A 144,179-nucleotide genomic window follows, 5' to 3' on the forward strand; every position below is an offset into this window, starting at 1 on the left:
ACGAGTTTGATCTGTGAGTCAGATCAAAATCTGACAAGTCTCCTTGGTTTTCTGCAGAACACTTGGTCCACAAAAATACACAGACATGTGAGAAGCCTCATAGATTAAAATCATTACATGTTCTATCTGTGAAAAACATGGATAGAACTTGTATGTGAAAATCTCACATTTGAATGAGCCTTTCATCTCCTCACTTATACATGCATGCTCCAGAATGCCATTCTTAATATAAAGGAGGAGAGTGGAAAAGAATAATTATAGGGGGGAATCAATGCTTTTTTTGCCAGATTGCTAGTGAAAAAAATCTTGGAAAAGTCACATTTTTTTGCTCAATGTGAGGTTGCTATCACAATTCATCCCCTCAGTGTGTAATGGGTGATAGCTCAGTCATCTAATTGGGTGCAGTGGTGTACTAAGTAGTTAGTGTGTTGATTGACAGCTCAGTCATCCAATATGAGACTGGGAGGTGCTGGGCTTCTGGAAGGTGTTCCCTGTTTCTAATTAATTCCTTTGCTACTTAGCTGAGCTCAGCCCAGATCTCTGCCAATCATAGTATTCACTCTGTGGTGTTTTTGCCTGGTATTCTGTGGTCTGTTCAATGATTTATTGCTGCCTAACTTTGGACCTAATTCTGACTATCCTCTTGCTCAACCCCATTTCTTTGATCCGCTTTTCTCCTGATATTCTGACTTCAGACCATGACCTGACTTTGCCTTTGTCTGTTCCCTTTTGCTGATGACATGCTCTCTTGGTACCTGACCCCAGAATGTTTGACTATTCTGCCTCACAGCCTGTTGACTTGTGTTTTCACTCTGTTTACGCCCCAGCTTGAACAAAGTGGGCAGACCTGGGGCAGGACAGTGCTTGGCATCCTCCTCAATTCATCACAAATCTCACTCCATAAAGCGGTGCACACCACTGGGCACCTTGCCACTCTTAATGAATCAGTAGCGTCCGCTCCAACACCCCTCCTCATCAAGATCACTGAGCAGAGGAGGACATGACTTTGGGAGGGGTAAACATTTAACTCCTGCGACTTTGTTTGTATAGCAGTGTAGATTTTAAGCAAGATTGATGTTTCTTTAAGATGAAGGAACGCAGTATGTCTGTGTCTGGTGTGTTAAGGCCCCGTCACACTAAGCGATGTTGCTAGCAATATCGCTGTAACGGCACTGGTTTTGTGACGCAGCAGCGATATTGCTAGCGATATTGCTATGTGTGTTACTTACCTCCGACCGGCTCCCCTGGGCCATTTCTCGTTGTCAGCTTCCTGCAGGGCTTCCTGTGGTGCCGACGAGCGACGCGTGGACGCGGGCGGGAGGACGTCAGGATCGCCGCGTCTGACAGGTAAGTAGCGACCCCTGCTATGTCGTTGGTGAGATCTGCCTGTGTGGCAGCTCACTAGCGACTGCTTAGCGATGCACCAGCGATCCATATCGTTGTCGTGATCGCTGGTGCATCGCTAAGTGTGACAGTACCTTTACTGTGAGGGGCTTATACAGCGGAGGTAGTTCTCTGTCTCTCCCTCTTTCTCACCAGGCAAACTTGAGGAAACATCATTGCCCTCCCACCCCTGTTATAATCACTGTCCTAAAACATTTTATTTAATTATTACTTGTATAATGATGAATGCTTTATTTGTTTAATTAGCCATTGTATATCTTGTACCAGGTTCAATTTTATCATGTCAATAAAGAGTTAACATTAGCATTAACTTCTAAGCCCAAGGGAAGGGCAATCCTTCCGCCATGGGTCCCTAGAGGTTTCCACCACAGTGTTTTTTTTCCTCTCCTGAGCGCTGTAGGATGACTCTTTGTGAGTCGGAGGTTTGCCAAGTTTAGTCCCCTTAGGCTATGTGCACACACTGCCGATTCACCTGCGGGTTTTTTCCCGCAGAACCGCAGGTAAAACCGCAGGTAAAGTGACCTGCGGTTTTGCTGCGGTTTGGCCTGCGGTTTTGCCCTGCGGTTTCACACCTCTACTATGTTAAAGGTGTGAAACTGCAGCAGAATCCGCAGAAACAATTGACATGCTGCGGAAAAAAACCCGCAGCTTTTCCGCAGGTAAAAAACCACAGCGTGAGCACTGCGGTTTTGAAAACCCATAGGCTAACATGGTAAAGTACAATGTCTGCGGAACTGCTGCAGTTCTGCAGGGCCAAAACCGCAGCAGAACCGCAGCAAAAACTGCAGCGTGTGCACATGGCCTTAATGCTTTTGCAGTGTGTTCTAATTAACTAAAGTGATTTATTAAAAAAATGGCTAAAAGTGTCATATGTGACTTGGAATTTATAACCCGTCACAGCTTTGCGGTTTAGGAGTCAGGTGGAAGTTGCGGACAAGTTAAGATGGACTCATTTTAACTAATAGAGGCTGTAAAACCTCATGGTGGTGAACAGGCTCGGCTTTGGTGGCCAGCCTCAATGACGTTGTAATGATAACGTCAATCTGGGGCGGGCACGTTGATTAAGCACAGGAGTGAGGATAATGGGGTCATTGGTGCCCTGAAAGTCTACTGGCTCTGCTTGAATGGCAAGCCAGTGTGTGCCGCCCCTTTATAGTTTTGCTGCATGTCAGACAGCTGGGGATGTCACAGTACTTGTGAATCCCAATGTATAAGCACTTCACCTGACTCCTAATGTGATTGTTTAATCCTGTGATTTAAATAAAGCTGTGGCCATTTTGACAACCAAAATAATGTTTTGTGTATTTATTCTAGTGCCTAGCTTTACTATAGTTGTGGTTGTTGTAAGGAGTGGGGGTCCGTCCAAGATCCAAAAGTCATGATTAATAACCCTCATAGAATATTTGATTGTTGGCTTGTCCTGCTGCAATCGGTGTGTTTGAATATAAGTCATTCAACAAGTTTGCTCACTTAAACAGATGCTCACTGAATTTGATGTGTGTGGGTTTGGGTTAAGACAGCCAAAGCTTGATGGCTGTCAGATTGACATCATGTGAGTTGTCTAGGAATTACACACTATGGTTACTGCCTAGTAACCTGGTGTCAACTTGTCATCTGCACAGTCTCTATGCGGAAGTGTAATTAGTCTTGTATGATGCAGGTAACATACCTCAAAGACAGAAATTCTGTTAGGCTGAGTGCAGACGTACTTTTTGGCCCTGCGGATTTTTCCGCGCAGAATGGAAGAAATCCGCAGGTCAAATGACCTGCATTTTTCCTGCGGATTTCTTCCATTTTTCATGCGGTTTTCATGCGGTTTTTGTGCGGTTTTCCATCGCGGTTTTCCCCCTGCGGATTTGGTGACAGAGGAGATGGAAAACCGCACAAAAGAAGTAACATGCTGCGGATTTTGTACCGCGGAAAAATCCGCAGCGTCTGCACAGCATTTTTTTTTTCATTGATTTTAAGGCTACTGTACATCACAATGCAGAAATGCAACGTTTCTGCGCGGTAAAATCCGCTGCGGATCCGCTGCAAATCTGCATCGTGTGCACACAGCCTTAATGAAACATATTTGACAGTTCAATGTTAGAGGCCTAACATGAAACATTAAGGTGGAGTACATCCATAATAAGCAAAGATGTTTTGTACAATTCTATTGTTTGTATGAAATTTAAATGGTCACTTTACTTTCAGAAAATTTGATCTCATTCAAAAGATAATGTGGTGCATAGACAATAAACAAATCAGCTTATCTAAAAATATCAGCGATGCCTCAGTACTCATTGTAATTGGTTCTGGGAGGTGCAACATGTACCAAAAATTACAAGAATCAAACATAATTTTCTCATAAGTAATAATGTAAAGAAATGTAATAAGTTACCAAACCAAAGACAATGAACATTTTTAAGGTAATATCTAAAAGATAGGATTGTATATCATTACTTGAGAAATAAACTTAAACATTTATAAGTGCTTAGAATAAATGCAATTTTAAACGTTACTTCACCTATACTAAGAAGAGTCCATGTCCTAACGGGATGTTGGGAGGAAAGTGGTGACAAGGGGCAGTTGCAAGGAGTGTTACTTCCCCTCCTATGGAACATCGAACACTTGCACTTCAGGTATTCTTTCTCTTTTCTGCCATTTTTCAATTTGCAACACATGTTCTGACACACTTTCTCACCGTCACTAAAAACTGAGGGCTGCTTCTGTTTCTTTTCATAATTCCTCAAAAGTATGAAATTGGTTATTCAATAAATTCATATTTCTGTTTATCAGAGGTTTGTCCAGATTGTACCTCTCTATAAGGGTTTGAACGTCTGCCCATTTGCAGACATTTCTTTTACTAAGGTGCTCCACTGCTCTTATCTCCTTCTCACCTGAAGGAATCTCTTCAGCAACCTCTTGTTGCTATTCCTTCTGTAGTTCTGGCAGATAATTAGTACTGAACTCTTCACAACGTTCCTCTACGAACTTCTCAACATCAGCAACATTGACTTCCATCAATGGATTGGCTAACAGATACAATGTCACATCTCTACCCTCTGTAACTGCAGGCTTATGGTTGTAGACAAGGAAAGGTGTCAGTTCACTAGGCGCGGTATCTTTAATTAGGCTGCAAGAGGAGACTTTGCATGGACCAGCCAGGGTAGCTTCATTGAACATATGAACATGAAAAGAATGTCCAACAAGAGGAGTTCTATGATAAAACTTCACATTAATTAGATGCAGTTAAAACTCCTAGAATAGATGTATAGAACCTAACTACACAAACATCTCAACATCAGCAACATCAACCTCCACACCAATGGATTGGACAAAAGACATAATATCCTGCACATCCATAACCTCTTTACATGCAGGCTTATGGTTGTAGACAAAGAAAGGTGTCAGCTCACCAGGCGCGTATCTGCAATTAGCTGCAGCAGGAGACTTTGTATAGACCAGCCAAGGTGGCCTCATTGATCATAGGTACGAGAAAAGAATGTCCAGAAAGAGGAGCTCTACAATAAAGCTTCACATTTATTAGATGGAGTTAAAACTACAAGGATAGATGAATAGAACCTAACTATGTAGGATTCGGCCAGCAGGAATGCTGGATGCAGTGACGGGATGCAGGCAGATCAAGGGTTAACAGGTTTATTTACAGGGGAATACTCCATGCAAGGAGGTGCAGGGTTGACCAGTGGATAAAACAGTGTAAGTGGCAAAGGATATGGTGAGGTGAAGAATAACATTTCAGATAAAGGCAGTTTGTTAGCACTTGTGTCAGGAAGTCCTTAAACTGCAGCTCCTGCTGCGAACTCAATAGCGCCGGCAACGGCTGGTGCGGTGTCCTTTCCAGGAAAACACTGTGGAACGATGGTCTGGCTTCTGGCGGCAGTGGTCGATCTCCAGTACCTTCCACTGCCCCTTGTCCATATACTGATGTGGCTAATAGAAGTACGGGCCACAGACCTGTACGAGCCCAACGTGGCTCCTTAACTGTCTTAACTGGTGTAGTCGGATAACAAGAGTCAGGACAACTATACTGTGTCCACGTGACGTCAGGGCGCAAGTGTCAGTTCTATATGAGGTCTCTTTTGGGCAGCGTGCGTGCGGTACTCACGGTCATGTAGTGTACGGCACCTGGTTCTCTCTGGCGGTCACTGGACAATACACCGCACGTCCCATTCTCCTGGGGGTTGCCGCTGTTGGCAGCGTGTGACGCTGAACTGCTTGGCGCTAATGCTCCCAACCGGATCACTCCACTCTGTGGCTGCTGCGACACCCGGCTCGGCTCCGCTCTGTGTGCATGGCTCTGCACACATCTTCTCTGCATGACTCTGCTCTGCATGGCTTTGCTCTGTATGGCTTTGCTCCACTCTCCACGGTTCTCTCTGCAAAACAATGTCCCGGACCTTTTGTTCAACTGCAGCACAGCCCATCGCAGCGCCAGTACTCTGTCTCAGGATGGGGAGCACTGCTCTACCCTGGTGCCAAACTCCCCTCCTGCACACGCTTTTTCCTTGTATCCCTCTGCTGCTGTGCACCCTTTCTTGGCTCTCCCTGCCCCATTCTGTCAGCAGGAAGCCCCGTCTGACTCATTCTTTCCTCCAGCATCAGGGGAAGGTCCGCCTCTCTAAGGCTTCCCCCGGAGACAGAGGATGCATCCCCTTCGGTTCCGGACCCAGTATGCAGGTACCGGCGGTCCGGTCTATCTCCTTACAACTACACTAACGCTTAAATATCAGCATCATCGACCTCTACACCAATAGATAGTTAAAAACTTGAATAAAACCCTCAACCTCTTCCCCTTCAGTTCTGCACCCAGCATGCGGGTACCCACGGTCCGGTCTATCTCCTTACATTCCTCCTCTTTTTTAGCTCACCATTCCACGGGCGAGGATTCGTCATACTCCATGATGCTCTTCTGGGGCCGACAGATGCCCACAATTTACACAACCACTCCTGCCTCTCTGGCTCCATCTTCTTCCAGTAAGGCTCATAAGGGTCACTCTGAACTTTGGGTGGAGTGGTAGGGAACGTGAGTTCATCCAGGTCCCCTAGAACAGCAATCTCCGAGACCTGTTCCTCGCCATCTTCGACAGCTGTGGTAAAGAAGTCTTCAGACACACTTTGCTTTGTGACCTTGGGTTGTACAACTGCATCCATCATTTTCTTCTTCTTTTTCTTATTCTTAGCTTTGCTGCCAGCAGACATTTGAGCAGACGGTTCGCCCTTTGGTTTATCATCAGTGAAAACCTTAGTGACTTCCTGCTTGGATTCCTCAGTTTGGGGACTTACTACTAGCAATTCTTCTCCATAGCTCCCCCACTCTTTGACAGGCGAATTCCCGTCAGAACTAGAATCAAATTAATTAACACCATGCAGGCCGGACCCTTTGTCATCCTCGCTGTGTTCTGTGAGCGTCAGTCCCCATTGCTTTTCAGCCTCACTTTCTGTCTCACACAGCTGCTTCATCTCTTCCATCCGATCAGGATCTTGTGAGCTGGCGGGCGGCAAACTTTCCACTTTAGAGAATGTAGCAAGTGGTTCTTCCTCCGCACCATCGGCAACCAGGGGAGCGCGTGTCACAGGATCACTTGGCACTTTCTCCCCTTCTTTGGGAACTTGTGGTAGGCAAGGTAGCAAAATACTTTGATGGTCTCCTTGGATGGACGTCCCTTCCTTCCCTTCGGGCTGAGGCTCACAGATGGAACCTTTGGATCCAAATTGGAGTTCCACCAGGCTCTCCTCCACGCACCCGACCAACGCAGACATCTCACTGTAGACAGTCGACCCCTTCTCCATCCCTTCTTGGCACCCAATGTTATGGCTCTGTCTGGCTCTGGGTGCGGCTCCTCTCTTCTCAAAGTACCATCTCTCCTCACCCGACTGTGCTCTGCTCTGCCCTAGCGCCAATCTCCCCTCCTGTGCACGCTTTTTCCTTTTATCCCTCTGCTGCTGCGTGCCCTTTCTTGGCTCTCCCTGCCCCCTCCTGTCAGCAGGAAGTCCCGTCTCACTCATCCTTCCCACCGGCAGAAGGGGAAGGTCCGCCTCTCTAAGGCTTCCCCCGGAGACAGAGGATGCAGCCCCTTCAGTTCCGGACCCAGCATGCAGGTACCCGCGATCTGGTCTACCTCCTTACAACTACACTAATGCTTCAATATCAGCATCATCGACCTCTACACCAATAGATGGTTAAAAGCTTGAATAAAACCCTCAAGCTCTGCGTAGTCTTGAGATTCACTGAGAAATTCATCAGCAGTCTTTTTATTAGCACTCACTGCCAGGACATGACTCACAATACTACTGATTCTCCTTTTAAAAAATTATCAAACTATCCGTGCCTGGCCTTAAAAACGTCAAAACTCTCACGACTCAATCCCAGTTTGTTTTTCCAAAGATTGTTATGCAACTCTTTCGCTTTATCACATATCATGGCTGCAGCTAACTGCTTTTCCTTTGCCCAAATTAACAGCTTTTCAACTTGAGTGTTTGAGAATGCTGCTTTATATCTGCTTTAAACACTTTCACAACTTCAGTCTTTTTATTACTTTTTGGTTTTAATGATGGCTGAGACCATTCTACTAGACCTAAAGTATTCCTTAGCAAGATCAGTTTTGTGTATACTGCGCACTAATTTGCCTATTCCTTTTTTATTGCTCAATGGTGGTGTGAAGCAATTTTCTTTTCTGTTTAGCAATATCATTGCTCATTTTCTTAACACCCATGATCAGCAAAAAAATGCAAAAATGCAGAAAATTACTATAAAAGCTAAAAAAACAAAGATGGAAAGCGCACATAGGGTGTATCATCTAGAAGAACCACAATAGCAAGCAAGCCCAATCAGTTAGACTCACCTGCTGAAGTTGTGTGAGTCACAACAAACTGGGAATCACTCATAAAAGTCCGGTCGTCGTTGGTAGCCCGCTGGTAGTGAATGAAACAAATCCAAAGTGGAAAAAAAGCCGGGCTGAATAAACCGCGCTGACCAGAAAAAAACGCACCTTCGGCAGTCCATATAATAAAAAACTTCTTTAATAAGCCTACGCGTTTCGTGGCAAAACCAGCCACTTCATCAGGGCATCAAGAACAATCACAAATTCAGGATATAAATACAATTACAAACTGTTTCAATACACCTTTCTTTGACATCATTTCCTGTGGAAACGCCCATATATAATATAAAACCATGTATATAAATAAAAAATGCTTAAAAATTGTGATTAAAATCCAATAACATTTCTATCAATATCATGGAAATATTATACACCAAAATAACAAAAAATATATTATAAAATAAAATGCAAAAAAATATAAACTCGAACGCACCACAACTCAAAAATGAAGTTCACGTGTCTTAGCCCACTAGATCACACCAAATCCACATACCCCCTCAGATCCTCATATATAATTAACAAATACCCCATTCCTTTTTTTTATTATTTCACCAGAATATATCTAAAAAAAGGTCACTAATTTCATTTAAACCCATTGGTTGGAGTGTATTTAATCTATATATCCAATAAGTTTCCTTTCTTTTTAAATTTTGTATTCTATTCAGGGTATGTTCGGATACATGATCTATGGGAAGCACCATCAGAGACACAGAACCCTGATGGAACACTGTGCAGTGACGGGACAAACCATGTTTCATATATCCCTTCCGAATGTTAAATCTATGGGAATTAATCCTCTTATGTAATGGTTGAGATGTCCTACCTACATATTGCTTCCCACATATGCATTGAATCAGATAGATGACAAAACTGGTCATACACGTCATCCTATATCTGATCCTAATTTCCCCACTGGGATAACTAAGGGAGTGAAATCTATCAGTAGAATCAATAACAGATCTACAACACAGACAGCCTTTCCTGTTACATTGAAAAGCGCCTTTTTTCTCATGTAGTATACTACTGTTTAGTGAAATATCCCTTGAGGAGATAACACTAGGGGCTAAAATATTCTTAATGGTGGGAGCCCTCCTAAAAATCAACCCCGGCTTCTGATCCACCACCTTATTCAGAACTGGATCATTTAAAACAATTTTCCAGTGCTTTTCCAATATGTTACGGATCTGAGAATTCTGCACAGAAAAAGTGGTTATAAAATTCCCATCATAATTATCCACACCTCTATCAGTCTTACGGGAATAAATTAAATCCTTTTGAGTCAAATTTTTTGTTGATTTATATGCTCTTTTTATCAGTCTAGAAGGATAATTTTATTCTTGAAATCTATTTAATAAAACTTTGCTCCCCTCGTCAAAGGTTATATCTGAGGAGCAATTTTTTCTAATCCTAGTATATTGATTGCGGGGAATATTTCTAAGCCAAGGCTTATAATGGCCGCTATTATAGTGAACATAGCCATTGGCATCAACCTTTTTAAAATAATTTCTGTTAAGAACCTTCCCAGAATTGTCTACATAAATAATGAGATCCAAGACAGCCATATGCAAATTTGTTTATGGCTGTCTTCGAGTCCTGGCATGTCCTCCGTGCTGATTATGGGGCAAAATTAGTGTTATATAAATGCTTTATTGATGACATTATTGTCATTTATAATAATGAAGGGAATAATGTCAATAAATTTCTAAATGGGGTGACTAATAATTGTTGGGGTATAAAATTGATTCCACTGGTTGATAAGCAGAGTGTTATTTTTTTGTATCTCATTATTTATGGGCGGCATGGTGGCTCAGTGGTTAGCGCTGCAGCCTTGCAGCGCTGAGGTCCTGGGTTCGAATCCCACCAAGGACAACATCTGCAAGGAGTTTGTATGTTCTCCCCGTGTTTGCGTGGGTTTCCTCCGGGTACTCCGGTTTCGAACCCACCAAGGATTCGAACCCACCAAGGACAACATCTGCAAGGAGTTTGTATGTTCTCCCCGTGTTTGCGTGGGTTTCCTCCGGGTACTCCGGTTTCCTCCCACATTCTAAAGACATACTGATAGGGAATTTAGATTGTGAGCCCCATCGGGGACAGTGATGATAATGTGTGCAAACTGTAAAGCGCTGCGGAATATGTTAGCGCTATATAAAAATAAAGATTATTATTATTTATGTAGACAATTCTGGGAAGGTTCTTACCATGTTATTGGATTTTAATCACAATTTTTAAGCATTTTTTATTTATATACATTATATGATATATGGGCATTTCCACAGGAAATGATGTCAAAGAAAGGTGTATTGAAACAGTTTGTGATTGTATTTATATCCTGAATTTGTGATGTTTTTTTATGCCCTGATGAAGTGGCTGGTTTTGCCACGAAACGCGTAGGCTTATTAAATACGTTTTTTATTATATGGACTGCCGAAGGTGTGTTTTTTTCTGGTCAGCACGGTTTATTCAGCCCGGCTTTTTTTCCACTTTGGATTTGTTTCATATAAAAGCTAAAGTAAGACTGCACTAACTCTGTAGAAAGCTCAGTGATTGGACTTCAGAGGACTGGGGTAAAGTTATTTTCGCTGAAGCCCCCTTCAGATTGTTTGGAACGATCGGTAGAATGATTATCCGGAGAAGTAATAGTGAGCACTAGAGTTGAGCGACTTTTGGTTTTTTAGGGTCGCGTTTTGTTTCGTGAAACCCGACTTTTCCAAAAGTCGGGTCGAGCAAGATCGTCCGATTATAAGGAAAAGTCGGGGTCGTCCCGAAACACGAAACCCAATGTAAGTCAATGGGGAATAAAAGTCGGCAGTGAGAGGAGGACAGGAAACACACCTACAGTGCCCATTTGAATGCCAAAAGCATCAATTCTTCTTTCTTAAGCTTGTCAACCTTAATTAACTTCATAATACAAGTTACGCACTGAAAAATGGGGGTTATTTGGCTAAAGTTGTGGGGGGGGAGGGCTGGCTGCAGGTTTTCATGTCCCCTGGGCGAAAGAGCGCCCCTTTAACACATACCACAACTCATCATGCTCCGATACGGCAGAGAAATAGCGGTATAGTACAATGAAAAATACCTCACTTTTTACATCTCATGACGAGGCCCATCTATTTCTCCATACAGAATCATTGGTCCCATATAATGTTTGAAACAGTATATGATGAGCTCCACATAATGCTACAGTATATGTTGGTCCCCATGGATGAAGCTCCACTGTCTTATGGGCCCAAATAATGCTCCAAACATAATGGGCCCCATTTCTAATGCTCTAGTGTATAATGGGCCCTGTAAATGCTGCTCCAGTGTCTGATGTCCACCTTTGGAATGTTCCAGTGTATGGTGGGCCCCATCTATCATTCTCCAGAGTATAGTGCTCCCCAAAAATTGCTGTCCCAACATTGAAAACAATCAAATAAGTCTCCTCGCTAGGGAATCCCTGTACTTGTCTGGACAGGTGCTGTAGCTTGCTTAACAGCTCGCCAGCCGTTCTCACGCCCAGTATGGATTACACGTGATTGCACAAAGGTTAGAAAGGGTACCGTATCCCTGGATAACATGTATGGATAGCGTACACATTCAAAATATAGGTCTATACAGCATGAGGCAGGCTCAGACGGTGTTAGGCCCAGTATGGATTGCACGTGATTGCACAAAGGTTAGAAAGGGTACCGTATCCCTGGATAACATGTATGGATAGCGTACACATTCAAAATATATGTCTATACAGCATGAGGCAGGCTCAGACGGTGTTAGGCCCAGTATGGATTGCACGTGATTGCACAAAGGTTAGAAAGGGTACCGTATCCCTGGATAACATGTATGGATAGCGTACACATTCAAAATATATGTCTATACAGCATGAGGCAGGCTCAGACGGTGTTAGGCCCAGTATGGATTGCACGTGATTGCACAAAGGTTAGAAAGGGTACCGTATCCCCGGATAACATGTATGGATAGCGTACACATTCAAAATATATGTCTCAGGAGGCAGGCTCAGACGGTGTTAGGCCCAGTATGGATTGCACGTGATTGCACAAAGGTTAGAAAGGGTACCGTATCCCTGGATAACATGTATGGATAGCGTACACATTCAAAATATATGTCTCAGGAGGCAGGCTCAGACGGTGTTAGGCCCAGTATGGAATGCACGTGATTGCACAAAGGTTAGAAAGGGTACCGTATCCCTGGATAACATGTATGGATAGCGTACACATTCAAAATATATGTCTATACAGCATGAGGCAGGCTCAGACGGTGTTAGGCCCAGTATGGATTGCACGTGATTGCACAAAGGTTAGAAAGGGGACCGTATCCCTGGATAACATGTATGGATAGCGTACACATTCAAAATATATGTCTATACAGCATGAGGCAGGCTCAGACGGTGTTAGGCCCAGTATGGATTGCACGTGATTGCACAAAGGTTAGAAAGGGTACCGTATCCCTGGATAACATGTATGGATAGCGTACACATTCAAAATATATGTCTATACAGCATGAGGCAGGCTCAGACGGTGTTAGGCCCAGTATGGATTGCACGTGATTGCACAAAGGTTAGAAAGGGTACCGTATCCCCGGATAACATGTATGGATAGCGTACACATTCAAAATATATGTCTCAGGAGGCAGGCTCAGACGGTGTTAGGCCCAGTATGGATTGCACGTGATTGCACAAAGGTTAGAAAGGATACCGTATCCCTGGATAACATGTATGGATAGCGTACACATTCAAAATATATGTCTCAGGAGGCAGGCTCAGACGGTGTTAGGCCCAGTATGGAATGCACGTGATTGCACAAAGGTTAGAAAGGGTACTGTATCCCTGGATAACATGTATGGATAGCGTACACATTCAAAATATATGTCTATACAGCATGAGGCAGGCTCAGACGGTGTTAGGCCCAGTATGGATTGCACGTGATTGCACAAAGGTTAGAAAGGGGACCATATCCCTGGATAACATGTATGGATAGCGTACACATTCAAAATATATGTCTATACAGCATGAGGCAGGCTCAGACGGTGTTAGGCCCAGTATGGATTGCACGTGATTGCACAAAGGTTAGAAAGGGTACCGTATCCCTGGATAACATGTATGGATAGCGTACACATTCAAAATATATGTCTATACAGCATGAGGCAGGCTCAGACGGTGTTAGGCCCAGTATGGATTGCACGTGATTGCACAAAGGTTAGAAAGGGTACCGTATCCCCGGATAACATGTATGGATAGCGTACACATTCAAAATATATGTCTCAGGAGGCAGGCTCAGACGGTGTTAGGCCCAGTATGGATTGCACGTGATTGCACAAAGGTTAGAAAGGGGACCGTATCCCTGGATAACATGTATGGATAGCGTACACATTCAAAATATATGTCTATACAGCATGAGGCAGCCTCAGACAGTGTTAGGCCCAGTATGGATTGCACGTGATTGCACAAAGGTTAGAAAGGGTACCGTATCCCTGGATAACATGTATGGATAGCGTACACATTCAAAATATATGTCTATACAGCAGGAGGCAGACTCAGACGGTGTCAGGCACAGTATGGATTTGACGGCCCAGATTACACAGCGGAGGAGCAGGGAGAGGTAAAGATTGCAAATGCTGGGGCCCTGCCCAAGCAAGGGGGGCCCACTCGTGGGCGTCGGTACTGGCACTGGGCCCCTCATAGTACAGCGGTGTGTCTGACGGCGGGTGTGCACCACCACCGTCAGAGACACTTGATTGCACTATGAGGGACCCTGTGCCAGTGCCCGCGCCCAAGAGTCGGCCTACCCACCTGTCCAGGGCAACGGCACTCGCACGGTGTCGTGCGGTAGGTGGTGACCCCGGCCATGGGGGGGGGGGGCAGCACAGTTAGGGAGTTTTAGAAAGTGGCATATGTTGATGTTGGACATTCAGCTGATGCAAAAGGCGAAATAGGTGAAGTACCAGGAAGAGGTGGACCAAAGCAAGCCATTTTTCTGTCACCCTATGTGTCATCAGGGGAAGGTGGGACAAAATCCTTGGAAACCCATGCGTGGTTCATTTTAATGAAGGTTAGATCATCCACATTTTGGGTTGACAGACGGGTCCTTTTTTCTGTCAGGATTGATCCAGCTGCACTGAAGACTCTTTCCGATAGCACACTTGCAGCTGGGCAAGCGAGCTCCTGTAAGGCATATTGGGCCAATTCAGGCCAGGTGTCCAGTTTAGCGGCCCAATAGTCAAAGGGGAATGACCTGTGTGGGAGAACATCGATATGGGAGGAAAAGTAGTTTGTAACCATAGTTGACAACTGCTGTCTCCTGTCACTTTCCATCGATGCAGTATTACCAGTTGTGTGAGCGGTATTTGAAAAATCAGTCCACAACATTGTCATGAAACCCCTGTCTCCAACGCCACTTCTGCTGTGTGCACCACGAACACCTCTGCCAAGCTGCCCCCGGCCCGTACGGCTCGTGTGAGAACCATCACCGCTGCTGTGTGCTGGGAATGCCTCAAGCAACCGATTTACCAGAGTTGCTTGTTTATTAGCCAATATTAGGTCAAGGTTCTCCTGTGGCATGATGTTTTGTAATTTGCCTTTATAGCGTGGATCCAGGATGCTGGCCAACCAGTAGTCATCATCGTTCATCATTTTGGCAATGCGGGGGTCCCTTTTTAGGATCCGCAAGGCATAATCTGACATGTGGGCCAATGTTCCCGGTGTCAATGATGCACTGCGAGTGCTGGGTGGAGGAGCACTTTCTGGCAAATCCACATCCCTCCAGTCACGCACAAACCCTGTACCAGACCTTGCCACGCCAACATTTTCACTTACCCCACGAGATGCATCCTCCTCCCCTAAGTAATCATCCCCATCATCCTCCTCCTCTTCTTCCTCCACCTCGTCCAGGAGAGGTCCCTGAGCAGACAATGGCTGAATGTCATCAAGGATTCCCTCCTCCTCTTCCTCCTCATCAACATTGGCTGCAGACGCCTGCTCCTTAAGGTGCGTCAAAGTTTGCATGAGCAGACGCATAAGTGGGATGCTCATGCTTAGGATGGCGTCGTCTGCGCTTACCAGCCGTGTGCATTCCTCAAAACACTGAAGGACTTTACAAAGGTCTTTCAGCTTCGACCACTGCACACCTGTCAACTCCATGTCTGCTCTCAAAGTGCCTGGCCGTGTATCCTCCCACAAATGCATTATGGCCTGCCTCTGCTCGCACAGCCGCTCCACCATGTGCAGGGTGGAGTTCCACCTTGTTGCAATGTCGATAATGAGGTGGTGGTTGGGAAGGTGGAGCAATTGCTGCAGCTTCTGCATACGAACGGAGTGTACAGACGACCGGTGGATGTGCGCGCACAGTCTTCGTACCTTCTGGAGCAGGGCTGTTAACTCCGGATAATTTTTGAGGAAGCACTGCACCACCAGGTTCAAGGTGTGAGCCAAGCAAGGTATGTGGCTGAGTTTTGAAAGGGCTATGGCTGCCACAAAATTACGGCCGTTATCACTAACTACCTTGCCTGCCTCAAGATGTACACTGCCCAGCCTTGACTCAGTTTGTCGCTGAAAGTACTCGGCCAGCACCTCGGCGGTGTGTCTGTCGCCCAAACACATCATCTGCAACACAGCCTGCTGACGCTTTCCACTAGCTGCTCGATAGGGGGACACATCGTGTGCAACAGTGGCAGCTGCAGATGGAGTGCTCGTACGACTGCGCTCTGTGGACGAGCTTTCGCTTCTGGAGGAGGAGGAGGAGGAGGAGGAGGGTCGAATGCCTACAGCCAACTGTTTCCTATACCGTGGGCTAGGCAGCACTGTCCCACCACCGCTGTCCCCTGTGGACCCTGCATCCACCACATTAACCCAGTGCGCAGTGATGGACACGTAACGGCCCTGGCCATGCCGACTGGACCATGCATCAGTTGTGAGGTGCACCTTTCCGCTCACTGACTGCTTGAGTGCATGGACAATGCGGTCTTTCACATGATGGTGGAGGGCTGGGATGGCTTTGCGAGAGAAGAAGTGGCGACTGGGTAGGTCATAGCGTGGTACTGCATAGGCCATGAGTTCGCGGAAAGCTGTGCTTTCCACCAACCGAAAGGGCATCATCTCAAACGAGATTAGTTTGGCAATGTGGGCGTTCAAACCCAGTGTACGCGGATGAGAGACTGAGTACTTTCTTGACCTACTCATAGTGTCTGGGAGGGTGAGCTGGACTTGAGAGCTGCATATGGTGGAAGTAGCGGTGGACAGGGCGGACTGAGAGAGGGTTGATGATGGTGATGGAGTTGGTGTTCTTTCTGATGGCCTAGAATCAGTCTTTCGTTGATATAACAGTGGGATTCCCTGACTGCTGTGGTCTTGCAACGACACCTCAACATTTGCTGCTGTGCTAACCGGTGGGCATACAGTGGGGGAAACAATGTAGCGTTGCTGACTACCTTCGTTGTGATCAGTTGCACATGTGGCACTTGAGGTTTGGTGTTGTGTCCATGCTTGCAAGTGCATGCTGGTTAAATGTCTAAGCATGCAACTGGTATTCAAATTTTTCAGATTTTTCCCTCGGCTAAAGGTCTTTGCGCACTTCTTACAGATAACCTTGGCCTGATCATGAGGATTTTGGTCAAAAAAGTGCCACACTGCACTCTTCCTACTTTGGCAGACATTTTGCGGCCTAGCACGCTGTGATCTTTTGACCCTCTGGACAAGCTGTCCAGCAACTCTTTTGATGTTTGGAACCTGTCTTTGGAGTGCTCCGGGCCTGCCAGATAACAGCTGTTGCGATGTCGATGTCTGCTGTGGATGCTTCTCATCTGAGCTATTGGAAGCAGCACCCTCTTCCCCCAATGGATGCCAATCTGGGTCAACAACTGGGTCATCCATCACCTCCTCTTCTATGTCATGTGCACCTTCCTCTGTGTCACCGTGTATGGTGGTATAGTGTGCGGGAAGGGGCACCTGAGTCTCATCAGGGTCAGAATCTGGCTCTGTACACTGCGAGGACAATGTAGTGCTCTGAGTGAATGTACCAGCAGAATCATCCATCAGCGGCTGTGCATCAGTGCACTCCATGTCAGATTCATCTTGGCCTGGGTAATTCACCATTTCACTTGATAATCCAGGCATGGTATGTGAAAACAGCTCCATGGAGTAATCAGTAGTATGGCCTGCGTCATCCTTCAATCTTGGTTGGGGTGAAGGACACAAGGAAAGGTGTGGTTCATGAACATGAGCCTCCAATGATGACTCAGTGCTTTTACTTTTTACAACTGAAGAAGAGGAGGCGATAGAGCTGGAGGCTGAGTCAGCAATGTAAGACAAAACTTTTTCCTGATGCTCTGGCTTTAAAAACGGTTTGCCAACTCCTAGAAAACTAAGCGTTCGAGGCCTTATGTAGCCAGACGATGATGCAGGGTCAGCACCTCCTGCATTCGGTCCTATTTTGCTCTTGCCACTACCATCAGATCCACCACCAACACCATCATTACCAGCTGCCAACCCCCGCCCAATTCCACGGCCTCTTCCACCAGCCTTCCTCATTTTTGGTAGAAATGTAGACAAAATCCAACAAACTATATAGTAATGTAAAACAAGGTACAAGGTGTCTATAGGACAGGGGAGATTTTGAATTTCTGCAGACACTTGTGGACACTGGACACTTTTGGATTGTGTGAGGCCCACTGATATCTGAGCGCTATGTGACAGGCTCGATGGCACAGCTGTGACAAAAGTGACTAGAGGATAAGGGAGATTTTGAATCTCTGCACACACTTTTGGACACTGGACACTTTTGGATTGTGTGAGGCCCACTGATATCTGAGCGCTATGTGACAGGCTCGATGGCACAGCTGTGACAAAAGTGACTAGAGGATAAGGGAGATTTTGAATCTCTGCACACACTTTTGGATACTGGACACTTTTGGATTGTGTGAGGCCCACTGATATCTGAGCGCTATGTGACAGGCTCGATGGCACAGCTGTGACAAAAGTGACTAGAGGATAAGGGAGATTTTGAATTTCTGCACACACTTGTGGACAGTGGACACTTTTGGATTGTGTGAGGCCCACTGATATCTGAGCGCTATGTGACAGGCTCGATGGCACAGCTGTGACAAAAGTGACTAGAGGATAAGGGAGATTTTGAATCTCTGCACACACTTTTGGACACTGGACACTTTTGGATTGTGTGAGGCCCACTGATATCTGAGCGCTATGTGACAGGCTCGATGGCACAGCTGTGACAAAAGTGACTAGAGGATAAGGGAGATTTTGAATCTCTGCACACACTTTTGGACACTGGACACTTTTGGATTGTGTGAGGCCCACTGATATCTGAGCGCTATGTGACAGGCTCGATGGCACAGCTGTGACAAAAGTGACTAGAGGATAAGGGAGATTTTGAATCTCTGCACACACTTTTGGACACTGGACACTTTTGGATTGTGTGAGGCCCACTGATATCTGAGCGCTATGTGACAGGCTCGATGGCACAGCTGTGACAAAAGTGACTAGAGGATAAGGGAGATTTTGAATCTCTGCACACACTTTTGGACACTGGACACTTTTGGATTGTGTGAGGCCCACTGATATCTGAGCGCTATGTGACAGGCTCGATGGCACAGCTGTGACAAAAGTGACTAGAGGATAAGGGAGATTTTGAATCTCTGCACACACTTTTGGACACTGGACACTTTTGGATTGTGTGAGGCCCAATGAATATCTGAGCGCTATGTGACAGGCTCGATTGCACAGCTGTGACAAAAGTGACTAGAGGATAAGGGAGATTTTGAATCTCTGCACACACTTTTGGACACTGGACACTTTTGGATTGTGTGAGGCCCACTGATATCTGAGCGCTATGTGACAGGCTCGATGGCACAGCTGTGACAAAAGTGACTAGAGGATAAGGGAGATTTTGAATCTCTGCACACACTTTTGGACACTGGACACTTTTGGATTGTGTGAGGCCCACTGATATCTGAGCGCTATGTGACAGGCTCGATGGCACAGCTGTGACAAAAGTGACTAGAGGATAAGGGAGATTTTGAATTTCTGCACACACTTGTGGACAGTGGACACTTTTGGATTGTGTGAGGCCCACTGATATCTGAGCGCTATGTGACAGGCTCGATGGCACAGCTGTGACAAAAGTGACTAGAGGATAAGGGAGATTTTGAATCTCTGCACACACTTTTGGACACTGGACACTTTTGGATTGTGTGAGGCCCAATGAATATCTGAGCGCTATGTGACAGGCTCGATTGCACAGCTGTGACAAAAGTGACTAGAGGATAAGGGAGATTTTGAATCTCTGCACACACTTTTGGACACTGGACACTTTTGGATTGTGTGAGGCCCACTGATATCTGAGCGCTATGTGACAGGCTCGATGGCACAGCTGTGACAAAAGTGACTAGAGGATAAGGGAGATTTTGAATCTCTGCACACACTTTTGGACACTGGACACTTTTGGATTGTGTGAGGCCCACTGATATCTGAGCGCTATGTGACAGGCTCGATGGCACAGCTGTGACAAAAGTGACTAGAGGATAAGGGAGATTTTGAATTTCTGCACACACTTGTGGACAGTGGACACTTTTGGATTGTGTGAGGCCCACTGATATCTGAGCGCTATGTGACAGGCTCGATGGCACAGCTGTGACAAAAGTGACTAGAGGATAAGGGAGATTTTGAATCTCTGCACACACTTTTGGACACTGGACACTTTTGGATTGTGTGAGGCCCACTGATATCTGAGTGCTATGTGACAGGCTCGATGGCACAGCTGTGACAAAAGTGACTAGAGGATAAGGGAGATTTTGAATCTCTGCACACACTTTTGGACACTGGACACTTTTGGATTGTGTGAGGCCCACTGATATCTGAGCGCTATGTGACAGGCTCGATGGCACAGCTGTGACAAAAGTGACTAGAGGATAAGGGAGATTTTGAATCTCTGCACACACTTTTGGACACTGGACACTTTTGGATTGTGTGAGGCCCACTGATATCTGAGCGCTATGTGACAGGCTCGATGGCACAGCTGTGACAAAAGTGACTAGAGGATAAGGGAGATTTTGAATTTCTGCACACACTTGTGGACAGTGGACACTTTTGGATTGTGTGAGGCCCACTGATATCTGAGCGCTATGTGACAGGCTCGATGGCACAGCTGTGACAAAAGTGACTAGAGGATAAGGGAGATTTTGAATCTCTGCACACACTTTTGGACACTGGACACTTTTGGATTGTGTGAGGCCCAATGAATATCTGAGCGCTATGTGACAGGCTCGATGGCACAGCTGTGACAAAAGTGACTAGAGGATAAGGGAGATTTTGAATCTCTGCACACACTTTTGGACACTGGACACTTTTGGATTGTGTGAGGCCCACTGATATCTGAGCGCTATGTGACAGGCTCGATGGCACAGCTGTGACAAAAGTGACTAGAGGATAAGGGAGATTTTGAATTTCTGCACACACTTGTGGACAGTGGACACTTTTGGATTGTGTGAGGCCCACTGATATCTGAGCGCTATGTGACAGGCTCGATGGCACAGCTGTGACAAAAGTGACTAGAGGATAAGGGAGATTTTGAATCTCTGCACACACTTTTGGACACTAGACACTTTTGGATTGTGTGAGGCCCACTGATATCTGAGCGCTATGTGACAGGCTCGATGGCACAGCTGTGACAAAAGTGACTAGAGGATAAGGGAGATTGGATTGCTTTTAAAAAAGCAGTTTGTGGAGCAGTGGGTAAACAGCAATGCAGGAATGTCAGGAAGCCTTAGAAGGCAGCCCAACAACCAACACCACTGATACACCACTATATAGCCTCCCCTTGCACTGCACACACAGTGACTGGTGTGTTGTGCAGGCCAAATTGCTAGCAGCAGAAGCAGTTTTTTTTTCTTCTCAGCAGGACAAAAAAAAAAATTGGGATTGCTTTTAAAAAAGCAGTTTGTGGAGCAGTGGGTAAACAGCAATGCAGGAATGTCAGGAAGCCTTAGAAGGCAGCCCAACAACCAACACCACTGATACACCACTATATAGCCTCCCCTTGCACTGCACACACAGTGACTGGTGTGTTGTGCAGGCCAAATCGCTAGCAGCAGAAGCAGTTTTTTTGTCGTCTTCCCTGCCTAACGCTCTCCCTACAGAATCAGCAGCAACCTCTCCCTATACTAAGATCGGCAGAAGTAAGATGGCGGTCGGCGTGCACGCCCTTTTATACCCCCTGTGACGCCCATCAAAGCAAGCCAATCACTTGCATGCCCTTCTGAAAGATGGTGGTGACCCGTGCCTATGTCATCACGTTGCCTACAGTGTCCGTGGATCCTGATTGGCTGAAAAAGAGCGCAAAACAAACTTTTGAAATGCGACTTTGGCGCGTAAGTCGCCGACCTCGTGGCCGACCTCATCCTAGGGTCGGGTTTCGTTTCATGAAACCCGACTTTGCCAAAAGTCGGCGACTTTTGAATTTTTTCGACCCGTTTCGCTCAACTCTAGTGAGCACTACTATAATGTCATGCCAATAATAAAACATCCTGAGACTATTCATGTATGGGGTTGCTTTTCATCAAAATTTTGCATAAAAGCACAGCTATGAATAAAGAATGATATCTTAGCATCCTCCAAGAGCAACTTCTTCCAAATTTCCAGGATCAGTTTGATTATAAAGAATGCTTTTACCAGCATGATGGAGCAACATGTCACAAGGAAAATGTGATAACAAAGTGGCTTGATGAACGAAAATTGAAATTTTCGGTTTAAGAACTAGAAAGTCCCCAGATTTCAGTTCCATTTAAAACCTGTTGTCAAAACTCAAGTGGGTGTACAAACACAAACACAATACTTGTGCTACAGTTGTGGCCAAAAGTATTGACACCCCTGCAATTTTGTCAGATAATACTCAGTTTCTTCCTGAAAATGATTGCAAACACAAATTCTTTGGTATTATTATCTTCATTTAATTTGTCTTAAACGAAAAAAACACAAAAGAGAATGAAGCAAAAAGCAAAACATTGAACATTTCACACAAAACTCCAAAAATGGGCCAGACAAAAGTATTGGCACCCTCAACCTAATACTTGGTTGCACAACCTTTAGCTAAAATAACTGCAACCAACCGCTTCCGGTAACCATCAATGAGTTTCTTACAATGCTCTGCTGGAATTATAGACCATTCTTCTTTGGCAAACTGCTCCAGGTCCCTGATATTTGAAGGGTGCCTTCTCCAAACTGCCATTTTTAGATCTCTCCACAGGTGTTCTATGGGATTCAGGTCTGGACTCATTGCTGGCCACCTTAGAAGTCTCCAGTGCTTTCTCTCAAACCATTTTCTAGTGCTTTTTGAAGTGTGCTTTGGGTCATTGTCCTGCTGGAAGACCCATGTCCTCTGAGGGAGACTCAGCTTTCTCACACTGGGCCCTACATTATGCTGCAAAATTTGTTGGTAGTCTTCAGACTTCATAATGCCATGCACACGGTTAAGCAGTCCAGTGCCAGAGGCAGCAAAGCAACTCCAAAACATCAGGGAACCTCCGCCATGTTTGACTGTAGGGACCGTGTTTTTTTTCTTTGAATGCCTCTTTTTTTCTGCTGTAAACTCTATGTTGATGCCTTTGCCCAAAAAGCTCTATTTTTGTCTCATCTGACCAGAGAACATTCTTCCAAAACGCTTTAGGCTTTTTCAGGTAAGTTTTGGCAAACTCCAGCCTGGCTTTTTTTGTCTCGGGGTAAGAAGTGGGGTCTTCCTGGGTCTCCAACCATACAGTCCCTTTTCATTCAGACGCCGACGGATAGTACGGGTTGACACTGTTGTACTCTCGGACTGCAGGGCAGCTTGAACTTGGTTGGATGTTAGTCGAGGTTCTTTATCCAACATCCGCACAATCTTGCGTTGAAATCTCTTGTCAATTTTTATTTTCCGTCCACATCTAGGGAGGTTAGCCACAATGCCATGGGCTTTAAACTTCTTGATGACACTGCGCACGGTAGACACAGGAACATTCAGGTCTTTGGAGTTGGACTTGTAGCCTTGAGATTGCTCATGCTTCCTCACAATTTGGTTTCTCAAGTCCTCAGACAGTTCTTTGGTCTTCTTTCTTTTCTCCATGCTCAATGTGGTACACTCAAGGACACAGGACAGAGGTTGAGTCAACTTTAATCCATGTCAACTGGCTGCAAGTGTGATTTAGTTATTGCCAACACCTGTTAGGTGCCACAGGTAAGTTACAGGTGCTGTTAATTACACAAATTAGAGAAGCATCACATGATTTTTTGAACAGTGCCAATACTTTTGTCCACCCTCTTTTTTATGTTTGGTGTGGAATTATATCCAATTTGGCTTTAGGACAATTCTTTTTGTATTTTTTTTATTTAAGACAAATTAAATGAAGATAATAATACCAAAGAATTTGTGTTTGCAATCATTTTCAGGAAGAAACTGACTATTTTCTGACAAAATTGCAGGGGTGTCAATACTTTTGGCCACAACTGTAGACTCCCAAGATTTTGAGTCTTTATATTAATTTGAAGTATTTGTCAATAAAAATTTAAAAACATGACTCTGAAATGCTTATAATCGTACTAAATGCTGATGAAATGCTTATACTGATCACAAAAAACAAAATTTGTGTCAGTCTGAAAGATTTAGCCCCCACTGTATGTTGTCTTATCTCTGAAAAAAATCTCACTAAAGTGCTGACCATTAAGTGTCTGCCCTTTGTGCAACTTGCTGTCCACTACCTGTTGTTAAGTATAATCCGTCACTAGCAACAGAGAAACTAAAATGGATTACAGAAAATAGGGTTCATCTTTGTTTCTCTGTTTCCTGTTTCTGTGCTTTCAGTTCTAACTAGGCAAACCCTCGGACAATGGTAGGGGCAATGCATGCTGTGAAGAAAGGGTATGGTAGATTCAACACCTATGATGTTGGCAGAACATTAATGAACAGAATCCACTAAGTAAAAAAGCAGATGGGACATCAATGAGCTTGAGATTCAGGACAGCTCCTGCACATAGCAGACTGGTATGTGAGCCAAAACAGCTTTTCATTTGTTGTGGGGATTGAGGCAGACAGGACCATGCATTTTCTAGTTTTGAGTGAAAAGACTGGCACGCTTCAATGTTTCATTACAATGGTGCTCAGAAACTAAAATTAATTTTATTCCTAAATCTTTATTTAATTGCATAATCTAATCTATTTTCTAATATACTTACAGGTAAAAAAAAATATTAGACTAAAGACCGTAGAAAACAAGGACCCCTAAAATGTAACTTTTAATTTCACAAAGCTATAATCATGTTCCAAATTGTAGACAAGTAAAAACAAATGTAAAAAGGGAATGGGTATTAATCAGGAAGAAAAGAAAAATGCAATATTATGTATCCTAGTAGACCATATACTGTAAGGTTACAATACTGAGTCCTGTCTGACAGTGGAGGATGGCACCTTTAGTTTCTATACAAAAAAATCAATCCTTAAAAGATACTTTATTGACCAATCATTAAAAAGTTTTCAAAACTTCAAAAAACAGGCAAACAAAAATAGGCTTATTGCTGATTTTCAAAATCCAGCCAAAAACACTAGAGAGTCGTTCCAATGTCAGGTAGAGGGTCACAAACCTATTTGTCCCTATAGGGCCCTATATCTCTCTCCTACCTGACAGCGGAGGTTGGCACCCTCTTGATACGCAAATGGCGCCCCCGCTCCTCGGCGGCTCTCCCTAATCACACTGTTGACTCCTATCTAAACAACATCAGCTTGGAGTACAACAGAGGCAATAAGCCTATTTTTGTTTGCCTGTTTTCTGAAGTTTTGAAAACTTTTTAATGATTGGTCAATAAAGTATCTTTTAAGGATTGAATTTTTTGTATATGAGCCGTTCAATAATTAATCCAGAATTATATTTATTAAGAATTTTTGTCACCTTTAGTTTCTAAGGTATGGCGCCCCCACTGGTCGACGGCTCTCCCTGATATCATGGGATATCAGGGAGAGCCGTCGACCAGTGGGGGCGCCATACCGTAGAAATTGCGGGTGCCCACCTCCACTGTCAGACAGGACTCAGTACAGTGACTTAATGGGGTCTACTAGGATACATAATATTGTATTTTTCTTTTCTTCCTCATTAATACCCATTCCCTTTTTACATTTGTTTTTACTTGTCTTCAATTTGGAACATGATTTTAGCTTTGTGAAATTGAAAGTTATATTTTAAGTGTCCTTGTTTTCTATGATCTTTTGTCTCTTATCTAGGACCCTCACCTAATTTTCACTGGTTTGCTCCAAAAAAAAAATATTACCCTGATTGCCAATGCACCAGGGCAATCCAGAAGATCCGGGCAAAGTGCCTGAGTTGGCGCATCTAATGTGATACACGAATTCTGGGGCAACTGCAGGCTGAAATTTTTAGGTTGAGTAGGGGCTTATGTACATGGACCTTCTCAGCCTGATAATATAAGCCCACAGATGTCTGCTTTACCTTGGCTGGATATCCAAAATAAGGGGGATCCCACGTCGTTTTTTTTAAAACTATTTCATAGGTTTAAAGAATTTTAAAAACATCCTTTATTGCCACATGAAAGGCACTAAAGGGTGCAACTTTATAATAGTTATTGGCAGGGGCAGATATTAATCTAAGCTCTCCCTCCTGTAGCAATTCTCTCTGTATGGCGGGTAATCCCCACGTTTATGGGCTGTGTAACAGCAACTAAACATGCGGGCTGGAGACTCGAGCATGGCACTTGAGCATTTGCAATACTTGAGAGAGTAACGAGCGTGCCCGAGCACCCTGATGCTCAATCGAGTAGTGGCGAGCACGAATCACTATAGATTATGGCATTAAATAGAGATTTAGGATTAAAATACATTTTAGTTTTAGGCCAACAGCTTAAATGAGCAATTTTATTTTTATTAACCAAGCACGTTAAACAATTTATAACCTCCAACCTATGTACTGCAATATAATCAGGTCAATTAAATTCCTCTTCATTTGGAAATAGTCCCTTGAATGTGAATTGTCAATTACTATAAATACCTGTTACTTTTGTAGAGCTAATTTATCTTGCAGGGCTGTCCAAAGATTGGCACCATTCTCATCAGCCCTTGTTCCCAATGTTGCTCAGAATCCATTTCCCTTACCTTATACATACACTAGGGGCAATTCCATAAAAAGACAATTCACCCATCAGTCTGATAATGGTAGTCATCCTCGGGAATATGGTGTATGTATTTGACACCATCCTACTTGCTCTCAATTTTTATTACAGCCTGAAGAAGAAATGCAGGAAGGAAGAACCTATGCAGGTCATGTCTTGATTATAACCTTCAGAATCTCTCCTCTTCAACAAATTAGCATAGTAGACACACCCGACCTTATAATGATCATCTCACTATAACTCAGAATCAGAAGAGGATTGGAACAATCATGTCATCCACTATGAAGACGCTGCTCATTGCCCTTTTGCTGCCTGGTATTGCACTCCTACACGCCTTCGATACCTGCTCCAGTGACAGTAAGTCGACAGGCTAATTTCTGACTTGCTTTACTGTGGTCGTATCTTATTGCAAACTATTGTTTCCAAATGTGAACATTTTCAGTAGTTCTGATCTATAGTATAAGGTAAGCTCTATGTGCAAATGACTCATAACACAAAGAATAACTTTTCGATGATTGACATTACATTTAATTTTTGGAGGGCAAAAATACAGGACTTTATGAATGGTGCAAAATAAAAAAAAAATAGGTGCAGTAGTAATACCACTGACTCAAATGTAAGAAATTGTAATAATGATATTCATTAATTATTGGAAATGTTAGTAGTAGTAATATTATGTCTACTGTACAAACATTTTCTTATTTGTTATAGTATTTTTATAGTAATGATATGAGAAATCACCATGCCAATGATTTTCTTTCAAACCGAGTTTACAAGGACGTAGATATATGAAGGGTGCAGAGGTCGACCAAAGACCCCCACATAAGTAGTAGCAGATGTTTTGGGGGGACAAGTAGCTCAGTATGAAAGACACATTTTATTTCTTTACACGTACAGTTAAAAAAATCATTGTTAGCTAATACATTTTTTATGGAAAATGTTCAGCATTGTTGAGATGGGAGCAAAAAAAAAGATAAACCCTCGTCCATTTGAGCAAATTTTCCCATTACGTTTTGATTCTCTCACTCTCACCAGGATTTTGTATTGAACACACAATCTGGACACAAATTATTAGCTCTCGTCACACAATGTTCTAGGTCAACACATAAATATCATCATCAGCAAATAATACTTTATGGTTACTATCATGTGATGAGTCATGTGATAAATGTCTTCATGCATATCATTATTAGATTTTATCACATAAGCGGAGTATGGATGTTTGTTTCATTAAGGAGATGTGTAGTTCAGGGGGAATAATGAGTCTCACTATTCATCTATCTTGTTTGGCGAGCTTGGATGTGCTGAGTATAGATAAATTTAGCTCTAAAACACCTCCAAAATCTGTTGGCCTAATGTAAGTTACTTTTCTTGTTGCATCCCCTGCTCCATACATGTGTGCTTGTAAGGGGATTAGTAGATATGCTTGCTATAATTCTGGTACTGCTACACAACTCCTTGTATTATCAATGTTTGCCTTGCTGGTACTGCTACACAGTTATGTGTATTATCATTTCTGCTAATTGTATTATGTATAATATGTTTTATACTGTTTTTGTATTCTGTTAAATGTGTAGTTAACATTGTTGGATAGGGTAAGTGCAGTGCACACATTAGCCACTAGATGGGGGGCATTTTAGTGCACGTAGTTCCTAGCTAGTGTGTAGCACAGTACAGGGTTAAATTTATATATACGGAGAAACACAGAGTGACTGAATCCAAAGTAAATTTTAGAAAAATATCAAACTTTATTATGACAATTGTATACAATAAATATTCATAGCAAAATTGCACATAAGCAAATGACACTAAGAGCCTGGAGGGAAAGCAAAGGGGGGATGACACATTACCTGCTGCACCAAAAAAAAAACTACACCGTACTCAATAGAGAGCCCAGATGAATTATAAGTATAACACTGCTGCCCATAATCAGTAAAATCATGACCATAATAGGTCTGAGAGGGCAGCAAACCCCCAGGGCAGACTCAATATAGGAGGAGGAGTAGCGGTAAAACGTTCCCATAGGAAGCAAAATCACGCCATAGTGGCAAAAAATAAAGCAGGGAAAAGCTTACCTAATGGTGCCCAGGTGCCCCAGAGAGTGGGAGAATCCCTGACGCGCGTTTCGCGCTACCAAGGAGCGCTTTCTCAAGGAGGGTTAATTTTGTAGTAAGGGCTGCTGCTTGGTAAGTCAGGGGATAGTTTCTAGAATAGTTCACAGGGCCAGAGGCGCCCAAAGGGTCCATATGGACAATAAGCCCAGGACTCGGCAGCAGTCTCACAACGTTGCAAGTGAGAAGCCTTGCCTTCCTTCTCACCAGCACAGCATAGCAACTGGCTAGTACAGAAAAATGTGACAACTTATTGCTTGGGCACAAACCTTCAAGATGGGGGTGAAACGGTCAGGGGAACCCACAGAAGCAGTAAGTACGGATGGAGAAGAAGCGGGGCCAGTACAGAGAGCAGTACAACAGATCAGGGCTCATGCTCAGTGGCTACTGACTCCGGTGACTAATGATCTTGTGTCTGGGGTGAAACAGACTGAGGGATGTTTGGCCATGGCAGAGCTGAATAGAGAGGAAACTGGGAAACCGTCAGGGACGGTATGACCCGGGCCCGTGCAGAGTACCCCTGGAAACAGTGCAGGGAAAGTGAAGGAACCTTGTTATGCGAAGCCTGTTGTAAATGCTACGAAGTCTTTGGAAAAGCTGTGTCATGAACCAAGTAAAGATGTCTTTGCTGAAGATTTGATGGACTGTGTCTCAGTTGATGTGAATTTTCCTGTAAACGGTCTCCCACTGTATAGAGAGGACTCTGAAGGAGCTGAATCCAGAGACACAGGTAAGCTGACTGCCTGCTACACCGGAGGCGGCGAATACCAAGAGTAGACTCACTGGACCGTGATATCGAAACTCCCCCGAGCGAGCGCACCAGGTTTGAACAACCCCTATACAGGGACCGTTAGGAAGCAAGCTCAGGGACCTCTAGTACCACGGATGCCAGGACCAGGGGTCGGCTCAGGGAAAAAGAACATAAAAAATGGAGATGATACTGGGCAGAAAGGAGCAGGACAGAACAGAGCAGGAAAGGGGCAAGAGAGGTACGGAGGCAGTAGGAACCAGATGAGAGGTTACAGGGCAGAGGGGAGCTAAGGTGGACACTGTAGCTGACTAAGGAGAGTGGAGGTGGAGATCGTAGCTGGATTGAGGAGAGCAGAGGAGAGATGAAAGGCAGGCACCAGGGGACATGGGGTGGGAGCGGACTCTGGAAGAGAAGGAGGGAGACAAGGGTTAGGATGCAGGCTGAGCAGGGCAAAGCAAGCGACAGCAAGACGGCCTAGATATGGCATATAGAACACGATAATCAGGCGCCTCCACTAAGGGAGGGTGGCCTGAAATACCTGGCACCTGTTCTCCATTGGACAGGCAGAATTGCCGTCTCAGGTCACTCAGGGGCATAAGAGTGGGGAGTGCACGTGTGGTCGAGCCCTAAGGCGCACGCGAACAGCAGGCGCGCATGGCCGGCGGCAGAGGGGAAGCACAAGCAGGAGATGGGGAAGGCTGAGGCAGCGTGGGAGTAGCGGCGCTGGTGGTGGTTGACCTGGACCCGGCGAGGGAGCGCGGAGAGGTAACACTGACGAGCATGATTTTTCTGTGAGGAGAGGCCAGGACACCACCGGTGTCCTCGGCTACGACTACTGTCCTGGACCTCCCTTACATGCTCAATGAAGGGGGGGTAAGATGCTGCCACATTCTCCAATGAGAACAGAGGATTGGATATGTTGAAATCCAATATACCCAATTCTTTTTTCCCTTAATATTATCTGGTAAGAAAGTGTCAAGAGTAGAGATGAGCATATTGCTTCTCGCAACTCCGGTACATGGTCATCTTACAAACTCCGATGAATTAAAGAAGCACTCCTATCAAAGTTTTTTATGCTCTTGATATATTGCAATAATCCTAGTATATAGCACTGTGTACTTAAAATTGCTCATTTTGCTCTTCTACCCACATAATTCTTCTCTTTTTCATTAGGTGTATGACTTCACATGATTAATAACAGATTAGCTGTATCACTCTAAACCCTATGTAGAAACAGGAAGTCTCTTCTCCCTGCACAAGTCATCATTAGAACTACAATTCCACTCATTGCAAATTTTTTGGCAAGGAGGAGATGTGGAGCAGCTGGGACAAAAGTTGAAGAGGGGGTAGAACTGGGCTTTCAGGGACTTTCCAGTGATGTGTAATTGTTCTAATGATGACTCATGCAGAGAAAAGAGGCTTCTTGTTACTACATAGAGTTTAGAATGATTTGGCTAGTCAATTTTTAATCACGTGATGTCATAGTCCTAATGGAAAAGAGAAGAATTAGCTGGGTAGAAAGGCAAAATGAGCAACTGTAAGTACACGGTGCTAAATAATATGATGGTATTGCGTCTTTAAACGCTGCCCCAGGAGACACAGAAGCTCAGGAGATTCGTATGGCTCCTGTCTATAATCAGAGAGCACTGATCTGAACCGTGGAAAGGAGTTGTGCGAAGCAATCTTCTCATCTGTAGTGAGGATCCACCACACATGAGACAATCAGCAGGTCCCGTCAAAACAATTCAGACAACTGTGGCCTTACTGAAAATCCATTCTTTGTACACCTGTTCAGAGCTCTCCCTCCTGAAGAATAACATTGTTATGATACTTAGGAAAATAAAATCAATTGGTTCAGAGGGTCACATTCTCATTGTATCCAACAAAAGATCATGCTAGGCGCTGCATTACAACCGGGGCGGAGACAACAAAATTGATTTTATTATGTGCTTTGATGCCCCTCTCCTCTATGTTCAGTATTTCATAATTATGATATTTAAGGGATGGCAGCCTTCAAGATGTCATACTCAATATTATTTACAATTTTGGAAAATGAGAAGATTAAATGATTAGAATAAACTTTGCTCATATGTTTTAAAAAGTATCCCAATTTGCAAGCTTTGAAAAGGCCACCATATTAGAGTTAAGAACATTTTTATTGATTAATCCCCTAATATATTCAGTTTTTAAACAAGCAGTGTAATAAATACTAGTAACTATATTGTAAAGATAGATTATGTCAACAATAGGAATTTAGAGTCTGCTGTCATACTGTCAGAGCTTTCATTGTCCAATATGTCTCAATAGTAAAACATTTTGGCTCATGTTTTAACAAAGCTATAAGTGGGAAGATGAAAGGATTAAATGAGATATTAATGGATAGATTCATCCTTACATAGTGAGCTGACAGGTAAAAGAAGGATTATACAGTACTACCTAGATTCCTAGAAAGAGTCAGTGGATATTAACTATTAATTCATATTTTTTTCCATACTTATATTATCTATACAGTAGGAAAGCAGGAGGTAAGGTCCTGCTTTCCTAATATAGATAGATAGATAGATAGATAGATAGACATAGATGTGTCGGTAATGTAAGCTGCACCAGTAAAACTAGGTTACTGATAGTACTTAATGTGACTGCATTGGGTCCAGGTTTTAGGAGTAGCCAAAAAGAGCTTGGCTGGAAAATGTTGATCCTCTGATCTGAGTTTACAGGCCTATTAAAAGGAGCTCGGTTAGTTCAGCAGTGTGTGGAGTGTGTTGCTGATTAGTTTGCTCTACTAAGTGAGGTGTGCTGGAACCAAACAGAGAGGTGTTTGTTTGGTGAACACATTTAATACAAGTGTGAGCTGCTGCTGGGAATACTGAGGTTGGTGAGGCTGCTACATTATGTTATTTCATTCTGCCTGAAGAAAAGGACTTTTTATGTTATCCATTGATACTGAAAGAAGGTTGTTTTCATTTTAGATATATAACGTTTATGATGGACAAAAAACTACATGCTGTTTTGATAAAAACCCTGTGCACGTGTATGTCTACTGATGTAGGAGCAGATGACCAGACCTGTCCATCAGTCACCTTCAATTAAAAACAGCTTTTCTATGTGCAATGTTTTTTTATTTGGAGGATGTTGAGGGGGGAGGTCTAGTCATAAGTCCCTCCACCAGGGGCCATTTTGAGAAAAGGAGCTGTCTGCGCAGTCTGTGAGGATGGATCCACTAACAAGTGCAGGAAGAGAACCTGGAATACTAATTTATATATTAAAATCAAATATGAGACCCACTGGCGCTTGACAATATAGACTGATCTTAGTTAGCCTATTTTGGTGGACAGCTACCTCCTGTTGTCAAAGAATCTAAATAGAAAATAAGAAAATAAATCCAACTGGCACTTATGACCAGAGGGCATGAGGGAACAAAATCACTTGTATAGATTTCTGTTATCAATGTCTTGCGGAGTTACTATGTATGTGCAGAGGCCTGCAGCAAAAGAGGAATGGTATATATGGAGAAGTGGTGCCAAATAGAATGGAGAGATAAACTGCGGTGCAAACTCAAGACATAGATAGCCCAAGAAACTATGCAAGGGTATTACGTGTTTCTATAGCTGTATGGGGGAAGCACTCCGCACGCCTATTCTGATTCTTGAGTCTCGATAAGGGTGTAGGAGAAGTTTTGTATAATGTGGATCCTAGGGCAGAGTCGCTGGGGAATTAGCTGATGCACGCAGTGAAGGAGTCCTGGGAGCGTTGTTACACGATCTGTGGTCGAGTCGCAGACGTCGGTGAGAGGACGCGATCCTGTGACTGCTGCTGCTGCACGGGAGGTGAGTAGAAGCTGTGATCTCTCAATAGTCCGTCATGTAATTTATATATTAGTAAGTGCCACAAAATCATGTTCCCAACACTATTTGTTAAAATAAAGTTAGAGGCCAATCCCATTATGTACCCAATTAACCAAAGTGAAGACTTCCATATATAATAGACTTTTTGAGTTTTTTAATGGATTAAAAAATAAAGAAAAATTATTTTCCAAATAAGTACTTAAAACTGTACCAAGCCAAAATTAGTAATCGTAAAGTATTTAGCTGAACACACTCTGCCGTACCAAATGAAAAAATGAATTCCGAAAGAGGCAAGAAAAAGGTTAAATCCATTATACTGGATTTGAAGGCAAGACTATGAGGTTCTAGAGTGCCATGATTGGTGATTGCAGTCAAAGGCTTGACCTGAGTTGATGCAAAAAGATTGGTCAATCATGAAATATATAAAAAAGTGCAAGTAAAAGAAAATCAAACCAGACAGAACTAGAAGACAGGCAAGAACAAAAACCAAAGAACCCTTAAAATAAAAAAATATATGATCAGAATAGCAAGAGTTTTTATTAACCCACTGACATCATAAAGGCAGAACTGGAGCTGAAACCTGGTTAAATTAGTGTTCATCCCTTACATATTATTAATGGATAAGGGCATTTAAGGGCAATTTTTTTTACCTAAATGCATGTATTTTGAGCTAAAAATATTTATTGCATTTGGATTAAATGCAAAAAAAAAGCCACTGTTTTGCTTTCACAAGCTTGTTGTTCCCCTGCACATTACTGGCTATAGAATGAGTTAATTAAGATTCCATCAGTGAGCTTGTTTGGACAGCAGAGTTTGCAACTCTTCAACCCCTTACTGACATCGGGCGTAATAGTACACCGATATCAGTATCCCTGCATTTGATGTGTGCTCTGGCGGTGAGCCCACATCAAAGCGGGGATATGTCAGCTGTTTTGAACAGCTGACATGTGCCCGCAATAGCCGAGGGCTGAATTGCCATCCGCCTGCGGTAATTAACTAGTTAAATGGCGCTGTCAAACTCTGACAGCGGCATTTAAATGGAATTTCCGGCAATCGTGCCTGAAATATGCACACCGATGACCTGCGGCATTATCGCGGGACACCCTGTGGTCGGCGCTCATGGCAAGTCTGTAATTCTACTACATAGAGGCGATCTGAGCATCGCCTGTATGTAGCAAAGTTGATCGAGCTATGGCAGCTTCTAGTCTCCCATGGAGACTATTGATGCCTGCCAAAAGTAAAAAAAAAAAATAAGTTTTTAAAAATATGAGAAAAATTTAAAAAATATAAAAGTTCAAATCACCCCCCCTTTCGCCCCATTCAAAATAAAACAATAAAAATAAAATGAAACATACACATATTTGGTATCGCCGCTTTCAGGATCGCCCGATCTATAAATAAAAGAATGGATTAACCTGGTCGCTGAATGGTGCAGCGATCAAAAAAAGTCAAAACAGCAGAATTACTTTTTTTTTGGTCACCGCGACATTGCATTAAAATGCAATAACTGGCGATCAAAAGATCGTATCTGCACCAAAATGGTATAATTAAAAACATCTGCTCGGCGCATAAAAAATAAGCCCTCACCCAACCCAAGATCGCAATGACCTGGAAAATCATAATGGCAGGTCAGTTTTAGCATTTAGTGAACCTAGCAAAAAAGCCAAACAAAAAACAAGTGTGGGATTGCACTTTTTTTGCAATGTCACCGAACTTGGAATTTTTTTTCCGTTTTCTAGTACACGACATGGTAAAACCAATGGTGTCGTTCAAAAGTACAACTCGTCTCACAAAAAAACAAGCTCTGGGAAGAAGGGGAGCAGAAAACAAAAATACAAAACGGAAAAAAGCTCCAGTCATGAAGGGGTTAATCTTATTCTGAGCTCCTCTGAGCTGATTTATTTGATGTGTTCTGTGGTTATTAGAAGAGCACAGTAAGGCTGTGTGCCCACGTTAGCATTTTTAAATGCTCAGAAAACCGGACTCCTTCCCAGAAACCGCGCATTAAATTTAATGGGAAGCTTCTTTTTAGCGTTTCTGCAGTGTCTGATCCGGCTCAAACGCTGCGGAAACGCTTACAAAAACGCAACGTGGGCACACAGCCTAAAAGTGTCAAATCTCCCTCTGGACCCGCTCTGGTGACATCTACTTCTGCCATCAATGCCCCCACAATATTACTTCTGCAGTCAGTGCTGATGGTGAAGGAGAAAACATGGCCAATTGTTCTGAGCAGAATGGTTCTATCCAGTAGCTCAACAGGACTTATCAGCTGCCTACTGTGGCCAATTGGGCAGTACTACCCAATACTTAATCTCCAAGCATACTGGGAGGTTCCAGCTATATTTTATTTTGATACTCGAGATTCTTTACCTGATCCGGCTTGCTGGTATTTGCTTGCTCGCTCTGGACAGACTTTACCTTTCACCTGACTGACGATTTTGCCTCTGACCCCGTCCTCCTGGTTCTGAGCTCAGCTACCTCCTGACTTCCTCTCTGACTACTAATTTGATCCTGTGTCTGCCTTTTCTGTTTTTTTTGTTCCCCAGAAAGTCAACGTTTTTGTGCCAGCTCGCTCTACGGGCTTTCAGCTTCTTATAGGATGTAACTCGGAGAAGTGTTGTAAATACAGATCCCCATCTAGGGGTTCGAGGATGAAGGCTGGGATTCCTCTCCTGCTTGCTAATTTGTGTTAAGTCTGTCCACTGAGGCCCTGGTTCTACATACAGGTCACCCTTACAAAATGGCGAATAAAAGAGTTCCAGAATTAGCTCACTAATATATTCTTAAGACTCATTTGCACAAGTGTATCTTCGGTGTATATGCTGTCCATTTGCCAAAGAGACTACACACTTACAGCGCAAAAATCAGTGTAAGTGAATCTGGCAGGGGTGGATTTACACATTTCTATGCCCTAGGACAAAGCCCATAATTCTGCCCTCTCCCGTCAAAAAGTCGACTAGAAATGTATTGATTCGAAAGTTGATACTCCTGTTTAAAAGAACTTCACCATCACGTTGTTACGGAGTGTGTTTAGGATGGCGAAAATAAAGAGAGCAACATGGAGTGGACCCTCTGGATCACGGCTCCAGAGCCCCTGCGGACGAGCTGGACCAGGTGGGGCCACCCCCTATACAGGGAGTGTTAGGGGCAGGCCCATAAGGGATGGAACCGTGACAGCCGGAGCCAAAGGGACGACTGAGTGAACACTAGGAGAACTAGTGTTACGGAGTCAGCGAAGTAGCGGTACGGGAGACAGCGGTAGGAGCCAGAGGAACGCAGAGACCTGGAGGGTGCGGAGCAGGTAGTGGCTGGAGGCTGCAAGAGAGAGAGAGGGTAAGAGAGTACACGAACAAGGAGGTCACAGGAGCGCAAGCACACAGAGAGGACGGCAGGGAAAACCAGAACCGCCAGAGTGGCGAAGCCAGAGAGCGACAGCAGAAAACCTAACTAAGCGGAGCAGGATGATACAGGGTATGAAGGGCCTGAGAGCGTACTGAGCGCTGGCCAAAAGGACAGCAGCCCGGAAACAATACACAGGCGTCTTACCTGGGGAGACGCCTGCCAGAAATAGACGATGGGCGCTGCCATGTTGGGGGCGGAGCCACCGCGTCACATGGTGCTGTCAGAGCGCCGGCCACAGGAGCGTGGGAGCGATGTCGGGGAGGCCGGAGGTCAGCAGCGGGGATGCGCCGGGGAGCGGGTTCGCGCCGGGAGGTGCGCACAGGACCCTGCAGGTGAGTATCGGTGGCGGCCGTGACAGTACCCCTCCCTCTACTCCCTCCTCTCCTAAGGTTGTCGAGAAATCGTTTCATGATCCGAGGAGCATTAATGTTTTCCTGAGGTTCCCAGGACCTCTCCTCAGGGCCGAAACCCTTCCAATCGACCAAAAACAAAGTTCGACCTCTAACAGTCTTTGTGGCGAGTATATCCTTAACCTCAAAGGTATTCTCAGAACTGCTGGGTTGGAAATTTTGCAAAGCAGTTGAGTGGTAGTGATTAAATACTGCAGGCTTGAGGAGGGATACATGAAAAACATTGGGAATTCTTAGCGAGGCAGGCAATTTTAGTTTGTAGGCCACGTCATTGACGCGCCTTAGAATCTCAAAAGGACCGATGAAACATGGACCCAACTTATAGGAAGGGACCTTTAGTCTGATATACCGTGAGGAAAGCCAGACCCTCTCCCCAGGGGAGTACGGAGGAGCATCTAAACGTCTCTTATCGGCGTAATCCTTCATTTTGCGACTGGCTCTCTCAAGGGCCTCCCTGGTGTCCCTCCAAATCTGGGAGAAATCTATCGACACAGCATCCGCCACCGGTACACCCGAGGTGGGGGAAACGGGAAGGGGGATGCCGGGATGTTGTCCAAAAACCACAAAAAAGGGAGACTTGGTAGAGGCTTCACTGGGATGATTATTGTACGCGAATTCAGCCCACGGAAGAAGAGAAACCCAGTCATCTTGGTGCGCGTTGGAAAAATGCTGGAGGTAGGAAGTCAGGACTTGATTGACCCGTTCCACTTGTCCGTTTGACTGGGGATGATAGGCTGATGAAAAATCCAGAGTTATCTTCATCAATCCGCAGAGAGCTCGCCAGAATCGAGAGGTGAATTGGACTCCTCTGTCCGAGACAACATGCCGAGGAAAGCCATGGAGACGGAAGACATGGAGCAAGAAAATCTTCACCAACTCGGGGGCAGAAGGCAAACCAGACAATGGAACAAAGTGAGCCATCTTAGAAAACCGATCCACGACCACTAAGATAACCGAACATCTCGAGGACATTGGCAGATCGGTGATGAAGTCCATAGCTATGTGGGTCCAAGGAGTCGTGGGTATGGGTAATGGGTGTAGGAGCCCATAAGGTCGGGATCGAGGGACCTTGTTCCTGGCACAGGAAGGACAGGAAGCGATGAAGTCCAAGACATCTTGGCGAAGCGATGGCCACCAATAGTGACAGGAGACGAGATAGAGAGTCTTCCTTACTCCAGCGTGTCCCAAGAATTTAGATGAGTGCCCCCAGCGTAAGACCCTGGCCTTGTCCCTACCTGGAAGGAAGGTCTTACCGGGTGGTGGAGAAAGTACGCTTAGGGGAGCCACGGTGATAATCTTAGCTGGATTGATGATGTGCGCTGGATCATCCTCACTGTCCACAGGCGAAAAGGAACGAGATAGGGCATCAGCCTTGACGTTCTTATTCCCTGGCCGGAAGTGGAGCTGAAAATCAAAGCGCCCGAAGAACAAGGACCATCTAGCTTGACGCGGGTTGAGTCTTTGGGCGGTCTGAACATAAGCCAAATTCTTATGATCCGTGAATATGGTAAACGGATGGACAGCTCCTTCAAGAAGATGGCGCCACTCCTCGAGGGCGAGCTTAATGGCCAGTAGTTCTCTGTCTCTGATAGCGTAATTACGTTCTGGGGCGGAGAAGACCTTGGAGAAGAACCCACATGTGACCACGCGTCCAGAGGAAGTTTTTTGTAGAAGAACGGCTCCTGCACCCACCGACGAGGCATCAACCTCCAGGAAAAAAGGCCTATTGGCATCTGGACGGTGGAGTACCGGAGACTTAGCAAATTCCTGCTTTAAATCTTTAAAAGCGGCTTCAGCCTCCGGCGGCCAGAAGTGGAGGCTAACCCCTTTGCGAGTGAGAGCCGAGATAGGCTTGACTAGGGAGGAAAAATGCGGGATGAATTGCCTGTAAAAATTGGCGAAGCCCAAAAAACGCTGGATTGCCTTCACACCTTGGGGACGTGGGCACTTGAGAACGGCAGAGACCTTTTCAGGATCCATCTCCAAGCCAGTACTCGAAACGATGTAGCCAAGGAACGGTAGAGAGGACTGCTCAAAGAGGCATTTTTCCAGCTTAGCAAACAGGTAATTCTCCCGGAGACGATGTAGAACTTGACGGACATCTCGGCGGTGGGTAGACAAGTCGGGAGAGAAAATCAAGATGTCGACCAGATAGACCACCACACAGACATAGAGGAGATCTCGAAAGATGTCGTTGACGAGTTCTTGGAATACTGCAGGAGCGTTGCAAAGTCCAATTGGCATTACTAAGTACTCGTAATGCCTGTCCCGTGTGTTGAATGCAGTCTTCCATTCATCCCCAGCCCGTATACGAACTAGATTGTAGGCTCCTCGCAGGTCCAGCTTGGTGAAGACTCGTGCTCCTCTCAAGCGATCGAAGAGTTCAGGAATCAATGGAAGCGGGTACTTGTTTTTTACCGTGATGCGGTTAAGACCCCGATAATCAATACACGGTCGAAGAGACCCGTCCTTCTTCTTCACAAAAAAAAAGCCTGCTCCAGCAGGCGAGGATGGTTTTTGAATGAAGCCTTTGGCTAGGTTCTCTTGGATGTACTCCGACATAGCCTGCGTCTCGGCTAAAGAGAGAGGAAAAATTCTGCCGCGGGGAGGAGTGGCACCAGGAATGAGCTCGATAGGGCAGTCATAGGGTCGGTGAGGTGGAAGAACCTCAGCCTCCCTCTTGTCAAAGACATCCGTGTAGACCCGATATGCGGGCGGCAAACTGGAGGAACCAGGGAGGAGACGGGGAACACCTACGGGATGCATCGGCTGCAGACACCGAGACCGACAAGAGTCCCCCCAGCACAAAACATTGCCGTTACGCCAATCTAAAGTGGGTTCATGAAGTCGCAACCAGGGAAGACCAAGGAGAATAGGATGAGGACCAGTACCTGGAGGGGGAGCAGCCGCGGCTGCCTGGAGCGCGAGTAAGCGGCCATCAACCGAAGCCATGTAGCTGAGGATGTGACTTTGTGCGTCCCGCTGCTGCGCTAACTCTTGCTGTAAGCCGGCCAGCTGGGCCGCATTACCAGGATCAGAGGTTTGGAGGGCGGAGAGGCGCGCGTCCATCGATTTCATAAAGGACATTATGCACGTTTTATTCTCTCGTAAAAAAAGTAACTCCTTCTGAGTAGCCGTGACTCCAGCGGGGTCCATGGCCTGTGTATCTGTTACAGAGTGTGTTTAGGATGGCGAAAATAAAGAGAGCAACACGGAGTGGACCCTCTGGGTCACGGCTCCAGAGCCCCTGCGGACGAGCTGGACCAGGTGGAGCCACCCCCTATACAGGGAGTGTTAGGGGCAGGCCCACAAGGGATGGAACCATGACAGCCGGAGCCAAAGGGACGACTGAGTGAGCACCAGGAGAACTAGTGTTACGGAGTCAGCGGAGCAGCGGTACGGGAGACAGCGGTAGGAGCCAGAGGAACGCAGAGACCTGGAGGGTGCGGAGCAGGTAGTGGCTGGAGGCTGCAAGAGAGAGAGAGGGTAAGAGAGTACACGAACAAGGAGGTCACAGGAGCGCAAGCACACAGAGAGGACGGCAGGGAAAACCAGAACCGCCAGAGTGGCGAAGCCAGAGAGCGACAGCAGAAAACCTAACTAAGCGGAGCAGGATGATACAGGGTATGAAGGGTCTGAGAGCGTACTGAGCGCTGGCCAAAAGGACAGCAGCCCGGAAACGATACACAGGCGTCTTACCTGGGGAGACGCCTGCCAGAAATAGATGATGGGCACCGCCATGTTGGGGGCGGAGCCACCACGTCACATGGTGCCGTCAGAGCGCCGGCCACAGGAGCGTGGGAGCGATGTCGGGGAGGCCGGAGGTCAGCAGCGGGGACGCGCCGGGGAGCGGTTGCGTGCCGGGAGGTGCGCACAGGACCCTGCAGGTGAGTATCGGTGGCGGCCGTGACACACGTGTCCTATCAGATTCAGGTTTCCTGAGGATCGAACGTGTTTCATCATGCTCATATAGGATACTTTCTTTTCAGAGATATTGCGAGCTTTTTCCTCATATTAATCAAACTGTTCTCGCAGCTCTATCAAGAACTTTACTAGTGATTGGAGAACTTCAACGACTTACAAAATATCAGTTACCAAGTTTTGCACATACTTGTTCACTTGGTGTATTCAGAGCAGCACCGTTCCCCAAAACTGTGACATGAACGCTGTCTTAAGTCTTTGCAGCTTGATGAGTATACCCCTAGCTCCTGACTGAGTTCCTGATTTTTGGCTTTCGTTACGTTTGATGTATTTTAGAGCATCCATCATGGCAGTAGATATGTAGAAGTCACACTATATGAGTGTAATCACTGGAATTTTACTTAAAAGTGGGTTTACGCTGACTGTGTTTCGTAGTTTTAAGGTTGACGGTAGACTTAATTTCATCGAGGACAACCTATAGCCTAACATTCTGATCCAGAGGAAGGCTAAAACCTCATGGGACAGATATTAAAAGCTCCATATTAAGGGAAAAATTCGTTCCGACTTCATACCGCAATCATACTAGTTTCCTGGTTCAACGTCCCATCATAGAATATAGTGCCCATAACCTGTAATATTATATGTATCAACAAAGACATCCAGGCCCCTCTTGAATTTTAGTGGTGAATCAACCATTGCAACATCAGGTAGCAGAAAGTTCCATAGTCTCACTGCTCTTACAGTAAAGAATCTGCACTGTGACTGAGCAAGACAGCGCAAGCTATAGAGGTGGGCGACATAAATGTACCACTCAATTTATTTAATGTATATGGATGTAGATTTAATAAGTAACCTTTTTATGGCCTTTTCAAAATAATACTGAAAAATGTGTAAATATTTTTCTGTTATTCCTTCTGTATATACGCCCCCCTAACTGCTGTGCCCTAGGCCTTTGTCTAGGTTGGCCTTTTGGTAAATCTGACCCGGATCATCAGTATGGGATCAGTTTTGAATGGATCCCATTGCACCTCTTAACATAGAAAACTGTATTTACCAGATGTTATACAGATGACAATATGGATAAAATAATCAATAGGTTTTTCTGGATGAAAAGATAATTGTACATACTCGTGTCTGAATTTGGCTTAATCTTATTCTGCAGCCAGCAATATTAACGGAATCAAACCGTTTCAAAAATCAAATGCTGCAAAAATGTTTAATGAAACCCAACTACGAGAATGTTTTTTTTTTCTTTAGCACAAATGCATTTACCTTAAGAAAAAATCCCCTGAGAATGAGGGTATGTGCTGACGATCTGGAAGTGGCAGCGCTTTGGATGCAGCACATGTTCGCTGCGCCCAAAGTGCTGCCTCCTTTGGAACGCAGATGAATCCGCATGTGTTCATTGAACCGTGCGGATTCACCACGTCCAATACATTCTATTGGTGACATTTCTCTTGCAGAGACTAGAAAAATAGACATGCTGAGGTCTGGAAAGACGCGCCTCATGTCCGTCTCCGCGGTGAGCCTTGGGAATCTGTGGACGCATAGAGGGCATGGGATTTCTTGAAACTCCAGCCACTCTTCTGTAACATCTGGATGCTGCGGGTTGGACGGTGCACAAGAACGCAGCATTCAAACCGCAATGTTTTACTGATTGTCTGCACATATCCTTAAAGGCATAAACATGAGATAATATATTTGTGATAGTGTGCCTTTAAAATCGATTCTCTGCTTTTATGTGAGTGATAAAGGATGGCATGCCTTGTTATACTGGATCTAGTATTGTTTGTAGCCTGAATACATCAGTCTATAATTATTCCGTAATATGGCAAAAAGCAACAGAGGAGCGTAGCTGCATGTTCATTAACTAACTGTGTTCCCTGAGAAAAATGTACTGGGAAACGCACGGCTGGAGCACGCAGGCTCCCCTGCCAATCCCAGGTAGGGCGTCAGAATGTCTCATGTAAGGGCTCGCAGCCAAATCCGGAGCCGTGCCCTGAGAGGACTCGCTGACTGAGTGATGCCCTACATTGCTGCACAGATCTCCAGACGTGTCCGTCCAGCTGTTCTGGCAGATGGGGCCTGGGGTCTCCCTGTGGTTTATGCAGCAGCAGTTAGCATCCCCCCGTACACTGAGCTTTACTGTATTATCCTTGATGGTCTCCTCTGTCATATTTGACTACAATGGGCAGTGCTTCTTATGAGTGACATTTCACTTCCAGTCTTTACTTAGAACTGATAAAACGTTTTATTCACCTCTTCATAGGGATCTTCATTGCTCGTAGCGTAGAGTGATCGTTATTGTATCTAATAGGAAAAGACAGATAAGTGGCAGATGACAGATGGCCACTAATGAGTGAAGAATAGAAAACCCAACAGATCCTAATGGCACTCAGTGAATCGGAGAGAGAGTGTTTCAGAATACAGAAGCCGTGACGTTGTGCAGCCGTGTGGGATAGGTAACGTGTCAGGCACAAAGACTGTTCATAAATGCAAGAAAACTTTTCTCAGAAGAGACACACAAGCATATTAGTCAGCACTACACAAGCTTCATGGCACTCACAGGGAGGAACAATAATTATACGGGCAAAGTATCACAAGAGGATTTTTTGTGGTTAGTTTTGCCTGTGGTTATGTTACTGATGCCAATTTTTTTTAAATGTTTCATTTTTCTTATATATAAATGAGCTGCTCAGGACTATGGGCCAGACACTGATCTGCATCAGAATGTGTCTCCAGACATTATTATTAAAGGGAATCTGTCACCCTATTTTTCGCCTACCAGCTGCCGGCACCGCCATCAGGGGCTTATCTGTAATTCTGTAATGCTGTAGATAAGCCCCCGATGTAACCTGAAAGATAAGAAAAATGAGTTAGATTATACTCACCCAGGGGCATTCCTGGTCCGGTTCGGCTCCGATGGGTGTCGCGGTCCGGGTTCGGCGCCTCACATCTTCTAACGGTGACATCTTCTTTGCTGCCTGTCGTGGCTCCTGCGCAGGCGCACTGCTCTGCCTTGTTGAGGGCAAGAGTAGAATTCTGCAGTGCACAGGTGCCGAACCTCTCCCGGCTCCTGCACACTGCAGGACTCTGCTCTGCCCTCAACAGTGTGCCTGTGCCAGAGCCATGACAGGCAGCAAAGAAGAGGAAGTCACCATTAGAAGAAGGGAGGCGCCAGACCGCAACACCCATCGGACCAATACCGGACTGCCCACCCGGACTATAATGCTGTAGATAAGCCCTGATGTCGGTGCCGGCTGCTGATAGGCGAAAAATATGGTGACAGATTCCCTTTAATGAAAGCTGGCATTACCAGTGTCAGACATGTAATGACTGACAGTCTGCTCTCCTGATCTAAACTGGCTATGCCACCTTTCATTTATAACAATCTCTGGAGGCAGATTCTCAGGGAGATCAGTGTCATGTCCATACATGTTAACAGTTCATTTACATAGAAGAAAAATGTAGATTTCTCTTAAATAAGACATTGGATGTCATTTTATTCAACTTCCTATAAGCTACATGCCCTATAGACATCTTAGGAGGGTTGATCCTAATGGCAGATTCTATTTAAAGGGGCTATCTGTAACCTAACTGAATTTAATATGATCCTCTATCTATTTAATGTAAAAAAAAACTATAAAGAAAAGTGCCAGTGGACATTTTAGGCTGTTCATGAGTAGCAAATTGGAAATTGTTAAAAATTGGCTGGGGGTGACGCTGAGTCACTACTTACGGGCAAGCAATGAGACAAGGAAGGTCCGAGGTCAGATACCAGGAGGGCTTGTAGTACAGAGGGGTGAGACAAAGATGTTGTCAGGTAACAGTTCGGGGTCAAATGCCAGAATGGTTTGTCAAAACCAGGGAATACAACAAATGGATAGTCAGAGGCCAAGTCCAGGGTCAGAAACCTGAAGTCAGAGAGGGTCAAAAGCAGAAGGGATAATCCACAAGAGTAGACACAACAAAATCCAGGGTCATCAACAAGATCGAAGTCAGACTCAGAGCAAATATACACACCTAACTATAGCAAATCTACAACTGACAATCTGTTGCTTACAGCAAGCCAGTTAAATACTCTGCAAATCATTTTAGGATGGGAGGCACCTGAGGAAATGCCCGCAGTGTAAACCAGATGGAACAGCAGGGCTGTCAGTCAACACTCTGGATTAGATTGGGTGACTGGACTGTCACTCACAAAACCAACAGTCCAGCACACCACAGATTCCATAGGGTATCTGAGCTGTCACTCACAGCGTCCCTAGGCCACAGTTAGATATGAAACCGTGACACTAGGTTCAGCAAATTCCTAAAAATTGGACATATGCTTATCCCTAGAGGTGTCAGGTTAATGGGTTTTCAAATTACATTCACAAAGCTCTCAGCATATATGTAAAATGTAAATGATCTGTTGCCACCCGTTCACACCATAGTGTCCTCCATATGGCCTCCACTAGACTGCTATCTGTCGTTATCTATGTCGTGCATTGTACAATTACAGTATTCTATAGAGACATCTATTACTCTATACATGACTGAATTGCTGTGAGGAGCAATAGAATTATTCACAAATGATAAAAATAAAACAAGAGTTTATCTTTTGCTTTCTATTGAAATGTTGGGTAACTTTTCTGGACTTGAAATTAATTGGAGCAAATTTATGCACCTCCCTTCGAATTAGAATTATAAAAGAAACAAGTTAGACCGGTCGGATAACTCCGTTTCTGGGTATTTGTACTTCACAGAACCCAAAGAAATATGCAGATAATCAACATGTTTTCATTGATCTAAAGAATTCGGACCGGATTTACAGTATGGAAGGATAAATTACAACTAAATGAAACTTACTAATATACTAAACCTACAATAGTTCTCACAATGTCCTGATATCAGAAAGTGATCCTCCCTCTCTCTGTGTTGGTGATGATGTGCTTGAGGGGGGCTCTCTGCCTCAATAAGTTCAAAGCCAAGGTACCCCAAAAACTCTATCTCTGCATCAGCCGTGATGGGGAAGGGGACTGACTTAGCTAATGAATTGAGGCTGAGAGAATGTGGAGCCAATCTGTGCTGGAATTGGAAACATAAGGCCAGTTTTCATAATAAAAATCTATTAACCAGTTCAACTCCTTTGCCTGTTTTCAACTTCCTAACCAGGCCAGTTTTAACAATTCTGACCACTGTCACTTTATGAGATCATAACTCTGGAACGCTTCAATGGATAACAGTGATTCTGAGAATGTTTTCTCGTGACATATTGTACTTCATGTTAGTGGTAACATTTCTTTGATATGACTTGCATTTATTTGTGAAAAAAAGCAGAAATTTTGCGAAAATTTTGAAAATTTCGCAATTTTCAAACTTTTCATTTTTATGCCCTTAAATCAGAGAGTCATATAGCATAAAATAGTTAATACATAACATTTCCCTCATGTCTACTTTACATCAGCACAATTTTGGAACCCAAATTGTTTTTTGTTAGAAAGTTATGAGGGTTAAAAGTTGACCAGCGATTTTTCATTTTTTCAACAAAATTTACAAAACCATTCCTTTTAGGGTATGAGCACATGTTGCGGATTTGGCTGTGGATCCACAGCAGTTTTCCATGCAGTGTACAGTACCATGTAAACCTATGGAAAACCAAATCCGCTGTGCACATACTGCGGAAAATTCCGTGCAGATTTGCAGCGGTTTATTTTATGCAGCATGTCAATTCTTTGTGCGGAATCCACAGCATTTTTACACCTCTTCCATTAGAGTGTAAAAACGTAGGTGCACAAATTCTGAAGAAAATCCACAGGAAATCTGCACTAAATCCACAAGTAAAACGCAGCCAAATCCGCAATGTGTGCACATACCCTTAGGGACCACATCACATTTGAAGTCACTTTGAGGGGTCTATATGACTGAAAATGCCCAAAAGTGACACCATTCTAAAAACAGCACCACACAAGGTGCTCAACACCACATTCAAGAAGTTTTTTAACCCTTCAGGTTCTTCACAGGAGCTGAAGCAATATGGAAGGAAAAAAATGAACATTTAACTGTTTAATCACAAAAATGATCTTTTTGCTCCCATTTTTTTTATTCTCATAAGGGTAATAGGAGAAAATGGACCACAAAAGTTGTTGTGAAATTTCTCTTGAGTGCGCTGATACTCTATATGTGGGGAAAAGCTGCTGTTTGGGCGGACGGCAGGGCTCAGAAGGGAAGGAGCACCTTTTGACTCTTTGAATGCAAAATTGGCTGGAATTGAGAGCGGACGCCATGTCGCGTTTGAAAAGCCCCTGATGTGCCTAAACAGTGGAAAAACCCCACAAATGACCACATTTTGGAAACTAGACCCTTCAAGAAACTTATCTAGCTGTGTGTTGAGCACTTTCAGTCCCAAGGTGTTTCACGGAAGTTTATAACATAAAGCCATGAAAATAAAAACATCACATTTTTTTCCACAAAAATTATATTTTATCAATGATTTTTTTTATTTTCACAAGGGTAACTGATGAAAATGGACCTCTAAAGTTGTTGTGCAATTTGTCCTGAGTATGCTGATATCCCATATGTGGGGGAAAACTACTGTTTAGGTGCATGGCAGGGCTCGGAATGGAAGGAGCACCTTTTGACTTTTTGAATGTAAAATTGGCTGGAATTATGTGCCAACAGTAGAAAGCACCTACAAGTGACCCCATTTTGGAAACTAGCACCTTTAAGGAACTTATCTAGACATGTGATGATCATCATGAACCTCCAAGTGCCTCACAAAAAATTATAACGATGAGTTGTGAAAATAAAAAAAAACACATTTTTTTCCACAAAAAAGATTTTTAGCCCCGATTTTTTTATTTTCACCAGGATAACAGGAGAAAATGGATGGAAAAAGTTGTGCAATTTCTCCCGAGTACGCTGATACTCCATATGTGGAGGAAAGCCACTGTTTCGGCACACGACAGGGCTTGGAAGAGAATGAGTGACATTTTGGATTGCAGACTTTCATGGAATGGTCTGAGGGTCTCATGTCACGTTTGCAGAGCCCCTAATGTGCCTAAACAGTGGAAATGCCCTACAAGTGACCCCATTTTGGAAACTACACCCCTGAAGGAATTTATTTATAGTAATGATTATATTGCTTTTGGTTTTACTGGTGTATGAATTTATAATGTGGTGTTATGTGGAAGATGTGCCGCGTACATCAGATTATAAAAGTGTGTTGTGTCAACAGGGTATAAACTAATTTTATTAATTTGTGGACGTGTGGTACGCTTTGAAGCAATTGTTAATGAAAAGGCCTGGTTTCTCAGGGCAGATTTCACAATGGTAAGTTGTGTCCTTTCGGATACCCCTCTTATAGCATACTCTGCACCATTTTTGTAATTGTCCTGTCCTCACTGTTTGGGGAACTAGTCCTGCAAGGCTGCGAAATGTTGACCGGGGACAATACGGGCACTATCAGTTTCAGAAGTACTGGGACCCTCCCCTTCCTGAGTGCCAAACATTAGGGCCTTGGTGACTACCTTCTGAAACTGAAGGAAGGTCCCCGAACCTTTGACCTCTGTCACTGCCAACAAAGGATATATATCAGAATATTGAGATGAACTTTTGCTATTGACTAAATACTTATTTTCCACCATAATTTGCAAAATAAATCTTGCCAAATCAGGCAAGGTGATTTTCTGGATTTGTTTTCTCATTTTGACTCTCATAGTTGTGGTCTACCTATGATGTCAATTACAGGCCTCTCTCATCTTTTTAAGTGAGAGAACTTGCACAGTTGATGGCTGACTAAATATTTTTTTTCCCCACTGTATAATAAGTGGTATCACAAGCTGGAGAAGGCTATTAAGTGACATGTCTTGGAGCACAAATAACAATAATTTTGTTTTAAAATATATGAAACTTTGCAAACTGAAGTTGGTAATCTGTGGGGTTTGCGGTTCAGGGATTTATAAATTAAAAGTTCAGTTACAAAGATTATAAATCAATATCTAATATAAAATTTTACTAATTAGGTATAAAAAGTTAAAAAGGTAAAATAAAACTTACACTGTTCTACAAAAAGGGAGTGTGACATTGCGAAGTTGTCCGTTGAGTATCAGATACAGGCGTGTAGTAACTGTATCTTGTGAGCATGATAAACAACATTATACACATTTTTATGACTCAGTATATATTACGCCCCATTAGAATTGAGCAACAGTATCTCTGCTGGACAGCTGCTTCATTCATCTCTTCATGGACTGCCGTAAGAAGCTATGCACAGCCCTCGACAGTCCCATAGAGAATGAATGGAGCAGCGGTCGAGTATGTGCACTGCCAATTCATTCTAATTGAGATGTAAGTGAATCCCTCTGGAAATTGATGGGGTTCCCAGTATTCTAAAAGTTATGTCCTATTTTGTAAATAAATGATCATTTCTTCTCATTGGCCAAACCTTTTAAGTTTTGCTCCCTTGTATTAAAGGGGTTGTGCAGTTTCACTGAAAATTGGGGAACATATAATATTTACCGTACTTTTGAATGTTTCTGCCACTCCAGCACCACCTCTGCTCCTTGATGGTCTTTACTTACAGGGATGCAGGGTTACAGTTCCATCTACAACATGTGACATCTGCAGTTTCTGAGCTCAGCAGTGATGCCCAGATAGATAGCATAAGGATACTAAGTTCAGAGACTGGATGCAGTTGCCATGTATTGTAGAACGGATGTAAGTATCCCATTCCTGTCAACAAAGATTGGCATGGAGGAACAAGGAGGAAGCTCTGGAGCAGCAGAGAGGGAGCTCTAGACCGGCAGACAAGGAGCTCTTCAACAGCAGGGAGGAAGCTCTGAAGTAGCAAAAGGGAGCTTTGGAATCAACAGAGAGGGAGCTCTACAGCAGCAGGGTGGGAGCTCTGGAGCAGGAGGGAGGGAGCTTTGGAGCAGTAGACAGGGAGCTCTGGAGCAGCAGGAAGAAGCTCTGGAGCAGCAGAGATGGAGCTCTGGAGCAGCAGACAAGGAGCTCTTCAGCAGCAGGGAGGAAGCTCTGGGGCAGCAGAGAGGGAGCTCCACAGCAGCAGGGAGAAAGTTCTGGGACAGCAGAGAGGGAGCGCTACAGCAGCAGGGAGGAAACTCTAGGGCAGCAGGGAGGGAGCTCTACAGCAGCAGAGAGGGATCTCTACAGCAGCAGGGAGGGAGCTCTGAAGTAGCAGAAATGGAGCTCTACAGCATCAGGGAGGGAGCTTTGGAGGAGCATGGAGGTGTGGCGCCCCTGAGGATTCAGTTGCCACAGAGGTACTGCACTTCCTCCTGAGGTGTGGTACCCCACCATCCAGGTAGGTTGGAGGCTCCTGACCATGCTCCAACACCTGCATCCCACACAACACAGTAGTTCAGCAAAGTCACATTGCGGCTCCCTGCTTGGAGTGTAGCAGAGCACCTTTGGTGGCTCCCTGCTTGGAACACAAAACGTGCTGGGAGGCGGGTGGAGTTAGAATACATAAAATAGCGGGAAGGTTTTAGGATTTCAGGTCAGTCGGTCAGTCAGTAGGAGAGAGCGAGGAGAGAAGATCCCTGGGAGAGGGATGGAGGAAGGACGTGCTGCAGCAGACCTCAGTGACCTAGGTCTGCTGGCACGGGAAAGGAAAGAAGGAGAAAGACATTGAACAGAAACCTGATCTTCCATAAGAAGGAGAGACTAGTATGGAACAAAGGAGTAAAAGGGAACAGAGGACGTGGGTTAGGAGAGAACCCTGCCTAGAAGTTCTAAGCGCAAGGCCGGGGCCTCTTCACACCAAAGGTGCTATAAGAGGAGACGTTCAGAAAGGCACATGATGGCGGAGTGCTGGAAGGGAGCATTCCATCTGACCTGGAGGTTGACTGGGTCCCTGACCCGGAGGACACAGCACGGAGGCAAGCACCTGTGTGTACTACAGACTGTGAGTAAAGCTTTGGAACTACAAGTCCTGGTGTCCTCCAATTATTCCTGCGCTAACATACCCTGTACCACTACATCGGGGTACCAGCTTCTACACCGCCTGTGCCTCTCCTCTACCCCTACATCTACACTGCCCTGGGACTACAGCTCCACCTGTGGGAAGCTACACCATCTTGGCTGCACCACACCACCAGTCCCAGAGGGTCTGCATGCAGCATCGGCTTAACACCTCACTTGCCGAACACCACAGGTGGCGTCACAAACTATTCCATTCAAACCTCCCCCATTACTTGGGCGCCCAGGGCCACGGACCGGGTCACCGCTGCTGTGACACATCCCGCCGACACCGTTCCGGTACCGAGTACCCCACAGCCCTGGGAGGGCGACCCAGAGGAAGTTCTAGAGTGGTAGAAAAATTCAACTGGTAAAATAGTATTACAATAAATTAAAATAAAGCCATTGGAACACTAAATGGCAACTGTAGGAAAAGAGAAGTAACAATACTTCTATAAATAGAACCTTCTAATATTATATTTTTCACCTAGTGTTCAGAAAGGTTAGAGAGTAAATATGAGTTTGATTTGCTGACTATAAGTATTTTGAAAGCGGGGTAGGGTTGATGCAATGTTGAATTACAGAAGATCTGACACTATATTTTACAGTATTAAATAGATATCTTAGATCTGATGATACTTGTGTATTTACTTTGAAAGTCCACGTCAGAATGGCTGCACAGTATTACATTTATTTTATGAATAGCTAGATCTGGACTCATAAAAAAGCTCATTTTAATATTTGGCAGGGAAACTTTCATTAAGTATTATACAGCCATTCCTACATACATTTTCAAAATAAGTATTTTGGCCTCAACAGGTTTAAGAGATTTAGCTAATAAAATATACAGTTTGTGTGGTGAAAGCTTGTGACAAATCCATGTTAAACACTTAATAAAAAAAGAGTAGCTGACTATTGTATTCTATACAAAGTCATATAGTAATAATATACATTCTTTGTAGTGTACATTTGTAATATGGAAGCCCAGGGGTGACACATGATGCCATGTACTGTACAGTGCCATGTGTCAGAGGTCTCCATGGAAGGTTTTGTTGTGATGAAGTACCACTGACGAGCAGCACTGCAATCAGTATAAATGCCCCTTATTGGGCTGAGGACAGTATGGTGCTCGCTGCCACCGTCCCCAGCCATACAGAAGAGGTGCACGCAAGTCATCAGTAATAAGATCTGATTCAGTATTGGAATAAGACACAAAGCTAAGTTTTCTACCAGTGTTCTTGTCTATGGGACATCCTCCTTTCTTGGCTTCACCTCGACATTATGGTAAAAACTATTTTAAAAAATTGCAATCAGGACAAATTCCATATTTAGGAATCCCTGGATCAGTTGCTTTATGGAAATCATAATTTATGTTGTTGAACCAAACTGATATTTATTTCCTTTTGTTTCCCAATTTTAAGAATGTAAGAATTCGTGTAAAAATCGCTGCGGAGACAAGCTAGATGAGTCATACAGCTGCCAATGTAATGTGCAATGCGAGAGGTTCGGCGACTGCTGCAACGACTACTCCATCTGCTCCTGTAAGTAAAAAACCCAACACGAAATATCCATGTCTGCACTGACACTGAAGCATTGAGGGAGCCCGACACGAAATATCCATGTCTGCACTGAGACTGAGGCATGGAGGTAGCCCAACATGAAATATCCATGTCTGCACTGAGACTGAGGCATGGAGGTAGCCCGATACGAAATATCCATGTCTGCACTGACACTGAGGCATGGAGGTAGCCCAACATGAAATATCCATGTCTGCACTGATACTGAGGCATGGAGGTAGCCCGATACGAAATATCCATGTCTGCACTGACACTGAGGCATTGAGGGAGCCCGACACGAAATATCCATGTCTGCACTGACACTGAGGCATTGAGGGAGCCCGACATGAAATATCCATGTCTGCACTGACACTGAGGCATTGAGGGAGCCCGACACGAAATATCCATGTTTGCACTGAACAGAGGCATTGAGGGAGCCCGACACGAAATATCCATGTCTGCACTGATACTGAGGCATTGAGGTAGCCCAACATGAAATATCCATGTCTGCACTGACACTGAGGCATTGAGGGAGCCCAACATGAAATATCCATGTCTGCACTGACACTGAGGCATTGAGGGAGCCCGACACGAAATATCCATGTTTGCACTGAACAGAGGCATTGAGGGAGCCGAACACGAAATATCCATGTCTGCACTGATACTGAGGCATTGAGGTAGCCCAACATGAAATATCCATGTCTGCACTGACACTGAGGCATTGAGGGAGCCCAGCACAAATATTCATGTCTGCACTGACACTGAGGCATTGAGGGAGCCCGACATGAAATATCCATGTCTGCACTGACACTGAGGCATTGAGGGAGCCCGACACGAAATATCCATGTTTGCACTGAACAGAGGCATTGAGGGAGCCCGACACGAAATATCCATGTCTGCACTGATACTGAGGCATTGAGGTAGCCCAGCACAAATATTCATGTCTGCACTGACACTGAGGCATTGAGGGAGTCCGACACAAAATATCCATGTCTGCACTGAGACTGAGGCATGGAGGTAGCCCAACATGAAATATCCATGTCTGCACTGATACTGAGGCATTGAGGTAGCCCAACATGAAATATTCATGTCTGCACTGATACTGAGGCATTGAGGTAGCCCAACACAAAATATCCATGTCTGCACTGATACTGAGGCATTGAGGTAGCCAAACACAAAATATCCATGTCTGCACTGATGCCGAGACATTGAGGTAGCCCAGCACAAATATTCATGTCTGCACTGACACTGAGGCATTGAGGTAGCCCAACACGAAATATCCATGTCTGCACTGACACTGAAGCGATGAGACAGCAGTGCTGGTGTAAGGAGGATGACCACACCGCGGGTACCTGCGTGCCGGGGCCGGAACTGACAAGGCTGCGTCCCCTGTTCCCAGGGAGAAAGCTTGAGCCGGCAGGACCTTCCTCCTGTCCAAGCGTAACCAGGGGCAGCGTAGTGTGCAGAGAGGTGAGCGGCATGCCCCTTCCTACACAGAGAGCACCGGTGCCCTGACCTCCAGAGGACTGGCATCGCGACAGGCCGCACTGAGAGGGTCCCCCGCCGCCTGCACAGCGACCACTGCGCTTAGGAAAGCCGTGCACTCAGCAGCAGCATTGAGACAGCAGCGTGCGGGTACAGAGGTTGCTGGAAGGGAAGGCACAGCTTGTGGTTGAAAGGAGTTAGAGCTCCTGCATCAGAGACCGTGAGCAGTGCTGAACCGCGTCCGGCCGTGAGAGAGACAGACTGCAGAAACTGGCGAGAAGCCCACCGTGTACAGTTTGGCTCCCAGACATCGAGGTGCCAATCGCTCTGTAACAGTCAGTGCTGCGCGTGTGCCGCCTGATAAAGACCGAGACGTTAACCGGTACTGCTTCCTGAATCCCTGGGGAGGGGATATTCGTCGAGCCGCGCTTAATTTTGGCAGGACTGTGGCCTATACATTGCCGGCCACCGGAGTCTCCTTACTGAGGACTCCGCGGGACGTTTCAAAGACTGAACATTGCCAGCAGGGAATGTAATATGCATCGTCCCCTTCTTCAGGACCCCACTGGATCTACGTTGTGCCAACGGCTGTTGGTGCCATCATCCGCTCCGGGACCTATTCTGACAGGAAAATGTATGACTGATAAGTGACTACTTTGAGAACGGTTTCACTCGTTATCCCTATGTTAATTTCCCCTCAACAAAACCCCTGTATTCCCTGTTCTGCCCGTTAGTTACCTCACGTTTACCTAACTCCCTGTTTTATTAAAACCTGTTAACCCTTGATCTGCCTTCTGTCTGTCACTGCATCCTGCAGCCTGCTCACGCTGGGATGAAATGTAGACCCAACTCACACACAGGTGAACCTTGTCCCATGTTGGAGATATTAGTGTGTTACCAGACTTGGATGTAATGAAGTTAATAAGTGTTATAAAACTCATGATCATTAAGTTTTAAAGGGAATTTGTTATCAGGCGTTTGCGATGTAATCTGAAAGCAGTGTGATCTAGGAGCAGAGCCTGATTCCAGTCCTATGACGTACTGGGATAGGCTTTGATGCTTCAACTAAATCAGAGTTTTATCAGCAGGAGATTATCACTACAGGACTAAGTGTCTCGTGCCTCCTGGTCCAACCATGGCCCAGCACTGATTAACAGCTTTCTGTCAATATATGGCTACCAATCAGTGCTGTGGGCGGAGTTATACACAGCTCAGCATTCTGAGTTCTGCTACATTTGCAGGAGAGAAAACTGTGATTCCATCATAACTGCAGAACCCAGATCACTAAATGATACATCATTGAAATCAGGTTCTCTGCCCCTACATCATGCTACTGTCAGATTACATAGCAAAAACTTGCAGATAGATTCCCTTTAAAATCCCATGCTTCTATCCAGTAGAGGCTGCCCATAAGATGAAAAGTTCCAAAGGGAAATAGAGTTGACAATGACAGGTTATTGTTTGCTGCCTTATATTTATTTGCTGCAAAATTAACACTGATGAGAGTGTACAAGAAGAATTGACTTGGCAGAAGCATCAAATTCAGTTACTCAAGGAGCTGTCCTCCCTCTAGTGGACAGAAGCGGAATTACAGGAGCTCCATTTTTCTATTTTATAAACTCTAATTGTCACCTAATGTTTAAACTGATACAGTCATATGTAAAAGTTTGGGCACCCCTATTAATGTTAACCTTTTTTCTTTATAACAATTTTGGTTTTTGCAACAGGTATTTCAGTTTCATATATCTAATAACTGATGGACTCAGTTATATTTCTGGATTCAAATGAGGTTTATTGTACTAACAGAAAATGTGCAATCTGCATTTAAACAAAATTTGACCGGTGCAAAAGTATGGGCACCCTTATCATTTTCTTGATTTGAACACTCCTAACTACTTTTTACTGACTTCCTGAAGCACTAAATTGGTTTTGTAACCTCACTGAGCTTTGATCTTCATAGCCAGGTGTATCAAATCATGAGAAAAGGTATTTAAGGTGGCCACTTGCAAGTAGTTCTCCTATTTGATTCTCCTATGAAGAGTGGCATCATGGGCTCCTCAAAACAACTCTCAAATGATCTGAAAACCAAGATTATTCAACATAGCTTTTCAGGGGAAGGATACAAAAAGTTGTCTCAGAGAGTTAACCTGTCAATTTCCACTGTGAGGAACATAGTAAGGAAATGGAAGAACACAGGTACAGTTCTTGTTAAGCCCAGAAGTGGCAGGCCAAGAAAAATATCAGAAAGGCAGAGAAGAAGAATGGTGAGAACAGTCAAGGACAATCCACAGACCACCTCCAAAGACCTGCAGCATCATCTTGCTGCAGATGGTGTCACTGTGCATCGGTCAACAATACAGCGCACTTTGCACAAGGAGAAGCTGTATCGGAGAGTGATGCGAAAGAAGCCGTTTCTGCAAGCACGACACAAACAGAGTCGCCTGAGGTATGCAAAAGCACATTTGGACAAGCCAGTTACATTTTGGAAGAAGGTCCTGTGGACTGATGAAACAAAGATTGAGTTGTTTGGTCATACAATAAGGCGTTATGCATGCGCTGTATTGTTGACCGATGCACAGTGACACCATCTGCAGCAAGATGATGCTGCAGGTCTTTGGAGGTGGTCTGTGGATTGTCCTTGACTGTTCTCACCATTCTTCTTCTCTGCCTTTCTGATATTTTTCTTGGCCTGCCACTTCTGGGCTTAACAAGAACTGTACATGTGTTCTTCCATTTCCTTACTATGTTCCTCACAGTGGAAACTGACAGGTTAAATCTCTGAGACAAATTTTTGTATCCTTCCCCTGAAAAGCTATGTTGAATAATCTTTGTTTTCAGATCATTTGAGAGTTGTTTTGAGGAGCCCATGATGCCACTCTTCATAGGAGAATCAAATAGGAGAACTACTTGCAAGTGGCCACTTTAAATACCTTTTCTCATGATTTGATACACCTGGCTATGAAGTTCAAAGCTCAATGAGGTTACAAAACCAATTTAGTGCTTCAGGAAGTCAGTAAAAAGTAGTTAGGAGTGTTCAAATCAAGAAAATGATAAGGGTGCCCATACTTTTGCACCGGTCAAATTTTGTTTAAATGCAGATTGCACATTTTCTGTTAGTACAATAAACCTCATTTGAATCCAGAAATATAACTGAGTCCATCAGTTATTAGATATATAAAACTGAAATAGCTGTTGCAAAAACCAAAATTGTTATAAAGAAAAAAGGTTAACATTAATAGGGGTGCCCAAACTTTTACATATGACTGTATATGGCCAGATTGTTTTTTCATCATTTAGTTTCATCTTTTAATCATTAATCTTTTTGAATTAAACTACATTTTTTTCATACTGTAGGTGATCTATGGCTCCCATCCCAGCATTTTTACAACCCCATCTAACAATATATTAGAAGTTGAACCCATTACTAGTACATACTGAACAACATTGTTGTTGGCTAAATAGGATATTTAAGTTATCCTGCAAGGGAATACCCCACCCTCATCCCATCTGAGGATGCCTCTTAAAATAAACCCGCAACATTCCTTGAATTTACTAGGAAAAATTGTGGACTGTCTCAGCAAATTCAGGAATATTGGCAATTATGTCAGTGTATTGTTTCCTCTTAAACTGGCATCAGTGTTTATCAGTTTTATTATTCAATTATAAATTAACCTCTGTGATAAAAAACAATATATGATGATGCTTGATTGGTGCTGTCAATACCCCGAGTATGAAGATAGTGCTGATGACTGATCTACCAATGTACTGCAATAATTGGAGCCTTATTGAAATTAACAGGCGGGCATGAATGAGTAGAACCTACTGTATTAGATTGGGAGGATGTGATAACTTCACCCAACAGAAAACATGCAGAGGCCGATTCATTAAAACTGGCATTGTGCATGTCGGTGTTAATAAAGGACTCACAGGAGTACCATGTGCCAAACTGTGGCACACACAACTGAATGAATGCAGAGTATTGGTGTGCATCTCCATGCGTCTCTCCGGATATGTTACTCCAGTCAGTAGAATTTCTAGTGTTAGAAACACCGACACTTTTGTTGAATTTGACGGGTGGGTGTAGCAACACTCCGTCCTCCCCACATCCAGGTTGATGAAGCTGCCTCAAACTGGTGTAAAAATTCCAAAAGTTGAAAAATTGGTGTAATTTGTCAATGTGTTTTACTCTCGTTTTCTGCCAAAAAATAGCTTACTGGATCACTCCCAAAGAGCCCATTTTGTCTCCTGTACCAGACAGTGTAAAATGACAGACGGCTCTATAACAGGGGTGTGGAACGTTCTACGGGGTTCTTATGTCTCGGAGAGAGTTCATTACAGACATTTAGGCAAATCAGGAGTACCCTGCGATCGCATCAAGACTTGGCATTTGTGGACTTACAGAGCAAGTCTATCCAATCTGTAGACCATGTAAGTGTTACTATCATTTGTAAAAATGATATCCGGAACTTTAGAAAAAATGGCAACAACCTGTCTGTTGTACTCAGCGCCGATCATTGACCGCTCCTGCCAGAGATTCAGCTGCTCTCTGTCAACAGAGCAGTAGTTTCTCTTCCTGTTGACATGGCGGGACTACTGATGTCATGCTGATTGACAGCCGACTCCCGCTGCATAATTGAGGGAATCCAGCTGTCAATCAGCAAGACACCACTAGTCCCGCCATGTCAACAGGAAGAGAAACTGCTGCTCTGTTGACAGGGATTAGCTGAATTTCTGGCAGGAGCAGCCAATGACCGGTGCCTTGTCCAGCAGGCAGGTGGTTGCCTTGGTTAGCACTTACATGCCTTTTTTATTTTAAGCCCCGGATCTCCCCCGTAAGCACATCATTGGAATCATTAGAAGGCTGCAGGGAGTCAGATGTATGTTACAGCGATCACTCATTATGGATGCCACAATCATAGCTCTTATCATGTTCTCGGCATAATAGTATGACGTGCTACAAAGCGATTTTTAGCTTGTGTATATATTATAATAGCAGTGAAATATTGGTAAAATAATAATTCACTTACTGATTTACTGCTTATTTTATCTTTAACAGACATTGATCCTAACCTGAATGAAGTTACTCATCATGACGGTGGAGGTAGGGCTGTATTCCTGCTCACAAACACATTTCTATTATGGTGTTTCTGGTCTTGGGTGACATAGCTAAACTTATTGTTTATTTTAAATATATATTTTTTAAAATATTTGCTATTTTTTTTCAACAGATACCGATTATAAGTTACACAAGACTCATAAGAATATGGTATAAATCAGATAATACTGCATCCTGACTTTTCTATATTCTAGCACTGTATAATGGGATGGGCGCCCAGGTCTCATTGAGGCAGGTGGGGAGCAAATTCCAGTTTATATGGTCCAATTTCACATATGAGCTCCTGTAACACAAACTGCTGCTAAAGCTCATGGTGGTCATGATAGAAAGGCGTGAGAACACACAGAGCATTGCAGCGCTCTGTGTATGGCAATGCACAGCCACAGACCGGGGTGCCCATGTCAATGCTGAAGCCGGGCACATAAGCATCATATCTGGACCATGGAGCGATGGAACAAAGTTTGTTACTTGGAAACTAGGAGATGGCCCCAGGATTCACTATGGGAAAAATTCCAGCAGTTAGAGGTAGTGTCATACGATGGGCAATGTAGCGCTATGTAACCTTGGGTGCTGGCACATGCCACCTACCAATGTTATCCGGCTACCTTACTGAATGTGTGGGAGAAAATAAGCTTTATTCCTTCAGGGAGCTGCCAGTTTTTAGTCATAAAGGCGTGTTCGGAGCGGCTACTGCTCAGCGCACAGTGAGCGGCAGCTGCAAGCACGCCCCGGCAGTATGATTGACAGCTCAGTGTTCACAGCTGCGCTACAGAGATGGCAGCCAGTCAAACTGCCGGGGCGTGCTTACAGCTGCCGCTCACCGTGCACTGAGTGGTAGCCGTTCTGGACACGCCTTTATGACTAAAGGCTGGCAGCTCCCTGGACGAATAAAGTTCACTGCGCTTTGCGTACCTGCAGGTTAACCCTATATCTGCAGGCTAATAGCAGTTGGAGACATGACAGGATCCATTAAACCTAATTAAGCATCTGTGGATGTGCTGGAAAATCAAGTCTGATCTATGGAGGCCGCACGCGACAATTTACAGGACCTATAGGATCTGCTGCTGATATAAGAAGAAACCATGAAAGATTTTTTGGAGTCCATGCTCCAATCTATCAGAATTTATCAGCGGCACCGGGGCAACCTTTATAACAACAGGCTAATTGTTTTATCCCCTTTACGACGGTTGAAGTACATGTACTCCATCGGCTGTGTGCCTGCCTTTGATGCCACCACAATACTTTGGCTATAAGGAAATAAAATGGCGCTGAGATGGAGCATGAGGCCCGTCACATTCAAAGACAATGGCACGTGGTGGAAATCTGATATTTCATGTACATCCATGCACAGTACTGCGTAGTCTTATGGCGTGGTATAGATAGTGACTACTTCTATCCTTGCCTTCATTGCAGATACGTCCTGTCAAGGAAGATGTGGAGGAAGATTTAATAAGAAAGATCCCTGTCATTGTAACAAAAAATGTGAAAAGTACGAAAATTGCTGCAGTGACTACAATAAAGTGTGTGGTGGAGGCGCCAGTAACAAAATGGGAGGAGGCGACAGTGAGAGTAAGCCCCGTCCAGGTGGGATCCTTCAGAGTGTGGGGTGGTGCGATGTAGAATTAATTAGCTCATATTCATATGTAGACCATAGAAACATATGCACAAAGGCGCAAGTTGCTACGTTCTAATACCTGCAGCTGCAAATATGGACAAAAACCACCCAATTTGTCCTACAATAAGAATCAATTAATAAAAATAAATTATTTGCGCTAGCAGGATAAATGCTGGACAAGAAATATATATGTAAACTAAGTACACTCTCCCCTTCTCACACAAAGGGTAATACCGTTCGGCAAGAGTTAGGAATTGACCGCAATGGAGCTAGTTCACAAAACGTGCATAGCGATACCTTCGTTCCAATAGGTTATGAACTGGTGGAGGGATCCTTCCTCAAGCGGGATCCCAGTACAGGAATAGCAGTTCAGACAGTGGTAGCGATGAGGGTGCCAAACTTCAGATTGTTGAGGCTCGGTTGGGAACCGCAGGTATTGGACGCTGCTCCGGCCGGTAACAGGCGTCCGTCTAATCGCGTGACTGCCGCCGCTGCCCGGCGAATATAACCGCGCAAATAGATTCAAAGCCAGCAAGGTAGCGAAACCTGCAGGACCTTGCGTGACGTCACGGTCATGTGGAAAGCCACGTGACTGGCTAGTGAGCGCAAATTCGACCAAAAAGTTGTCTTACGCGTTACGGAATCACCGGATTCCTTCCTCAGAGGGACGTCACGCAAGGTCCTGCAGGTTTCGCTACCTTGCTGGCTTTGAGTCTATTCACGCGGTTATATTCGCCGGGCAGCGGCAGCAGTCACGCGATTAGACGGACGCCTGTTACCGGCCGGAGCAGCGTCCAATACCTGCGGTACCCAACCGAGCCTCAACAATCTGAAGTTTGGCACCCTCATCGCTACCACTGTCTGAACTGCTATTCCTGTACTGGGATCCCGCTTGAGGAAGGATCCCTCCACCAGTTCATAACCTATTGGAACGAAGGTATCGCTATGCACGTTTTGTGAACTAGCTCTATTGCGGTCAATTCCTAACTCTTGCCGAACGGTATTACCCTTTGTGTGAGAAGGGGAGAGTGTACTTAGTTTACATATATATTTCTTGTCCAGCATTTATCCTGCTAGCGCAAATAATTTATTTTTATCATATTCATATGTGCATTAATGAGCTCATTGTCATTGCTCAATTTAATGGGTCTTTTCACATGCAGGTAAAAAAGATTTGTCATATACCTGATACAGGTGTAATAAAACTGAACTACAGAAGAGAGACAGACAGACCGATAGATAGATATTACATAGATAGATAGATAGATAGATAGATAGATAACAGCAATAGATAGATAATATACATATATATAGATAATAGAGATAGATAGAATATAGGTAGATAATATAAATAGATATAGATAGATGATAGAGAGATAGATAGATAGATAGATAGATAGATAGATATTACATAGATAGATGGGATAGATAGATACAGAGATAGATAAAGAGATAAAGAGATATATAGATAGATAGATAATACATACATAGATAGATATTAGATAGATAGATAGATATTACATAGATAGATGGGATAGATAGATAGATAATAGCGATAGATAGATAATATACATATATATATATAGATATAGATAATAGGTAGATAATAGAGATAGATAGATAGATAGATAGATAGATGATAGAGATAGATAGATAGATGATAGATAGATAGATAGATATTACATAGATAGATGGGATAGATACAGAGATAGATACAGATCTAAATAGATAATTAGATAGATAGATAATACATACATAGATAGTTATTAGATAGATAGATTATCATGATCCTGACAGCGCTTTCGTACAGCCTCCGCTGAGCAGGGACTCACCCGCACTGTAGGGACCCCTGGGGATCAGGACAGCCAGAAAGTATAGGTGCACAGGACCTGAGTGATGAAGTTTAGCAAGCCGGCACGGGACCTACGGTCATGTGACTGCAAGGGGGCGGGGCTTAGCATCCTGCTTTCAGAGAAGACAGAAAACTCAGAGTCAGGCAAAACGGAGTTCATACACAGTACGGACAGCGAGGTACAGGAGGGATAAACAGACGGGAGGTCAGACAAAGCCAAAGGTCATACACAAGAGGGCGACGTGGTACCAAGGGGATGAACAGAGAGAAGTCGGGTCACAAGCAGAGAGTCATACACGAGAGGTAGCGCAGTACAAGAGGGACAGGCAGAACTCATAACAGGGACAGAACCGGATCAAAACCGAACAAGCAAGCAAGATATCAGGCACAAGGAACACGTACGCACAAGGTCAACTAACTCAGCCGATGCAGGAGTATAACTGACACCGGACATAGGTCCAGTGAGCATTAAGTAGCCGCCCTCTGCCAGGGAGAGGCAGAACAATTAACACCCAGTCAGACCAGGACGGGCCAAAGCGAAACCCCGTCCTGGATCATGACATAGATAGATAGATAGCTGTGGTGTTTCAGAGAAAGCATAATTTGAATACCAGGAATCAAAAGGAGAGACCTGACTAGTATGATGCATCATCGGCTTCTCCCTGCTCCAATCCCTTTGCTCCACAAGTCTTTCCTATGTCTGTACATAGGGTGAGACCTGTGCCACTAGGGTCTGATTCCTGCTGTTCAAGAATATAAAGACAGGCTCCCTGTTCCCTTAAAATGCATGTGGCTGATCATGCAATTCATTTATCATGAAAAAACAATGTTCAATTCAAGATAAAGGGCAGATAAATATTTGAATAGGACTTTTCCACCTTTATCTTTTTTAATTTAGCATGAATACCCTGTGTACAAAATATAAAATCCTCCATACTCCATTGCGGCCTCTCCGCTGCTGCGCTGGTGTTTGTTTGTCTGCAGCCAAACTCTACGTTCAACTTTCTCATTCCTCCTGCATCGCCATGAATGCTGAGCCATGTGAGTGGCCGTATGTGCAGCAGTTATAACGCCTCTGCCAAAGCAAAGTAGAAAAAGACTAAGATCAGCAGACTGTCCATACCTCTTAAACTTGCCCCTCTTTTTTCCCCCCGCCGCAAAGAAAGCAACACAAAACACCATTCAACTTATAACTTTATTTGGGAGTAATCATTTACAAACAGAACTCCTCTTTTATCTTAACACCCAAACGTTGGATGGGTAAGGTCGCAGCTCTCCATGTTAACCATCGGAAATTGTGGGGATATGCCACCGGACTCCCGGCACATGTTACCCAGTCTTGTTCTTCCGCCACGGAGTAGCGACCCATTAAAGAGCTACGACCCCTACCCAAAGAAAAAATTGCTTCCTCAATACCATCCTGCAATCCTGAAAGAAAAATGTCCAACCCAATATCCGTTAGATGTACTCCATCCGGAAGCAAAAACCTAGCATTATTACCTTCTAACTGTCTGTGACTTACAATAATGCCCCCTTTGAAATGTATGAATCGAGATATACGCTGATTTACTGCTCTTCTTGCCCTTTCAATCCCTGCCCCATCCCGCGCTCCGCACCACACCACTCTGGGAATTATCTCCGACCAAACCATTATAGATTGGCAAAATAAACCCGGAAACTTATCCAAATCTGCACGCATTAACGTGACAAGTTCAGTCAGTTGTATTGACCCTAAATCATTCCCTCCTGCATGCAATACTAGAATGACAGGAGAGGCAGCCATTCTAGATATTTGAACCACCTCAAGTAGAACCTGTGACCTCTCCAGTGTGCGTCCACATTGTAAAAACCCAGAGACCTCCCACCAGGATGCAACTCAGCCCTCTGCTCAGCACAGCAGACGTATGAATGTCCCAAAATCCAAACACTGGGTCTTGACTGACCTACAACGAGAAAAAACAATTGAAATTAAATAACATAATGTTATTATAGAGTTAACAGTTCTGGCCTGATGTACCGGAAAAAACACTCGGGACACCACCTGCCTATCTTCATTATTTCCTCGTCCCTAAGGCCCGCGCGAGATGCTTCGGTCACTGCGCCGATTCTAAATGAATGCATGCCAAAATCACCCGGAGGAAGACCCAGAAAAATAATGATTTTACACAGCAGCGCTGAAAACTGAAATCTAGTTAACGAGGAACCATCAGCATGCGCAAAAAACGATAGACTATCTGGTATTATACCCCAATACCTCATAACCAAATCAGTAGGGCATACCGGGACTTGAATTGAAGCCAATGAAAACCATAACCCCTTACCCATCGTATCAGTTTTTGACCCACGAATACGTATTCTCCCATTACACCATGATAAATCGTTATGCTGTAAACCCCCAATGGCCTGGCACGACAGTGCCACTAACTCACTAACTCGCAAAGCCCCAAAAAATGCAATTCCAAATGCTGCAGAAAACAAAATAGCCTCAAGTACAGAGCTGCAAACTGTTTTCATGTAGTCAATAATTCTCGCCAACAGGGAAAAAGAAATAGGCTGCCTCAAACTCTTCGGAACCCTAGATTTTTCCCAACCCTTCAAAGCCTGCCGCAAAATGAAACATTTTGTGACATCTTCCCATCCCTTCAATTTAAATTGAAAAGTCAAACCCGATAACCTGTTTCTGGCGAGTGTTGCAGAAAAACCCTCATCATGCAAGTGTTGCACATATAAAATAGTCACCCCCAATCTGGCCTCACTAGACGAGCCCACCGGTAGGTTTCCCATGAATTCCCACCATTCTCTCCACGCCTTACCATATGCAGTCCATGTCGATGGGGCTACTGAGGCCCTAACAAGCGGCATTAGGAGGTTTCCGGAATTTTACAAATGTGCTCTGGGCACCGCATTCCTTTCTGATTGGCATCTGGAGCCAGCTCCCGAAACTTCTGAAAATCAAAACGTGACAATGAGTCAGCCATGGCATTTTCTATACCTGGAACGTGCCGAGCTCGGAACCAAATGTTCAATTGCAGGCATTCCAACACAAGAAAACAAATCAGTTTTATGACCGGAATGGAAGATGACGACAAGTGATTCACCACGTGAACCACGCTTTCGTTATCAGTCCGAAAACAAATGCGAAAATTCCACAGCTGATCACCCCAAATACCCAAAGCCACAACCAATGGAAAAAACTCCAAAAGAGTCAAGCTCTTTGTCTAATCATTTTTAACCCAACTACTCAGCCATCTTTCCGAGCACCATTGATTACGAAAAATAACACCAAACCCCAGGGAGCCGGCTGCATCCGAAAAAAGGGACAATTCCTGATGACTTTTCTGCATCCTGAAAACAAGTACAACCATTATACTTAAGCAAAAAATTTCTCCAAACCCGCAAATCTTCAATCAAGGGCAGACCTAATCAAACCCTGTGGTGGGGAAACTTTAAACCCTGGGTAGCCACAGCCAGTCGCCGAGAAAAAATTCTACCCATTGGCATTACACGACACGCAAATGCCAACAATGGGTTTGCAATTGCACTAACGTCACCTTTTTTACCGACAGGAATCCCTATTAAACACAACAGTTTCGTTATTTTTTCAAGTGGTAAACGAAAAACCATGTCAACAGTGTCGATCTCAATACCTAAAAATGAAAGGCGAGTGACTGGACCAACCGTTTTCTCATCATTCAAAGGAACTCCAAAATAAAACATAATCTCATGAAATTTATCCAAAACTTTACTACCACCGTCCGAATCAGCTGGGCCTACAAACAAAAAATCATCCAAATAATGCGTTACCCACTGTGACCCAGCTTCACTTTTTGTAACCCATTCCAAAAAACTGCTGAATTGCTCAAAATACCTACATGAAATAGAACAACCCATGGGAAAGCACGTGTCATAATAATACTCCCCATCTACACAGCATCCCAATAAATGATGGCAATCCGGGTGAACAGGTAACAGGCGAAAAGCCGACGCAATGTCTGATTTGGCCAATAATGCCCAACGCCCTGCCTGACGTACCAAAAATATTGCTCGATCAAAAGATGCATATACCACTGATGATTCCTCAGCACTAATACCGCATTCACTGACGAGCCTTTGGGGTGCGACAAATGATGAATAAGCCTGAATTCCCCAGGCTCCTTTTTGGGAAAAATACCCAAGGGGGGACACCCTGAAGTTAGAAAAAGGGTGGGAATTAAACGGCCCCTCCATGCGACCCAGAGACACCGCCTTCATTATTTTTGCTAACAAAACTAAAGGAAGCTCCCTTGCCGATTTCAAATTTGACGAAAACGATGAACCTTTGGAAAACTTGAACGGAATGAAAAAACCATACTTGAAACCTACTATCAACTTCGCTGCAGCCACTGCATTGGGGTACCTGCTTAACCATGGTTCCATCGTGCTGATTTTCACCGGAGTCCTTGATTTCATGCTGCGCTGCTGTTCTGAAAGCAACTCCCTTTGTGGCTGCATGCAAAACTCCGCAATATGAACACTCGTGTTTTTATATTTGCACAATCCATAAAACCTGCAATGATCGTCATTAAACAGCCAGCAGTTACCTGGTCTCCGCACTCCGATTGGCCCCGAGCCTGACTGCTGGCTGGGGCCCCATAATGAAAGGGCTGACTACTCTTCTGCGACATCATGAGCAGTAACCATGAATCAGTGGCTTTAACCCCCCCAACCCAACTGCGGGTTAATGGCAAGTCTCCAACGAAAATCTTCATCATACCTCCACCACGCTGTCCCACCATGCGTCTTCTTATTATTATTATACATTTATATAGCGCCATTTGTTCCATGGCGCTTTACATGTGAAAAGGGGAAATATAGACAAGTACAATAAACTTGTGCAAAACAAGGGACACACAAGTACAGAAGGAGAGAGGACCCTGGATGGGTGAGGATACACTAGGAGAAGGGTAGAGCTGGTTGTGCGGTGGTTCAGTAGACTGAGGATCATTGCAGGCTGTAGGCTTGTTGGAACAGGTGGGTCTTCAGGTTCTTCTTGAAGGTTTCCGCTGTGGGTGAGAGTCTGATGTGTTGCGGCAGAGAGTTCCAGAGTATGGGGGAAGCACGACAGAAGTCTTGTATGCGGTTGTGGGAAGAAGCGATAATGGGGAGTAGAGAAGGAGATCTTGAGAGGATAGAAGGTTGCGTGCGGGTAGGTACCGGGAGACTATGTCACAGATGTATTGAGGAGACAGGTTGTGGATGGCTTTGTATGTCATGGTTAGGGTTTTGAACTGGAGCCTCTGGGCAATAGGAAGCCAGTGAAGGGCCTGGCATAGAGGGGAGGCTGGGGAATAGCGGGGAGACAGTTGGATTAGTCGGGTAGCTGAGTGTAGGATGGACTGGAGTGGTGCCAGGGTGCTAGAAGGGAGGCTAGAGAGTAGAAGGTTGCAGTAGTGGAGGCGGGAGATAAGGGTGTGCACTAGTGTTTTTGTGGTTTCATGGTTGAGGAATACGCAGATCCGGGAAATATTTTGAGTTTGGGGTGGCAGGAGGAGGCAAGGGCTTGGATATGTGGTTTGAAAGAGAGGACAGAGTCGAGGATCACCTCAAGGTACCGAGCATGCGGGACTGGGGAAAGCGAGCAGCCATTGACATTGATGGATAGGTCTGGTGGAGCGGTAGAGTGAGATGGGGGAAAGATGATGAATTCTGTTTTGCCCATGTTCAGTTTGAGAAAGTGAGCAGAAAAGAAGGCTGAAATAGCAGACAGACATTATGGGATTTTGGTCAGTAAGGAGGTGAGGAGAAAGTGAGCAGAAAAGAAGGCTGAAATAGCAGACAGACATTGTGGGATTTTGGTCAGTAAGGAGGTGAGGTCAGGTCCAGATAGGTAGATCTGCGTGTCAACAGCGTAGAGGTGATACTGCAAACCGTGGGATTCTATGAGCTGTCCCAGGCCGAAGGTGTAGATGGAGAAGAGTAGGGGTCCTAGGACTGAGCCTTGAGAAACATCGACAGACAGGGGGGCTAGGTGAGGAGGTGGTGTGTGAGAGGGAGACCCTAAATGTTCGGTCTGTTAGGTATGATGAGATCCAGGATAGGGCCAAGTCTGTGATGCAAGAGATGAGAGAATCTGTAGTAGGAGGGAATGGTCCACGGTGTCGAAGGCAGAAGACAGGTCCAGGAGGAGGACAGAGTAGTGTCGCTTGCTCTTGGCGGTTAGTAGGTCGTTAGTGACTTTAGTTAGGGCAGTTTCAGTTGAGCGATGCGGTCGGATGCCAGATTGTAACCGGTCAAAGAGGGAACAGGAGGATATGTGGGAGGACAGTTCAAGATATACATGCTGTTCCAGTAGTTTTGAGGCATAAGGGAGAAGAGATATTGGGCGATAGTTAGACACAGAGGATGAGTCGAGGGAGGGCTTTTTGAGGATGGGTGTGATTGAGGCATGTTTGAAGGAGGAGGGAAAGACACCATTTGTAAGTGAAAGGTTGAAGAGGTTTGTTAAAGTTGGGATGAAGACTGTGGGAAAGTTAGGGATGAGGTGAGACGGGAGTGGGTCAAGCGCACAAGTGGTGAGGTGTGATCTTGACATGAGGGTGGAGAGCTGATCTTTTGTCATGGTGGAGAAGCTGGTCTTCAAAGCTCATTTTCTCAGCACTGGCGCATCGGATTTCGACATGACAGGTATTATTTTTATTGTACTAGGACCTTAACAGCCATACCGCTCCTTTCAATAATAAAATCATCATGACTGGCTTCCTTCAAGGATACCTGCGTTCCTTACAGTAAGGCCACAATCAGTATTTGGTCAGTATTTTACATCAGTATTTGTAAGCCAAAATCAGAAGAGGAACAATCAGAGAATGAATTATATATGAATATATGAATTATAAATGGTATCCATGTATAGAAACAATTCAGAACAACGCTTGGAGTGCTTTCTTCCCATAACACAATCTAAAATAAAAAATGCTTGCAGCCAATTATTAATAGTTTTTGCCACTTTCGGATGGTGTTCGAAAGCCCTGTCGTTTTGTCGCCTCTCACGATCAACTGTATTTTGTTCCGTAGAAACAAGAGACCAAATATCTACATATTCATTTGCCCAAATTTTTTCCATGGTCTCCTGTTCCAAATGAGAACCCAAAGGGGCTACCCCACAGAAAAATGCATCCCTGTGAATATCGGATCTTGCAATCCAAATGAGAACCCAAAGGGGCTACCCCACAGTAAATGCATCCCTGTGAATATCGGATCTTGCAATAGGAAGAGGAGGATTAAAACTCTTTACTTGAGATATTATTTTTGGGTTCACAACCAATTTTTCACCCCCCAGAATGCTCCTCAAATTATCCATCATCATGAATCTGTCACCACCACCCCCCCAAGCTCCCGTATAACTAAACTCACCGCTCAATACCTCGGTAACCGGAATTCCAGATGGAACATCAACCACTTCTTCGCTGTGCACTCTCTGTTGCTCCCTTTGTAAATCAGCTGAATGATGAGTTGACGCACGACTCCGTCCTTGCAACCCAGATGACCATGATGAATAATACCTCAAAGACCTTGAACGGCGACTGCACCTGGACACAGATCTCCTCCTCCTATGATGGCTGTGCCGACTATGATGTCTGACAGTCCCTTTTCCTGAATCAGAGGAGGAGAATGACGCTCTGTTAAGTATCCTTCTCACTTTACCCCTTCGACTCAGAGGATCAATAGAAATTCCCATAGGAGCTAAGGATGAAGGAACTACACACCCTGAGGGGGCCGCTAGCAGACCCTGTTGTTGTGATATAGCCCATACTCCCAGATTCCTGACCAAAGCTGAATTTATTGCCATATCCTCTATGTTTACACCCGTCTGTGACTGATTCCATGCCGGAGATAACACCACCCCGGCTACCTGTGAGGTAATCCCAGAACCTGCAACCACAGCAGGTACCACCATTGCTGGAGGGAGTTTAAAAGCCTGCAAAGCCATAGACAAAGGGGGCAAATTCGTCTGCACATTTTGTGGCATTTGTGTAGGACCAGGCTGCAATAGCACTGCGTCCACACTGTGAGGCGTAGAAACTGGCTGCTGATTATTTTTGTTTTCTCCCCTCTTAACCCCATCCCCTGACACCTGGCCTCCCCCTTGTTGCTGTATGGTGCCCTGCTGTACATTGCCTGCTTCCCTGTGCCTACCTTCATCACTAGCTGATGAACTGGCACTATGAGTACCCCCCATTCTAACTGCTTTATTAACCACCTTATGCAGTGTTTTGTGAGCTGCTGCCAACACCTCTCCCACACTGTGCCCACTTTTAGCTATAACCTTATCAGACCCTTTTGCCCGTTTTATAGACTGGAGCCGTGACGCAGGGCGGCCTCGCCTGGACACTTTCCCGCTCCTTTTGCTCCCTGTACTTCTGGGCGGCGTAGCCACAGACGGCCACTTTGTCCCCTCAGAATTCAAGCTATTCATAGACGCGGCCGTGTCATGCGCACGACCCGGCTGCAAGGAAGTAAGGCTCCAACGCTCGGGGGGGCGTGGCCCGCGTCCCAACTGCCGGCTGCCCAGAGCTTTATTAGCCGCCAACTGACCTGCCTCCCCTTCCTGCAAGGCCCGCGGCTCCTGCATCAGCACCGCGATCCACCCCACTCCCTCCTTGCTAATCCTCTCGCAAATTGCCGCTTCTAACTCTGCCATCCTTGCCTCACCACTGTGTGCAGCTCAGCTCTCAATCCTTCCGGTCAAAGAGGCCGGGTTCTCTCAGACTCCACCATTTATACCCCCTGGAAAGGGAGGAATCAGCATCGGAGAAACCTCCTCAGCCAATGAACACCTACCACCAGGTAATGCAAAACTTTAATTTTATCCCTTTCCTTGCGCCCAGAAAGAAAAAAAGAAAGGCAGAACCTTAACACCTACTGGCCAGTCAGGGGCCCCCCCGCACATAAAGCCAGGTTCCCTCAATGGAGAGGCTAACATATATCTCACACTATAGGAGGGCAGGGGACAGAAGGACCAGACTGCACATTTCTTATATGATCGTGGCCATGGCATAGTGCCAAAAAATCTGAGTTTGTGATGAAGTCGCTCATTAATGAGAACACATACATTTGTTTCGAGAAATCTTTGAGCCACTTTGGCGTGAAGTGGCAAATCAAGAAATTTACTAATATGATCATTATGATACAGAAACTTTTAATTTATTTTCTCTTTCTAGAAAATGATATCAGCAAAGATGAGATAAAGGCTGTGTCTGAGATCTTGTATAAGTCAGATGTGAACAAAGCTGCAGAATCGGATATTAAGTTAAATAAACAAGAAATGTCACACAATACCAAAGACAAAGAAGATCTGTCCGATGAGCCGTAAGTCCTATCATCATCGGGGGAGTAGTGGGTAGTTATCATGAAACTATGTAAGTACAACCCTTGTCGGCCATGAAGGTTTACCACAAACCATAGATAATGCACGAAAGAGTTACCGATATCCAGGGGCGTAACTACAACAGGTGCAGGGGTTGCAATTGCACCCGGGCCCTGGAGCCTAGGGGGCCCTTAAAGTCTCTTTGGCCTATAGAAAAAGACAATTGCTATTAAAGATTTAAAATATTTGGGGGCCCCGGTGGAGCTTTTGCATCAGGGCCCATGAGTTTCAAGTTACGCCAGTGCCACTATCCCAACACTTCTTAATCTCCTCCTTTTCCATGTTCCTACTTTGTCTCATATTAGAATTAAAGCTGAGAGATATATAAAGAAGTCTTATCTATGTATCTCAGGCGCTCAGCCATGTCCTCCTCCTCCTTCTCACCTTCCTGTGCTTGACTGTAAGGGCCCCATTATGTTTAGTGATGCACCAGCGATCCCGACCACGATATGACCCGGTCAGGTTTTCTGGTGCATCGCTAAATGGTCACTAGTGAGCTGCCAAACAGGCAGATCTCACCAGCGACATAGCAGCGGTCGGCGGTCAATACTTACCGTCAGACGCAGCGATGATGTCTTCTTCCGCCTGCGTCCATGGCTCGCTCGTCGTCACCAGCAGGAAGCCGACGACAAGAAATGGACCAGGCCGATCTCACGCAATCAGCGATAGCCAGCGGGGGAAACGGTCGGAGGTGAGTATCACATGTAGCGATATCGCTAGCGGTATCGCTGCTGTGTCACAAAATCGCTATGTGTAAAGCCGACAACCGACTGCAGCAGAAAGCCTCCCTGACTTGTCCTGTCTGGACAAAATATTACCAAGTCCCACCTCAATGACCAAGTGTGACTTCACCAAGGACAGCTCTAGATGCAGCTACGTTTATCATGACTCACAAACTAGAAGGTCAGCTGAGTTGTCGACTACTGGACAACCCGTTATTAATGGACTCAAGCAGGCAAAAGCATTTTTTAAAAAAATACTCGCCTCCTGAGCCGTTCATTCACACCTAGTGATGCATCCAGAAATGAGCAGATCAAGCAGATTTTTGTGGTGTAAACAGCTGCCGATGCCTTGGGGGGCAGCTTGTCTAACCTAACAACAAAAGATTTGAGCGTTGAAATTCTGCATACCTGATCCTTCTTTTGCCAAACATCATCTGTTAGGGAAGACTCAATACACACAAGATAATTGGTCTTTGCCACCAATATTAGAGAATTGCGCACGTTTTGATTTAATGTCTATGGGCACCTTAAAGAGTTCCAATCTTCATTAAAGGGAAAGTGCTTGTAAAAACACAGGCACTTTTGCACTCAACTGTTTTTCAAGATTCCACCCCATTTCCTTGATAATTACAGTAATATTTTTTATTGTATACAGCTGGATACCCCGATTACCTGACACTTTTGCTGTCCAGCAACAGCGTCCGAACTTGAACATTGCTTACAAGTTCTTTCCAATAAGAGCTTGTAAACATTACACTGACACTGGCCAAGATCGCTGTAGCGCGCTGTTAGCTCCTGATCCTAACCAGCTTCATTGCTGTTGCATAGTCAATGCTGCAAAGTCAAAGCTGCATCATATAACAACATTGAGAGAGCGCAATGCAGGCTAGCGTTGCCATAATGACAGTCAAGCAGGAGCGCCATCCCCCAGCAGTTAGGAAGTTGGCAGCCTGGGGGCTGTACACTACTGAACAGAAAACATGGGATCAAGCCTTTAAAGAGTTACCATCGTTTTAATTTCTACTTCATAAGTATATAGTACACGTGAAAATAAGAAACTTTGTAATATATTGTATCAGAGAAATCTGCTTCTTTCTCCTCCTAGACTGATCATTTATTTTAAAAATTCTCAATTTACGGGTAAAATCTGTATTCAGTGAGGACAGATTGTTTCATTACTGACAAAGGAGATGACAGCTGGTGCTGATAAGATTCTATGAAGACGGGAGAAGGAAGAGGAACTCTGTCTCTAGCTCTTCCATCCTCTTCTCTACATGAAATCTTATCAGTAGTAGATGTAATTTCCTATCTCAAGGTAGAGGAAAAGGGGTGTTTGGAACTTAAATCTCCAACTGGTGCTAAATCTCCAACTGGTGCTGGAGACATGTCACCCACCATCCATCTTCTATCTCAGTAATGTAACAATCTATTTTCACTGAACACAGATTTTACATGTAAATTGAGAGTTTTGAAATGAAAGATCAGTCCAGGAGGAGAAAGAAGCAGATTAGTCTGAAAATATATATTACAAAGTTGCTTATTTTTACATGTAATATTGATTTAAATAAAAGTTAAAACAATGGCTACCTTTTAACACCTTCATGACCTTTGACATATCCAAATGTCATGGTCAGGTAGGGGTTCCCGACTTTTGACGTATGGGTATCTCATGGCGCTGTGCCTAGGCAATCGCCACTGGGAGTTCAGCTTACGTGATATCTGAGCTCCTGCTGAAATATCCTGAAGCAGTGCCTGCGCTGTCCCCACTGCTTGTCCCTTTAAATGCCACTTTCGATATAGATCTCAGCATTTGGGAGGCTAGAAGAGGGAGGGGTAATCACAAGGGTCAGATCGTTGTCATGGCAACCCAAAGTCAAGATAATGACCTCTGGGTTAACCAACTACAGCAAGTCTATTAGACCATACCAGGAGCATGATCTAAGAAGCTTCTGTCAGTACAGCACTTAAGGGTATAATACATTGCTGTGCTGGTACATTGCAATGCATGGTATCAGCAATCAGACTAATAGCAGTTCAAGTCACCTAGAGGAACTAACTAAAGAAGTTGGAAAAAAAAGGAAAAAAAACAGGAAAAATATTTTTGAAAAATATCACAAAATAAATAAATAAAATAATATTATACCAATAAATAGGTATATTTGTGTAAAAACAAAAATAAACAAAAAAGCACATATTTGGTATCACTGTTAGGAACCACCCGACCTATAAAACTATCACACTAGTTAACCCCTTCAGTAAACACTGTAAAAAATAAATAGGAAACCTGATAAAACTATGCTTTTTCATCATAGTCCCTAATAAAAAGTGTAATGAAACGCAATCAAAATGTCAAATGGATCCAAATAGTATAACTGAAATCGTCATCTTGTCCCTTAAAAAATAAGAAAACATACAGCTCTATTAGAGGAGAAATAAAAAAGCTATAGCACTCAGAATACAGAAACACATTAACAATTCTTTTTTCTGTAAAATAGTTTTTATTGCATAAAAGTGGCAAAACATCAAAAACATTATATAAATGTGGTATCGCTGTAATCTTACTGACCCGAAAAATAAATATGCCTTATCACTTTTACCATAAGGTGAACAGCATAAACAAAACAAAAAAATCATTCCTGAACTGCTGGCTTTTGTTCATTCTGCCTCCCAAAAATCGAAATGGGAAGCGATCAAAAATGTTATGTCCTGAAAATGGTACCAGTAAAAACATCAACTCGTCCTGCAGAAAACAAACCCTAATAAGACTTTGTTGGCAAACATATAGAAAAATTATAGCTCTCAAAATATGACAATGGAAAAACTTGTTTTTGCAAAAAAAAAATGGTATTTTCACTTATCCCTGTGCATTTTCTCTTGTTAGGCCAAGTTCACACAACGTTATGGCAGTCCATTTAACGGATTGCATTACAAAGCGGCATTAACGCGATATAACGCATCCGTTAACGCACCCATAAACTGCCATAACCTAGCGCATCGCTAACGCATGTCATAATCGGCATGCATTAGCGATGTGCCGTCATGCTGTGACGGACCCTCGGACGCGGTCTACCGTGTTCAAGGGTCCATCACAGCTAGCGCAGATGGAGCAGCTGCGCTAACGCAATCGCATAACACGATCAGAAAAAAGAGTAGCGTTAGCGCAATCCATTTAACTCATGCGTTAAATGGACTGCCATATTGCTATGTGAACCTGGTCTTATTCTGATTTGAGTATTCTTCTACACTATAACTCCTCACTTCCCTGGGTGGTGGAGGGGACAGATAAAGGCTGATTTAGGAGCTCAGCAAGGCATGTGGCCCCGGTGTCTTCACCATTAGAAGTGATGTGAAGAGCAGGGATAGCTAGGTTTAGGGATAGAGAAGGAGCCCCTAACTCTGGGATATATGGCAACAGTACCATGACAGGTATAGTGATAACAGACCAACGACAACTAACAAAATTGATCCTATTAGTTTGTATAGTTTTGTGTCCAGTGGTGTCATTCAACTGTTGTGCACAAAATGCCATCTGTTGTAGCCATACACAAATAATACATGTGAACCAAGCCTGATTGGAATGACCACCAATCATGCGCCATTGTTCCATGAGTTATCAGATACAACTGCTATCACTGCAGCTACTATGGCTGAGACCTTGCTGGTGATGGTGGATATGCCACCAATATTCCATATTTTGTAGTTACTTCTAACGCTTTATTTCGCTAATACGGTAACTACTGACAAAAAAAGACAAATCTGCTTCTCCTGTGGTGGTTGATGATGATGTTTCATAACATAGAGTCTTTGATTTTATCAGATTGTACCAGTTTGTCAACGAAAATATTTTTAAAAGACCAACATACAAAGCATTTATCGCCCTGCTGGACAATTATGACAGAAAGACTGGAACTGATGAAACGTTCACACAGGAAGAAATTAAGGAGCAGGATATATTCTTCCAGGAGATTCTGAAAACAAAAGTTATGAAGGAACTGTTTAATTTTTTCCACAAAAAAGGTAAATTCTGAAGAGCAAAATAATTAACAAGATTAATATATTTATATTGGAAAATATGTGTGCAGAAAAAGCTCTAACAACACATAAGAAAGTTTCCATCAGGGGCTAGCGATCTAATCTAAAGCGCTCAGTGTACTATGCAACATGAAAGTCAGAAAACACAAATTGTGAGGGTCCGGTCGTAAGGTTTGGATCTTCTGGAGCGAAAATCTACTGTATGTTTTGGTGCCAAGTGTTAGACACAAAGCGAAATGTGCTGTACAAATTCTCCAGTATATATCCACATGTCCATTGTTGTTCTTCTTAACTTATGGATGAAATTTCAAAATCTGCACCCGGTCAAAATCACTTTCTTGCTATCAAAACATTCTTCATTATAAAAAAAAAATAACCAGACAGACAAAAATAGTAAACATAATTGGTATCTCCACTATCATAACGACACAAGCAATTTTATCCTGTACATTGAACACTATTAAAAAATTGTCCAAATTTCTCTTTTGGTCTATTCAAAATAAATAAAGAAAAAAAAAACTGAATAGTAACTGAACAAATTGTTGTATGTTCTCCAAAAACGTACCAAGAGAAATATATCTCATTTCACAAAAAAATAAACTCCATCATCAAAAACCTAAAACAGTTGTGGCTCGCAGAAGAGAGTGATACAAAAAAAAATTGTCACTGTTTTTATTGTGCAGTCAAATATTTAAAGGAGTTGCCCACTAACAAAGTACATTTTATTCAATAGATCTTGGAATAAAAATAAGTTCCACAATTGGATGTGTTAAAAAAATGTTCTTGTGCTGAGATAATCTTATAGATGTGCCCCTGCAAATTCTTTTTTACCTCGTGTAGGTAAAACAGACAGATGTTCAGACTTTTCTATGGTATGTGATTTAAAGCAACTTATAATGTTTAGACCTGATTCCGGGTCTTTTTCACACAGTAGCAATGAAGAGAGGAGATGAACATATAGTCAAAGAAAAAATACCGTAAATACAAATAATAAATACACATAATACATACAAAGACCAGTGTCAAGAGTAAACGAGGAGTAGTATACAGCAATAAATGTTACCTGGTTGTTGTCACATTAATGTACAGTGGGGAAAAAAAGTATTTAGTCAGCCACCAGTGTGCAAGTTCTCCCACTTAAAAAGATAGAGAGGCCTGTAATGGACATCATATGTAGACCACAACTATGAGAGTCAAAATGAGAAAACAAAATCCAGAAAATCACCTTGTCTGATTTGGCAAGATTTATTTTGCAAATTATGGTGAAAAATAAGTATTTGGTCATCTAAAAACATGTAAGATTTCTGGCTCTCACAGTCCTGTAACTTCTTCTTTAAGAGGCTCCTCTGTCCTCCACTCATTACCTGTAGTAATGGCACCTGTTTGGACTTGTTATCAGTATAAAAGACACCTGTCCACAACCTGAAACAGTCACACTGCAAACTCCACTATGGTGAAGACCAAAGAGCTGTCGAAGGACACCAGAAACAAAATTGTAGCCCTGCACCAGGCTAGGAAAACTGAATCTGTAATAGGCATGCAGCCGGGTGTGATGAAATCAACTGTGACATCAACAAGAAAATGGAAGACATACAAGACCACTGATAAACTCCCTTGATCTGGGGCTCCACACAAGATTTCACCCTGTGGGGTCAAATTGATCACAAGAACGGTGACCAAATATCTCAGAACCACACAGGGGACCTAGTGAATGACCTGCATAGAGCTGGGACCACCGTAACAAAGGCTACCATCAGTAACACACTACACCGCCAGATCCTGCAGTGCCAGATGTGTCCCCCTGCTTAAGCCAGTACCTGTCCAGATCCGTCTGAAGTTTGCTAGAGAGCATTTGGATTATCCAGAAGTGTATTGGGAGAATATCATATGGTCTGTTGAAACCAAAGTTGAACTGTTTGGTAGAAACAAAACTCGTCGTGTTTGGAAGGGACAGAATGCTGAGTTGCATCCAAAGAACACATACCTACTGTGAAGCATGTGAGTGGTAATATCATGCTTTGGGGCTGTTTCTCTGCAAAGGGACCAGGACGAATGATCCGTGTACATGAAAGAATGAATGGGGCCATATATTGTGAGATTTTGAGTGAAAACCTCCTTCCATCAGCAAGGGTATTGAAGATGAAACATGGATGGGTCTTTCAGTATGATAATTATCCTAAGCACACCACCAGGGCAATGAAGGAGTGGCTTTGTAAGATCCTAACCAGTCTCCAGATCTCACCCCCATAGAAAACCTTTGGAGGGATTTGAAAGTCCATGTTGCCCAACGACCGGCCCAAAACATCACTGCTCTACAGGAGATCTGCATGGAGGAATGGGCCAACATATCACCAACAGTGAGTGCCAACCTTGTGAAGACTTACAGAAAACGTTTGACCTATGTCATTGCCAACAAAGGATATATAACAAAATATTGAGATGAACTTTTGTTAATGACCAAATACTTATTTTCCACCATAGTTTGCAAAATAAATCTTGCCAAATCAGACAAGGTGATTTTCTGGATTTGTTTTCTCATTTTGACTCTCATAGTTGTGGTCTACCTATGATGTCAATTACAGACCTCACTCATCTTTTTAAGTGGGAGAACTTGCACAATAAGTGGCTAACTAAATACCAGAGTTCAAGGTCAAAGTTTAGTGAGTAGTAATATACAGCGATATATAGTGTTTTTTAGAAGTCACATAACTCTGTACTGATTCAATGCATACCAAAGAGAGAATAATAAAATCTGATAGTTGCAGATAGGCAACAACGTCTGACAGAATAAAACAAGGCAAACGAATCAGAAAGGTGGTAGCATTTCAGTTCATAATAACGTGGGCAAGGTGAGAAAAAGTCCTAGAATACATGGATTGACAGAATAAGTGTCACACATAAGGTGTACCTGAGCAGGGTCAGGTGGTCATTTTGGATAACTCCTGTAGTAGAGATTAGTGAGTGAGTGCTATAGGGACAACGGTAGCATAAGTAATGTGTAGTAAGTACCTGGGTGTATGGAGCACACCCCTTGTGAAGTCTAAAGCAGAACAAATGTACAAGTAAAGCCCCTGCCAGATGTTGAAGCCTGTGGAATGATGCAGTGTAAAGAATAATAGTGTAGCCTTGTTAAATAGAAAAATGAGCCTTTTAGAATGCGAGTGGTGAGATCAGAGGAGACCCAGGACGGGACTCAGAGAGTGGTGAAGTGTAAAGGGAGCATTACATACCTGATCTGGAGGTTGCCACAAACACTCCCGCGCCTATGTCTTGTTTGCCGTGTTGGCCTGTGGCCATTTTGTGACTGATGGTGGAGAATGCAGTGTCATGGCACCACGGCTGTGTGAGGAAAGGCTGAAGCAATTGTAAGTTGCATCCTATAGTTAGGTTGTGGCGGAGGCTGCCGTGGTAGCATGCGATGGTGCCCCTTGCACACGGACATGGAGCAGTGGATATTGGTTGCAGTGGTACCGAGGGTGTGCATATCTGAGAGAGAAGGTGATGGAAGATCTTAATGGAAAGGGGCACAGGAAGGGGATAAGGTAAAAGATCAGTAAAAAACAGACAAAAGGTTTAGGGGGCTAAAAGAAGGGCATGAGGAGGGTGTAAAAATGACTGAAAAAATGGCGCAATAAGAGAATGGCATAGGGAGGGTGTACAGAAGATCGAAGGTGGAGAAGGGGAAAGAAGGGAGAAAAGGAAATGAAAGGGGGAGGGAAGAAGTGATGAAAAACGTCAGAGGATGAGGATAATTATGATGGATGTGAGTGTATAAAAAATAATGTGGGAGCTTCTACAGGAAAAACTCACTGGAAAAATATACAGGAAAAATTTACCATATGGCAGTCACAAGGGGGAAGGTGAGAGGTCCCTGTGGTCATAGGTTTAGTGGTTCTTTGGAGGAGGGGAGAAAATCTTGTTAAGTTAATAAGTCCAATTCTCTGTTGCATACCAGAGGGGCCAGGGCTTGGAGGTGGTGAATCCAGAAACCGTCCCATTGATTGAGTAACTTAATGTGGTAGCCGCAGGATCAGGGACTAGTGACTTGTTCTAGGACTTGGAAATGTAATTGCTAGACAGTATGCCTGATGTTAAAGAAATGTAAGGGTAGGGGTAACCATGTTCTATCACAGTGAGTAATGGACTTGTGGCTGGCTATGGTCCCTGACGTGTTGTGTGGTTATGCCAATGTAAAGGAGCTGACAGGGACATTTGAGGATGTATAGGATGAAGTTGGAAATGCACGTGAAGTATCCCTTGATGGGAACTGAATGGCCTGTTCTAGGATGCACAACTTCAATAGATTTGATAATGTTAGAGCAAGGCCATGCAACTGAGGCAGATGAATGTGGCACATTTCCTGGTGCACTTGAACAGTTGCGTGGGTAAAATCTTGGTGCTTCCTATGTCAGCTCTTATCAGGTGGCATTTGATGTTGCGAGATTCCCTAGTACACATGAGAGCTGATGAGTTGAATGCTTCAATATCTGGGTAGACTGTGTGTAATAATGGCCAGTGTTTGCAAATGATCATGTGGATTCAGGGCATGAGTGGGTGGTAGGTATGCATGAAAGGTACTTGTTCAGTTTTGGCACCTTGGGTTTATGAAGGTAGGGTGATCAGTGCCCTGAATATTTCTTGTTTGAAGAGATTGGAGGAGTAATGTCTGTCCTTGAATTTGATAGACACATCGTTCAGCCTGGTAGGGAGGATTGTTTTATTCGAGACTATCATGGAAATGTTATTTCGGTCCGTAGGTTTGGAGCATAAGTCTGAAGAGAAGTGTCCGTCAAGGCCCTTGAGTACTAGGGTGTCAAGCAAAGGTATTTGGTTGTGGTCATGACTGAGGGAAAATTTGAGTTCTGGTCTTACAGAAATTAAGTGTCATAACAAAGGAGTTAAGTGTGTCTAAGATTCCATGCCATATGCAAAATATATTGTCTATCTGACGCAACACTTAAAGGATTGTTAAAATAACTCATTGGTGTATACATGTTCTTCCTTGAAAAGGCTCATTCAGGCGTTTGCATAAGACAGAGCTACATCTGAGCTTATTGCGATGCCACAGATCTGGAGATATGTAGCTGTCGCTGAATAGGAAAATGTTTCTGTGTAGGACAATGGAAATCAGACCTAGACACAAGTGGATGGAGTCACTGTTCATGTAGAGGGCAGAGAGTAAATGGGAGACAGCTTCAAGGCCCTAGTCATGAGTTGTAGATGTGTAACTATTCACACCCAGAGTTACCAAAAGGCTATCAAGGGAAACTGAGGTCAGGTTATGGATGGTTTGTAGAAAGTGTCCAATGTCCAGCAGGAGGGCTGTGTATCATTGGTAAGGGGTGTAAAGATCTTTTTGAGATAGATAGATAGATAGATAGATAGATAGATAGATAAATAGATAGATTGGAGTCTGTGGAAGCCACTATGGGTCGACCTGGTGGGTTGAGGAGAGACTTATGAATCTTAGGCAGGATGTAGAATATGGGGGGTGACTGAGTGTGCATTGGTTAAGTATGTCGTTGGGTTTTTGATCAATGGCCTTTTTTGTAGATTTGAAGTGAGTGTATATTGTATCCTGTTTCTGATGGTAGGATCTCTTGGAGTCGTTCTATATGTAGAAACATCTGACAATTGGCAGTGTATTTTGTCTAAGTACTGTGTGCGATCCATGATTATACAGTGGGGCAAAAAAGTATTTAGTCAGTCAGCAATAGTGCAAGTTCCACCACTTAAAAAGATGAGAGGCGTCTGTAATTTACATCATAGGTAGACCTCAACTATGGGAGACAAACTGAGAAAAAAAAATCCAGAAAATCACATTGTCTGTTTTTTTTTCATTTTATTTGCATATTATGGTGGAAAATAAGTATTTGGTCAGAAACAAAATTTCATCTCAATACTTTGTGATATATCCTTTGTTGGCAATGACAGAGGTCAAACGTTTTCTGTAAGTCTTCACAAGGTTGCCACACACTGTTGTTGGCCCATTCCTCCATGCAGATCTCCTCTAGAGCAGTGATGTTTTTGGCTTTTCGCTTGGCAACACGGACTTTCAACTCCCTCCAAAGGTTTTCTATAGGGTTGAGATCTGGAGACTGGCTAGGCCACTCCAGGACCTTGAAATGCTTCTTACGAAGCCACTCCTTCGTTGCCCTGGCGGTGTTCTTTGGATCATTGTCATGTTGAAAGACCCAGCCACGTTTCATATTCAATGCCCTTGCTGATGGAAGGAGGTTTGCTCTCAAAATCTCACGATACATGGCCCCATTCATTCTTTCATGTACCCGGATCAGTCGTCCTGGCCCCTTTGCAGAGAAACAGCCCCAAAGCATGATGTTTCCACCACCATGCTTTACAGTAGGTATGGTGTTTGATGGATGCAATCAGTATTCTTTTTCCTCCAAACACGACAAGTTGTGTTTCTACCAAACAGTTCCAGTTTGGTTTCATCAGACCATAGGACATTCTCCCAAAACTCTTCTGGATCATCCAAATGCTCTCTAGCAAACTTCAGACGGGCCCGGACATGTACAGGCTTAAGCAGTGGGACACGTCTGGCACTGCAGGATCTGAGTCCATGGTGGCATAGTGTGTTACTTATGGTAGGCCTTGTTACATTGGTCCCAGCTCTCTGCAGTTCATTCACTAGGTCCCCCCGCGTGGTTCTGGGATTTTTGCTCACCGTTCTTGTGATCATTCTGACCCCACGGGGTGGGATTTTGCGTGGAGCACCAGATCGAGGGAGATTATCAGTGGTCTTGTATGTCTTCCATTTTCTAATTATTGCTCCCACAGTTGATTTCTTCACTCCAAGCTGGTTGGCTATTGCAGATTCAGTCTTCCCAGCCTGGTGCAGGGCTACAATTTTGTTTCTGGTGTCCTTTGACAGCTCTTTGGTCTTCACCATAGTGGAGTTTGGAGTCAGACTGTTTGAGGGTGTGCACAGGTGTCTTTTTATACTGATAACAAGTTTAAACAGGTGCCATTACTACAGGTAATGAGTGGAGGAAAGAGGAGACTCTTAAAGAAGAAGTTACAGGTCTGTGAGAGCCAGAAATCTTGATTGCTTGTTTCTGACCAAATACTTATTTTCCACCATAATATGCAAATAAAAGGAAAAAAAAACAGACAATGTGATTTTCTGGATTTTTTTTTCTCAGTTTGTCTCCCATAGTTGAGGTCTACCTATGATGTAAATTACAGACGCCTCTCATCTTTTTAAGTGGTGGAACTTGCACTATTGCTGACTGACTAAATACTTTTTTGCCCCACTGTAATTGCCCCTCCTTTGTTGGCTGGTATTATGATGATATGTTTGTTGGATTTGAGTGAGTCAGTAGCTTGTTTCTCTACTGTGGGGAGATTTTGATGTGTGGGACTTGCCTTTGTTGCTTTAGGTTTTGTTTGACTTCTCTGTTAATGAGTGTTTCAGTAGCGTAATAAATAAGAGGTGTATTGAAAACACTAGGGTTTCATATGCCCAAAGTATCAATTGAGAAATGTGGAACAGATGGGCCCTCGTGTAGAGGCACTCTGTTTGCAGAAGTTTTACAAAGTAAATTAAAATACGTTCTGAGCCAAAAATTGTGATATATTTGCTCTCCAGATCCTCTCCGGCTGCAACGAATCCCATTTAAGAGTGGGGTAGAATGAGAGTCCCATGTGTAGTACTGTTGTTTCAGCAGGGTGGAGTGCAGTGGGAGATGTTGAATACCAGGTTTGATGTCCTATCTGATAGCGATTATCATTCTTTTGCTTTGTTCTGCATTTGGATTTCCTCATTGTTTTCCTCCCCTGCAGGGCCAGGATAAAAAATGGGTTCTGCTGTGGTGACCACCGTTGAATCACTCATTGAGCTGAAGGAGCCCTGTTGTCTTGGACCAGGGTTTTGTCTCCAGGCACTTGTGGTGGGGAAATATATATACTCTGTTGTAGATGTAGTCCTCTGTGTCCCTCTGGATTTTTTGTCTCTTTCTTTATTGCAGAATTCTGTACCTGCAGGATGCAGTCAGTCTTGCACTTCAGATTGGTCCACTCAGTGGAGACTAGAATAACAGAGAGTTGCAACTCAATGGCAGATCATTTTTGCTGTGACTTGGCAATGGCTTGTAGGAATTCCACCATGAGTATGATGATGTCCAAAGAGCATTTATTGAGGATTTTCTGAAACTTCTTGCAGTATTCCCAGTTGCCAGAGAAAAGAGTATGTCGTAGGTGACTTCTTAGTTCCCTGGGGATTTTGTTCTGTCGATGGTATTCTGCAAGGATGGTACAGTGTAGATTGTACAAGACGAGTTTGCGTCCTTCCTTCATGTAATCTCTGGTATGGAAGTTGTTCATTGGAGTATTGAGGAACTCGCTGGAGGTTGTGACAAGTTACAAAATATTGTTACTGGTTGTAGCATCATAGGCAAAGGTATTCAGTCATTGGGTCACTGATGCAACAGCCAAGAAGGCAATGCAGGTAAATGAAATTGGCATGCACACAAACACAGGGGCACTGAAGTTTGGCAGATCCAGGCAGCTTCATAGCAGCACTTACAAGTTGTATAGAGAAGACCGCAATTGTTACATCGGAGGCCACCACTAAGGTAGCAGTAGTGGTCCTTAACCTACGCAATTAGCAGAAAACCATTACATGTAAAATAAAGAAGTATATTACAAAGTGTTTCTCATTTAAGATGATGATAAATCCTATTTAAGGCCAGTGGACCTGGTGATCTAGTACAAAGAAAAAATTAATGCCTGTACCTGTTCTGGTGTAGGGCATAGGAAGGGTTATTATCCATTTTCCTGGTGATGTATGTCAGTATAGGTCTTTAAACCTTGGATCAAGTAGGTTACTCACTCCTTCAGTTTCCATTGTTTTTTGGCTTTTACATGAGAGTGATTTTTCATCGTCCTTTTCTCTATATGCACTGATGACAGCGATTGGCATGGGGAGGAGATGGAGAGGACAATGCTACTGTAACTGTACAGTCACACAGTTTTTTTCTTTGTGGTGACTGGGGTTCTGGGAAAACATTGGCATAATTCAGGTCTTCTCTTCTGATCGCCGGTATTCTGCCTATAGCGCAATAAATCTCAAAGACAAAAAAGCAGCAGTCCATACTATACACATTTTGGGAAATGTAGTGACTCTGAAAGTAAGAGGAACTGCTCACCTTGGCAAGATGTGCTTAAAACAGGCTCTGAGAATTTGTTAAGACTGGACCAGCTGCTGCTTCTCCTTTTGCCAGTTATGAACGATGATAACGACAATGATTAATGCGCAATGTAGAATAACAAGGAACCATCAGATCTTGCTGCAAACAAGACGGCTCATAGGTAGAGGTTCGGTCACGTTATCGAGACCCTCTCTATTGTACTTCTACCCATGAGCCGTCTTTTTTTCTAACAGAATCTCAGGCTGAGTTCACACGTCGCGGCGGTTTTAAACGCGCGATTTTGGCACGAAAACGCGAAAAATAAGCATCCCATGCAATCCTATGGGATTCTGCAGTGCTGTGCTAATGCTGCATTTTTTTCCACGGCGGAATCGCTTTGCAGTAAAAATGCAGTATGCTCATTAGCTTCGCGGAATCGCGGCGTTCCCGCACCCATAGGATTGCATTGTTCTGCTTACTTTCCGCATGTGGCTGTGCACACCATGCGTAAAGTAAGCAGAACATTTGCGGATGGTACCCATGGTCCGGAGGAGAGGAGACTGTCCTCCGGGCTGTGGGTACCATATCCCTGTAAAAAACAGAATTAAAATAAAACATATTGTTATTTCTCACCTTTCAGCGTCCCGCGCAGCCTTCCCGCCTCTCTCCATGCTCCCGGTCCCAGTAATCCTTTGCGATAATCATCGTGCAAAGGATTACTGGGACCGGGAGCGTGGAGAGAGGCGGGAAGGCTGCGGGGGATGCCGGAAGGTGAGAATAACAATATTTCCGCGAGAGTTCTGCTACGTGTGCACATAGCCTCATGGTTGCTTGTTTTTCTTCTACACCCTGCAATGCAAAAAAGACAGATTGCCATTAGAGATCAGAGATGTCCCCAGTTTAAGGCCAGTTTCATACAACCCGCATTCACTATGTATGAGGCTGCTGAGATCGCATTCTGTACTCAGAACAAGAATGATGGGTGTGTGAAATCGGCTTAATAATTACAATGAGTAAAATGATTCACATTTTGGAGACTCAATGGAGAAGAAATGCATTTAAAGATCCGCTAGTAGTTCCACTGCATTAATAAGTATTTTATTGAGTATACTGTACATTACCAATATTTAAGTGCCTGTATATATTGTAATATCTGTAGGAATGTACAATAAGGAGCAGGAGTTTGTTGATGACCTGAAGAAGATGTGGTTTGGGCTTTACTCTAGATCTTCAGGGGAGCAAGACTCCAGTGGCTTTGAACACGTGTTTGTAGGTATGTATGATTTACTGTATATTACAAGAAATGGAATAAGTACATATAAAAATATATGGTACTGAGAAGGGAGAAGAAGACATTGAGTTCTATGGTGAAATCAATTACAAATGAACAGAAAAATAATGTTGCTGTCCAAGAACGGAAACAATATTTTTTCCATGACCACATAGAATATTTTTATATGGTATGTCTTTAGCTATCATTCCCCATTACTGCTCTTATATTATAAACTTATTTACAGGTAATATAATGTTAGACTAGGCAACATGTACCACATTTATCTCAATGGCTCATGCTGGATGATAAATGAGGTCATCTTTTCACTCTTTATTCCACCTATTGTGTGTGTTAGCATATGCCAATATTTTGCACCTGAATTGTGGAGCATTTTTGCCACAAGTTGTCACATTTAAACCATGACCATTTTTTAAATCCCCATTCCCACCTTAAGAGTACCTGACCCTTATCTATGTGCTGTGTCTATAAAATTTCAATGACAGTGGCATGTAAACGTTTGGTCACCCCTGGTCAAGATTACTGTTATTGTGCACAGTTAAGCAAGTATAAGATGACATGATCTCTAAAACACCTATAGTTAAAGATTACACATTTCCTTTGAATTTTGGGCAAAAAATACATATATTTTCATCTAATTTCATTTAATCCATTCTTCCCCGTGCCTTTGGCTGCAACTCAATCCCAAAGCATGATTGATCCACGCACATGCTCAATGGTTGGCAAGAAGTTCTTTTCCTGAATTTCTGTGCCCTTTTTTCTCCACATATTACTTTGATCATTGTTGCTAAAGAGTTCTATTTTAACCTCATTGGTCCACAGCACTTGTTTCCAAAATGCATCAGGCTTATTTACATGTTCTTTTGCATACTTCTGACACTGAATTTTATGTTGAGGACACAGGAGAGGTTTTCTTCTGATGACTGTTCCATGAAGGTAGGTGTCTCTGAACAGTAGAACAATGTACTACAACCCCAAAGTCTGATAAATCTTTTTGTAGGTCTTTTGCAGTCAAGCAGGGGTTCTGATTTGCCTCTCCAGCAATCCCATGATCAGCTCTCACTGAGAATTTGCTTGGTTTTCCAGTCCTTATCTTGACCTCCACTATTCCTATTAACTGCCATTTCTCAATTACATTTTGAACTGAGGAAACGTCAACTTGCTGCACCTTGCTCTAGTGCATTTGTCCTGTGTTTTTGGCAGGTAAGCATCTTTGCCTGTTTTTGGTGTTTTTATCTAAACCTAGTCTCCTGTGTTTTTCTTGATAGAGTAGGGACTCGCAAAAGTGAGGACCTTTGACAAAGGTTGCGGGCTTATATATTGTGGCCATAATATTAACTAATACCTCACATATATTGCTATGTGTTTTTTACACTATATATTTTTTGCAGGGTGCAGCTGGGCCCAGATGGCTCTGTAAACTGTGGCCTCTGTTCACACGGTATGCATTTTTTAGCACTGGCTGGCCCGCCTGAGCTAAGAGTATGGGCGTCACTAATAGGTTCAGCCGGATGCTTTGCATTTCTGTGTGAACACTGCCACATACAGATTTTTATTTTTTGCGCATTATACCAAGCGGCTGTGTCCTGATTGGAGGCTGGCTGCCTCATCAGGTATTTTTGCACCTGCGCCATCTTAATGGGTCCGCTGCACCTTGCTCTAGTGTATTTGTCCTGTGTTTTTGGCAGGTAACCATCTTTGCCTGATTTTGGTGTTTTTATCTAAACCTAGTCTCCTCTGTTTTTCTTGGAAACGTCAACTTTGCTATCTTCTTATAGCCTTCACCATTTTTATTTTCAGAGTGCTAGGCAACTGCTTAGAAGAAACCATTGCTGCTGTTTTTTGGCACAAGATTAGAGGAGGCTGGGTTTTTTATAAAGCTGTGAAATTTGCATCACTTTGCCTTTCCTAACGATGATAGTGAACAAACCATAACTCTAAACCTTGGTAAAAGATATCTAAGCACACAAATCTCCAAGGGTGCCCAAACTTTTGAATCAGCTCAATTTCCTTTATGCAATTTTTAAAATGTAAAAAATAAAAAAATATTTTTTTTGCTTAACCCCTTAACCACCAAGGATGGCTTGCACGTTCATGACCAGGCCAATTTTTACAATTCTGACCTCTGTCCCTTTATGAGGTAATAACTGAAACGCTTCCATGGATCCCACTGATTCTGACATTGTTTTCTCGTGACATATTGTACTTCCTGTTAGTGGTAAAAGTTCATTCAAATAACTTGCGTTTATTTGTGAAAAAAATGGAAATTTGGCAAAAATTTTGAAAATTTCGCAATTTTCCAACTTTGAATTTTTATGCCCTTAAATCACAGAGATATGGCACACAAAAAACTTAATAGATAACATTTCACATATGTTTACATTACATCAGCACAATTTTAGAACCAAAATTTTTTTTTGTTAGGAAGCTATGAGGGTTAAAAGTTGACCAGCGATTTCTCATTTTTGCAACCTCATTTTATTTTTACGGACCACATCACATTTGAAGCCACTTTGAGGGGTCTATATGATAGAAAATACCCAAAAGTTACACCATTCTAAAAACTGCACCCCTCAAGGTGCTCAAAACCAGATTCAAGAAGTTTATTAACCCTTCAGGTGCTTCACAGGAATTTTTTGAGTGTTTAAAAAAAATGAACATTTAACTTTTTTCACAAAAAAAGTACTTCAGGTCCAATTTTTTTATTTTACCAAGGGAAACAGGAGAAATTGGACTGCAAAAGTTATTGTGCAATTTGTCCTGAGTACGCTGATACCTGATATGTGGGGGGGAACCACTGTTGCGGCGCATGGCAGAGCTCAGAATAGAAGGAGCGCCGTTTGACTTTTTCAATGCAAAATTGTCTGGAATTCATGTCACGTTTGGCGAGCCCCTGATGTACCTAAACAGTGGAAACCCCCCACAAGTAACCCCATTTTGGAAAGTAGACCCCCCCAAGTAACTTATTTAGATATGTTGTGTGAACTTTGAACCAACAAGGGCTTCACAGAAGTTTATAACGTACAGTCGTACAATTAAAAAATAATATTACTTCCACAAAAATGATCTTTTCACCCCCAATTTTTATTTTCCCAAGGGTAATAGGACCCTAAAAGTTATTGTGCAATTTGTCCTGAGTACGCTGATACCCCATATGTGGGTGTAAACGACTATTTGGGCGCATGGCAGAGCTCAGAAGGGAAGCAGCGCCATTTGACTTTTTTAGCTGGTATTGAGATCGGACACCATGTCGCGTTTGGAAAGCCCCTGATGTACCAAAACAGTGGAAACCCCTCACAAATGACACCATTTTGGAAACTAGACCCCCCAAGGAACTTATCTAGATGTGTAGTGAGAACTTTGAACCCCAAAGGCTTCACAGAAGTTTATAACGTACAGCCGTACAATTAAAAAAATCATATTTTTTCCACAAAAATGATCTTTTCACCCTCAATTTTTATTTTTCTAAGGGTAACAGGACCCCAAAGGTTATTGTGCAATTTGTCCTGAGTACGCTGATACCCCATATGTGGGGGTAAACGACTATTTGGGCGCATGGCAGAGCTCGGAAGGGAAGCAGCGCCATTTGACTTTTTTTGGCTCGAATCGGGAATGGACGCCATGCCGCGTTTGGAAAGCCCCTGATGTGCCTAAACACCCCCCCACAAATGACACCATTTTGGAAACTAGACCCCCCAAGGAACTTATCTAGATGTGTGGTGAGCACTTTGAACCCTCAAGGGCTTCATATAAGTTTATAATGACCGGGCGTGAAAATAAAAAAAAATCTTTTTTTTTCCACAAACATGATCTTTTAGTCCCCAATTTTTTTATTTTCCCAATGGTAACAGGAGAAGTTGGACCCCAAAAGTTGTTGTCCAATTTGTTCTGAGTACTCTGATACCCCATATGTGGGAGAAAACTACTGTATGGGCACACGTCAGGGCTCAGAAGGGAAGTAGTGACGTTTTGGAATGCAGACTTTGATGGAATAGTCTGCGGGTGTTATATTGCCTTTGGAGAGCCCCTGATGTACCTAAACAGTGGAAACCCCCCATAAGTGACCCCATTTTGGAACCTAGACCCCCTAAGGAACTTATCTAGATGTGTGGTGAGCACTTTAAGCCCCCAAGTGCTTCACTTAAGTTTATAACGCCCGGGCGTGAAAATAAAAAAAATCATATTTTTTCCACAAACATGATCTTTTAGTCCCCAATTTTTTTATTTTCCCAAGGGTAACAGGAGAAATTTGACCCCAAAAGTTGTTGTCTTATTTGTCTTGAGTATGCTGGTACCCCATATGTGGGAGAAAACTACTGTATGGGGACACTTCGGGGCTCGGAAGGGAAGTAGTGACGTTTTGGCATGCAGACTTTGATGGAATGGTCTGCGGGTGTCATGTCGTGTTTGGAGAGCCTCTGATGTGCCTAAACTGTTGAAACTCCCTACAAGTGACCCCATTTTGGAAACTAGACCCCCCACGGAACTTATCTAGATGTGTGGTGAGCACTTTGAACCCACCAGTGATTCACAGAAGTTTATAACGCCCGGGTGTAAAAATAAAAAAATCATATTTTTTTCCACAAAAATGATATTTTTGCCCCCAATTTTTTTATTTTCCTAAGGGTAACAGGAGAAATTGGACCCCAAAAGTTGTTTTGCTATTTGTCCTGAGTAGGCTGATACCCCGTATGTGGGGGTAAGACTCTGTTTGGGCATATGGCACAGCTTGGAAGGGAAGGAGCACCATTTGACTTTTTCAACTCAGAATTGGCTGGAATTGAGATCAGATGCCATGTTGCAGTTGGAGAGCACCTGATGTGCCCAAACAGTGGAAACCCCCCAATTCTAACTCCAACACTAACCGCAACACACCCCTAACCTTAATCTCAGCCGTAACCCTAGCCCTAACCCTAACCCTAGCCCTATTCCTAGCCCTAGCCCTAATGTGAAAATGGAAATAAATTCATTTTTTTAATTTTATTATTTTTCCATAACTAAGGGGGTGATAAAGGGGGTATGATTTACTATTTATGGCGGGTTTTTATGTTTGGCAGCTGTCACACGCAAAAAGACGCTTTTTATTGTAAAAATAGTTTTTGCATCACCACATTTTGAGAGCTATAATTTTTACATATTTTGACCCACCGAGTCATGTGAGGTCTTATTTTTTGCGGGATGAGTTGACGTTCTTATTGGTATCATTTTCGGGCACGTGACATTTTTTGATCGCTTTTTATTCCGATTTTTGGGACCCAGAATGAACAAAAAACAGCATTTCAAGAATTTCTTTTGGGGGGGTGCATTTACACCATTCCGCGTGCGGTAAAATTGATACGTTTTATTCTTTGGGTCAGTATGGTTACAGCAATACATCATTTATGTCTTTTTATGTTTTGGCGCTTTTATGCAATGAAAACAATTTTATATAAAATAATTATTTTTGCATCGCTTTTTTCTGTGAGCTATACCTTTTTTATTTTTTTGCTGATGACGCTGTATGGCAGCTCATTTTTTGCGGGACAAGATGACGTTTTCAGCGGTACCATGGTTATTTATATGCGTCTTTTTGATTGCGCGTTATTGCACTTTTTGTTCGGTGGTATGATGATAAAGCTTTATTTTTTGCTTTGTTTTTTATTTTTATTTTTTAAGCGGTTCGCTAAGGGGGTTAACTAATGGAACAGTTTTATAGGGCGGGTGGTTACGGACGCGGCGATACCAAATATGTGTACTTTTATTATTTTATTTTAATTTATTTCCAAAAAATCAATTTATTAGGGAATATTTTCTTTTTAATTTATTTAGCGATTTTTTATAAATTATTTTTACACTTTTTTTTTTAAACTTTATTACAATGTCCCAGGGGGGACATAACTGTCATGTGACAGATCACTGATCTGTCACATCACAGATCGCTGTGACAGATAAGCGATCTGTCACAGGCAGTGCAGAAGGCTTACTCGTGCCTGGGCTTTGCAGGCACTGAGGAAGCCAGCTCCCTGCAGGCCCCCGGAGGTCCCCACCAACATTTTGGAGCCGGGGACCTGCAGGGAAGGAGACCCCCGCAGCAGCGCTGCACATTGCGCTGCTGTGGGGGTCTCAGGGAAGCACGGAGGGAGCCCCCTCCCTCCCGATGCTTCTCTAAACCCCCGGTACACCGCGATTGTGTTTGATCACAGTGTGCCAGGGGTTAACGTGTCAGGGGTGGTCCGTGACCGCCCCTGACACATAGTGCCGAGTGTCAGCTGTGATAATCAGCTGACACCCGGCCGCGATCAGCGGCGCTCACCACGTGGGCGCCGCTGGTCGCTATGACATACTATCCCGTCCCTGTGAATTAAGTCCCAGGGCACATGGACGGGATAGTACGTCATATGGCAGAAAGGGGTTAAAATACAAACAAAATGTGTAATCTTTAACTTTAGATCTTTTCGAGATCATTTAATCTTCAACTTGGTTAACTGTTCACAATAACAATAATTTTTACCAGGGGTGCCCAAACTTTTACATACCACTCTATGTGTGGAGAAAAGAGAGAACAGAATTTCAGGTAAAGACCATCTCGCCAATCATTAAGCATGGGGGTGGATCAATCATGCTTTGCGTTTTGTTACAGCCAATGGCACAGGGAACATTTCACTGGTAGAGGGAAGAATAGATTCAATGAAATTTCAACAAATTCTTGGTACAAACATAACACTATCTGTAAAAAAAAAGCTGAAGTTGAAAAGTGGATGGCTTCTACAAATGGGTAATGACCCTAAACACACGTCAAAATCCACAATAGACTACCTCAAAAGTCACAAGCTGAAGATTTTACAACAGCCCTCACAGTCCCCTGATCTGAACATTATTGAAAATCTGTGGCTAGACCTCAAAATAACAATGCATGCAAGACGACCCAGGAATCTCACAGAATAATTTTCCTAGGTAGAATGGATGAAAATCCCTCAAACAAGAATTGAAAGACTGTTGGCTGGCTACAAAAAGCATTTACAAGCTGTGATACTTTGAAAAGTGCATGCTACTAGGTAGTAACCATGCAGGGTGGCCAAACTTTTGCATTGACCCATTTTCCTTTTTGTAAGTTTTAAAATGTAAAATATGAAAATATATATTTGCCTAAATTCAAAGGAAATGTCTCATATTTAACTTTTAGAGATCGCTTCATCTTCAACTTGTTAACTGTTCACAATAACAGTAATTTTGATCAGGGGTGCCCAAACTTTTACATGTCACTAGAATTGTGAATGATATGTAATGCCAGATGAGGGTCATTCACAAGACTGGCAATGGCAGTGGCCTGCCTCTTACTTTATTATAATAAATCTTTAGGTGAGCTTGATATAAAAATGGGTATTTTATTGTACACAGATACAGTAAAGCTATTATCTAATATGATATAAAAGTTTTACAAATGAAACCAATTTCTCTTGACCAGGTGAAGTGAAGAAAGGCAAAGTATCTGGTTTCCACAGTTGGATCCGGTTCTACCTCTTAGAAAAGAAAGGAATGATCGATTACCACAGCCATAATTATGATGGCCCGGTGAGTGCTATAATTAATCGTACATGTGATCCAGCAAAGTGAACACAAGAGATACAGACCTGTCATCCAGGGAGGGGATGTAATTGGCATTTGGACTGACATTATAAAGGAAGGGCTAGTGACATCCATTATCTTATCAAGAATCTGTTCTGTTTGCCTCAACAATTATGCTCCATCTCACCCTGTGCGTCCAGTCCTCCTTGGCGATCAGTTATTCAGATGATGGTTGTATCATTGTATCCTCCTCATGGGTCACGAAGAGAACCCGCAGCCTTTTCTCCTTTACATAATGACATTAACTATTTCAAATTCCTTACATTACAAACTATTCCATATATCCACGAGAATGGCAGCAGAGCAAACATGACAATTAAATTTAGACCCGAACTGTGGAGACACAATCTAATTAGGAACCACCAGCATCTTGCCTTGTTGACACTTCAGATATGGTCATTTGGAGGGACAAATTAGGTTACATAGACTGCTTTCATTGTCACAAGACAACATGCCTGGCCAGCTGCAGGGGGGCTGAACTGGGGTCATCAAAGAAATCCCCATGCCCTCAGTGCTCACCCACCAGCCCTTTATGCTTTATCTATTTAACCATTTTATCAAAGAAGGGAAGAGTATGATTGATTGGTTTCTGCTAGAGCAAATCACACTTTTTTTAATCTCCTCAGACTCCAGAGCGTAATAAACATAGTAAGTAAAAACGATAAAATACTATTCACCTTACCACTCACCTGCCTCTCCACCCTCATAAGCTGCTGTCTGGTTCACCGCATCTCTTTCTTTCACCTTCCACCATAGCGTAAATCTTCTTAGACCTGCTTCCCTCTGGCCCACAGCTTCCAGCGTGGCTAGGCCTCTGATTTCTCTGTGCATCATGCCATCGTGGTGCACATTGTGACGTCATTGCTATACGAAGATAATTTCCCGAGGCCTAGTCAACACATTGATGGATGCATGTCGCCAAAGCATGGCACACAGGCACGCTGAGAGAACTAGTGGAGCCGATAGCCACTGCCCAGTGTGAAGCCGGCTGAAAAAGATGTGCATGACGAAAAAATATGAAAAGATAAAAGTGGCAATGAGCTAACCACTATTTTGCTAAATCCACAAGGAATGAATAGAGAGAACACATATTTTTGTAAATTTTAGATAATTCAATTGCTCTCAAACAAATTTGCATATCTCCAACCTCCACCATTTCTAATACAGTCCAAGCAACAAGTTCTAGGAAAACAGTCTCAATGGACAGTAAAGCCCCCGTTACACATAACAATGTCCCAGTGATCCCACCAACAATCCGACAGGATGGGATCGCTGGGACATCGTTAGACTGATCGCTGGTGAGCTGTCACATAGACAGCCCCAGCGATCAGGACCAGCGATGCTGGACGCTGGTTTCTAATGTAAAAGTCGGGTATCCAGGAGCCGCAGCTCCTGGATACCCACTGTTTACCTTTGAAACCGGCGTACACGTGACTGATCGCTGGTCTCTCGCTGCCACATGCAGCGATGCCTGCTGGCCAGCGGGAGACCAGCAATCGGAAAACGGCCCTGGCTGATGCTGCACGATCAGCGATAACCGGCAGGGGGGCCGGTCACTGATCCCCGTCACACACGGTGATCTCGCTGGCGAGATCGCCGATGTGTCACAAAATCAGCGATCTCGCTAGCGAGATCGCTGTGTGTGACGGGGGCCTTAACATAGCATGAAGCATAATACAGTGTTCTTTTTTATTTTTATTATTATTTTCATCTTGACAGTGGACTACTTACCCGGATGTGTTGGGGAAGCAGTTTAATTGGGAAGGTTTCCATAAAGAAGTTGGCACCCAAATAATTGGCTCAAGTCCTGAGTTTGACATTGCAGTTTACAGCCTGTGCTTCATCAGTCGTCCTGGTAAAAAGTAAGTGCGATAAATGTTTCAATTAAATTTACATTATGTCAAACAAACTATAATTTATAGCACTTTACAACCATTGAGGAATGCAGAGCAATGATAAAACCTTCATAGCCAAATTCATACTAAATCAGTTAGAAACTTGTGGAGCGCTCAATCACATGCTGTATTGTGCAGCAATTTGCCGTTAAATGCATCGCTTCCATGGGAATAACTTTACAATTCATGCATACACCTCGACTACAGATGTCTCTGTGGCACTCAGCCGTAGGTACGTGCTGATATACAGCCATATACTGTATGTGTAGCCTTTGTTATGTTAGTGTTCACTGTAAATTTCATGGAATTCGGTAAGGTCTCCCAAATCTTAACCATTAAAGGGGTTGTCCAGTCCAAATCAAGAAGTCTGCAGTCACTCTGTGTGATGGCAGACTTATGAATCCCCCAGTGCACGTATTGTGTGCTGCGGAGATTCACTGGTTCCAACTTGGGACCAGAGGGTATGTATGAGTTACACATGCTTCCAGCCAGTGGGTAGGCCTTGCTCCATACACATGTATTGAGCCGAGTCCACCCCACAACGAGTGAGGCAGACGTCCAGTGGGCTTGTCTGACTAAGGAGTGCGGCCTCATTCCATACAAGTGTATGGAATGCAAGGCTGCGCCCACAGGCCATGAGTATGTATAAGTCATATATACCTGCCGGTCCTGGATTGTAAACCGCCGAATCCCCACAGCACACAGTACGTGCGCTGGGGCGGAAATCATAACTTTGCAGTCACATTGAGTGACTGCCGACTTACTGATTTGGACGAGGGCAATCCCTTTAAGCTTTAGCACCTTATTCCTGCTGCTAAATCTTCGTCTTGGTGCCACAATAAGTAATAATTGTTAATCGTCATACGAAAATAAAATTAGGACAAGTCAAGGTGATTGTTGCCTCATCCAGACTAGTCTGGCTTCAGATGCAGAAATCACTGCCCCCTAGAGCAGAGTCACCATGCCTTCCTGAGTATGCACAGTGAAATTGGGTGTACTCTCCCTCACTTCATCAGTGCACTGAGCAAGTTATGGATGTGACCTCATTTTAGAGATAATGTGGAGAGTGGAAAGAGAATCAATTACTGCATCAGAAGCCATGATAGTCTCAATGTATTGAATCTCACCCATGCTAGTTGTGGCTAATTAGCATTTTATGATCCTCACTGTATGGGCACAGACAGACGTCAGTATTTCTCGGATAGGCCTGACACCTCTCCTGACCTGAGCATGACAGTTGCATAGAAGTACATCACGCTTGTCACACTCAGGTCCGTGCACTGCAATGTGATCCTCGCATGAGAAGCACGACCATCTCTCTGTGCCCTATTAGTGTTTTTGGCATTCATATGAAGATTTGTTTGGAACATCAAGGCTATTTGAAAGCAGGAATAGGGCTCTCAGACTTAATGGTGGCAGTTTGAAAGATTTGGCGCACCTAACAGGTTCCCCTTAATAGAGAGGCTGTTTAGTCCACTAATTTCCATTTTCACACTGTGTGTTTTGTTCAGTTTTAAAGAAGAGTGGGGGTGACAATGGCCATGGGTGTAACTGGTCCAACTCTTCAATACTAAATTCATGGCCTAGTTCTAGAATTCTGTGGTTATTAATCAACACCAGCCTTAGTAAAGAAAACAAAAGCTATGTAAGTAGATCTTACATGCAGATATACATTATTTCTACGTAAGTATTTTGTACAGAGGTACAGTAGGGCCTAAAGTACGTCTGTGGATACCATATTACACCTCTACAAATTAGTTGTATTGAACAGTGGCACCCCGGTGGTATGAGGTCATACAATTACATAATATCCTAGTAATTAAATTCATACAATATCACACACTATAAAATGGTCTAAAAAATCAACTAACTTCTCTTCCTCTCCTCTGCAGATGTACTGTCAGCATGGGAGGACATGAAATAGCCATACAAACGTACGAATGGACCAAGAACTCCTATAACAATGGCAAGAAGCACATCGCTACAGCCTATCCTACATTTTAGAATGGTCGTACAAACCATTTACATTTTACAAATAATGTTCTTATGATTAAACTTTTTCTATTAGACAAGAAAGCATAAAGCATCCACCGATACCTGAAAATAATGATCCTAGTAAAACTCATGTAATCATTTATGTCAAGGGGGAGATATGAGGGGGTGATGTACGACACAAAGATCCTACAAAAATGTATTGCTCGGTCTCTACAAGGTTTCAACTCCCTCACAACCTTCTCCCCTATTTCCTCCGTCGCCCTTGCCTTCATACCGTATCATTCCTCACATACAGACATACTCCTCCTCTTTTCCTATTTGCCCTGTCTTTCCGAAAGAGCCTAAAACCAGGAACATTTACAGCCCAATCGTGTGAAGTGACCCACCATATTTCGGAATAAAAACTACATCAATATTTTCCTCCAGTACCAAGGCCTCAGGCTCTCCCATTTTGATTGCTAGACTCCTGGGATTTCTGAACATACAATTTAGGTTTCCATTTATTTTCCCACATTTACCTTCAGAGATGCTAATTCCTAAAATTTTGAGAGCACCCTTGTCTTGACTTTTTATAACACATGTATCTCCCTATCCACTGACCTAATCCTCCCTTTACTGTCCACGACTTCACCCTCCAATATAGTCTGACCCCTAAATGGAAAGAATCTGACATCGATTGATCAAAACATTTACGCTGGAATTCTTGCACAACCCAAAGTGGGGGAAGTTGAGGCAGAATAAGTGTACTGCGGTGGTGTGACACCACAACTCGTCTAATTCATGAAGAGCTGTGGCATTCCTTACTCCAGAAAACTTACTCTAATCCCTGGACTGGAGTAAGATTTGTGGCAAAGCACGCAGAGACCAGCACAGAGGATCCAGCACATTCCATCATCAAGACCGGCATGAAAATCTCTGGTCTTGATGAATCAGAGCCTTTATTTTTTTTTTCTGCTGCAACACAGCAGCATAGATTTGTTTGAACTTGAAGTTGTGTGAGAAGTTTAGTAGAGTTAATTGTGCTGACGGACTCCTTTTAGGTTTGTCCATTAACATAAAATAACTATTAGCTGAACATTCGATTGGCCAGCTGGCTTTTTTTTACTGTTAAAGTACAAAAACCTTATACAGTATGGAATCTTAATACAACAACCATACATGTGTATAAGTGAAGGACAGAGAAGATAGCAGTAATTGCTAAGCTATGCTCCTAACTCAGCCCATGACTTTTTGTGCGCTGAAACAGAAATAGTGGTTCTAGTGAAGTCCCTTAGTGTTTCGACACACTTTAATACCCCCAAGTAATGCCACCACCCACTTGTTGCCCCCATTGTGTCTCCTCCCTCTCCACTTGCAAATGAAAAAAAACTTTAGCCCCCGTCTCACATAACGAAATCAATAGCGAGATCGCTGAAACGTCACAGATTTTGTGGCGCAACAGCGACGTCACTACATGTGACACATAGCGGCGACCGGCCCCCCCGCTGGATATTGCTGATCGTGCTCGAATGTCCTGGCCATTTTTTCATCGTCCTTGTGCCGCTGGCCAGCATGCATCGCTGTGTTTGACGCTGACGAGCAACTTCGCTGGCGACGCAGAAATCATGGACACAGGCAGGAGTCGTCAGAATCGCTGCTGTGTGACAAGGTCCCAACGACCGCCGAGGTCTTTATACGGATCGCCGGATCATTGCTGCTTCGTTGAGTAGATCTGTCTGTTTGACAGCTCACTAGCGACCATGTAATGACATACCAGCGATTCTTACCAGGTCGTATCGTTGTCGGGATCGCTGGTGCATCGCTAAGTGTAACAGTACCTTTACATATCCGAGCAGCTCCGATCTGTGCTGTGTGTGGCCTGGCACAGCAGGCGCAATGTAGTGAGTATTGTGCCTCCGGTGTAATAAACGTGCAAGTGCTGGTATGTCACCACGGAACCGAGACAGATCAAAGGTTAAAGGGTTTTATTTACAGGGATATGATACTCCCCACAGGAAGAAAGCAGTGGGGGTTAAACTGGTTTTAAAGCAGTATATCAGACAGTCAAAAAGAATAACAGTTAGGAACGGGTGTTCTTGGAACTTATCAGTCTGATGAGAACTTGCTTGTAGGGTCGTCTTCTCCCGCGTCGGTGCCGTCAGCAGCAGCACTTGTCGTCTCTTTAGTCACTGTAGGCTCTGCAGTCTCTATGGACCCACAACAGGGGTCTCGGGGGTTAATGTGGACAGGCAGGGGGAACACAAGGCATTCCGGATGTCCCCTGTTCTGAGTCTATGCTCCAAAACTAAACAGTCTCTCTGCAGGAATCAAGAGCTCTGTGTCTCTATAAGTCTCTCAGCAGGAATCGGGGGCTCTGTATCTCTATAAGTCTCTGCACAGGGGTCACAGCGCACCTCTCCAGTCACAGTAGGCTCTGGTCTCACGTACTCACAAGATGCAGTCCCTCTGCACAGTCCCCCTGGATTTGTCCTCTGAACGGGAGTTCTCTTTTCTCTCCTGTGTGCAGCGGCAACCTGCCCTGTCCCCTGCACACGCTGCTCTGAGCTTCGCACGCTCTCAGGCTGCCTGTTCCTCTCTCCCCCCAGCAGTCACATGACCCAGCACGTCCAGGGCAGAAAGTCTTCCCCCTAGCAAGCCTGCTGTCTGGCCAAGTGGTTCTAGATCAGGAGCGGAGAAGGTAACCCCCCTCTGAGTTTTCTTGTGCTTCACCCCCTTACACCTGCACTGGCCCTCAGAAGGCATCGGTGATAATTGGCAAGGTTGGTCTTAGGCTACTTTCACACTTGCGTTTTTTTGCGCTGCGTGTGCAGTGCAAACGCGCATAAAAAACGCATCATGCGTTTTTAATGTGTTTTCTTGCTTTTCGCGCATGATTTTTACCTAAAAACGCATGCGTTTTTAAATGCTGACGTGCGCATAGAATCATAGACCATGACCATGCTCCCATAGACTTTAATGTGTTTTTGGGTGCATTGCGTGCGCATGCGTTTTTTTGAAACAGGTCGGACGCACAAAAAATGCAACAGGTTGCATTTTGTGTGCCTGGGCGCACACTACAAAAAAACACATGCGCATACAAACGCGTACAAACGCCTGACAATGCACACCCATTTTAAATATAGGGGGAAAAAACGCAAGCGCATGTTTGCGCAAAAACGCAGAGCAAAAAAAACCCAAGTGTGAAACCAGCCTTAGACTAAGTGGGGACCTGGGCAGAAATGAAAAGTGGGGCTCCAGATGCTAGAGTATCACACAGAAACATTTAGGATGCATTTACAAGACGACATTAAACATGGTACTGATCGACTATATTCAAGTCATTCAGTGCTTAATGACCTTTTTATACAAGCTGATAAACAATGATGCAGCAGACGATCACTAATGTATTATTCTGTCCCCACACATATCATGTTATCACCAGAATATCGCCTGTTTACACCAAGCAACGTGTCACCAGGACTGATGATATTTGTTCCTGCATAAAAGATCCAATCACCCGACCAGTGAGCGTTTTGAACATTCGCTGAGTGAGTGCTGACAAGTTTACCCTCTCACCACCCCATAGCACTGGCCCTGAATGGTGGAGTGGGGAACTAAAGCTCCTCATTCTACGCTTATATTTAACTGTATCTGAGCCCTAAAAATGCAGATACAATTCAAAGTGGGACATAACGTCGACTATCCTGGAAATCGGGACTTTTCTACAAACCCGAGCTGTCCCACTGGATCCAGGGAAGTTGGGGGGCAAGGTATACAACCGATGCATCCAGAGACCTACAAACATTTTTATTGCAACATACGCTATCAAATACCATATTGTTGAAGCACTGATTCTATAGGAGAATATGTCTATATTACTGTATGGTGCTGTACGGACCATGTGGCAGCACATAGGATGGCGCACCTCTTCGGTGTGTTGAGAGCACTCATGTAGGACATTCGTTAACTCAACCCTGGACATTATTGATCTGCTAAGTTTTGTAGTAATAGACTACTTAAGAACATGGAGGTGTACAATGCTTGCTAAATTAAGTGATATTAAACAGTGCTATGATTGGCTCATTATGATTCTCTGTGAGTTATTCATCTAAGGGATTTGACGTTTAGGAAATCAGTGTTTTTTTATTTTGTGTGCAGACTGAAAATAAACCCACGATAAATTCCAAAAAATGAAATTTTGAGCTATACAAACAATAATATGTCCTCAGAATGTTTTCCCTGCTGGAAGAGAGGGAAGGAGACACTCTTTCTGGTGTAGATGACACTTGACTGCTGCACCATTGATAGGCTGTAGTGGTCATCTCACGATTCTGGTGGTCATTAGGGGAAGTGAGAAGATTCATGGTGGACACGGCCATGCTTATAAGCGTTGTCATTACTACCCTGCGCCTGTGAATAGCAGTCTTTTACTGTTATTCACAGTTGCCAGACACATCGGGGAACGTGAATCACATGCCAGTTTCAGGGCAACATATTGGGTAATAAATTGGTGAACTAGGGACTGTCTATTGTTTTCATTTCTGTTTTTTTCTGTTTTTTAAAATCGGCAGATCGGGGGACAGCTACCAGGATGGCAGATTATATATATATATATATATTTATATATATATCAGGATGGGGAACATACATACCAGGATGAGATACAGTATATACATATATATACCAAGATAAGGGGCATATATACCAGGATAGAACCCAGGATATTGGACATATACTGTATACCAGGATGCGGGACATACATACCAGGAAGGAGCCCAAGATGGGGTACATTACTACATATTGAGGTAGGGGATGCAACTTGCATGTCTTTATATGATTTATAACACTACAAGGGCCCATACATCTGACCAACATGTATCCAAAAATCATTGGGTAAAAAAATCTGAACCGTATTGAATACATTTTTTATACTCCAGATTGAAAAAACAAATCTTTAAGCTAATTCGCACTATTGACTGACTGTTTGCTGACTTTCACACCACTCTGGTTTTCAGCTTTTCAATTAGTATGTTTTACAAATATAAAGGAAAATGATAGATTGGATAGATACAGTTAGGTCCATATATATTTGGACAGAGACAACATTTTTCTAATTTTGGTTCTAGACATTACCACAATGAATTTTAAGCAAAACAATTCAGATGCAGTTGAAGTTCAGACTTTCAGCTTTCATTTGAGGGTATCCACATTAAAATTGGATGGAGGATTTAGGAGTTTCAGCTCCTTAACATGTGCCACCCTGTTTTTAAAGGGACCAAAAGTAATTGGACAATTGACTCCAAGGCTATTTCATGGACAGGTGTGGGCAATCCCTTCGTTATGTCATTCTCAATTAAGCAGATGAAAGGCCTGGAGTTGGTTTGAGGTGTGGTGCTTGCATTTGGAAGGTTTTGCTGTGAAGGAAACATTCGGTCAAAGGAGCTCTCCATGCACGTGAAACAAGCCATCCTTAAGCTGCAAAAACAGAAAAAAAACATCCGAGAAATTGCTACAACATTAGGAGTGGCAAAATCTACGGTTTGGTACATCCTGAGAAAGAAAGAAAGCACTGGTGAACTCATCAATGCAAAAAGACCTGGGCACCCACGGAAGACAACAGTGGTAGGAGATCGCAGAATAGTCTCCATGGTGAAGAGAAACCCCTTCACAACAGCCAACCAAGTGAACAACACTCTTCAGGAGGTAGGCGTATCAATATCCAAATCTACTATAAAGAGAAGACTGCATGAAAGTAAATACAGAGGGTTCACTGCACGGTGCAAGCCACTCATAAGCATCAAGAATAAAAAGGCTAGACTGGACTTTGCTAAAAAACATCTAAAAAAGCCAGCACAGTTCTGGAAGAACATTCTTTGGACAGATGAAACCAAGATCAACCTCTACCAGAATGATGGAAAGAGAAAGGCATGGTACAGCTCATGATCCAAAGCATACCACATCATCTGTAAAACACGGCGGAGGCAGTGTGATAGCTTGGGCATGCATGGCTGCCAGTGGCACTGGGTCACTAGTGTTTATTGATGATGTGACACAGGAAAGAAGCAGCCGAATGAATTCTGAGGTATTCAGAGCCATACTGTGTGCTCAGATCCAGCCAAACGCAGCCAAACTGATTGGTTGTCATTTCATACTACAGATGGACAATGACCGAAAACATAAAGCCAAAGCAACCCAGGAGTTTATCAAAGCAAAGAAGTGGAATATTCTTGAATGGCCAAGTCAGACACCTGATCTCAACCCAATTGAGCATGCATTTCACTTGTTAAAGACTAAACTTCAGACAGAAAGGCCCACAAACAAACAGCAACTGAAAACCACCGCAGTGAAGGCCTGGCAGAGCATCAAAAAGGAGGAAACACAGCGTCTGGTGATGTCCATGAGTTCAAGACTTCAGGCAGTTGTAGGTAACAGCAGATACGCAGAATGCAGTGACGAGACGCGAGACTGGGTTGAACTTTGACTAAAGAAACTTTTATAAATTTTAGCCGCTAGGGCTATGCTAAGCAACCAAACCAAAACAATAACAGATATTGTCCTCGCAGGGACTATGCACAAACAAGCACTCTAAATGAGAACATGACTAATGCGGCAACAGCCGGTTGCTATAGGGCCGCGATATGGCCGACTACGGGTCCTTATTTTCTAAAGTGTCACTTATCCGTCTCTGATGAGGCTGCATTGGCGTCGCAACTGCTGTGCCCAGCTGCTGAAGATCTGTCATAGTCTTTGGGCACCCCAGTGCCCCGGAGGAGTTGGGGCACAACAGGCCCAGAAGGATTCCTTTGATGAGGTGACCGACTGTAGACACAGCGGGGTTCGGCTTGTGAGTGAGTTTAATGAGACTCCAGTCTCCGAGCAGGGTTGTGTCGCAGTTCCCAGGAGTGGCAGTTGGCAGGCCACATGCACGGCCTAGGCCTAGGCGAAGAGTTCCCCTGTAGGCGGGGAGTAGGCCCCAACTGCCGACTGCGGCGGGGTGACGTCCACTGTGGCCGATGATGAAGAGACCGCAGTCGCGGAATGAGGCGGGGTGGCAGCAGGCAGGCCACAGCCGCGGGGGTGGAGTGAAGCGGCAGCGGCTGCGAGGGGTGGCGGACCAGCCGCAACAGGCTGAAGCACAGCGGTAACAGTTGCGGAAGATCGTGGACAGGGAGCGACCCCGGATTGGAGTAAAGCGCAAGTCTCTGGTTGGTAGGTTCATCGCTTACTCTCCACAGGCCACTGAAAGTCTCCCCTCTGCCGTTGGTCTCTTTTCAGGTCACCGTCTGTCACTCTGGATCTCCCAAAGTCCCGCAGTCTCTTGCTTCGTGTCTGCCGTTCAGCCAACTGACTCCCCTGCGCGCTCCCTGTCCCTTTTATACTCGCCCCTCCCCTTTCCATCCTGTCACTCTCAGCAGCCCACTCTCCTCCTTCGTTCCCTGGGTACTGTTCCCTTAGGAACCTAGATGGCGGTCCCCTTGGTTCCGGTCCGGACACTCTGCGGGGGCCCTCCTCCCTACACAGTCATTGCCAACAAAGGGTTTTCAACCAAGTACTAGAAATAAACATTTTATTTACAATTATTTAATCTGTGCAATTACTTTTGGTCCCTTTTAAAACAGGGTGGCACATGTTACGGAGCTGAAACTCCTAAACCCTTCATCCAGTTTTAATGTGGATACCCCTCAAATGAAAGCTGAAAGTCTGAACTTCAACTGCATCTGAATTGTTTTGTTTAAAATTCATTGTGGTAATGTCTAGAACCAAAATTAGAAAAATGTTGTCTCTGTCCAAATATATATGGACCTAACTGCAGATATGAGATAGATGATAGATAGATATAGATAGATGATTAGATAGATGATAAAGAGATAGATAGATAGATGTAGATAGATAGATAGATGATAAAGAGGTAGATAGATGTAGATAGATAGTGTCATGTTCGTCATGTCTGCCATGTCTGTTTTGTCTCAAGAACTCCTGGAGCGATGTGCATGCGCATATCTTGTCTGCTATCCTGCATGTTCCCTAGAGCAGTGTGCACACTCACCTCATGTCTGAGCTGCAGGATGCCTGCGTTTCTGCTATGCCTTCTGTGATCTTCTCGTCATGTCTAGAATCCCTGATCATGTGTCTCTGCCTGGATCCTGCACTGTCTGGTTCTGCAATCATCTCGTCATGTCTGGAACGCTCATCATGTGACCTTTCCGAGGATCCTGCACTGTCTGGTTTGGTAATCATCTCGTCATGTCTAGAACTCTGATCATGTGACCTGTCTAGGTTTCAGCACTGATTCTGCAGTCGTCTCGTCATGTCTAGAACTCTGATCATGTGACCTGTCTAGGTTTCAGCACTGATTCTGCTGTCGTCTCGTCATGTCTGGAACTCCGATCATGTGACTACGCTGTTATCCTGTGGATCTGAACCTGGAAGTGCTTCCCTGGTCCTGACCTGGAAGAGGAGGTGCTATGCCCTATATCAGGCCGCCCCTTCCTATGCTCAGGGCCTGAGTATTGTGTGGTGTTCCTGCATGGCTGCTTGGTCTGTGGGGCGCTCCCTCTATTCTGTGCCCTTGCACTCTGCTCTGTCGTGCGTCTCTGCACACGCTCCGTGCTCGTATTCCGTCTCTGGTCTCTTGTCTAGTGTTTGTCCTTCGTGCCATGTTCTGTCCCTGCTCTGCTTTGCCTTGTAGTCCTTGTTTGCTCTGATTCTGTTCCATGTTTCTGTCCTCGTGTCATGTCTCGCTCTGCTTTGTGGCTTCAGGTACCCTGCCTCTGTCTCTGTTCCTGGCGTGTCCTTACACGTGCAGGTCTCCGTCTCTGTACTATGTCCCTGACGTGTCTCCTCACACGTGCAGGCCTTCGCTCTGAACCTCTCCCTGGCGTGTCTCTACACGTGCAGGCCTCGCTCTGTACCCTGTCTAGTCCCAAGGTCCTTCCTTGGCCCGGCTCTGGGCTTCGGCCTACGCTCCGCTGCTAGACTGTCCCTGTCCCTGGCATGCTCTTTGCATGCGCAGGTCTCTGCCTCGTTCTTTGTATTGTCCCTGATGTTTCGTGCGCTCTTGCACATTTCGTACTAGGCTTGGCCATGCTGTCTCGCATGTGACTCTGTCCTGTACTCTTTGCCTAGCCCTGCCTTGTGGCTCCGTGCCTCCGTGCACGTGCCTGGTCGTCTGTGCCTACCTGGTGTGCCTCAGCCGTGCCGCCTCTAGCCGTGCTCGCCTGTGTGCCCCAGCCGTGCCCTGTCCAGTGCTATAGTGGTCTGGCTACGTGGCCCCGCAGCGGTGCCGCCTCTAGTCGTGCCCGCTTGCAACTGCCATCGTCGGTACCACCTGTCGGTGCTCCCAGCCGTGGTCTCTGTGCGTCCTTGCACTCACGCTGGTTCTCGCACTGTGCCTTTTCGTGCTACTCTTGCACAAAGCCTTTGGCTCCTTTCTGTACCCTAGTTTGCCTGCCGGATTCCATAACCTGCCGACCTGTGCCAGATGTCCGGACCTAGATGACTGCGGCCTGATGTCCGTAGCCAGATACCTGAACCCTGTCGGCCGATGCCACCGTACCCTATGCTTCTCCCTGGCATGCCCCTTGGCATGCGCAGGCCACCGTCCTGTGAACCTGACCCGTCCCTGGCATGCCCCTCGGCATGTGCAGGTCTCTGTCCTGTGAACCTGATCCTGGCGTGTCCGTTGACACGCACCATGTCACTAACTCTCTTGTTTCCTTGCATGGAACCCTGGCTAACTTCTGGATGTCCGGATCCTGCCGATCACCCTCTGAGCTACAGACCCTGATGCCCTGGTTGATCGTGGACTGTTGTCCGGAGTCCGATGTCCGCGTTCCATGCCTGGACCTCGGCGTGCCATTGCACGCACCCTGTTCCACGAACTCTGTGTGTTCACGTTTGCTCCTGTTGCACCCTGAAGAGTTCCTCAAGTCTTGGACCTCGGCGTGCTCTTGCACGTACCTTGTTTTATGTTCTGTGTGTTCACGTTTTGCACCTGTTGTACCTGAAGTCTTCCTGAATGAAGTTTCTTTGAATTAATGACTCGTCTTGCCTTGTCTTGTTTCCCTGAGCCGGCCGTCTGGTCCAGCTGCCGTGGTGGCTCACCCCCTTGGTCTTGCCCCTGACACTCCCTGTATAGGGGGTGGTTCTCACTAGGTCAGCTCGCCCTAGGTGGGTGGGTGCCACGGCCCAGATGGTCCACTCTTTCTAAGAAGAACGACTCAGCGTTAGCTTACACTTCGTCACAGATAGATGTAGATAGATAGATAGATGGATAGATAGATACATAGATAGATGATAAAGAGATAGATAGATTATTGTTGTACTCTATTATTACCAATAGAGGTCAGACACACCACACAAATGTTCAATTGGAAAGCTCCAGTCACAAAACAGCTAAGTCCTCAGGCAGTACAGTAATGAATCTCAGTTGTACAACTCATGTCAGATAAATGATTGCCAATGTTCAACAGACTTTTCTACTCTCATAGTGAAATAGTTTCTGATCTTCATCTTAAGTATACTGGTAGTCTATGACCTTAAGCTGTGGCAACTAATCACAATTTAGACAGAAAACTGAGATTTCATTATACAGGAAATCAGCAATATTTCCGACTGAGAATGGAATAAAAAATGTGCAGGGTATTTGGACTTATTGGGATTATTTGGGCTCTTTTCAGAACTGATAAGTTTGCAAAAAAGAATAAATCGGATTTCTCAAGGTTTCGTCTAAGAATATAATATCCAAAACAAACTTTTAAGGATCTGAGGACCTCAGTATTGTAAGGTGGATCTGATGAAAAACATGCAACAAGCAGCAGACTTATTATACGCTGAAGGAATTACATTGCAGTGTCAGCAGATGGCGCTGTTGTATCTGTTGACTTTCAATGATGTATAATCCTGGATAGAAACAAAGTAATAATCAGTGCAGAAGTGACTGAGCATTTGTATTATCTCAACACAGTGAAGGACCAGATGAAACTATGTACACATGGACAATGACTTTATACACATGTGCCATAGGCGTTAAGGCCACAAGCATCCAGAAAGTATAAAGGAACTGCTAAACTGAAATCTGACAAAGGATCTAATAATACCTGCTTGTCCGATCATCGCTCAGTGACCCCATTGCACTGCTCAGGGACACTTCTGATTGGAGAGAGAGCAGTTATCCAGGCCTGTATGTGCACAGTTTAACTAATCAGAGTCATCTAGTTTTGAAACTGGTGCTGATGCTGGGACTACTACTGTCCCATCATTGGCTAACGTGTCAATCACTGTCATTGTAGCAGGCATAGCCCGATGGGACTTGTAGTCCCATCGGACGATGCCTGCACACATACACAACCCCCGGCAGGCCTGCACAGACCCCCGGCTTGCCCGTACAGACCCCCGGCTTGCCCGTACAGACCCCCGGCAGGCCCGTACAGACCCCCGGCAGCCAGCACAGACCCCCGGCAGGCCCGTACAGACCCCCGGCAGGCCCGCACAGACCCCCGGCAGCCCGCACAGACCCCCGGCAGGCCCGCACAGACCCCCTGCAGGCCCGCACAGACCCCCGAGAGGCCCGTACAGACCCCGCCCGCACAAACAGACACGCACAGTGTCCGCCCACGCACCGCCCACACTCTTCCCCCCCTCCCGAACTGGATGTACAAGTAAAGAAATGTTTTTTTTTAATTCCGATATTTCTGTCCCATTGACTTGAATGGGGTTTCCGGTATCGGAATTGGCGATACCCGATATTTTTTGGGTATCGGTCCAATCCAATAGGATCTGATACTTCATGATATCGGTTGGTATCGCTCAACACTAGTCATGGACCAGGAAAATTTCTGAAAACAGCGTTAGACATCAAAGAGTATGGTAAGTATAAGGTATAACTTACAAGCTACACTGCACCTGGTCTGGACAGCCGCCCTCCCCACTGTGGGGGCGTGTAAAATTTGACTATATTGTCATCCATAGAGTATTACATGTTTTGTTTTACATTTCGGTGGTAGATAACACTTTAAAAAATCGTTCAAAAATCTTTCTGGATTCAATTACTCATCCATAGAGTAATACATACTTTGTTTTATATTTCGGTGGTATACAACACTCCAGAGAAAGTTGAAATATTTTTTTTGGATTCAGTTAGTCATCCATAGAGTATTACATGCTTTGGTTTCCTTTTTGGTGGTATATAACATTCCAAAAAAGCGTTGAAATTTTTTTCTGTTTTCATTTAGTCATCAATAGAGTATTACATGCTTTGTTTTTACATTACAGTGGTATATAACACTCCAAAAAAGTATTCAAAAATTTTCCTGGATTCAATTAGTCATTCATAGAGTATTACATGCTTTCTGCTTCATTTCGGTGGTATATAACACTCCAAAAATGTGTTAAACAAAGTTTCTGGATTGAATTAGTGATCCATACAGTGTAATGTGCTTAGTGAGCGACAAGGTACCAAAGATGGCAGAATCCTGCGAGACTCGCGAGGGAGCGACTGGAGGAATATAGGCACCTGATCAAGCTAATGTGACAGCGGAGGTGGCAAGAGCCTGTGGTCCGCAATAAGCCGCTTTCCCGGAGCCACCATGGCCTGAGCCCAGGATACAGCCTTCACTGCAGACAGAAGAGCCAGGATACATCAACTGGTGAGCGAACTGTGGGGCCTAGGCTGGTCACAAATGGGAAGGAGGTGAGCCAGAACAAGGGCTAAAGACATGCTAGCAGACCCGCTAGCCGCAAGGTACCAAAGGTTGGCTTCCAGGGGAGGTTGTTATGGATGACTGGCAGTGGAGATGGGGGTCCACAGAAGAGTTTGGGAGCCATTATCATGTCTCGTTCAACCAGTGAGCAGTAGAGATGGAACACTTGCCTCAAATACTGCAAGAGCTGATGGCTGGAACCAGGGTAATGTTCCTTAAAATGGATTGGCAATAGCTCTGGTGTTACGCCGGCACCTCTGCACCCCTGTCTCTTGCAGAGACGGCGATGCTGTCACTGCTGCAGCTTCTCACCTCCTTCTCCTGCCATCCCTGCTATGGCTTCGGCACCTCTGCACCCTGCCTCCCTACCAAAGATGCCGACATACTCACCGCCATGGTCCTGCACCTCATCCTTATCTTCTTACGGCTGCCAGGGGTCTGCGCAATGCTCATAGCCCCTGGGGCACTGTGCCTATGGTGAGCACAGTCATGACATCTTAAAGGGACAATTCACACCATCCTAAAGTGTCCCCAGCCAATTGCTTGGGAGCACTTATTATTTAAGGCACTTCCACCAGGTGGGAGGTGCCTGTGCAATATTGAGAGTTTGTTTCATAACACTCTTGTTAGTTCTCAGGTCCCAGTGCTTGTGTCCAAGTATACCTGCCTGTCTTGCTCACCAGCCTACCTAGCAGCCGTGCCCGCCAGCCTGCCTTTCAGCCATGCCTGCAAGCCTATCCGTCGTACCAGCCTGCCTGCCTATCAGCTGTGCCCACCTGACTATCAGTCGTACCCACCTGCAATTCCAACCTACCTACCTATCAGCCATACCCCCCTGCCTGCCTGTGCTTGCTAAGTCTACCCTCTCTCTCTGTGCCTCACTCCGGTCCCTTGGGGGTCAGCTGCCATCTACCTGACATCAGTCCTGGAGTAGCACCTGTTCCAGCCTCCCTTATTTTTCCTCGGATCACTGTATAATCAGCCACCGTGCATTCGAGGTCTGACTTAGTGAGGTGCCTAGTCACGCCTCTCCAGGCTCTCCTTGGACCGTAGCACAGTGGTTCAACCACCCAGTCCGTTACAGCTGGTATGCAGTGAGTTTGATCCAAGAAGGAAGAGAGCAGGTTGAACCCCTTTTGTGAAATGAACAGGCCTGAGAGAGGATCCTCGAGGCGGCTCAAAACAGCTATCAATCCTGAGAGATCGGAATGTCCTTGGGGTTCCTCACCTCCTATGAGAACATGCTTTGTGAAAAATTTAGTTGTTTTGAAATAAAAAACAAAATTGGCCTGCTACAGTTGTACAAATGTGGTTGTTCAAAAATTGACTTTTGTCATACAGTCATATGTTAAAGTTTGGGCACCCCTATTAATGTTAACCTTTTTTCTTTATAACAATTTTGTTTTTTGCAACAGCTATTTCAGTTTCATATATCTAATAACTGATGGACTCAGTTATATTTCTGGATTCAAATGAGGTTTATTGTACTAACAGAAAATGTGCAATCTGCATTTTAACAAAATTTGACCGGTGCAAAAGTATGGGCACCTCAACATAAAAGTGACATTAATATTTCGTAGATCCTCCTTTTGCAAAAATAACAGCCTCTAGTTGCTTCCTGTAGCTATTAATGAGTTCCTGGATCCTGGATGAAGGTATTTGTGACCATTCCTGTTTACAAAACAATTCCAGTTCAGTTAAGTTTGAGGGTCGCTGAGCATGGACAGCCCGCTTCAAATCATCCCACAGATGTTCAATGATATTCAGGTCTGGGGACTGGGATGGCCATTCCAGAACATTGTAATTGTTCCTCTGCATGAATGCCTGAGTAGATTTGGAGCAGTGTTTTGGATCATTGTCTTGCTGAAATATCCATCCCCTGCGTAACTTCAACTTCGTCACTGATTCTTGTACATTATTGTCAAGAATCTGCTGATACTGAGTTGAATCCATGCGACCCTCAACTTTAACAAGATTCCCGGTGCCGGCATTGGCCACACAGCCCCAAAGCATGATGGATCCTCCACCAAATTTTACTGTGGGCAGCAAGTGTTTTTCTTGGAATGCTGTGTTTTTTAGCCTCCATGCATAACGCCTTTTTGTATGACCAAACAACTCAATCTTTGTTTCATCAATCCACAGGACCTTCTTCCAAAATGTAGCTGGCTTGTCCAAATGTGCTTTTGCATACCTCAGGCGACTCTGTTTGTGGCGTGCTTGCAGAAACAGCTTCTTTCGCATCACTCTCCCATACAGCTTCTCCTTGTGCAAAGTGCGCTGTATTGTTGACCGATGCACAGTGACACCATCTGCAGCAAGATGATGCTGCAGGTCTTTGGAGGTGGTCTGTGGATTGTCCTTGACTGTTCTCACTATTCTTCTTCTCTGCCTTTCTGATATTTTTCTTGGCCTGCCACTTCTGGGCTTAACAAGAACTGTACCTGTTATGAAAGAGTCACCGTAGGAGGCAGACACAAAAATAGAAGCTACGTCCAGAAAACCAGAGAAGTTGGCAACTATCAGATTGCAGACCCCTGAACCTATCAACACAACTAGCAGTAGCCGTGGGGGGTTCCTACGGTGCCCTAGACCCCTCAATCACAGACGGAGAGCTAAATAGCCTAAAGACAGAAAAGGAAATCTTAACTGCCCCAGAGCAGACCCCAAAGTAAAAGGCAGCCCCCAACATATAATGATGGTGAAGCAAGATGAAAAAACACTCACACAGACAGAAAGATAGGCTGAGCAAACGATGGGGCCCAAACTAACTAATACAGGACAGGAAAGGAAAGTTGCTGTCTGCAATCTGCCAAAACCCTATCAAAGAAATAAGCCAACAGGCTGATATGGAAAAAGACCCTGAAGCAGCTAGGCTTCAAAAGCTATATCAGCACTCAGGTACTTTCTGAAGACAGAGCTAAAGGAATTCAGCTCACCCCAGCAGGGAATGGCAGAAATCCAGAAAAGCAAAGCAAAACAAAGTCAAAGCACAAATGCAAAAGGCAGAGCAGAAAACTTAGCTTTAGAAGAGCAGGAGTTCAGACTGGTCTCCAAGTATCCCACAGAGAAATCACCCGCAGGGCAGAAGGGCGTCGGCGGTCTTATATCCAGTCAGTCACTCCACTCAGCCAGTCATCATCATTAGGCTCAGGTGTTTGATAATCAGGCTCACTACCTTTCTTTACCAGAAGAGGGAGTTCATCGGGCCTCAGTAGTGAAGGGGAAAATGAACTCACAACAGTACCTCCCCCTTGAGGAGGGGTTACCGAACCCTCAACCACGCCACCAGGGCGATCAGGGTGAGCCCGATGAAAGGCACGCACCAATCTTTTGGCATGAATATCAGAGGCAGAGATCCAGGAATTATCCTCCTGACCATAACCCTTCCACTTAACCAAATACTGGAGTCTCCGTCTAGCCAGACGGGAATCCAGTATTTTCTCTACCTCATATTCCATGTTACCTTCGACCAATACAGGGTCTGGAGGTGCCACCACCGGAACAACAGGTTCAACAAACCTCTTCAACAAAGACTTATGGAACACATTATGGATTTTAAAAGTGACAGGAAGAGCCAAACGAAAAGAGACCGGATTAATAATCTCCAAAATCTTGTAAGGTCCAATAAATCTAGGCTTAAACTTAGGAGAAGCCACCTTCATAGCAATATTTTTTGATGATAACCACACCATATCACCAACCTTAAACTGGGGACCGATGGTCCTATGTCGGTTGGAAAACTGCTGGGCCTTTTCCTGGGAGAGAGATAACTTATCCACCACTTGGTCCCAGATCTGGTGCATTCTCTCCACCACAGTGTCAACACCTGGGCAGGCAGAGGGCTCCACCTGCCCTGAAGAAAATCGAGTATGAAACCCAAAGTTACAAAAAAAAGGTGACATCAAAGTGGCAGAACTAGCTCTATTATTTAAAGCAAATTTGGCCAAGGGCAAAAATGAAACCCAATCATCCTGATCAGCGGAAATAAAACATCTCAAATATGACTCCAAGGTCTGGTTTGTTCTCTCTGTCTGCCCATTGGTCTGAGGGTGAAAAGCAGAGGAGAAGGACAACTGAATTCCCAGTTTGGAACAGAAAGTTCTCCAAAATCTAGACACAAACTGAACTCCTCTCTCAGACACAATGTTCTCAGGAATCCCGTGCAAGCGAACCACCTGTTGCAAAAACAGGGGCACCAACTCAGAGGAAGATGGCAACTTAGGGAGTGGTACAAGATGAACCATCTTAGAGAACCTATCACAAATCACCCAAATAACAGTCATCCTTTGAGAGACAGGCATATCAGAGATGAAATCCATTGAAATATGGGTCCATGGCCTCTTGGGGACAGGCAAAGGCATCAACAACCCACTAGAGCGAGAACACGATTTAGACCGGGAGCAAGTCCCACAGGACTGCACAAAATTCCTGACATCACGAGACAAGGAGGGCCACCAAAAAGACCGACTCACCAGATCTCTAGTAACAAAAATACCTGGATGACCAGCCAAAGCAGAGCAATGAACTTCAGACATCACTCTCTTCTTCCACTGGTCAGGAACATACAACTTTCCACTGGGACAAAGCTCAGGTTTGTCCTCCTGGAACTCCTCCAGAGCACGTCTCAAATCGGGCGAGATGGCAGAAAGAACTACCCCTTCGCCTAAGATGGTAGCAGGCTTGGTCACCACAGGAGAATCAGCAAAGAAGCTCCTAGAGAGGGCGTCTGCCTTGACATTCTTAGTTCCAGGAAGAAAAGAAACCACAAAATCAAAACGTGTAAAAAACAAGGCCCACCTAGCCTGTCTAGGGTTCAAGCGCTTAGCCGACTCTAGGTAAATCAAATTCTTGTGGTCAGTGAGGACCACGACTTGATGTTTAGCTCCCTCCAACCAATGTCTCCACTCCTCAAATGCCCATTTCATGGCCAACAGTTCCCGATTCCCTACATCATAGTTACGTTCAGATGGAGAGAACTTTCGGGAAAAGAAGGCACAGGGATTCATTTTAGATGTTACAGGATCCTTTTGGGACAAAACAGCTCCTGCACCAATCTCAGAAGCATCCACCTCTACCTGGAACGGAATTGAGACATCAGGTTGCCGCAAAACCGGGGCGGAGGTGAATCTTCGCTTCAGCTCCTGAAAGGAAGAAACAGCCTCCGGAGACCAATTTAACACATCAGCACCCTTCTTAGTCAAATCAGTCAATGGCTTGGCAATACTAGAAAATGTTGCTATAAATTTCCGATAAAAATTAGCAAAACCCAAAAACTTCTGGAGGGCCTTCAAAGAAGTGGGCTGAACCCAATCGTAAATGGCCTGTACCTTGGCCGGGTCCATTTCAATAGTTGATGGAGACAAAATAAATCCCAAAAAAGAAATTCTCTGTACTCCAAAAAGGCATTTAGATCCTTTGACATACAGGGAATTCTCCCTCAAGATCCGGAACACAGTCCGAATATGTTCCACATGAGAATCCCAATCCTTGGAGAAGATCAAAATATCATCCAGATAGATAATCAAAAATTTATCGACAAAATCTCGGAAAATATCGTTCATGAAGCACTGGAAGACAGAAGGGTCATTAGTGAGCCCAAAAGGCATCACCAGGTACTCAAAATGTCCCTCCGGAGTATTAAACGCCATCTTCCATTCATCCCCATACTTAATGCGAATAAGATTATACGCCCCCCTGAGGTCAAGCTTGGTAAACCAGCAAGCACCTTTAACTCTAGAAAATAGATCCGAAATCAGGGGTAAAGGATACTGATATTTAACAGTAATTTTGTTGAGGGCACGATAATCAATACAAAGTCTTAAAAATCCATCCTTTTTGGCTACAAAAAAAAACCGGCACCTAAGGGTGACGAGGATGGTCTAATGTGACCCTTCTCCAACGCCTCCTTAATATAGGATCGCATAGCCTCGTGCTCGGGTACAGATAAATTGAAGAGCCGACCCTTGGGAAATTTACACCCCGGGCTCAGTTCAATTGCACAGTCATAACTCCTATGAGGAGGCAGAGACGCAGACTCATTCTCACTAAATACATCATAAAAGTCCGCCAAATAATCAGGAACATCATGCGACTGAGGAGAGGTGGAAAACACCGGAGCCTCACTAAAGGCACACCGACAACCCCAACTCACCACAGACACAGATTTCCAATCCAAAACTGGATTATGAATTTGTAACCAGGGAAATCCCAGAACAATGGTATCATGCAGATTATGCAACACCAAAAATCTGCAATTTTCTTGATGGTCTGGGGCGACCCGCATTACCACCTGGGTCCAAAACTGAGGTTTATTTTTCGCCAAAGGAGTAGCATCAATCCCCCTCAAAGGGATAGGCGTCTGCAGAGGTGTCATCAGAAATCCACAACGTTTAGCAAAATCCAAGTCCATTAGGTTTAGGGCTGCTCCCGAAACAACAAAAGCCTTGGCGGAAAATGTGGACAGGGAGCAGATCAGTGTAATAGCCAGAAGAAACTTAGGTTGAACACCACCAACAGAAAACGTGTGTGCAAAGCGTTTCTCTTGTTTAGGACAGACAGAAATAATATGCGAGGCATCTCCACAGAAAAAACACAACTTATTACGCCTTCTGAACTCCTGACGCTGCTCTCTGGACAAAACTCTATCACATTGCATAGGTTCAGACATTTGTTCAACAGGTGGCAACACCTCTCGTGCAGTTTTGTGTTCGTGCAAACGCCGATCAACCTGAATGGCTAATGACATAGAATCGTCAAGACCAGAGGGAACAGGAAATCCCACCATAGTATCTTTTACGGCTTCTGACAAACCCTTCCGAAAGAGAGCAGCCAAGGCATTATCATTCCAGGTAGTAAGTACCGCCCACTTTCGGAATTTTTGACAGTACAATTCTGCAGAATCTCGACCCTGGTTCAATGCCAGCAGGGTCTTTTCAGCCTGATCAATGGCATTAGGTTCGTCATACAACAACCCTAAGGCTTGAAAAAATGCATTCACATTAGTCAGAATAGGATTATCTGGTTTCAAAGAAAACGCCCAATCCTGGGGATCGCCACGCAGCAAAGAGATGACAATTTTAACCTGCTGTGCGGAGCTCCCTGACGAGTTAGGCTTCAAGGCAAAAAATAATTTACAATTATTTTTGAAATTCAAAAATTTAGACCGATCCCCAAAAAATACATCAGGTGTAGGAATCTTTGGTTCAGCAGCATGTGAATGAGCAAGCTAGGCGGAAATTCCCCGCACTTCAGCAGCGAGCTGCTCCACACGATCAGACAATTGCTTTATCTCCATTGAGAGAAAAAAAATTCCCCCTACGGCTTCAGAGATATAGAGGAAAAAATATACACACTTTTTTTTTTTTTTTTTACAATTCTTGTCTGCTACTGAGTACCCTAGGATGTGCGGTATGGCGGGTGATTCTGTTATGAAAGGCATCTCCACTCAGCCAGTCATCATCATTAGGCTCAGGTGTTTGATAATCAGGCTCACTACCTTTCTTTACCAGAAGAGGGAGTTCATCGGGCCTCAGTAGAGAAGGGGAAAATGAACTCACAACATGTACCTGTGTTCTTCCATTTCCTTACTATGTTCCTCACAGTGGAAACTGACAGGTTAAATCTCTGAGACAACTTTTTGTATCCTTCCCCTGAAAAGCTATGTTGAATAATCTTTGTTTTCAGATCATTTGAGAATTGTTTTGAGGAGCCCATGGTGCCACTCTTCTTAGGAGAATCAAATAGGAGAACTACTTTCAAGTGGCCACCTTAAATACCTTTTCTCATGATTTGATACACCTGGCTATAAAGTTCAAAGCTCAATGAGGTTACAAAACCAATTTAGTGCTTCAGGAAGTCAGTAAAAAGTAGTTAGGAGTGTTCAAATCAAGAAAATGATAAGGGTGCCCATACTTTTGCACCGGTCAAATTTTGTTTTAATGCAGATTGCACATTTTCTGTTAGTACAATAAACCTCATTTGACTCCAGAAATATAGCTGAGTCCATCAGTTATTAGATATATGAAACTGAAATAGCTGTTGCAAAAACCAAAATTGTTATAAAGAAAAAAGGTTAACATTAATAGGGGTGCCCAAACTTTAACATATCACTGTATATACTGTAGTGCTTGGTTTCTGTGAAATTTCATTGGTTTAAAGTATAAATCAAAATTGGCCTGCTACAGGTGTACAAATTTGGCTGTTCAAAAATTGACTATTGTCATATATACTGTAGAACTTGATTTGGTTTGAAATAAAAGCAAAAATTGGCCTGCTACAGGTAAAAAAAACATTTGGTTCCTCAGTACTCGATCCCCAGCCGCCACTATTTCTTCCAGTGTGGCGTCCTCGCCTTTACCAGCACATGTCCAGGAACATCTCCCTGCCCTTACCAACGTGGTTACTGGGATATCCACTTAATGACCGACACGTGGACAAGTGCTTGTGGCCAGGGATGCAACATTTCCATGATGGCACACTGAATGAATATTGTGGAGGCTGGGACCAAGTCCTACCAAGGTGCGGCACATGTGCTACTGACCTTGTGGGTTGCTGGCCCTACTTCTATCAGGGTTTCCTCCACCTCTTTCACTAGTTCCTGCACACCCTCCTGCTCCTCCTCATTCTCTTTCTCCGATGTGCTATCTCAGATCATATCAGCCGGAAGCTGGAAGCTCTGCAGCACTGCCTCTGCGAATCGGTAACAGGCTCTGCTGAAGTTAATTTGTCTACAAGAAAAACTGCAACCATAGCAGAGTTATTAAAATGAATAACAGACCAAACAGATTTGTGGCTCTCACAGCAGAATGTACAACCAGGCATGATAGTGTGTGATAATGGCCATAACCTGGTGGCGGCTGTGAAGCTTGGAAAGCTCACACGCATACAATGCTTGGCCCACATGCTCAACTTGGTAGTTCAGCTGTTTCTAAAATCCTACCCAGATTTGCCAGAGCTTCTGGTCAAGGTACGCCACGTCAGTGCCCATTTACGCAAGTCAGCTACAGCAGTAGCTGCTCTTGCAGTGCAGCAGCAGCGCGTGCAAGAGCCAGCTCACTGACTGATGTGTGACTTCACCACACACTTGAACGCCACACTGCACATGCTGGCAAAGCTTTGTGAGCAGCATAGGCTAGTTGTTGAATACCAACTCCGACAGGCATGGGCCTGGTCAGTCTCCACACATAAAAACTGAAGAGTAAGTATGGCTGTCTGATATTTGTGTGGTTCTCCAAGACTTTGAAGACTCCACAAAGATGGTAAAGGATGATGATGCCATCAACAGCACAGTGGTCCCGCTTCTGTGCTTAGGTAAACAGTCGCTGCTGACAATTAAACATGAAACTTTGCAGACCAGGTGAAGATGGAGGAAGACATAAGACATGGAGATACTACCCAGCCCAGCCTCATCATATCTGCTCAGCCCAGATTTGATAACAATGAGGAGGTGGTGACTGTGGAAGAGGTGGAGAAAAAGGAGATGGCTGGTACTCACACAAGTTTTGCCCTGTTTCTCCTACATGAATGAGCTGAGGAGATTGAGATGGAGGAAGAGGAGGAGATGGGAAGTAGTAATCATGGTGGAGACAGGGAAGTGTTGGCTGTAAAGTGTAGACCTAGCACTCTGCTTTCTGCCTCTCTACCCCGACATAGATGCCAGCTTACTCACCACTCTCTCACTGTGTCCCCATCTCTCACTGTGTCCTTCTGGTTTGGCAGCTGCACTCTTCCCCTCTTTTAAACAGGCTGTGTGTGTACTCTTAAAAGTGTCCCCAGCCAATTGCTGAGAGGACACTTACTATTTAATGCACCTCTTCCAGCATGGAGGTGCCTGCGCAACATTGTTTGTTTGTTCTAACATACTTGCTAGTTCTCAGGTCCCGGTACTCGTATGAACTATGCCAGTCCTGTACTTCAGCCGTGTCAGCCAGCATGTCTGTCAACTGTGCCCACCTGCCTGTCTATCAGCCGTGCCTGCCTGTCTATCATCCGTGCCCGCCTGCCTTTCAGCCATGTCTGCCTGCTTGTCCATTTGTCATGCCCGCCTGCGCTTGCCTACCAGGATATGGATTGTGTCCACCAGTACACTGTGTGTCTGTCGTGCCAGTTACCATACCAGCCGTGCCAGTCAATACTTGCCTAGTCCGCCATCTTTGCCTCCAGTCCCTTGGGGGGCCTCCTTCATATCTCTTTGGATCATAGCATTGTCTGTCACCAGGTATCCAAGGTCACACTTGGTGAGTCACTTAGTTATGCCCCTCCAGGATTTCCTTGGGACTTGGCCCAGTGGTTCCACCACCCAGTCCATTATATAGAGACCTTGGCTCATATGACAGACTTTATGTACCGCTGCCTTTCCCGTGATCCTTGCATTACATTCATCTTAGCAAAAAAAGGGTACTGGTTTTTCAACCTTCTGGACCCATGCAACAAGGAGAAACTTTCATCTCTTCTTCCTGAGGAAGAAAGGTCTTCTAAAATGGTGCTACACCAGAAGGCCATTGTGAAAAATATATTGAAAAAATTCCCATCAGACAATGATAGCAACAGGGGGCAAACTTCCTTACCTAACCAAGGAGGAGAGATGAGAGAGACACACCAAGTGCATCAGAAGCAGGGTTACACTGTCAAAAGCCTTGGGCAAATTTCATGACACTTTCTGAGTAGAGATGGGCGGACCTCTGGATGTTCGGGACTGGCGGGTTCGGCCGAACAGTAACAAAAAGTTTGGGTTCGAGTAACAGAACAGTACCTGAACTCAGACCTCATTCACTTGAATGGGGAGTCCGAACATCCAGTGTTTGCCACACTGTCATATACAGTACATGACAGAGCTGAAAACACCACTTCTGAACGGCGGTGAAATCATACCGCCGGTCAGAGAGTCGCGTTTCCCACACTGTCAAAAGACAGCGTGTGCTCGAAGCTATAATCAGAGGTATAAAGTTCACCTCCGGTCACTGGTGTTAGCGGATGGGACTACTGCTCCCATCATCCGACGCCTGCTGGCGCTAATAACAGTGACAGCAGGAACGGCTGATGGGAGTAGTTAGCCGGCTCCTGTGCTGTAAATAAATAATTGTAAAAAAAAATATAAGCGGCGTGGGTTCCACTGTATTTTTATAACCAGCCAGGAAAATTAACAGTGGGGGCTGCAATCCTCAGCTCCCAGCTTCAACAAGGCTGATTATCCAGAACAGAGGGGTCCCCACACTGTATTTTTTAATTATTTAAATAATTATTTTAAAAAAAGGCATGAGGTCCCCTCCATTTTTGACAACCAGCCTTGCTAAAGCAGACAGCTGGGGGCTGGTATTCTCAGGCTGGTAAGGGGTCATATGAATAGAATATTCAAACACCAGATAATTAGTCTAATAGGGTCAGGGACTAACTTACATACAGTGTGGTTCGCCCATAGACAAAACGTGCAAATGTGGAGTACTCCCAATAGCATAAGAACAGAAAAGGAACCGGAGTAACCATGAACCACAAGAAAGAGTAAAAAAACAAACAAATTTTATTTATTCATATTCAATAAAAAATCATATACAAATGTTGCAAAAGAGTCAGACAAATAACAAGGAGGAATATTCAAAGCAAACAACATGGCAACCCGTACATGAAGACAGAGTAAAGAGACACCAAGGGTGGTAAGTATCATAAAATACCAATTACCTAGATATGCCTAGATGGTAAGTACAGAAAAAGTGAATGTGCTTAAACATAAGGTACCAAGGACAAATAATAAGTATAAGTTCTGTGTATATCTACATAGTTAACACTGAATGGCCTTTAGTAGGTCATAGAAGATATAGGCTTCCACTTACCCATGTCATAATTCGAGTGCCCCGCTTATTTCCGACGCGTTTCGCCATGGCTTTCTGAAGGGAAAAACAATATTAAAAAGATTATGGTAACACTCAATGAGCAAAAGGTGTAAATGACTGCAAACTCAAATACACAAGGTGAACAAATACTACCGAAACACAGATACAGAACCAAGACATTCAATAAGAGAAAACAGAGGTAAACCACTAGTACGTCTCTCATAGAAACTGAACATAACAAGTGTATATGAACGTATATCATGGGAGGATATATCTCGGCTCTCAGAAAAGGAAGCAAGTAAATGAATAAAGACAGCAGAAACAGAGATTAAATCTATGCATAATTCAAGAACTAGGACATTAACAGAAACTGTTCAGCTGATGATATGACCGCAGATATATTTGCAAAGTTACTAACTACTGAAAGGCATCAAAGGCTGATAAAGAAGTTATCACTGTCTTCGGTGTTGTGAAAGGTGTTGTGAAAGGGTGTTGTGAAAGGGTGTTGAAATACATACAACAAGCTACAGACTTATTATACGCTGGAGGAGTTACATTGCACTGTCAGCAGATGGCGCTATTGTATCTGTTCATATTTAATAATATGTAATGTATCATAACTATTTCTCTTGTTTAAACTGTTATTCTCTGTTATAACAACAATCTTAGGATAAGTCTAGTTTTTCTTCTCCACTGATGATTTGTACAGTTACTTTATTTCTCAAGTAAACTCTGGTTTCATCCACAAATGTCTGATTGCTGTTACTTTTGAAGTTGAACAAATCTGAAACACATAATGATGTAGGATAAGTTTTAGTCAAAGCTTTTAAAACTACTGAAAAGTCTCTTCAAATGAATGGTATAGTAATAATTCATCATATAAAGAAATATTAAAGAGGTCTCAAGCATAACCTAATCATGGAAGAATAGGAAGATATTGTACCACAGAACAAGTCTCAACCCAAGACCAATAGAGAAAATATAAGATATAAAAGAAAATAAAAACATCAAACGAGTAGGAAAACAAAAAAGATTAAAAAAACAAGGTAGAGGATGAGGGGTCAAGAGATGCCTATGCCCAGTCTAGAAGGGTTATAAAGTGTAAGTTAGAAAGCCACGGTGACTACATGGAGATTTCCTAGTAAGATAATCACTGGAACCAGACTCCAGAATACTGGTCCCAGCTATCCCGATTTTCCACAATGAGCGAAACCATGCGTTTCACATGAACCAATACAATAATCCATTCCCTGATAGAAAGTACTGTGGACATTTTCCAGCATCTAGGGATCACAGCTTGGGCAAAAAAACGAAGTAAACTTTTTTAGCTGAGGGAATGGACCCAGAAAGAAGTGAAAGGAGTGCTAGCTGAGGAGATGGGACCAGACAAAAAACAGTCACCTGATGATAAATTTCAAAGATCACATGCCAGAATGGTTAGAGAAAAGGGCAGGACCATCAGCTATTGGTCATAGAACCAACATTAACTCCTCATCTCCAGCATATATTGGAAGCTGTGGATTAAATGCGATGCAGGATCTCAAGGCATCTGTACCAACGTGTAAAGATTTTAAAGTTCTTTTCTTAAACAAAACAATCAGTCAGAATTGTATGGATTAAAATAATGGTTTAAAGGCAGCCCACCTCTGACAGAGTTATCAGTGATTCATGTTGCCAGGCATCAAGGCACTCAGGCACGCTATCTGACAGGAATCTGTAAAGTTGAAAGACAGGGTGAGAAGGTGCAACGGTCTGTAATTGGAGGGACTCAAAAGGTAGAAGAGACAGGAGAATGTAGTCCCTGAGGGAGTATTGCTTGAAGGAAGGCATGTAGCTGCATATACTCAATGTTACCTCCAGAAGAAGCTGACACAAAACACACCTTGGGATCTTTACGTCACACCCCTGGTTGATCCAGCACGTCATTGGTATATAGTTATTCTATCACTATTCCCAGGGGCCTTTTGTACTTGTGTAAGGGGGTGAAGAGGGAGAAGAGCACAAAAGGGGTTACCTCTCCTGCTCAGTGTCCGGAACCACTTAGCCAGACAGCAGGGTTGCCGGGGGAAGACTTTCTGACCTGGACCGTCTGGACCATGTGACTGTGGGGAACTGTGATTGGAAAGAAGGGGCGGTGGACAGGAAAATGTGCAGTGTCAGGGCACGAAAGCATTGTGGAGCACCCTCACTCACCAGGGCTATAAGGTACTCGGTACCGAGCCGGTTGATCTTCTCAACGGGAGTTGTCACGGCAGCAGTGACCCGGTCCGTGGCCCTGGGGCTCCATTACAAAAGGGGTTGTTTCAGTGTGCTTATGGTGGTGAAAGTTTATAAGTGATTCGTGACGCCACCTGTGGTGTTCGGCAATTGTTAAGCCGATGCTGCAGACAGATCCTCTGGGACAGATGGTGTAGTGCAGCAATGATGTTATAGCCCTCCACAGGCAGGGCTGTAGTCCCAGGGCAGTGTAGGTGAAGGGAAGCTTAGATGGTGTAGTGTCGAGCGCAGGAGGGATGTAGCGGTGTCGGACAGGCTGGCGCAGGAATAAGTGGAGGACACCAGGGCATGTAGTTCCAAAGCTTTACTCACAGTCTGTTGTGCATACAGGTGCCCGCATCCATGCCGTGTCCTCCGGGTCAGGAGCTCAGCCATCTTCCAGGCAAGTTGAAGTACTCCTTTCCAACACTCCGCCAACATATGTGCCTTTTCTGAACGTCTCTCTCTTAGCGCCTTTAAGTGAAGTACTCACATTACTGAGTTACACTGGAGTTCCTCCTGTCAGATGTTCCTATGAACTCTACTTGTATGGCAGACAGCTGTAGCCTGCTTCGGGGACTCCTACCTAGTCCCGGCTCACACACGTTGCTGTTGTGCCCCCAAGTCTTGTGTGGGAATAAAGTGGTCACTACTTCTATTCCTCCGGTGTCTGCTGCAGGACCATTAGTATCCGTACAACCTCGGGGACCGGACCCCGGCCTTGCGCTTAGAACTCTGGAAGGGTTCTCCTCTAATTCTAATCCGCAGTTCTCTTATTCTCCTCACATTCCGTACTAATCCTTTCTTTCTTATGGAGAGTCAGGCTATCTATCAATGTTCCTTTCTTGTGCCAGCGGACCCAGATCACTGAGGTCGGCTGCAGCACTTCCTTCCTCCATCCCACTCAGGGAATCTCCTTTCACAGACTGACCTCATCAGCCTCCTGTGACTAACTGACCAAATCCTATCCTCTTCCCGCTCTTTTAGTGCAAACTAACTCCACCCGCCTCCCAGCACGCTTCGCGTTCCAAGCAGGGAGCCACCAAAGGGTGCTTTGCTACACTACTATGTTGTGTGGGATGCAGGTGTTGGAGTGTGGTCAGGTGTCTCCACCTTACCTGGATGGTGGGGTACCACACCTCAGGAGGAGGTGCAGCACCTCTGTGGCGACTGAACCCTCAGGGGCGCCGCAATTGCGCGTGGGACAGAGAGCAGGCTGCTGCACCGCACCCCCAGAGAGAGAGTTCCCCGTCTGAGGACTGAGACTGAAGGACAAGGCGTTGTGAGCGCCGTATGTGAGTATGTGCACCTGGTAGCCTCTGTGACCAGAGGAGCCTTTCCCCCTGATTGTTAAGAGACAGTGACATGTGCGCACAGTCCTGGGGACAGCAGTGACGAGCCGGAGCCCCTGTGTGTGATAAAGAGACTTAACAGTGTGCGCAGCATCGCTCCTACGGTGAAACAGGCGAGGTATCATACAATGACTCAGAACAGGGAGATCCAGGTTCGCGTCAGCTCCCAGTTCCCTGCTTTAACCCCTGGAGGTCCCAACTTCATCTAGAGCAGAGACTTTAGAGACTGCAAGCACTGCTGTTGCCGCTGCCGATATGGGAGAAGTAGACTCTTCAATCAAGCTTTCCCCGGAATGATAAGTTATAATTACCTGAGTTTAACCATTTAAAAGCTGCATTACCGTTTAATTGTTTCCTTCAGCTCGATTGTTCTGCTTTACTGTTTCACTCTGTCACATTTAACCCCCTACTGCTCCTCCCTGCGTGGAGAGAAAATCCCTGTAAATAAACCTTTAACTCTTGGTCTGCCTTGGATCCGTGGCGACATCCTCGGTACCTGCAGATTATTACAAGTGGCGTAGTCAGCAGGATGTCGCACAACGTCGCGGAGGCGGCAGACCAAGCAGTTGGGGGAGGCCCCAGGTCTAGCATCTCGCTGGGAGCCATGTTAAATAATTTGCCAAAATTCTCTGGGAACAATGTTATGTTGTGGACAGAGCGCATCCGAAGGATGATGTGGATGCACCCCATGACGCCAGCCCTGGAGGCAGAGATAGCAGTGATGGCCCTAGAGGGGGAGGCACGGAATTCTGTTATGCTTAGACCCCCCCTAGGCGAGAGACACCCTGGATAAAGTTCTACTTATACTTCAGGAGACACACGGGCAGGGTTCCCCAACTCCAGTCCTCAAAGCCCACTAACATATCATGTTTTCAGGATTTCCTTTGTATTGCACATGTGATGCAATTATCACCTGGGCAATACAAAGGAAAACCTGAAAACATAATCTGTTGGTGGGCCTTGAGGACTGGAGTTGGGGAACCCTGCACACGGGAACCCCATTGACGTAGGGGAGCTGCGCATACGACGGTTTCACCAGGTTCAAAGAGAGGGGGAGAACGTGATGCAGTTTATGAATGCCCTGCAGGAACTCCATATTGCCATTGTCTGGAATGGTGGCGTTGGCGTAGTGCAGATTGACGTTGTCCTATGAAACCTGCTGGTGACGGGTTTGCGTGATGTGATGATGAAGCAGGCGAGTGATGAGCGCATGCAGGTAAAGCCAGGCATGACGTTCTCTGAGGTCGGGAGTGAGGCGCGCACTCGCGAGCAGGAGCAGGGAGTGATAGTGCCGGTGGGGAAGGTACGGAGCGGGGAGGTAGCTGCCACCACGGCCAATGCTTCCCTATGGGTGGAAGACTTGAAGAAGGAGATTAAACAGATCCGTGAAGAATTGGCTGAAACCAAGAGAACCCCTGCTGTAAAGTCCAGTCCACGGTGCGAGACAGAGAGACCCATCCCAACGTGAGACTAGTGTCACCCGGCGAAGAGGACCACCACATGTTACAATTACAGAGAACCCGGCCATATTGCTCGGAGGTGCACTCGGTGGACCCGACCTTCCCAGCGTCATCCTTTAAACTAGACGGCTCCGAGCTTGGGGGATGCTGCCCGGATCCTGAAAATTTGTGGAGTATCGAAAGTCCCAACAGCCTTGTTTCCACGTGTCCCTTGGTCTGGGCCGAGATGAATGGATGAGCAGTACGTTGCCTAGTAGACACTGGCTCTCAGGTTACCACCATGCCTGAAGGATATTTCTGCCGACACTTCACGGAGGCAATGCGGCCAGAATGGGAGCCGATGATTAAGCTCACGGCGGCTAGCTGCTTAACCATCCCGGTCGCAGGGGTGGTATGGATGAACATAGTGGTCTGCGGTAAGGATGTAGGGAGAAGAGGAGTAGTGCTGGTGGATGGAGAGGCGAATTTTCAAAACAAATTAACCTCAGTAAGGTCAAACAACTTCACTTGTAAAAATCAGGGACCCTAACAACAATTTATGGATATAGATATGCATAAAAACTAAACCCAGTCGTTCACACTCATTCTGATCATTACGAGCAAAGAATTTTTTCCATTTCAATTTATGACAAAATAAATTGATATCCTTAGTCCATGTGAAGCAATCAAATTTGTTTGTAGGGACATAATTCAGCCCCTTTCTTAAGACACTATAGTCCTCCTTTGTGAGAGTATAATTTGACAGGTTTATGATTTGACTCTGATTGAGACTTACTTGGGTCTCAGATAGTAACCTGTCTTGGCATTCCTCTCTAAAAAACAGGCAGAGGAAGAAGATGAAGGGGCAGACATAGGGGGCCCATTTGCAATATTTGATCCTCTTGAGTTCATACATGTCATTCCACCCCTCTGTGCTCCTCTTGGGAAATATTTTCCTCTGCCTCTCCATGATCTATAGTGTCTACCTCCTCTCGGGGAAAACTGCTGCTAATTCGTTCAGAGTCAGATGTCTCAATATCAGAGGAGGAAATATCTGAGACATTATTTTGATGAAAAGTATATGCCTGATTGTCACTAAAGGCTTTTAAGTCCCTTTGGAAATGCGATTGTTTTCTCTCCTTGATAAATGATTGATACTTCTCAACTGAAGTTTGTAAGAGGCCTTCCCTTCGTAAAAAATCCGGGTCCGCCTTAAATTTCAAGATATTATCAATCGATTTATTCAGTTGTTTTGTAGATAAATCAAAGAGCTTTTTTTCCTCCTCCAGAAGTAATTGCATAAATCTAATGGAGGAATCTATAGATTCTTTTAACCAAGGTTATATCAGGGTATTCCCAGGGTAAGCCGTCGTGGAGCGGGGGCGCCATTCCGCTGACCAGTAGGATGCCAACCTCCGCTGACAGGAAGGTATTCAGATATAGGGGACAGATAGTGAGATACTCTAAATGCACTTGTCACTTTTGTCTTGTCTTCTTTGCACTATTTTTGCACTTTTTCTATTGTTGCCTACTCAGCTACCTACTTGGCAACCCCTGTACACTGCTTTTCTGAATAATTGATTGACCATTTGTGGCACATATTCAGGGCCATCTAGGAGTTTTAGGTTACAGCCGCTGTGGAACGGGGGCGCCAATCTCGATTGTGTTTAGGGTGCCAACCTCCGTTGTTAGGCAGCTTTGATATCAGGACCCCATAGTAGGGTACAATAGGTGACACGGTTGTTTGTATTTGTGTGGTTATATTGTCTACTATTTAGGCTTCATTAAAGGTTTAGTTTTTATGCATATCTATATCCATAAATTGTTGTAAGGGTCCCTGGATGGAGAGGCGGCCAAAGATCATACCGTAACCTTAGGCATGAAGGTGCTTAAAGACTTCGGGAGCCTCCTCATCAACGAGTCTCCAGACCAGTTCATGCGACAGTGGAACATCCATACCCCTCAAAGGAGGGTCTTCCAGCAACTGATGTGGACAGTTCAAGCCCAGGAAACATATAGAGATGGGAAGTCGCTTGGCAAAATAATCATGCCCGCCGCTGTCAACCGAGTGTTGCCTCCTGGACAGACCGTGCTACCTTTGCCTGTCCAGGTTGGTATCCCTCTGGAGGGGGTCAAAGTGAACGTTGAACCTAGCAACGCCGATCAGCTACCGTCAGGAACATTAGTTGCATGGACACTGGCTATGGTGCGGAATGGAACTGTCCTCGTGCGAGGTGTAAATTTGGAAGAGAATGACATGAGCTTGCCCCCCAGGAGTGAAGTGGCCCACATCCTAGGCATGCCCGATGAATTAGTTCCATCTGAAGCAGCACAGCTGACTGAAGCCGGAAGATCCATGGATGGTGACTGTAGATGCTGAAATCATCCCGGACACCCGATTGCTGAAAGAGGGGTGACGGATACTGGAACACATGCGAGCGGAACACTTGGAACTGACCCCCCAACAGGTTCCCCAGGTGGAGTCCCTGCTAGGAAAATACCAGGATGTGTTTGCAAAACATGAGGTTGATTTTGGGCGCACCACCGCAATAACACACAAGATACCCACCTAGGATGCGGCGCCAATCAGAGAACGATACCGTCAGATACCCCCACAAATGTACCAGGAAGTGAAGGGGATGCTGTCACAAATGTTGACCCTGGACCCGTAGAAACGAGTAATCGCGAAGCGTCTGTTGTCTGGCACCTCTCTCCCCCAGCATTCCTCTAAGTCCTGCTTGTCCATAAACCTGTCGATGGAATTTATGTGAAATAAAAGACGCACAATTATTCAGTTCAACTGGTGAGTGCTGCATTTTTTCTTCTTCTACTATACATTGGATGATTCATGTTTGCTCATGCAAGCACCTCCGTTTTTTGACTGAACTGCATACCACAATACTTCAGATAAATAGCTCCGTCTGTTAATAGTGGTGATTTGTGTGCCCTAGTTTGCCGTTCATCTGTTTGCTTTTCTGCTGGGATTATATGAGTTTGACCGCATGCCATTCGGTCTGTCCAGTGCCCCAGGAACTTTCCAGCATCTCATGGAAAGATGTGTAGGGGACTTGAACTTTGAAGCTACCCTGATCTATCTGGACGACATCATTGTCTTTGCCCCCACATTCGAAGAACATCTACGGAGGCTGGAGCAGGTTCTGAGCCGACTAAAAAGCATGGGCTGAAAGTTAAACCTCAAAAGTGTCATCTTTTCCGTACTCAGATCGAGGATTTGGGTCACACTGTCTCAGCCAAAGGAGTGAGGCCCTCTCAAGAGAAGATTGCTGCGGTACAGTAGTGGCCTACCCCAAAAACGCTGAAGGATATACGCACATTCCTGGGACTCACAGGATACTTCTGACGCTTCGTAAATGACTTTACAAGCATCGCGAATCCTCTTCTCAAACTACTGAAAGGGGTGCCCTCCTGTGCTAAAAACAGGAATGTGCAGTGGGGAAAGCGCCAGGAGGAAGCGTTCCTAGCCTTGAAGAAAGCCTTGACGGAGGCCCCTGTACTAGCCTACGCTGACTTCACTCCACCGTTCATCTTGCATACCGATGGGAGTCTGCATGGGCTTGGAGCAGTACTGTCACAGATACAGGATGGGAAAGAACGCGTCATAGCGTACGCGAGTCGGACTTTGCATGACTCCGAGAAGAACCCAGATAACTACAATTCCTTCAAGCAGGAGTTGTTGGCGTTAGTGTGGTCAATGACAGAGAAATTTGCGGAGTACTTGGCTGGCTCTAAAAGTTCACATGCGCACGGATAACAATCCGTTAGCTCATCTGGAGAAAGCGAAGCTCGGGGCACTAGAACAATGCTGGGTAGCTCGGATGGCGAAATTTCGGTACATGATCACCTATAAAAGAGGAGCAGAGAATACCCATGCTGATGCCCTTTCCCAAGTACACTATTGTAGGCCAACGCCTAATCGGGTTGAAGAGCAGGAGGCTGTGGAAGCCCCGGAATTTGGAGGGATTGCCAGGATGGTGGCAGCTGCGCGGGAGATAGAACAGGAGGAGACTGGTGCAAGTTTAATGGAACAACCCCGCGACGAGTAGGCCTTAGTGCAGCAGGAGGATCAGAAAATAGCCCAGTTGAGATGGTCTGTCGCATCTAAACAGATGCCCAGCCATCATGAGAGAAGTATTGCTTCACCTGAAATGCTGCGAATGTTACCGCAATGGGAAAGGCTTCAGCTGCGGGATGGCATGCTTTATCAGAAGATATTTCTACGGAACTCAGAGTCATCTGGCAGACAGTGATTTCCTCATCCTTGGTTTTCCAGGTGGCTACAGAGGCTCAAGAGAAAGGAGGCCACTTTGGCCCTGAAAATACGTTCCAATGGCTGCAGCGCCTGTTTTATCATCCAAAGCTGAGAAGTGTGGTGGAGAAGGTCTGTCAGCAGTGTCAGAGCTGTGAACTGGCCAAACCAACCGAACAGTGGGTTACTGAGAGTAGTGGAGCTGGCCAGGTGGATGGAGGTTCTCCACCTGATGATGATAATTGGCAATCTGGGATTGCTGACTGGAAGCATATAATGGAGCTGGCTGCTCTTGAAGGTTGCTGGTGATTTTTTCCTCTGTGTGCATTAGGAACTCTTTTGTCCCCTGCCTGATCTGCATGTTCAGCTAAGTGATTCTTTTGCTAATCCCTTGCATCTAATCTGGTTGCATCTTTTTTGCTTTCTGTTTTGCTGGTCCCTGCTTCATATGTTGCAGTTTGTTCAGTCCCCTGTTATGTTAGTATCTTTTTACTTGCTGCTAGTTTATACCAGAGTGCTGATCCAGCGGGGGTGAGATCGTGTGAGCTCAGGTTTTTTTGTATATCAGAAGTGTTGGACTTTTTCAGGGTTTTGTGCGTGATTGCAGACAGTATCTTTTTCTGTCCTGTCCTGTCTAGACAGCTTGGGCTCCACCGTTTGCTCAGTCTGTTCTCTGCCTGTGTTTGCGTCTCATCTTGTCTCACCGACAATATATGTTTGGGGGCTGTCTATTCCTTTGGAGATCTGCTCCGGGAATACAGCACTTAGTGGAATACAGATCCACAATTTCTCATAACATAGAGTAGCAAATCAGCAAAAAGAGAATTAATAAAACATAACTTTTAATACTATATAAAAGCTACCAAAAGATAAAGTGCAATTAAAATACACTAGATCAAATGCCACAGACTATACCACGGAGTGTCTGTTTATATTTCCACACCAGATCACCCCGAGTAAATACATGTGGCTAATTCCATGTCCAAAAGTAAAAAAACCTGGACAGACCAATATTACTGGATAACAGACAATGTGATTAAAAACCACAGTCTAATCATGAATGGTTACCTAACCAGAGGCATATATGGCCTCTATCATACTTAGGTTGTATGTACTCTGGGTGATCTGGTGTGGAAATATAAACAGACACTCCGTGGTATAGTCTGTGGCATTTGATCTAGTGTATTTTAATTGCACTTTATCTTTTGGTAGCTTTTATATAGTATTAAAAGTTATGTTTTATTAATTCTCTTTTTGCGGATCTGCTCCGGGGCACTTTAGATTTCATCTTTCTGTCTTTAGGCTTAGTTAGTCCTCCGGCTGGGATGAAGCATCTAGCATCTAGCTCTATGGCTACTGCTAGTTGTGCGGATAGGATCAGGGGTCTGCAATCCAATTAGTTACCAACCTCTCTGGTCTTCTGGTGGCTTAGCCTTTTCCTGCCATCCTCCTCGGTGACCCATTCATAACATGGCTCCCATGCAGACGGTGATGTCATCCGGTCCTCTAGACCTGCTGACGATAGACTATCTGGCCAGCACATCAAGGCTACGAACACTGCTTGGTGATGGTGGACCACTTCAGGAAGTTTGCCGTCGTGACTCCAACACAGGATCAAACTGCCGAGTCCGCTGCTCATGCCATCTGCAAGTACTTCATCCAGTTGTATGGGTGTCCTAAGCGTATCCACTCTGATCAGGGGGCCTGTTTTCTTGGAAGAGTTATGGAGGAGTTGCACCAGTTGTATAAGATCAGGAAATCTTGGACAATACCTTAACATCCACAGGGGAACGAAGCTTGCGGGAGATTAAACCATACCCTGATCTAAATGCTAAGAACCCTGGAGGAGGAGAAGAAGGCACGATGGCCTGAATACGTCCCTGAATTAGTGTGGGTGTATAGCAATTGTAAGCACAGCACCACCTGCTTCACACCCTGCACTCTCTGCTCTTCGGACGGCCCGGAAAAGAGATGACTGAATTGGAGTTAGAGCCCGAGGAGAACTACCCACGGATGGGGGTGTACTCCTGAGTTCAAGAACACCGTCATCGGCTACAGACCCTCCTTCAACTTGTACGGAACAGGCTACAGGAGCTGGAACATCCTCAAGTCACTACTCCACAGGGGACAGCTCTACGGGCCAGGGACCGAGTTTTAGTGAGAGAAAAGCACCCTCCAAATAAATTGGAGTACCGTTTGGAGTAGGGCCCATACAGGGTGAAATGTCGGGTCAATGCCAGAGGCCCCATCTATGAGGTCCAGCCAGAAACAGAAGAGGGAGCCCCCACTCAAACGCTGCACCAAAATATGTTATGACCTTGTTTGTCCCAGGATCCTGACCGAGAACAAGAAGTACCTGCTGCCCCACAGGCAGCTCCATTGACTGATGTTGATTTTGAAGATGAGGAAGACTCCCAATTTCGCCCAAGGGACACGAAAGAGAGGCTGGTGCCTGAAACTGCCAACCCAGTGGAAGCAACTCAGGTGACCATTCCTCCCGTAACAATTGACACGACTGCTCCTTCTGATTTGCGACACTCTGAGAGTTCAACTGCCAGCGTTCGCTATAACGAAGACCAATTCGTCTGGCAACAAGCTGTTCAGAGATTGGAAGACTGTCAACAGGAATTACAGAAAATCTCACCCGTGGAATGGCGAGCGAAAAGAGAGGGGTAATGTAAGGGGGTGAAGAGGGAGAAGAGCATGAAAGGGGTTACCTCTCCTGCTCCATGTCCAGAATCAGCTAGCCCGACAGCAGAGTGAGGCGGTGGACAGGAAACTGTGCGGCATCAGGGCGTGAAAGCACAGCATGCGGGACAGAGAGCAGGCTGCTGCACCGTGCTCCAAGAGAGAGAGCTCCCCTTCTGAGAACTGAGACTGAAGGACAAGGTGTTGTGAGCGCCGTATGTGAGTGTGTGGACCCGGTAGCCTCTGTGATGAGAGGAGATTTTCCCCCTGATAGCACAGAGACAGTGACAAGAGCGCTCAGTCCCGTGGACTGCAGTGACGAGCCGGAGCCCCTGTTTGTGATAAAGAGACTAGACAGTGTGCAAAGCATCGCTCCTACGGTGAAACAAGCGAGGTATCATACAGAGACTCAGAGCAGGCAGACCCAGGTTCGTGTCAGCTCCCAGTTCCCTGCTTTAACTCCTGGAGGTCCCAACTTCATCTAGAGCAGAGACTTTAGAGACTGCAAGTGCCGCTGTTGCCGGTGCCAACATGGGAGAAGTAGACTCTTCAATCAAGCTTTCCCTGGACTGATAAGTTATAATTACCTGAGTTTAAAGGGGGTTTTACACATAGCGATATCGCTAGCGATATCGCTATGTGAGATTCTTACCTCCGACTGGCTCCCCCGCTGTCCATCGCTGATCGCGCGAGAATGTCCGGCTCCATTTCTCGTCGTCAGCTTCCTGCTGGGCTTCCTGCTGTGACGATGAGCGACGTGTGGAGGCTGGCGGGAGGTCGTCAGGATCGCTGTGTGTGAAAGGTGAGTATCGTGCGCTGTGTCGCTGCTGCATCGCTGTGAGGTCTGCCTGTGTGACAGCTCACTAGCGATTATTTAGCGATGCACCAGCGATCCTGATCGGGTCGGATCGCTGGTGCATCGCTAAATGTAAACGGCCCTTTACTGTTTAAATGCTGCATTACCATTTAATTGTTTCCTTCAGCTCCATTGTTCTGTTTTACTGTTTTACTTTCTCACATTTAACCCCCTACTGCTCCTCCCTGCATGGAGAGAAAATCCCTGTAAGTAAACCTTTAACTTTTGGTCTGTCTCGGATCCGTGGCGACATCCTCTGTACCTGCAGATTATTACACTTGCACCTGCATTTACTATTTGGCGTCCACTCACTTTTTGGGACATCATTTCCTAGTGTTTAGCCTTCTGCTGTTTATTGTAGGATGATTCCATAATATTGCTGCCACGTTTTGGCATAATTATATATCATAGAATCATAGAATCATAGAATCGTAGAGTTGAAAGGGACCTCCTGGGCCATCTGGTCCAACCCCCTGCTCAAAGCAGGAGTCGCTAAATCATCCCAGTCAGATGCCTGTCCAGCCTCTGTTTGAAGACTTCCATTGAAGGAGAACTCACCACTTCTCGTGGCAGCCTGTTCCACTCATTGATCACTCTAACTGTCAAAAAGTTTTTTCTAATATCTAATCTGTGTCTCCTCCCATTCAGTTTCATCCCATTGCTTCTAGTCTTTCCTTGTGCAAATGAGAATAAAGTTGATCCTTCTACAATGTGACAGCCCTTTAGATACTTGTAGACAGCTATTAAGTCTCCTCTCAGTCTTCTCTTATGCAAACTAAACAATCCCAAATCCTACAACCTTTCCTCATAAGACAGGGTTTGCAGACCGGTCACCATTCTGGTCGCTCTTTTCTGAACTTGCTCCAGTTTGTTGATGTCTTTTTTAAAATGTGGTGCCCAAAACTGGACACAATATTCCAGATGAGGTCTGACCAAAGAGGAGTAGAGGGAAATAATGACTTCACGTGATCTAGACTGTATGCTTCTGTTAATACATCCTAGAATTGCATTTGCCTTTTTTGCTGCTGCATCACATTGTTGACTCATATTCAGTCTGTGATCTATTAGTATACCCAAGTCTTTTTCACATGTGCTGTCACTAAGCCCTATTCCTCCCATTCTGTATATGCTTTTTTCATTTTTATTGCCCAGATGTAGTACTTTGCATTTCTCCCTGTTAAAAACCATTCTGTTAGTTGCTGCCCACTTCTCCAGTTTATTTAAATCTTTTTGAATCCTCTCTCTCTCTTCTCTAGTATTAGCTATCCCTCCTAGATTTGTGTCATCAGCAAATTTAATCAGTTTACCCTCAATTCCTTCATCTAAATCGTTGATAAAGATGTTGAACAATACAGGGCCCAGGACAGAGCCCTGTGGTACCCCACTTGAGACATTCTTCCAACTGGATGTGCAGCCATTTACGACCACTCTTTGGGTCCGATCACTAAGCCAGTTATGAATCCACCTAACAGTTGCCTTGTCCATTCCATAATTAGTCAATTTTTCAATAAGGATTGTATGAGAGACTTTGTCAAATGCTTTGCTGAAGTCAAGATATACTATATCTACAGCATTTCCTTGATCCACCCAATCAGTGATACAGTCATAGAAGGAAATTAATTTAGTCTGACATGACTTATTAGTTACAAACCCATGCTGACTCTGTTTAATCACTTCATTCTTATCCAGGTATTGACATACATGTTGTTTAATAATTTGTTCAAAGATCTTTCCTGTTATAGAAGTCAGACTCACCGGCCTATAGTTGCCTGGGTCCACCTTCTTCCCCTTTTTGAAGATAGGAACAACATTTGCTCTTCTCCAGTCTTCTGGCACTTCTCCTGTTCTCCAAGAATTTTCAAAGATTATGGAGAGGGGTTCAAAAATTTCTTCTGCTATCTCCTTCAGTACTCTGGGGTGTAATTCATCTGGACCTGGAGACTTGAATTCATTTTGGTTAGCTAAGTGTTTCTTCACTATCTTTCTGTTTATAGATATCCTGGATTCTTCTATTCCCTTAATAGGACAGTGAAGAACAGTTGATGTTACATTTCCTTTCTGAGAGAAAACAGATGCAAAATAGGAATTTAAAAGTTCAGCCTTCTCAACATCCTGTCTTACCATTTCATCATTTTCATCCTGTAAATATCCTATAGCATCTTTGACTTTTCTTTTACTTTTGACATATCCCCAAAATCCTTTATTATTGCTTTTGACATCTCTTGCAAGCCTCAATTCATTTTCAGCTTTAGATAATCTAATCTGTGCCCTGCAGGTTCTGCAGACAGCATTATATTCTTCTTTAGATATGCCTCCCTCTTTCCATTTTATAAACATTTTTTTCTTCCTTTTTAGCATGTGCTTAAGTTCTGTGTTCATCCATCCTGGTTTCCTTAAATGCTTCCTATTCTTCCCTCTTTTCGGAATTGTTAACAACTGTGCTTTGAGAATTTCATTTTTCAAGATTTCCCATCCTTCCTGGACATTTTTGTCTTTAAGGATATCCAGCCTTTGGATCCCTCCAATTCTCTTTCTGAATCCCTTAATATCTGCCTTTCTGAAATCTAACCTTGAGGTCTGAGTCTTCACAGGTCTTCCGCCTCTAGTTATCCAAAATTCTAAAATAGCATGGTCGCTACCTCCTAGGGTCCCAGCCACTTTTACCTCCTCAACCATTTCCTCCCTGTTTATAAGGATTAGATCCAAGGTAGCAGTTCCCCTTGTTTTCTCCCCTACCTTTTGGAAGATAAAGTTGTCAGCAAGAGAGGATAATAATTTCCTTGACCTGTTAGTTTTGCCTGAGAGAGATTCCCAACAAATGTCTGGATAGTTGAAATCTCCCATGACAACTATGTCATATTTTTTGGAGAACTTGGCCATTTGATGCATAAAGAGTTCATCCATATCTTCAGCTTGCACAGGCGGCCTGTAGTAAATGCCTACAATGGTGTCCTTTCCATTGTTCTGTCCTTGTATTCTTACCCAAACAGTTTCCACAGAACTTCCAGTCTCTGAAGCTTCAATCTCTGTGCAGATATATGCGTTTCTAACATACAATGCGACACCTACTCCTCGTTTATCAATTCTGTTTCTTGCAAAAAAGTTGTATCCTTCTAGTCTTGTATTCCAATCATGTGTATCGTCCCACCAAGTCTCAGTGATTCCAATGACATCATATTTCTTCTCCTGCGTTAGTAGTTCCAATTCTCCTTGTTTGTTGCCCATGCTTTGTGCATTAGTATAGAAACATTTTAGTTTGTGATTGGTTTCTCTTTCTCCAATATTTTTATTAATTAGATACTTTTGTCTTTGTTCTTCCTTTCCACTTCTAATAGCAGAGTTCTCAATAGCATTTGTCAGGTGTATGGCTTTTTCTGGTCTTTTGCTTCCCTTCCCATGTTGTTCTAGTTTAAAGCTCTCCTTACAAGTGTAGCAAGACGACTTCCAAATACATGCTTTCCAGTCTTCGTAAGGTGCACCCCATCTCTAGCAAGTAGTCCATCGTATAAGTAATTCACTCCGTGATCCAGAAATCCAAATCGTTGCTGACGGCACCATCGACGTAGCCAGTTGTTCACCTGCAGAATCTTATTCCACCTCCTTGTTCCATGGCCATCCACTGGGAGGATGGAAGAGAAGACCACCTGCGCTCCCAGTTCTTTCACTTTCTTGCCTAAGTCTTCAAAGTCTCTGCAGATGGTTTCCAGGTCATTTCTTGCGGTGTATATGTATATATATGTACATTAGGGGAAAAAAGTATTTAATACACTGCCGATTTTGTAAGTTGTCCCACCTACAAAGAATGTCCCAGAGAGGTCTGTGATTTTTAATGTAGTTAAACTTCAACTGTGAGAGACAGAAACTGTAAACTATAAAAAATATTAAAAAAAGTTAAAAAAGGTTTAACTACTCTTTAAAGAAATGTAAATAATTAATGAAAACCTACAGTGGGTACGGAAAGTATTCAGACCCCTTTACATTATTCACTCTTTGTTTCATTGCAGCCATTTGGTAAATTCAAAAAAGTTCATTTGTTTTCTCATTAATGTACACTCTGCACCCCATCTTGACTTAAAAACACCCAGAAATGTAGAAATTTTTGCAAATTTATTAAAAAAGAAAAAATGAAATATCACATGATCATAAGTATTCAAACCCTTTGCTCAGACACTCATATTTAAGTCATATGTTGTCTATTTCCTTGTGATCCTCCTTGAGATGGGAGCTGATAGGACTTGATTTGTAAAGGCACACACCATTCTATATAAGACCTCACAGCTCACAGTGCATGTCAGACCAAATGAGAATCATGAGTTCAAAGGAACTGACAAAGGAGCTCAGAGACAGAATTGTGGCAAGGCACAGATCTGGACAAGGTTAAAAAAGAATTTCTGCAGTACTCTAGGTTCCTAAGAGAACAGTAGCCTCGATAATCCTTAACCTTAAATGGACGAAGATTAGGACCACCAGAAGTCTTCCTAGACCTGGCCGTCCAGCCAAACTGAGCAGTTGTGGGAGAAGAGCCTTGGTGAGAGAGGTAAAGAAGAACCCCAAGATCACTGTGGCTGAGCTCCACAGGTGCAGTAAGGAGATGGGAGAAAGTTCCACAAAGTCAGCTATCACTGCAGCCCTCCACCAGTCGGGCCTTTATGTCAGAGTGGCCCGACGGAAGCCTCCCCTCAGTGCAAGACATTTGAAAGCCCACATAGAGTTTGCTAATAAACACATGAAGGACTCCCAGACTATGAGAAATAAGATTCTGTAGTCTGATGAGACAAAGATAGAACTTTTTGGTGATAATTCTAAACAGTATGTGTGGAGAAAACCAGTCACTGCTCATCACCTGCCCAATACAATCCCAACAGTGAAACATGGTGGCAGCATCATGCTATGGGGGTGTTTTTCAGCTGCAGGGACAGGACAACTGGTTGCCATTGAAGGAAACATGAATGCATCCAAGTACAGAGATATCCTTAATGACAACCTCTCCCAGAGTACTCTGGACCTCAGACTTGGCCAAAGGTTCCGCTTCCAACAAAACAATGACCCTAAGCACACAGCTAAAATAACAAATGAGTGGCTTCAGAACAACTCTGTGACCATTCTTGACTGGCCCAGCCAGAGCCCCGACCTAAAGCCAATTGAGCATCTCTGTAGAGATATGAAAATGGTTGTCCACCAATGTTCACCATCCAACCGGACGGAACTGGAGAGGATCTGCAAGGAAGAATGGCAGAGGATCCCCAAATCCAGGTGTGAAAAAATTGCATCATTCCCAAGAAGACTCACGGCTGTACTAGCTCAAAAGGTGCTTCTACTCAGTACTGAGAAAAGGGTCAGAATTTCAGTTTTTTTTTCTTTCAAGATGGGGTGCAGAGTGTACATTAATGAGAAAACAAATTAACTTTTTTGAATTTACCAAATGACTGCAATGAAACAAAGAGTGAAAATTTAAAGGGATCTGAACATTTTTCATACCCACTGTATGTAAACACAAAACTAATATCACTAATAATCAAAATAAAGCACAAAATAAAGAATATACCTCCAACAAGAAAATCCATTCTTATGCAGTGGACAAACCTGAAGCCTGATATGTCAAGGAATGCAGAAACGGAACTGTAAAATGCATTATATGTTGTGGAAACTGAATAGATTTTTAACCCATAGTTTTGCTTTATGTAAATATTTTATGATGTTCTGGGGTTTCCTGTTTAGTCTTTTATCATAAAACAGAAGAAAATGCATAATAAACTTAAACTTTTTTTTCATGCTTAATCTTTGGGAGCACATAACTCTCTGCATAGCAACTTCTTGCCTGCCAGAAGGTGATGTGCTCTTGAAGACTGACAGTTCACGACTGGAGCATAATTGAGCCACTGAGCACTTGCACAGTGTAGGAGCACTTGCTCTCACTGTTAACAATTGAATACAATTCTCAACATTGTCCTCTGCTAGCGCTGATCATAGCGCGAGCTGGGGACTGTGATGTGAGCTGTCTTCACTTCAGCACTCGGCACGAGGGAACAGGGCAAACATCAGTGCAGATCTCCAGGTGCCAATATGTGTCACAATGATTAGAGATGAGTGAATATGTTCAGCTCCTTCCTTATTCGGCAAGCTATAGCACTTACCGAATAAGCTGCAGAGGGAACCTGGATACCTGGATCGCTCCTGCTGATCAGCTGTCCGGTGCCGCAGCTGCATGTGTCGTGGCTGTTTCACAGTCATGGAGAGTCCAACAAACAAGCTCTCCATGTATGTTTTGTGACTTTCACACAGCCGTGACACGTGCAGCTGTGAACCCGGTATCTGGGTTCCCTCTGCAGCTTCTTCGGTAAGCGCTATAGTTTGCCGAATAAGGAGGGACCCGAACATATTCGCTCATCTCTAACAATGATGACACAGGGATGTCATTTGTATGTCATCAGTGTGCATGTGTGTGGGACATTTCGTGGCCCGTGCTGGAAACACTGACGTCTGAAAGAGCCCTTAGTGAACTTGGTCTATTACAGAACATTGCCGACTTTTGCAGATTTTTAAGAAAAATGCTTTGGAATCTGAGCATGAATCCGAATGAGGTATGTTCGGGCCAAATTTGAGATTGGTGAATGTTTTCCCAGCAAGTTTGCTCATCTCTAGTCCTGACACCACCACCGATCGCTTAAAAACACTCGTGCTTCTAGAGTTGCTCGCTTACAAAATTTAAAAGTGATGGCAAGTACGGTCGACAAAATTCCACTTCTTTAAAAAAGTTGCTGGGGCTTGCATAAAATAATTTGATTCTGTGTTTTCCATTAAAAATGACATTAGGACTTACAGACATTGGCACAGTACTTCTTTCAGCAGGAATGAAGCTATAAGAGGAGCAGATATAGCAGTTGCACTTAGGCTCTTGTATATGACAGCGTCAAAGGTCTGCTATATAAGAAAATAATAGTATTATGTAATATACATGGTAGTTGGGGGGTCTTATTACAGATTATGCATTATGGCTTCATGTTAAACCTCTGATTATCATTGCAGTGACAGAATATTTAACAAGTTGCTTTGGAAAAGAGAATAAAAGTATACTGTACAGTAAATGAAGAAGCAGATTTCGTTTCCTCGCATTTGTAAGCACAATATTAGTGTTGTGCCGTACCATGGACAGCGAGGGACCATTCATCTTCAGGTGAAACAAATGGATGCCAAAAATGTATCCAAAGAGTCAAAATTCTGAAAAAACAAGTTTGCGTTATTAATCAAATACACTAATCACTGAAATAAAAAACAAATCATTGATTAATTTATTTGTTAATCTTTTAATTATAAATTGCATTATTATTATCATAATAACTATGTTACTATATTATTACTGCTATTTTTTATTATTTTTTATTTTACAAACATGTCATACTTTAGAGTTATTGAAAATGCTTATTTTTACCACTTCCAGTACTTATTAATTGCACAACTGGAATGTTCTGTGAGTTACACTCTTTAGACAATATATCATTAGACGGAACTGAATGTTTTTATACCATAGACGTAACCACTATCATTACCAAATGTAAAAATGATTCAGATAATTAAGAATAGATTTTTTTTTTTTTACTGCAATTGCAGCAGCTAAATTGTAGTGAAGGCCTGAAGTATGTATCTCTTATAGGAATAATAAGGGTTTTATTTAAAAGGTAAAATGTAATTTTTTTAAAAAATTATTAGTCTAGTATCTGGGTCCAGAAACGACCAACTCATTGGTTATTAAGAGTGATCCGATTGTTCTGAAATCTGCTTTTACAAATCCCGTGAATCGTACACATCACGGGGAAATGCAACCAGCACAGTCCCAAATATTTCCATTTGTTATCCTGTTTCTCAAGCCTCATTGAAGCCCAGCACTTTAGTGAATAAGCCGGTTCCCTATAGAACTCCTCCTTTTATTATCTAATTCAAGTCTCTAGTGATGATCAGATCGTAAGCCAACAACCCCAGATCTCTTCTTTTGTTGGGAACACATAACTGGAAAGGTTAATGAGAAGAACATAGCAATTGAGAAGTGGGAGGCAGAAGAAGGAGGGAGGGAGCGTGGAGATGATGCAGGGACGGTTGAAAACCTAAAAGCTGACAGATGGGCCGCTTTCAATTTGCATTCCCCTGAGAAGCCTTCAGCAAAGCTATACCTTCTGATCAGACTAGGGGTAAGAGGCTGTGACAAAGCAACAAGGGCAGCACACATGAGTTTCCACCAATACTAACGCTGATCCACCAAGCAACTA

General features: G+C 44.2%; 1 protein-coding gene across 2 annotated transcripts; it reads left to right on the forward strand.

The window, feature by feature from the left end:
• The first annotated feature begins 26,652 nt into the window (after window positions 1-26,652).
• Window positions 26,653-102,617, forward strand: ENDOU (endonuclease, poly(U) specific). Of its 2 annotated transcripts, none has more exons than XM_073561425.1 (10): window positions 26,653-26,793; window positions 52,261-52,380; window positions 58,937-58,981; window positions 60,410-60,580; window positions 71,661-71,808; window positions 76,406-76,605; window positions 86,929-87,042; window positions 94,505-94,611; window positions 96,385-96,527; window positions 98,453-102,617. In XM_073561425.1, exons 1-10 carry the CDS (start codon window positions 26,706-26,708, stop codon window positions 98,562-98,564), a joined length of 1,248 nt encoding a protein of 415 aa, XP_073417526.1. In that variant the 5' UTR covers window positions 26,653-26,705; the 3' UTR covers window positions 98,565-102,617. The 2 variants fall into 2 exon arrangements, with proteins under 2 accessions (XP_073417526.1, XP_073417527.1); XM_073561426.1 differs by having other exon boundaries at window positions 60,410-60,565.
• Window positions 102,618-144,179: the final 41,562 nt, after the last annotated feature.

This window comes from Dendrobates tinctorius, unplaced genomic scaffold, assembly GCF_039654945.1.
Source record: "Dendrobates tinctorius isolate UK_male_01 unplaced genomic scaffold, ASM3965494v1 ptg000319l, whole genome shotgun sequence".
NCBI lineage: Eukaryota > Metazoa > Chordata > Amphibia > Anura > Dendrobatidae > Dendrobates > Dendrobates tinctorius.

What these genes read in the sequence shown, in the direction of transcription:
- ENDOU (XM_073561425.1), top strand. Translation starts at nt 26,706, where the DNA reads ATGTCATCCACTATGAAGACGCTGCTCATTGCCCTTTTGCTGCCTGGT. An exon ending in GAAGATCTGTCCGATGAGCC is followed by an intron (nt 71,809 to 76,405) that starts GTAAGTCCTATC and finishes TGATTTTATCAG; the next exon opens with ATTGTACCAGTTTGTCAACG. An exon ending in GCCATAATTATGATGGCCCG is followed by an intron (nt 94,612 to 96,384) that starts GTGAGTGCTATA and finishes TCATCTTGACAG; the next exon opens with TGGACTACTTACCCGGATGT.